The sequence below is a fragment of the Sturnira hondurensis genome, unplaced genomic scaffold (genome assembly GCF_014824575.4).
Source record: "Sturnira hondurensis isolate 20B ecotype Veracruz unplaced genomic scaffold, ASM1482457v3 Scaffold0018728, whole genome shotgun sequence".
Lineage (NCBI taxonomy): Eukaryota > Metazoa > Chordata > Mammalia > Chiroptera > Phyllostomidae > Sturnira > Sturnira hondurensis.
In genome coordinates, this window is record NW_028091359.1 from 11633371 (window position 1) to 11777549 (window position 144179).

Consider the following 144179-nt stretch of genomic DNA (forward strand, 5'->3'; position numbering starts at 1 on the left):
AGAAACCTGACACAAAACCGCGTCTGTGTGTTTTTATTTAGGTAAGGTTCAAACGTAAGCCACACAAACAGATGACGTTAAAAGTCGATGCAGGGGCGGCCCTTGGCGGTCAGGAGGGAGCAGAGGGACGGAAGCATGAAGGGACTCCCGTGTCCTGTTCCTTGATCCAGGTGCTGGTCACCAAGGTGTGTCCAGTTTGTGAAATTCCTCAAGCTGCTCGCCTTTGTGATTTGTGCACTTTTCTCCAGGTCCAATACTATCCTTCAATAAAGAAGCAACGAACTGCAAGTGTAACTATGGCAAACAAAATCAAACGTAGGAAAATATATAGATTTTACTTACAAATGGTGGGTGGATTTTCCTGAAATTGAAACAGAGCTAAAGATGTTTCTTCTTGTTTAAACATATGTATTTTTTTTGTATAAAGTGATTAACTGCTAAACTTTAGGGGAATGATATCAATGTCAACGCTTCGATTTGAAATATGAAAACCTTTTGGGGATTTTTTTCCCCTAACATATTTCCTGGACTATCTTCTCTGTAACTTTTTCTCCCTAACGGTTATAAATGGAGGCATTAAATATCCAAAGTAGTGCCCTAATCATGCAAAATTCCCTCTAGGAAAAGTTAGGTCTTAAAGTGTGACCACTCAGAATGAATAAATGTATTACCTGTACATAAATGTGGATAAGCAGATAACACTCACAGAAGCTGGCAGAAGCCTGTTTAGAGAGAGGCACTCACTTTTTCATGGCAGTGAGAAACTTCCATTTCTGAAATGAACGCTTTATCTTTGAAAAGAACAGTTTCTCAGAATTTCCATTATCTTATCACTTTTGTAAGCCTACCTTTTAAAGAAGAGGAATCATCATATTTGAACGTTAACTTTAAAACCAATTAAAACCTATTAAAACCAATCCTCTTTCAAAAAGAATAAGTAGGCTCTTCAAGTTAATTAATCGGACGTGATTTTTTTTCCACTTTAAGGGTTACTCGCTCCTAACACTGCTTAACACAGAAATCACCGCCAGCTTCCCGCCAGCACAGCACCTTCTTGGGGGGACGGCGACCAGGCCCTGGGTTCTGAGGGGGCCACCCCGACTCCAGACTTAGCTCCTCACTCAGCCCTCTTGTCCTTAAACTTGAATGTGCATCAGGATCACATGGGGACTTGTCAAAATGCAGATTCTCAGGGCTCTCCCCACACCGCCCCCTAGAATATGAAGAGTCAGGTAGGTCTCAGCTTGGAACTCAGGCTTGCATTCTTATTTAACGCCCCCAGGTGACTGCTGCAGGTCCTCTTGGCAGACACGTGGAGATGCTTGTGATGTCTAAACCCTTGCGTTCTGCATTAATCACGGCAGAAGGACCAGATGCCCCTGGAGGTCTGGCCACTTCCACCTTGTCCTGATTCTCTTCAGTTCCCATGTCCAGCCTACACACTGATCCCGATTTGGAAATGGATTGTATTTCGTCAAGCTTAGTTGGAACTAAGATCTCACACGGCTTTTTTTTTTCCTTTTGAATGGTGCTTTTAGTCCTTCGGCCCCGTATTTAACCTACAAGGGAGCAATGTTGCAGCAATAACTATTGTATGCAGGGTTCTGGGAACAGAGGGTATAATAGTGAAACGTCATGATTGCGCCTCCCAGGCAGGAATGATCTTCAGCAAATTTTTTTTCTTTAGGGTGGTAAGTGGGGAGTTTGCTTGACAACCACACCTCTTCCTTTCTGCATCTTTCTCTCTCCTGGGGTGCTTTCTCTGATGGTGTTAGAGGTCACCTTAGCCTTCACTGAACCTTTCCCAGGTCTATGCCTAGTTGTCAAGTTCCCATTACCTAGGCCAGCTAATGTCAGCTAAGATCTAAGAGAATGACAGTCTGAGTCACACCTGAGTCACACTAAGGTGTGAATGACTGATATAATTAAGCAATATTTAAGTAGCACTTACAAGGGAAGGTGTCTCTGGGCCAGTCACAATCCCTTTCTCTGGTTTCTCCTGGAAGAAGGCGCCTTCCAGCCCCTCACCTATGTACTGAAAGGTGTCCTACTCATCACCTTAGTCAGCCTTGCCCCAGTCTTGCAGCTGTACCCCCCACTCACACCCCGATCAGTCCACAACCCAATTTCAATTCTTGACAGCACCACAAAAGTTGCCTGACACCACCACACCTTGGCTGTCACTTCTGCACTTGAAACCTGTACAGATTTGACCTGGCTGGTCTATAAAAACACTACAATTTCCCTCTCTCTCTCTCTCTTTGTATTTTTCCTCTTTACCCATATTCCTAACTACACGAGAGGTTGTCCCATTTCCAAAAAAATTAGCAATATTACAAAAGAGCAAAGACACTGCCGGCTACCAGCACAAAAGTCATCATTAGCCTGATTGACATGTCACTGGTCCTACAGACAGACTGACCTATGAGTGGCTCAAGAGAGTGTCCTGTCCCCGCCACCCCACCCCAGCAAAACCTGGGCATAAGTCTCCCCACTCTCTTTGCGCTGGGGCCCTCCTAGCCCCTTAGCATCTAATACTTTTGAAATATCAAGCACCACTGCATGGTGCTGCTCAAACCCCACACAGGACAGACGGATGGAAAACTGCATTGGAGCAAATTTAGCATCACTTCACAGTTGGGGGAAGGGGCATTGCCTGCTTTTTAGACCAGCCCCGCATCCATGGCAAGTCTGAAAGAGCGATGCCACTCTCACGCATTCCGTGCGGGGCCAGTCACATTCGTTTCGCTGAGTGCTGCCTCCCACGTTGACACCAGTTGGGGACAGGTGAGGTGACAAAGGTGAACCAGAGACAAACCCCAAGTTGTGATTACTTAAGGTTGGAAGTGTTAAGTAAAAGAGCTACAAAACCATCCTGGAAGTTAGAGAACGAGGAGGTGCTTCCGATCTGGAGTTGGAGACACGAAACCTGGGATTTATTTCTACAAAGAGTGACTTGGGGGAGAGTGGTTTGGTGGAAGTGGGCAGAAGGGCACAGGGCAGACGGAGAAGGTGCGTTTCCACCACCAGGTACTGGAGAGCTAGGGGAACTCAGAACCTCCAGGTGAGAAGAAGGGGCAGGTAAGGGGCTGGGCAGTCGGAGGGCTAGGATTACAGGTGAGCTGCCAAAGCTCACCAGAGAGCAAAGAGAAAGGCCGGTCCTAAGGAATGTGCCCCATTTTCCTGGCTCCTTGGGGACTCCAGGCATTGGAACAAGAGACATGTCGCCTGCCAGCCAGCAGATGTGGCCCATGAATAAACATCCCCGCGGGGCTGGGGGGTGGGGGAATAATAAATGTGAAGAAAGTGGTGGGCTGCCCCTCCGTGGCCCCCTCCTCTGCTCCCAGGCCGCAGACACGCTCGCCTGAAGGGGCGGACTCTGCCGTCCTCGCCCAGAGGCCGTCGGCCGCACATTAATCCGGGTGGATTTGGCCATCTTGTGACATAGCCAATCAGTTCTAGGGAGGGGACGGCAGGAACGCCTCTCCTTTCACGCCACAAAAGGATTTTCGTCCCTTGAGAGCACAATGAAAAAAAAAAAAAGCCAATCAAGGCGGGATCAGCTGTGGGCTGGTCGCTGCAGATCGGTCTCTCCCAGAGGGGGGTGGGGGGGACATATTGGTCCGTGTGGGAAACCCACAGCCTCAGCTTCTCACACATTGTTCGCCTCCTCTTCAACTGCACCCCCTCCCCACCAGCCCATACCCTCCCCTCTCCCCTCCCCAAAGCCGTTAATGCCACAAAAGATACTTTCCCCATTGTGCCCCGGACAGCTGAGAGGTCCCAGTGAGCCCTCCACGGCTCTGCGGTCCTCTCCAGGGAGAAGGAGGCGGGACCATCCAAATGGAGAGCGGGATGCTTATCATACAAAGGAATTAAACCCACTTGGGCTCTCCTGCTAATGTAGGACTGTGGGGGGTTAAATACGGTTACATTTTCATTAGGTGCTAATAGCAAAAGGGCAGCTCCGGGCAGCAGGGACCAGGCATTGTTATGCAAAAAAGGCACCCCCCCCCAAGGTCAGGGCAGTTGGGGTGGGGGGTTAGGAGGGGACAGCCAGCGTTAGAGCCTGGTCCAGGGAAAGAGGAGGAAGGGGAGAATGCCATGGATGTACTGTTGGCCCTGGAGTTCCATCAATGGGAAAAGTCATGTTTTCTCCAAAGGAAACAAGTCGGAATTGTCAGGGACGGGACCGACTGGTAGGTGGCTGGGCAGAGCAAGGTTACTTGTGACTAAAGCCACCTCCTAGGGGGCCCTCTCTATCACCAGTTCTCATTGAGGCTCTGCCCAGGTAAATGGAAGTTTCTGGTGCCTCCAAAAGCCTGTGGAGGAGGAGACTGTTTTGGAATCAGGGAGAAGGGATGGAAGCCCTGGTTCTGCTGCTCTCCCGGGTCCTGTGGCCTGGAGCATCTTTGTGACTCTCTGAACCTCAGTTTCTTTTTAATGCAAAATGGGGATAAAACCTACCTTTGTGATTCTTAGAGTCTCCATATGAAGGTAAATGACTTGCTTAGAAATGGACAAGCCTCTGTCCTCTCACCCACCACACCCACTCCCAACTACCAAAAAAGGGAAGTTAAGGCAATTAAAAGGAGGCAGGCTTTGATCCGGTGGGCTTCGGTCGGGTCTCCTCACTCGAGTACCGTGGTCCAGCCTCCTCTACCTGGGAGCAAACATCTCTTGTCTTTTCTCCTCGGTTTCCTTCAAAGCTCTGTCCAGAACTCAGTTCCGACTCTATGTCTTCTTGCTGTGACCTCAGTCTATTCGGACATTATAGTCTCCCACCCCTGAAAACTTGGGCATGAATCAATCAACAGGTAAGCTCCTGATTTTTGTTGTTTCCCATTGCTCTCTGGGCTTTTATTATCACACTGTTATGAGGATGTTACTGTGGATAGAGGCTGTGCAAGGGATATGAGGACTCCGTAGGTAGACAAGACCGTGAACCCACAAGGGCGGACTCGCCCGAGACTGGAGGTCGTGGCTCATTTGTTCATCAAGTCATGAGATGGTGGCTCTCCACCATTTCGCGTTGCACTCTGGATTCCCAGAAACCCAGAATTCAATGGAAAGCCACATAACAACCTGGTGGCTAAGAACTGCCACATAAATGATCCTAGGGATCCATTCTGCATAGTACATGGCAAGAAAATGTACTGTCTATGGCATGAATTCAGACTTTCTGCAGCCAGTGGGGTCAGGGTGGGAGCTGCATGCTCTCTGCACACGGGGACATCCAGGGCCGGCCGCTCCCACCCTGTCTCCAGGACAGACCCCCTGCCTGCAGCAGTCCTAAACCCTGGGTCCTCACGGAGCAACTGCTTGCCTCTGACAAGGTTTCCAACTCCACAAGACTGCCCTCTGACGAGAGAGAAGGGCTGGGCCAGGCTCGCCGTGCCCAAGAGCTCCACAATAAAATACTTCGAGAAAGAGCAACGGCTTGACCAGCGGTGGCATCTGAGAATGATCTGTTTGCTGGAACCCATGCCTGGTTTCAGAGTCTCTGCATTCCATAGTGACTCGGGGGGGGGGGGGGGGGAATCCAGTTGGGATGTATGTGTGGACAGAGAGAAAGAGGCAATTAATCCTTCACCGACTGAAGATGCCTTGCTTGGTGCCAACACTTGTCTTACCGTGACACAGAAGTGACCGGGTCCTCTGGTCACTTCTACGTCATGGTAAATGGTTTTTTAGAACTGGAGAGCTCCATAAAATACTCATCTAGATTATCTCTGGAAGGAGGGATCGGATTATACTGCAATGCAGGTGGCACCCAGAAAAGTTCTTCATTGCCAATTCATAACCAGGGGTCTGATATCTAAAATCTTTAATAAACTCCCTCTTATCTTGGTCAAATATCACATGTGACTTTTGATCTCTTATTAGGAATGTCAAACTCCAAACCAAAAAGAACTCAGAGGACACTAAGTGCTGGGGCAAAATGAGGAGGTTTCTAACTTCAACTTGGATTTTTTTTCCTCCCTTTGAATGGAAATGCCTCACCCCACTGGTTAATAAAATTAGAATTGAAAATCCCTCCAGGTGCAGTGACAGGTCCCTTCAGAGGAAACTGCTTCCTTGAAGCCAGCAGAGCTCAGAAATTACAACCGGTTTCAGCAATTAAGAGAAGTAAAACATTAAAAAGCAGGAGGCAAAGTACATTTGCATGCTAATAGCCCCTTCTGTAGTGCTGGGAAGCTGTGTTTTACAACAAAGCAGATCACTTTCCCCGCTAGAGTAATGTTAACCCCTGGGTTCTCCCTCCAGCTCCTGGCCCCACGCAAACGTTTGGACTTCTCCTGGCCCCCGTTGGGGGAAGTATGGGTTAACTCTGCGTACCCATCTACCCTCTGGGGCCTAATGCTCCCTGGCTTGGTAGGAAAAAAAAAAAAAGAGAAAGAGACTTGAAAGTTTTGAATGTCTTTAGGGGTAGAGAGAGGAGGATGGAAAGATGCATCCCCGGGGGTGAAAGGAACATTTTTTTCAAGAAAACACATTGGAATGGACTGGGCGTAGGCATTCCCATCCAGTGAGGCTTGAATTTGAATCTGGCTGTACCACTTCCTACCGATGTGATGTTGAATTAGTTCCTTAAATTCCCAGAGTCCCGATTTGCTCATTGCACAGGGTAGAATGTAACCGTGGTGTAGAAAGTGGCATTTGCAGTGTTTTGGGAGGGATCTTACAAAAAAAAAAACCTTTGGGTACAATGTCATTAAAAAAACACACTATGGCTATATTAGAAATGCAAAGCAGACCCTTAGGCCTGTGCAGAAAGTTAATCTTGGAATAAGGGCATATAGGTATACAGACTCCTTTTATACCCCACCCCCTCCAGGTGAAGACCACTTATGTTCTGGAACATATCAAAGTTGGTGATGCTCAGGAATATACCTGGGTCATGAGGCAGCCTACAAAAATCAGGAGAAAATTCTAAGTTCCTGTATCAGAAAACTGGGTAGAATTGAACTTGGATTTCGGAGCTAGGTAGACCTGGTTGTGAGATCCTCTTGCTTTGAAACTACCCGGCTGTGCTACTTGAAACACATCTCTTCCCTTCCCTGTACCTCCGTTTCCCATTCCCAAACATTTGGAGCAGGGGTTCCATGAGCAAGCACTCGGCACATGTCAATTACTAAGGGCTATTTCTTTGTCTCGCTTTTAAAACTATCTTTCTCTGCATCTTCTGCATGATACAATGAGGAAGCTGTGCCCAAAGCATTTCATGGCTTAGCTTTTGAGCCAACTCATTGGCATCAAGCGAAGATGAGGGAAGAGAAGTTTCTGCTTGTCCCGCAGGGTCCTCGTCACTTGCCACAGTTCCGCTGATGGGAAAGTGGCTGCCGGAAGGAAGCCAACGTTCATCAAGCCCTGGCCAAATATTAATCTGGGCACTCATGGATGGGCAGTGATGCAAGCTGGCTGACAGCAGGTGTTCTCTTCCTGTCTGAGCTACCTGTGGGTTGAGACCAGCCCTCCAGCCCACCCTGGTCCCGTGGGCACTTGGCATGACCTCCATTTATTCTCTGCTCTGCATCTATTTCCAGGTCACTGTCCAGGGCAGGACGAGGGAAGGAAGCAGAGAGATAGAAGTGGACTGGAAGACCTCGGTGGAGAGGAGAAGGAGCTCTCACTCTGCATCAGGTGCATTCCCCACCCTCTCGCCCCCAGATCGGTGGTTTTTAACCCTGACTGTGCCTTAGAATCAATGGGCATGACTGCCATTGATTACCATTGTTTTTTCTGGGGCGAGCCTGGCACATGGGTACTTTAAAATAACTCTTCAGCCCTGGCTGGTGTGGCTCAGTGGATTGAGCGTCAGACTGCAAACCAAAGGGTTGTGGATTCAATTCCCAGCCAGGGCACATGTCTGGGTTGTGGGCCGGGTCCCCAGTATGGGGCACACAGAGGCAACCACACATTGATGTTTCTCTCCCTGTCTTTCTCCTCCCCTTCTCCTCTCTCTAAAAATAAATAAATAAAATCCTTAAAAAAACTACAAGAAGATAGCTCTTCAGCAGTTCTAATATGTAGCCTGGTTGGGGATGAATTGACCTACTTGGAATATCCAACAAGAGACTCCACTCCTAACTTTAAAGGGTATGGTTAGGACTTCTTACAATGAGAAGGTCTAGGACCCACTGATTTAACTGGCTTGAAGTCGGGGTGCAGCCATCCCCACAAACTTATAAGTTCACACATATAAAATTAGTCACTACAGCATAATTTGTAATGGCAAAGATTAGAGACAACCCAAATGTTATTCTAGAAAAGGTTCATGAAATAAACTGACCCAACATCAACCTAGAATACTATACATACATTTGTTTAATTAGAGTGAGAAGAGAAAGATTCGATTGCACTAATATTGAAAAATCTCTAGGAAATAAAGAATGCAAAAACAAAAGCAGCAGGAAGAACAGTATTTATAGAGCCCTAGGGTTTATATAAGGAGAACATCAAGAATATACTTTCATATTGCTTGCATCTGTAGACCGAAACACTGGAAGAACACACAGGAAATAAAGTGGTGATGATAGGTTGCCGGGGTGACAGAACGTTTGGGAATGTGCATGGGATCATAGAGACTTTTCAGAGTATCTCCATTTCTGAGGCATGTGAATTGCCTATTTTTAAAAAATAAAGTTCCTAAAAAGTTCGTCAGGTGGTTCTGGTGAGTAGTCAGGTTTAAACCATGAATCTGGGGCGGGAGTCAGCTAACCACAATCTGAACCAAAAGCCAGTCTGCTCCCTGTATTTTTTAAAATAAACCTTTTATTTTAGAACAATTTTAGATTTGCATAATTATTGAGACTACAGTTCAGAAGCTTCCTGTATATCCCACACCCAGCCTCCCCCATTATTAACATTTGCATTAGTATAGTACCTTTGTCACAATTAATGATGTAACATCGATTGATTATTATTAGCGAAAGGCCTTACTTCCCACTTCCTCGGTTTTCCCCCACTGTCCTGTTCCTGTTCCAGGAACCCACCCACAGTCTCTCCTTGTATGTAGTCATCCTGCTTCAATAGCCACCCCACGGCTATGATCATTCCTGTGTTGGGTGACCTCAACAGTGTGAGGGACACCTGCTCAGGCATTTGGTTTGAATGCCCTTGAGTGAGGATTTGTCTGATTTTTTTTCATAATTAGGGATAATGTGCTTTGGGAAGCGCAGTGTGAAGAGCTATTCTCATCCCATCATTTCAAGGGGATGGACTAGCAGCAAGATTTGTCACTGTTGATAGTAAGTCATGTCCCCTGGCTCAGGTAGGGTTCCTCAGGTTTTTCTCTACTGCATTCTTTTTTTTTTCTCCCTCCCTTTCCCTATTGTCTTCTTTGGAGAAAAGTTACTAGGCACGGCCCACTCTTAAGGATGGAGTGGCTACATAAAGTATTTGGAATTCTTCTGCACAAGAGATTTGTCTGTTCTTTATTTATTCAGTCACTTCTTTGTATTGTTATGAACTCCTGGATATTTATTTTATGCTTTGGGTTATACATAATATTATTTTAATTCCTTGCTCAACCAGCCTTGACCATTGGGAGCTCTTTCCATTTGTTCCCGTATGTCTTTAACACTATCCTCTTCATCGAGTGTGTTTTCGTTTGTTGTTTTTTGTTGTTGATTTGTTTTCCGAGCATTTTCTTACTTCCTGGAAAGACAAGATTTTCCAGGCTCATTTTGTACATTTCCTGTCTCAGTGTAATCAGTGCTGATTCTTTTCTCTGGAGAATACCTTGGTATTAGGAAGCAAGGTCTGGGTAGTACCAGGAGTGCTCACTGCTTCTAGGGTGCCATGGCTTCTAGGTTCTCTCAGCTGATAGAGCAAGGAGACATTTGTGGCTATACTAACCTGTGTATGTACGTATATCTACAAATATTTCTCTATGTAGTCATCTGTGTCTATGTTAAGTTAAACACGAGTTCATACTTACTGATGTCTCCAACCTTAGCCCCTTACCACATGGGTCACTGTAGCTGCCCCTCCTTGCTTGTCTACCATCTCCCAGTATGGCGTTGCAAAGCCTGGTTGCCACCACCCTTCATCCATTAACTCAATTACTCAACTCCATATACATGGATAATGGTTTTAGAATCACCAACTCATATGCCTTTAGTCTAACAGACTCCACTCATTTCCAAAGTTACTTAGGCCAGTACTTTGTTCTCAAAATCCATTCACTGGTGTTCTCACATTCGTAATACTTTGATATTCTTTGTTGTATTTAACATTTTGTTCTGAGCTCTAGCTGGTGGTTGCTCAAGGGCTTGAGCACCAGACTGGGAACCAAAGGGTCACCAGTTCGATTCGCAGTCAGGGCACATGCCTGGGTTGTGGGCCACGTCCCCAGTATATGCAAGAGGCAACCACAAATTGATATTTCTCTCCCTCTCTTTCTCACTCTCTTCCTCTCTCTCTAAAAATAACTAAATAAAATCTTACAAAAATATTTTGTCCTGGAATCCCCCACAAACTCCTAAATGATTTTTTAAATGCATATGAAGTTTACTCTCTGTGCTATAAAGCTATGTGGGTTCTGAGAACTACTTAATGTCTTGTACTCATCATTACAGTATCCAACAGAACAATTTCACTGCCCTAAAACGTTCCCTATGTTTCACCTCTTCACTTCTCCCCTCTCTTGCACTCCTGCCAAGTGCTGATTTATTAACCATCTCCATAGATTTACCTTTTCTAGAATGTCCTATAGTTGGAGTCATACACTTTGTAGCTTTTTCAGACTGGCTTCTTTAACTGAACAATAGGCATTTAAGATTGGTCCATGTCTTTTGATGGCTTGATGACTCATTTCTTGCTATTGCTGAATAATATTCCATTGCATAGATGTATCATCATTTCTTCATCAACTTGCCTTTCAAAAGATGCCTTGGTTGTTCCTAGTGTCTAACAATTATGAACAAAACTGCTGTCCACAGGCAGATTTTTGCATGAGCGTAAGTTTTCAAAGCAGTTGGGTAAATACTTAGGAGTCTGAGGGCTGAAGTGTAGGGGAAGAGTATATTTGGTTTTATAAGAAACTGACCATTTTTTTCCAAAGTGGCTGTATCATTTGCAGTCCCACGAGGAATGACTAGGAGTCGCTAAAACTTGATGTTGTCAGTTTGGGGATTTTAGTCAATTTAAGAGGTATAAAGTAAAATCTCCTTGTTTTAATTTTCAATTCCCTAGTGACAAAGGATATTGAGTATCTTTTTGTGTGCTTGATTGCCATCTAGATACCTTCTTTGGTGAAGTTCTGTTCATATCTTTAACTCATTTTTTAATTGGGTTGTTTGTTTTTTGTTGTTGAGTTTTGAATTCTTTGTATATTTTTTCATACGAGTCCTTTTTTTAGGTATGTATTTTGCAAGTACTGTCTTCCAATCAGTAGCTCATCTTTTCATTCTCTTAACAGTGTCTTTTGCACAGAAGTTTTCCATTTTAATCAAGTTGATTTCTTTCATGGGTTGTGATATGGGTGATTGCACCTAAGACTTTATCACCAAATCCAAAGTAATGGGGATTTTTCTCCTATGTTTTCTTCCAGACTGAATGTTTGTGTGAGGTGAAAGATCCGTGCCTAGGTTCTTCTCTTTTGCATATGGACCTCTAATTGTACCAGCATCATTTGTTGGAAAGACGTCCTTTTTCTTGCACTCCTTTGTCAAAGACGAGCTGACTGAGTTTGTGTGTCTTTTCCTGTTCCAGGGATCTGTTTGTGTTCCACCAACACCACACTGTCTGGGTGACTGAAGCCTTGTAGGAAGTCTTGAAATCTGCTCATGTGAGTCCTCCAGTTGTGTCCTTCTTCAGTATTCTGTTGCCTAATTGAGGTCCTTTGCTTTTTCATATCAAATTTAGAATCAATTTATCAATATCTATAAAATAGCTTGCTGAGATTTTAACTAGAATTGTGGCAAATCTACAGATCAAGTTAGGAAGAACTGACATCTCAACAATCCACGAACATGAAATATCTCTCCATGTATTTAATTAACAGTAACTGTGACTCAGATAAACCTCATTGGCAACGATATTGCCACTGCACAAAGCTCTCTCTCCATATATTTAAATCTCTCTCTGATATTTTTCATCAACATGTGGTAGTTTTCCTGCCTGTTTTTATGAGTAAAATTTTATCGGTTCATAGCCACACCCATTCATTTCCGTATTGTCCGTGGTTGCTTTGCTTTCGTGCTGTGACGTCAGAGTTGAGTAGTAACAAAAACCAATGGCTCGAAAATCCTAAAATACTACCTAGGTCTCTCCAGAACAAGTTTGCTGAGCCCTGCTCTAGAGCTTACACTGCAGGGCATTCTTTCCTTCAATCTTATTTTTAATGATCTCTGTCCACTGGCTTCGGGAAGGAAGACATCACTTAAAAAGGAACGTGAGCACCTTAGCTTCAGCAATGAGTTAAACATTTTTCTTTTTAGGCCCCGGACACAAGATCCACAGGAACCTTCTTTATTATCAAGATCTGGTAGGTCGAAAAGAGGTTCTCATTAGGTTAGTGTATGTTCTGAGCTCAGCGTTATTGGCCCCAAGGTCACTCAATGCCCATTATAGCACCTGGAACACAGGGGTTAATCAATGTTTGATTGACAGATGAATGATGCTCAACAGAAGAATCCTCAAACAGTAACTCTGGGGTCCACTGAGGTGCAGGGGTAACACCTCGGAAGCTATGAAACTGGGGACAGAGAAGAAATGCGTGAGTTATACAGTCAGCAGCAGATGTAGAGACAGGACGGCTCTGTCTGCCACGGGTGGAAACAGTCAGATAACACGCACACCAATTTCTACTTAACAAACGTCGTCTTGAATCAAGTCTGTATCAGACCAGAGCAAGGCAGGAAAGAATATTGATTAAGTCCCATTGTGTTTTGTGTTCCGAGCACTGTGCTAGGGTCTTTACGTGTACAGTTTCCAAGCCACACAACAGCTGCAAGGCAGCCTTCAGCATCCCAGTGTTGCAGACCCACAAAGTAAGTACCAGCACAGTGACTCCACGGGCTCCTCACTCGGAGTAGCAGAGCCCGAGTGGGGTGGGGTAAAGGAATCTTGAGCCATGTCACACCTCTCAGCCACACCCAGTGTCAGTACCAGCAAGCGGTCCAGTTCTCTGCATAGCTCCCTGCTTTCACTCAGTGGGAATGGCATTTGTAGGTGCCAACTCCAGGGGTCCCGCAGGCGTATTGCAGATGTTAAGAAACAAGCAAACATATTCCCATGTCTGTGAAAATCCATCCCCACCCTAGCTGTTTCATAGACTGGGTAGTCAGCCAGGGGGTGACTTCTAACTGGGGACACAACCCTCTCTCCAGAGCAGGCAGTGAGAAGACCTCAGCAAAAGAAGAGACCTACTTCCTGCCCACGGGGACTTCATGCCCTCCTGGAGAGTCTAACATGCATGCATACCTATCCCCACAGGAGAGTCGATAAATCCCTTAAAAGCACAGTTAGACGAGTGATAATTACTCTATGGATTTACACATGCAGGCATTGGCTGGGTGTGATTAAAAAGCTGTGGAATCTTCAAACGGTTCAATTTTGCATTCATTTATACAATTCCTCATTAGCTCCTGATTTCCACTGTCCAAGTAGTAGTCATCTAGAAAAACCCAGGAATATTTTTATAGCACTTTGCAGTTTACATAGACCTCAAAAATACATTACCTACTTTGCAAGGAAGGTAATTAGGGCAGGAATTATTATTGTACCCATTTCAAGGATTTAGATACTGAGGCTCAGATAGGGAAAATGATTTGTCCAAGACCACACAGCCAGAAGGCCAAGCCTGTCTTCTAGCCCAGGGGTCCCCAACCACTGGTCTGTGGCCTGTTAGGAACTGGGCCACACAGAAGGAGGTGAGTACCAGGGCAGGTGATCTATCTAAGCTTCACTTGAATTATTGCCTGAGCTCTGCCTCCTGTCCACACCCTTCCACAACCTGTCCGTGGAAAAACTGTCTTCCACAAAACTGCTACCTTGTGCTAAAAAGGTTGGGGACCGCTGCCCCAGCCTACAGTTCCATTCATGGACCTCCTGTGCCCAGGCTCCTGCTCTAATCTTGTCTGTCTCCCTGTGAAATCTGCACTTTCCCCCAGGCAGCCTCCTTTTCTCCTCCCGGAGCTCCAAAGCTAGATGGCCTCTCTGACAGGGGGTGGGTGGCCCCATTCTCCCGTGTGCAGCGAAGTGAGGTGGCTTCTGTTCCAAGGATCTGAGCTGACACAATCCAGCTTAGTTGTGGGGCATCTGCAGACTCTGTTGCTGCCCCAGCCTGGCTGGTTTGTTTCCTTCTACTTGGAAGACCTGCAGACGCCTTCCCAGCACAGTGCCCGGGCCATCTTCCCTGGATCTCTCAGTAGAAGGCGAGTGAGGAGGGAGTCCACTAAACCGCCAAAGCTCTCTGCCCCCACCCCACTCTCCCCCAGCCCCCTGTCCCGGAGACACAGGCAAACCACTACCCAGTTCTCAGCCTCTACCACTCTTTCTCCAAAGCCCTGGGCCCTCTAGTGTCTTCCAACCAAAGAGGCACCTGCCACTCCTGGGGATACAGAAGGAAGAGGGAGATGAAAATAGGGATGGGCTCCCTAAAAGAGTACGTGGGAAATTCTGCATGGCCCGCTTTCAGCATTAAGCATCAGCTAAGCCCCCACCCACCAGAGTCTGGATCCTTTCTGAAGAGCAGGCTGAAGTGTGCAAGGGTTACATGGATTAACCACTCTGGACCCGCAGGGATTACGGCTGGAGCGCTGGGATACTAAGGCAGATGTCCAATTACTCTTCCAATGTGCTCATCTTGAAATTCGCAGGACCGGCACACGTGACCAGGAGCGGACCAGACTCCAGATCTAGGCCAGCATAAGCTCTGGAATGCGTGCCCAATCCGCCGGGCTCACTGTGGGCTGGGGGTCATTGTGTCCTGTTCACTGTGGGAAGCCCTGACCCCAAGCACAGTGTCTGGCACAGAACAGGTGACCAATGCATCTTTACTGAATGACAGAAGTGACCTACACAATCTCTATCTTTGAGCTAAGATAGACACCCCAAGCAAGATGACCCCATGACCCCAAGACCCCAAGCGAGATCAATCCATTTCTGTGGGCATTGAACCAATGGCCCTGGCCGCTTCCTCATGCAGCACTGCCTTGGGCCAACATGAGCCCGAGACAGAATTGGAATGAAGGAGGGCCGTGGTGAGGACTGAAGGAGAGGGGAGGGGGCAGTCAGAGCTCAGAGCATCGCACCACCTGGACTAGAGGGGACCAGCCTGCTGATGCATCAAAGATAGTCAAGCTTAGAAGACTCTCTGTAGGGCAGAAAGGGTCTTGAGCCATTTCAAAGCAGGCATTTCATTCTGTGAGTCAAAATTTAACATTGGCTCTAAACACCAACTTGTGAAAAACTCAGAAGTAACAGAGTGGATTCCTGCTGCAGCAGCTCTGGGAGAGCAAGTATTGTGTCATGGTCATCATCATTAGCATCATTGTCATCGTCATTGTCATCATTTCTGGTGCTGTTGCCATTGTTGTCATTACCACTAGGACGATCGCCACTATTTCCTTCTCGAACTCACTTTTCCCTTCTGCTTAAACTTCTCATTGGAACTACTCAGAGAAAGAGCTACCAGCACTCCCCCTGCCCCCACACCAAATTTATTTAAAGAAATGTGTATGATTCTATAGAGAGACAGAGCTCAGTCCCCAAGACTGGGCAGAGCTTCTGCAGCTGCAAAGTTATAAGCCCATAAATAAAGTTTATGGTTAAACTGGCCTGACCCGGCTTTGCCCCTCAGTACAGAAGCAGTATCTTGTCATTAGTATGCAGAACACATCAGCCTAATGTCTGTGCATTGTTCTCAGCCACTCTGCTCTATAAATCTTTGGCAAGGGCAGAGTGGGGAGGGGAGTAGAGTGAGGGGCAGGCAGAAAAAGGGTCAGGAGGGGGGGTGGTGAGGGCTGCTAGGAGTTTCACTGCTGAAACCCAACAGGCAGCCACTGGCTCATGTCCCTTGGTGGAGGGGGAAGTCACAAGTCACAGAAAATAAACTTTTTTCCTTCCCCACGGGGAGTGAAGTAGGAGGCTGTGGGGAGCAAAATCTAATCAATAAGATGAGAACTTTTTAAATGTTTTTTAGTTCAAAAAACAAGGCCAAAGTTATCTGTCACATGATTTTACTTAAGAAGCAAAGTCCCCTGCTTCTCTTGCTGCCTATTTTTGTCTTCTTTGTCGTTGCTGTTTTGCGGGGTGTGTTTGTCGGGGCTGTTTGTTTGCATTTTAAACAGAGGACTGGATCTAGCTCATCCACACCACGTGGGAGGCTATTCCAGAAGCTGGTGGGGGCGTTTTCAACATCTCCACCTCGGACAGGGTAGTGACTGCTGAGCAGGAGGGCTCTGTTTTTTTGTCATTCTTCCTGAGGACTATGTAAACACAAACATACAAAAAACAGGAAGAACGGGCATGCAGGAGAGCTGACCTTGAAAACTAGAAATTATTCAGAATTGATTTTATTTGCTGAAGGTGAGAGGTTCTCCTTTGCTGAGCTAACCTTGGGTCCCTCTCTCTGTTTTTAGGGGTGCGCATGTAAACCCTGACCATGGCGGTCTCCTGTCAGGAGACTCTGGTGCTAAGGTGGCGAGGAGAGGGGGGTTCTGGGAAAAGAGCGGGCCCCTAATACCTGCTGCTACCTCTGTGCTTTCACATTTTTGTGCCAGGGGACACCTCTCCTTCGGCCACCTGGGGAGAAAACCTTCCCCGGGCCCGTTGGAGAGATATCTGCTGCCTCAGTCAGTGACAGGCCTTGATCGGGCCATGTTGAGGAGGGATGGTGGCTGGGAAGGGCAGAAGCTGGAGAAGAGGGCCTGGCCCTTCGTTCTGTAGACCGCCCACCCCCCCCCCCTACCCCCGGTTCTCTGCATGAAAGATGGTTAAAATTAACCNCCCCCCCCCCTACCCCTGGTTCTCTGCATGAAAGATGGTTAAAATTAACCCCAGGGCAGCCTTGACAGGGACATCAGAGGCAGGGTCTTGCTGACTCTGAGTGGAAGAGGGGGCAGGCTTGCAGGCTTTCTATGGCGGTGCCTGAAGGCCTAAGGATACTTTTAGGATGAGCTTCCTATCTGAGTCTTTTATTTAAAAAATAGTTCCTTTACTCTAGAGTCTCTCAACGGCAGCACTGTTGACAATGGGCTGGATAATTCTTGTACCTGTTATGTGTGTTTGTCTATGTGTGAATGAATGCGTGTCACTTGGGTGTGTGTCTGGGCATTGCGGGGTGCTCAGCAGCATCCCTAGCTTTTACCCACAAAATACCAATGGCATCCCCCCCCACCCACTTGTGACAACCAAAAATGTCTTAGGACATTGCCTAATGTCCCCCTGGGGCAAAATTGCCCCCAGCAGAGAACCACAGCTCTACAGGTCTTCTCTCTTTTGCCTCCTCAAGTCACTGCCATCAAGCCTGACCTCGCTGGCCTTCCAAGTGCCTCTTGGGGACAGGCAGGAGGGGAGGGCAGGGTCCTGGGGGACATGATGAGGGAGGAAATACAAAGAAGGGTGCCCAGATTCTGACCTCGGAGACTTTATTCTGCCAAATTTTAAACGCATCCTTAAAATGGAGACCCAAGAGGTACCAGCAAGACGGCTCTTCAGGAAGGGCTGTCAGATTCAGCAATGAGGACAATGGAGAACGCGGTTTTTTTTTTGTTTTTTTTTTGCTGTGTGTCGCATGTTGTATTTGGAACATGTTTATACTAAAAACGTATTGGCTGCTTATCCGGAAATCAGATCCCCCTGGGTGTCCTGTATCTTATCTGGCAATACTGTCTGCAGGTAGAGGCGCTCGCCCAGGGAAAAACTCAGAGAGGGAACAAATGTTCTCAGAGTGCAGAAACGTTTCATTTCCTTGGAGCAGGATTTGACCTGTACTCAAAACAGTAAAGGCGGACCTCGCCTTAGTCCCACTGCAGCACTCTTGAAATTCAGGCTGGACTGGAAGACCAGAGAGTGTCTGACTGCCTAGATTTCTCCGTGTCCCAAAAAGTAGCCCCTGCACCCCACCAGGGCCCTGTTTGCACGCCCGCCCTGGAGAGCCTTTCCCTGGTCCCGGCTGCAGACAGGAAACGAGACTGTGGGCGGGCGAGTCTCTGCCAGGTTTTATCTGGGAGGGGAGATTCGACCACTTCATAAATCCACAAGGCGCAGGCACGTTTTCTGCTGAAGTTGGGGGTGAGAGGGGGCAGGGGGGATCTTTGCTAGCCTTTTTCTCCATCATCAATCTTGCTTCCTCTTTGAAGGAGAAGGACCATTACTCATGGCCTGACAACGTGAAAAGAGGGGAGGAGGGGCCGGGGGAAGAGGAAGAGAGACCTAGCATGGCAGGTGAAGCCTCTGGGAGGCCCAAGGTGGGGGTGTGGGGCGGGGGTGGTGGGAGGGCAGGGACTGTGGGAGTGGGGAGGGAAGACCCCATGACCAGGCTTCAGAGCAAGGCAGAGATGACCAGAAGCCCAAAGGAAAAAGCTGGGGTTATTGGAGTTTGGGCAAGACCCACACACAGGGAGAGGGAATAAGAATCTGGAAGTGATTTGCCACCAGCACAGAGGCACAGGTGTGTCTGGGCCACTGGGACCAGCGTGGTAGTGATCAGAAAGGTAGTGCCAAGGGCCAAGATGGCAGTCCCTCCCATGGTCCAGGCTTCCTCCTGCCTGACTTTGAGCCCTTGTTTTCTCACGCACGCCTCTGTTTCCTCCACTATCACATGCAGCGCCTGACCCAAGTGATTCTCACGACTTACCCATCCCTCTGGTTGTCAAACTCTGCCTTGACCTCTGTGTTTCTTCCCACTTCCCTCCCGTGGTACGTTAGGAATGCCGAAGCCAGGGACATTCTGCCACGTGCTTCCTTTCATGAAAATCTGAGGTTCTATAAAACTCCAGGGACTCCCTGAGCCCTAATATGTTCTCTGAAGATGATGCAAAGAGATGCTGTCTCCAGCAAGAGGACAGTCTCTCAGAGGACTGGCAATGAGGAATCCAAAGGGGTGAGGAGGGTACCGCTCACTTCCGGCACAATGGGAGGGAAGCAGGGAGCTTCAGAGATTCAGTTATACCCACCCATGAAATGAGGGGAAAATCTCTGCACAGCGTACCTACGGGGACGACAAATGCAGTTGCTGCTAAGAAAGCATTGTTTTTAATAGAAAAGCTCTACACAAATATTTTATGTGCAACAACACGCACATGTGTGGTACACACACACGGCCATGTGACTCCAGCAGTGTCTGGACTTCAAAAGTGGAAACCAAACAAGAGGGTGTCGGGGAAGGGAAGGAGCCAGGTCTTTGGGAAGAAGCTGTCGGCCTGTCTTTCCTTCAGGACAATAGCTAAATTCCAGAGCCTCATCAGACAGGGCCTCCATGTCTCGGTAAAACTAAACTGACAAGCATGACCTCCCCTTGACGGTTCACCTTATTGAAGCTGTCTGGTAGGTGAGACATTTATTAACATGGATGGACTGCCTACCGAGAGGGCTCCGCAGCCGAGGGCTCAGCAGAAGGAATTCCTTCCCCACATGCAGTGAGTTTGCTTCAGAATGGAATTCGATAATGTCCTCTTTGCTGAAGGGCCGTAACTGAAGGAAAGCTTTTGACGTGGGGATGGTCAGCCCGTGGGGATGAGGAGCTCAAACACACGGTATAGCACCAGGAGGCACATGGTTCCATAGTTCTAGACGAACCACTCCAAAACCCGGTTTCCCCATCTAGGAGCTGGGTTAAAACTGTCCACAGTGGGGATGGGGAAGGGAAAGAAGAGCAGTAAAAATGTCACTGAGTCATCCCAGGAGAATGTTGGATTCATCACGAACCAGTCTCTACCCTGAATACCCAGTACACATACTCATACTTAAGGTGAAACATCTTAATCCAAGAAAAATCTCAAAACCAGCACAGGCCACATGGCCTATGTATTAGTTATATACGCTGTGTAACAAATGGCCCTAAAATTTAGCAGCTTAAAACGCAACCATTTTTTATCTTACAGTGTCTGTCTCTAGGTCAAGAGTCTGGGCTCAGCTCAGCCTCAAGATCTCTCATGGGCTGCATTCATCTTGAGGCTCAACGGGGGTGGGCATTTGGGGGGTGGTCAGCTCCCATGTGGACTCACACGGCTACTGGGCTGAAGGCCTCAGGCTCTCAATGAAGGTCAGCCTGAGCCTCCTTCAGTTTCTTGCCACATGGGCCTCTCCACAGTGTGACTCGAAACCTATTAAATGGTCTCTCTTGGAATAAGTGGGGGTGAATGTGATAGTTATTTTTATGTGTCAACCTGGCTGCCCAGGACGTCCAGACAGTTGGTGGAACATTATTCTGGATGTTTCTAGGAAGGTGTTTCTTGGGAGAGATTAACATTTAAATTGGTGGACTTTGAATAAAGCAGATTATCCTTTATCAGATGGATGGGCCTCATCCAATCAGTTGATGACCTTTACTAGAGCAAAGACTGGCCTTTCATGAGAAAAGAAAGATTCAAATTGCAACTATTTCCTGAGTCTTCAGCCTGGTGGCCTCTCCAATCAGATTTTGGACTTGCCAGGCCTCCACAATTACATAAAAAATTTCTTAAAGTAAATATTTCTCTCTACCTACACACACACACACATTATATCAGTCCCATTTATCTGCAGAACCATGAATCATACAATGAGAGGGAGTAAGATAAATTCACAGTCTTTTTGTAGCCAGATCTTGAACTTGACACTCCATCACTTTTTTCCAAATATTTTTTACTCTAGCAAAATACACACAGTGTAACCTAACCACATTAACCATTTTTAAGTGTACAGTCAGTAGTATTAAGTATGTTCAAAATGTTCTGCAACCATCAGCATCATCCATCCATTTCCATAACTTTTCATCTCCGCCAACTGAAACTCCCTACTGATTAAACAATAACTCCACATGCTCCCCAGTTCCTGGCAAGCTCCATTGTTCTCTCTGCCTCTATGAATTTGACAACTCTAGCCAGCTCCTGTGAATGGAATTGTAAGTCAGCACAATGTCCTCAAGGTTCATCCATGTTGTAGCAGGTGTCAGAATTTCCTTCCCATGTAAGGCTGAATAATATTGCATTGTATGGATGGATCACGTTTTGTTTATCCATTCATCTGTGACATCCATCACTTTTTCTGTATTCCATTGGTTACGGGTGAGTCACTGGGTCCAGCTCACTCTCAAGGGGAGGGGATTACCAAGGAAGGGTATGCATGCCAGGTGACAAGGATCCTGAAAGCCACTCTCAAAGCTGGGGGTGGGGGGTGGAATGAATATTGCTATGAAATTTATCAGCTGCACGATGTTAGAGCAAGTGATTTAATCTCCTTAAGCCTCATTTTCTCACCTCCACAAAGGATTTCAGTACCTTCTACAGAGGTGTGCTGTGAGGCAGGGACAATGCATGGAAGGCATATAGGAAGTTCTTGATAAATGCTGATGACGACAATGATGATTTTTTAAATGATTTTATTTACTTTTAGAGAGAGGGGAAGGGAGGGAGAAGTGAGGGAGAGAAACATCAGTGTGGGAGAGACACATCGATCAGTTGCCTCTTGACCTCCCCCACCTGGGGACCCATCCTGCAACCCAGACATGTGCCCTGACCAGGAATGGAACCAGCAGTCTTTGGGTTTGCAGGCCAGTGCTCAATCCATTGAGCCATACCAGCCTGAACAACAGGGATGATTTAAACAGTTAGGATGTTAGATTTGTAGAGCTGGCTGGGGCCTTAAAGATGAACTAGTTCAGCCTATTCATTTCAGAGGGAAGAAACCCAGGGAGGCAAAGTGACTCATCTACTGTCGATTTTCCCGTGTCCCCCACGGCCCTCTCTGCCAATGTTCCCAGTCCTCGGATCTTGACAGCAGCTGAAATCTTTGAGCCCAAGACCTTGGCAGTAATGCTCAAGGAGGCAAAGTCCATGTCTCAAAAATTATTTCTTTTTAATAATTTTGTCCGGCACTGGTGTAGTCTAGGCACAAAGGTGATGTTGAACCTGAAGCCTGATGGAGGCAGAGCACAGGCTCACTGAGGAGTGAGGGGGGTGTGGACATTCCACGCAGAGGAAACTGTGTGGCCCTCTGTCCAAGGGAGGCATGCTTCTCCCACGGTCACACGGAAATGGCCTTGAGAAAGCTGCCAGTGGCCCCACACTTCCTAAATCCAGGGGCTGCCTTTCCATTTTTCTCATCTGATTCACTGTTCTGTCTATTTCTTTTCTTTCTTTCCTTTTTTCCCCCTCAATCCCTTTGCCTTTTTCACCCGTACCCCAAACCTCCTTTTTTCGGACAGCTGTCAGTCCATTCTCTGTATCCATGAGTCCGTTTTTATTTTGTTTGTTGGTTTATTTTGTTCATTAGATTCCACATACAAGTGAAATCATAAGTATCTGTCTTTCTCCAACTGGCTTAGTATAATGTCCTTCGGGTCCATCCATGCTGTCACAAAAGGTAAGATTTCCTTATTTTTTACAGCCAAGTAGTATTCTGTTGCGCAAATGTACCACAGCTTTGTTATGCATTCATCTACTGATGGACACTTGGGCTGCTTCCAAATCTTGGCTATTGCAAATAACGCTGCATTGAACATTGGGATGCATATATTCTTTTGAATTCGTGTTCTAGGTTTCTTTGGATATATTCCCAGAAGTGGAATTGCTGGGTCACAAGGCAGTTCTACTTTTAATTTTTTGAGGAAACTCCATACTGCTTTCCACAGTGGCTGTACCAATTTGCATTCCCACCAGCAGTGCACAAGGGTTCTTTTTTTCCCCAGACCCTCATCAGTATTTGTTGTTTGTTGATTCATTAACAAACATGTTGTTTGTTGCATTCTGACAGATGCAAGTTGATATCTATCTCATTGTGGTTTTAATTTTTATTTATCTGAAGATTAGTGAAGTTGACTGAGCATCTTTTCATATGTTTCTTGGGCATCTGCATGTCCTCTTTGGAGAAGTGTCTATTCAGGTCCTTTGCCCATTTTTTACTTGGATTGTTTGTTTTTTTGGTGTTGAGTTGTATGAGTTACTTACACATTTTGGATGTTAACTGTTTACCAGATGTATCACTGGCGAATATGTTTGCCAGTTCAGGCCTTCTTTTTGTTTTGTTGATAGTTTCCTATGCTGTTCTGTCTACTTCATTTTAAGTTTCTCCAGACTTGAATTTGCTGTTTCTTTAGCCTCCACAGCACTACTCTCTCTTGCCTCCCACTCAGACCTCTTTGCATGTTCCTCCTGGCTTGTCTCACAATCTCCTGTGCCCTCCTGCACAATGCCTTCTGAATGTCCCTGCTCCTCAGGGTCTTATCTGCTCACTTAACAGCTCAGCCTCCATCCCCGCCAACATCTCATGGTGATCAAGTCCAGATCAGTGTCTCTAGGCTCAGATTTGTTTATCTATCTAACTGGCTGCCATCATGACTTCTAGGTACTGCTTAAGCCCCTCAAACTCAGCACAGACCATATAAACCTCATTTTTCTCCCCTTCTCTTGTATATCCAGCACCCATCAATGACACCAGAGCCTCCACGTTGGAAACCTGAAAGTTGGTTCTTCTCCCTCTTCCTTACTAACAAGCCCTATTGCTTTCACTTCCTGCATGTGCCTTGAATGATCCCATCCCTGTTGCCTGTTTCAAATCCTCATCGTTTCATGCCCAGACTTTGCAATAGACATCTAGGGGCCTGGTCTCCCTGTCTCTTTTGCATTTCTTGGAAAGTCACCCTCTAGGCTACAAGCAGAACACTATTTCTAAAGGTACCTGTAACCATTTCGGTCTTCAGTGCAAAACCTACCCCATGAACCCTAAGATATTTAAGATACCAGGGACCCTTGAAGACTTAGCCCTGCCTACTTTGCATGTCCCTCATTTCCCTCTACTTTCTACCACTCCTTTGACAATCCAAGATGAACTGCTTGCTGCTCCCGCAACACATCACACTGTTTCTTGTTTTATCCAAGTGTTTCTTTGCTGGGATATTATTATTCTCTGCCCCTACCATAGCTCCACTCTTCTTTCCTTTTTAAAGAAAATTCCAAATTACATCTATTCATCCTTTAACACAGACATCACTGCCATTGATGGGATTGACTTGTAAGTTGCCTCCCCCCTAGACTGTAAGCTCCTCAGTATTGAGCACCAAATGCATGTCTTAGAGCCTGCCACATGTCTGGAATAGAATAATGCTCCATACATGCTTGTTCCACGGAATTCCTTTCAAACTTTTCCTTCCATGTTACTTTAGTTATACACCACCAACAACAAAAATTCAGATTTTTGTGAATGGTGTTTTGCCCTTGAAAACAATGTATGTGTGCCACCACAACTGAGGGTTAAAGTCTTTAGTGGAAGTGGCACCAGCAGTGGCTTGAGTGGGACAATCCCCTCGAAGGTCAAGAGCTTTCCCAGAAAGTCATCCCAGCTGACTTCTTGTGGAGCCGAAAAGAGCCATCCCTGCCAAGCCCTGCAAAACCTGCAGATCACGGACCAAGTAAATATCCTGTGCTTGTTACTGTTTGAAGCTACTAGGTGTTGGGATGGTTGCTAACACAGCAACACAAAACTGCAGTGGGAGCTTTCCCACTAGGAGACCACGTGGCAAAGACCAGGACAGTGTTGGAAATGTGCTGGGTCCAGCCAAAAGGGCCAGGGTGACTGAGCAAAACCTCCAAGCAGCAGTGCCATAGGGGATGAGGTCAAAGCAGGAGCTAGGGGCAAGACCTTGATGGAAAGCACAAGGCATGCCAAGGACATTGGTTTTGCCATGAGTGATATGGAAACACTGGGGAGTGCTGTGGGAAGTAGTAAAAAATAGGAGCTAGCTAGTGTTTTAAAATTCTAAGCACATGGTGGGTGAAAGGCCACCTAGGTGAATACCTACAGCCGTGGTTCTCAATGCTGGCTGCACACTGGGAGCAGAAGAGAATTAAAAAAAGAAAAGCTTGTTCTATACTTCAGAACAATTGAATCCAAGTCTTTGAGAGTAGGGTTTAGGCAGTAACTTAAATAAAATAACACTCCCTGTGATTCTAAAGGACAGTCAGAGTCTAGCTCCATTATCTGGAGCAGAGGTTGGCCAACTATGGTCCATGGGCCAGCTGGTCCACCACCTGGTTTTATAGTTTTATGGAGACATAGCCATACTCATTCACATATATATTGCCTATGGCAGCTTGCTTGCTAAATGGCACTGTTGAATGGTTGCAACAGCTACCTCAGTTACTGGTGAAATTATGGCCTAATGCCCCCCAACCCAGGTCCCCAAATCACGGAGGCTGCACTGCTGGCCGTAGCCAGGTCCTGGGAGAAATGTGGTCAACATGCAGGACCTGGTTATGTTCCTGTTCAGGTTCTGTGGGGCCCACACCTTTGTCCCTGCCACTGCCTCCTTTGCTCATGGGAATAGCCCCAACATCTGCCCAGTGCAAAGGACATTACCTGGGTGGAGTGGCTCTTAGCCATGACCTTGCATCATGAGAACCCTGATGGAACTTCAAAGAGCTAAATACTAATCTGATGCTTGGACCACCCTCTTGGGGATTCTCACTTGGTTGGTCTCAGGTGGCAGCTAGTCAGCTGCTTGTTGTACATGCTCCCCCATGCATGGGAATCACTGTTCTAGACTCTCAAACCTAGAGCAGGGATTTCCAAATGTTACCATGCATCAGAATCCCCTGGAGGGCTTGTTAAAACACAGGTTGCTGGGCCCCACCCTAGAGTTTCTGGGAGTTCTGGGGTGGGAACCACAAATTTGCCCTTCTAGCAAGTTCCCAGGTGTTGCTGAGGCTGCTGGTCTGAGGACAAGACTGTGAGAACCACCATTTTAGTGTATCCTGAGGTCCTACCATGAAAGGTACTTAAACGGGAGGTGGAGCCTGGGCTTGATTCAGGGTATTTGGGCCCTGTTGTTCAAACCACTGGCAAGTCACTTAATCTCTCCAAATCTCCATTTTATCATGCATATGTACCAAGTTCACCAGGGGACCCCAACTAGGTAATGTCAGAAGGCACCAGGAAAAGATCAAGGATGGTGAACAAAGGGTGAATAAAACAAAGCCCAAGAAAACAAAGCATTTCAAAATTGAAATTACTCAAAGCTCCTTTAAAACCCACCACCAGTGGGAACCTGAAAGTGTAATTATATAACCCATGAATATAATTAAGCACTTCCCTTCTGTCCCCACCCACTTCTCCCAGGCTTTGTGTATGGAGGAAGGGATCCCGGAGTCTCCAGACTCACAACATTAACACCCTCCATGCCCCTACTCTAATAAACTGCCCCCCAAGATAGCACTTGGATCCGGCTGGAGCCAAACCCCAGAACTTCTTGTCCATCAATTAATATTTATTGCGTCTTCACAATGAGCTAAGCAGGCATATAAAAGAAAACAGTTCCTGCAGACTGTTATTAAGCCAAAGAAGAACAAGCACCTCGCCTTCCTTTTCACAAGGTGTTGGCAGCTGGGTGGTTGTGTCTGGGTTGAAATGAACATTCAACCACTCATCCCACAAAAATTTATGGCGCACTCACTACGTGGCAGGAGCTCTTCTAGGCAACGGAGGTGGGGCAGTGTGCGAAACAGACAGAAACCCCCGCCCCAAGCAGAGGGGACAGGCCAGAGGCTATATGAAGCTTAGGGACATAGGCTGGTCGCAGAGATCTATCTATGCTGAACCCCAATCCCATGACTGAATCAGCAAGTCTACCAGAAAGCTGTCTGTTCGTTTCATATGCCCCTTTCCAACGACTACTATTGAATGTAGACACCTGCAATTTCAAGGCCACTGGGCAAAGGGGTTCAAGTTCAGACATTTGGAATGAGTTTTCTCAAAGGACAAGTTAGATGCTGGTTGGATTTCCAGATCTCTTGCCTAAGCAAAATAGCTACTCTAGAGCCACTTGTATAGCCCAAACATCCGAAACCCTCAGGATCTACGTGCCCATTCAGAGGCTGCCCTGTGTCTTGCTGGAACCTGGGGCCGCTCCAGATCAATGGTGGCTTCTAGACCCTGCAAAAGACACACGTGGTTTTCCCGTGTGCGTCGGCTTCCTGGAAGTTGGCTGAGTACCAGAGAGCCCAGTTCTCCAAATCTGCGCCCAACTGGTAGCCACAGCAGGACTGAAAAGTTCATGGAGGCGGGTACCATTTGCCTTGTCCAGTGTGGCAATGTCAGCACCTAGCACTTTACNGCTGTCTGTTCGTTTCATATGCCCCTTTCCAACGACTACTATTGAATGTAGACACCTGCAATTTCAAGGCCACTGGGCAAAGGGGTTCAAGTTCAGACATTTGGAATGAGTTTTCTCAAAGGACAAGTTAGATGCTGGTTGGATTTCCAGATCTCTTGCCTAAGCAAAATAGCTACTCTAGAGCCACTTGTATAGCCCAAACATCAGAAACCCTCAGGATCTGCGTGCCCATTCAGAGGCTGCCCTGTGTTTTGCTGGAACCTGGGGCCGCTCCAGATCAACGGTGGCTTCTAGACCCTGCAAAAGACACATGTGTTCAGAGGCTGCCCTGTGTCCTGCTGGAACCTGGGGCCGCTCCAGATCAATGGTGGCTTCTAGACCCTGCAAAAGACACATGTGGTTTTCCCGTGTGCGTTGGCTTCCTGGAAGTTGGCTGAGTACCAGAGAGCCCAGTTCTCCAAATCTGCGCCCAACTGGTAGCCACAGCAGGACTGAAAAGTTCATGGAGGCAGGTACCATTTGCCTTGTCCAGTGTGGCAATGTCAGCACCTAACACTTTACCTGGAACAGAGGGTGGGTGAAGGAATGAATGGGTGAATGAATAGATTGGGAAACTTCATGGAACTTTGGAGTCCCAGGGATCTCATGCTGGGAACCCTCCCCACCGTTAAACCTGGTTCGTTGACCTCACCAAGGACACACGCCCATGGAGGACAGGAGTGAGACAGGAAGCCAAGGTTGTAACTGGAGACCCACAGAATAGAAGAAAGAACCACTGGCAGACCTAGCCAATTGTTCCAGGAAGAAAATGGGAGCTGGAGAAAAAGCAATGAGCCTCACACATGTCCCTCCTTTAACCCCACTCCCAGACATCAGCTAAAAAGGGGGGAACTTGGTGAATTCAAACTCATTACCTTCAAAGGCAATTTCTCTGAGCTGAATGGGGATTGTAAGAGCTGCATGAAGATGGAGCTCCATATCTGGAGGTGCGGAGAAGGAAGAAACAAAAAAAATGAATCCCACAGTATTGTTTTATATAGAATAGTGTGATACAAGCATGTTTTAATGATGCATAACATGTTAGCATGAACTTGCCAGCATATGAAGAAAATGTATACTAAGAAAACATAGTATACATTTGACAGGGAAGCAAAAATCAGAAAACCAGACGAGTCTACGGGAAAAATCTCATCTGAGAAAAGCAACTAGCATTTCCCTGTTCTCACTGCATGGAGCATGGTTTGCCCTCAATACCTTGAGGTCTTTGCCCTTGGAGACCTCTCCCCCTGGAATGACAAGACTTCCCTTCCTTGAAAATGCCTACGCAGCTTCCAAAACTTATTTTTATTTCATCTTTCAGTTCGCTAGCCCATATCACTGCTTTCCCCATAAATTACCATAGCCCCCTAACCTCCAACACCATTGCATGTCTGATTTGACATTGTGCTTGAACCTGTGATCCATGTCTTTAACCTGCTCAACCATGAGTTCCCAAAGGCCAGGATCCTATCCCATTCACCATCATCTCTTTGGTATCTGGAATGACCCCCACACATTTCTGTCTTTTTTTTTTTATTAAAAATGTTTTTAAAAACGTTGCTTCACGCCATGTCATATTGGAACATTCAATGGAGACGTGTCTATATGGGAAAACTGAGTTGTTGCAGACTTGGAAAATGCTCCCTGAGTCAGACCTTCCAGGTTGTGGGCAATGAGGAAGACCACATGTCAACACTGGTGAGAGCTACCCCATCATTCAGGAGGCCCTCTCAGGAAGCAGGGAGGCTCACAGGCGATTGGAGACTTGTTTATATCAAATAAGCACTTGCTGGAGTGTTCAAAATTCAGCAGGTCCCAACTTGAACTTTCCAGAGAAGCCATGGCCATATACCCTACACTTGGTGTAAGAGTGTGGGCAGCAAAAGTGGGATGGGTTTGGCCCCTTGATGAGGGACCCATGAAAACTGCTGGGGCTGCAGTCTCAGCGGGACCTCTGAAATGCTGCAGGGATTAAACTGCCCCTCCATCCCACGGGGGTGTCTCAGGGTTGCTGCCTGTGAGAGGGGTAAGCAAAATGAAATAACTGTGGTATTTACCGCTGTTAATTAACAGCAAGGTGTTCATGAGTAATGTTGTGGTATTAAGGGCGTGGTACAGCTTTTCATTACTGACTCCCTCCTTTCAGGGTTATAAACTCCAGGGAAGATGTTCCCTTCTGGCTGAAACTTGGCAGCTGGCCCGAGGTTCTTCCCTGTGGCTGGTGCCGGACCTGCCCGCTCATCAGCCTGTTGAGATCTGCCTCCATTTCCACACCAGGCATTGCCGGGGCCCCGAGCTTCTGGAAAACTTGCCATTGGAAGGCACCCATGCTGCGACACTGGTATTTGAAGTCCCTAAAACAAAGAACGAAAGAGCGAGATTGACGTGCTCTGGAAATGTCCGAGTCCATATGAAGTTCCTCCAAAAGACACCAGGAGACTGTTCATGAAGCAGACAAGGCTGTCATAGAATGACAGGTAACAACAGAAATGTTCAATCGAGCAAATCTATTCTTCTCATGACTCAATGCTCAACATTTCTAACAAAAGCCCGCAGAAGGTCCATCAGATGGGAGGCTACATTACGGAGTGAGCGGGCAGGGTGGCCTCCTTTATTTAGATTAAGTTTGTAAGTTAAAATACGCTCTGGCTTCTTGATCCTTGAGCAACAATTGCATCCCACTACGTTTTGCCCTTTGTGATTTCTGTTGTCCTTTCCCCAACGATATTTCGTTTTAACTTCCCTTCATCGACCCTCTGGCTGAAGTAGGCTACAGAAGCTACCACTACTCCGATTTTACAGATAAAGAAATTGAGCTTCAGAAATTCAAATGACTTCCCCAGATCCCTGTGGCAGTGCCCAGATGAGAACTCCAACCTCCTGACGCCAAGCCCAGTGCTCAGACTTTCCACCCTAACATGTTCTTAAAAAATAAGGGTCAGCATTTTCCTCCCACCTGGTCCTACTTCCTGCAAACTGACTGGCAAGCAGGTTGATGGTAATGAATTATGAATTTCCCTCTGGGAAGGGAAGTGTTGCTCAATGAGCTGCAATTCTCTTCTGCCTAAACTTAAGAGGAGCTTGGTTTAGCTTGGCTTGGGGACCCAGGATGAAAGGTCCTTCTGAACTCTGTTATCCAGAATGTTAGGTCAGAGAAAGACAGCCCAGGACCAATGGCTGTGAAGACCATTGCCAGACCCCTCCACCCCAATTAGACAGGAGCCGTAATAACCGTAACCGCCTCATCCCCCAAGTCCTCAAAAGGCAGTAACATGATAAAAGGCACCAACAAATTACTAACCCATTACCTACTGATTTTAATTAGCGATGAAAACTAGACCGAACATGAACTCCTCCCTAGAAATTCTTCCTGTTCCAACCACCTGGCAGGAATATTTGCTCCTATCTGGGAATGCTTTCAAGAAGCTGGCAACAACCAGCTCGACCTGTCCCATCCTCTGAGATGAAGGAAAGAAACCCTTGGATAGGCCACTGAAGCCCAACTAATGCATCCAGCAGAGCTCGGAGACCCATGGAAAAGGAGAAGGGCGTCGGTCGCCGTTGCCTCTGATTTCTTAGCAAATCTTGGCTGAACCATGTAGAAACCAAAGACTAAGAAAGACACCTCATTTTCATACTTGGAGATTTAAGGGCTACTTTTAATTATCCACTTGAATAGAATTTCGCTAACCCAGAGTGGATAAAAAGGTACTTATATTTAATTTAGAGATGAACTAAATATGCTTTATTTTGCAATTGCTTCCCTCCCGACTGAGAGTCGCTTGCTCGTGTTTACATTGCTGGTCATTGCTTGATCACACGCGTGAGCCATGAAATGGAAAAAAGAGGAGACGGGAACATGGCCCAAATACGAAGGCCATGGAAATTCCATAGGCAGGCAGCATGCATGGTGCAGAGCCCTCGGTTCTTTCTCACAGGGTTTTCCTTGCTGACCAATGAGAGGTGGAAGACACCCTGGAATTAGTTTTATTGTCTCCTACATTCAGGAAATTGTTTCAGCACTGCTGATCCACAACTACTGGCACCTGGAGGTGACTTGGACGGTGACCCACAGGGACAAGGACCCATGCTTTCCCAGCCCCATATCGATGAGAGCCAGCCATGAGGCGATGGGAAGCAGACATCCCCCACCCCCTTACCCTGGGACCCTCAACCTTTCTGATTTTCCCCTAATCACATCTTTTCAGCGAAGGGCAAGGAGGATCTCAAAGAGCAACAGCAGGGACTTCACTTATTTCCTTGCACTGCACTGAGAAGAAGAGGTCCTCCAGAAACCAGCAAGGCAAGGGTCCCATGTGCATGGTCCCCTCTCCCAATCTGTCCCTTTCCTCATTTCCTTGCCCTCCCATTATCCCCTCCAGTACACATCCAACGCTTTTTCCTCAGGAAATCCACCCTTCCTGTCCTTCCCTACTTATGTCTTGCAAACTCATCCTTCTACTAGAAGGATGAATGGTGAATCTTATCTACACGTGTTTGGAAATGGATGGAAATGAGTTTTAAGAACTGGAAAGAAGGTGGGTCTCAAGTTCACATCCTACTCTCCTTAATAAAAAGCTGCAGCTGATAGATTCACACAGTATCCAAGAAGCAAGACATCCTCAACAAAGCCAGCTTCACTGTTTGCTTTTCTCCTTACAGATATTCCCAGTTGGTCTTAGATGAGGAAAACACATTTCTCCTATTCACATGGCTTAGATTTTGTTTCTCTTAAAAACAACAACCCTAGAATTATTGTACTAAAATGTATTTGATTCCAGAGACTTCATTACATAATAAGAGTATATTATGAGTAGATGAAACTTACCCATCAGGGGTGAGTAATGACAGTTACAATTAGATAATGCTGGTGACCTAATCTTTCTTTAGCTTATCTCCCTGCAAACTGATAATTGAGAGGTGGTTTTACAGAGTCTTCTTTCCATGAACAAAGCTTGCCTTGAACACCTTCTCATGATAATGTGAAATATAAGTAAATTTAATAACAAAAGGAGCCCCGGAATCTTCATCTTTTGTGTGATAAGTATCACAATTGCTGGAAGATGACAGCAAGCAAGAGGTGAGGGTTTTAACAGGGAAGGTCAGCTACACACAAAACTTGATGGAAAAATTCACCTTCTGTGCAGAGGAAGAATGTTCTTCTCAACTGAGCTCACAGATGGGAATGTGCATTAGGGAAAAAAATATGGAATCAGTGAATCTAACTTAGCCAGCCAGATCACTCCAATAAACCCTGTGATCACTGGTTGACAGGTCATTCTCACAGCCATGAACAGATACGAATAAATTATACAAAACTGGCACAGATACATTAGCACTGGTCAGCCTGTTTCAATCCACCACAAGAGATTAGAGCCAGTGGGGAAAGCCTGTGGGAACTTGGTCCTTCCCTTTGAAGGACTCCGCCAACAAAAGTGATGCTTGCAAGACAGATATTGTCCCATGCACGTATATGAGGTATGCATCATTTCAAAGCATGCTTACCTCTCGAACTTTGCAGTCTGTAAGGCCCATTGCGGGGACATTGTTCCCCATGGATTTTAAGTGATAAAATGAAGATCGAGGGTAAGTGACTTTTCCATGGTCAGAGACCCATTGAGGCTATGTCCAGAACTGTAATTCACATCAGTGAAACTTGAGTTTGTCCTCTCTTCCCAGAATGTAAGGTTCTGTTTGGTTCATGCTTCGTTTTCCATGGAGAAGGAGGGCTCTTCCCAAGCTCGACTAAGGGAAATAATAATCTATAAGTGCCTTGACCTCTTGACCCTAAGGTGCCCTTATCGGTGTTGACAGGCACTTGTCAGAATGAGTGAAAAGAGAATATCCATCTCCCCGTCTACCACGTCCTGCGGTATCGCCCTGGCGTAGGTATTTCAGCCCCGGCTATAGGAGGGAACAGGATGAGACAGGTTCTTTGGGCATCAGATTTCAGACTTTCAACTTTTTCACTTTTCTTCTTAGCACGTAGGCTGGAGAACTGACATTGAGACAGGAAGGGGGGAAGCCGTGGAGGTGAAGTGGAAGGTTAAAAGTTGATGGACAGCCCAGAGAGCTAGCGGCAGAGTCAGAAAGTATGAAGGTAGACACCGCAAGGGGTCTGATGCAACTAAGCAAATTGAATGATGTTGTAACCATGTCAGTGTTTGCTCTCGACACATCTGAAGTCTTAAAAAGGAGGGAGGGATGGGGGATTCAGACAGAAACCACACATGAGAAGACTAAGAGAAAAGTAAGCCTTACCAAAGGTGGACGTCCAATACTAGGTGTTGAAGTTTATGCAGCCCAGTTCCTGATGAAAAGCAGGTAACGTTTACTGAGCTCATGACCTGTATAATTAAGTTCCAATGGGTAAAAATAAAGTAAAAGATGAAAATAAATTTTTTTGAGTGGTAGCAGGAGAAAGAGGAGGAAAGGCTCCAGGAAAGATGTCTTGTCAGTAGTGAGACTGATTAAAAATGAGACGGAGTGATTCGGCAGTACATTAAAAAAGGGAATTCTGACTCTTTGTGTCATTTGAATAAAAGGCCAAGATGACCTCCAGTGGCCTGGAATTACAGATTCCAAAACTGCCCTGTGTAGGAGACTGCCTCCAGGCAGGCATTGCATCCTACAGTCAAATGATGTTAAAAGCTGAAAGGACCCGCTGAATATGTATCAAAGCACTCAGAGCTGCAAGGTACTCTGCAAGTGTAAGTAGCATTTAGTTGAGAATGCCAAGACCTGGGAGGTGAAATGATGCTCAGATGTCTGTTTAATAAAATAGCCAGGACCAGAACTTGGGTCTTTTAACGAATGCCCCTTGCTAGTTAACACCACCATGATTTGAAAATGTTTGTGTTACAATGTAGTGATTTACAGAGGTGCTCTCTTTGCCATTGATTGAGCCACGAACAACCCCCAAGTCAATTGCCAAGGCATTTGTTTCCTTCCCACTTGTCCTGAGAACGCACAAAAGACTATGTTCCCCAGAGATCAACATGACAGGCCTGCAATGGCCGGGGGAGCTCTCCATCCATCTGGACAGTGAGGAGGCAGCCACAGGTGGTACCCACCCCTAGGGGCAGGTATGCCAGCATGTTCACAGAGAGCCTGTCCAGGTGCACACAGAAACCTCCAAGCATGCAGATAACCACTGTGGGTCTGATAGGTCAGTACTGTCTGAGGAGAGAAAATGGGCCCAGTCACATGCACACACACTCTCTTCCTGGAGCTCCACACGAGGCTGCCTTGTGTTGCCCAGAATGCCAGCAGAGCCATAAATCCATCCACTGGGTGAGTCCCAGCAACCTGTCCGACCCTGCTGGGAAACAGCACATCCGGCCCCTGACGGCACTGTCATGACTGCTTGGCTGAGAAGTGGTATTTTAAATAAAGAGAGAAAAAAACGCCCTATTATTTTACTCTGGTAATTGACAACAAGTTTCTCATGAGTAATTTTAGAGTGCTCAGGGTGTGCCGGGTTTAATTTAACTTCTCTTTACAGGAGCCTTAAACTTACAGAACAAACACTATTTTGAATGGAATGAAATATACTTCAAAAGTCTATATGGATATTATCAAGGCTTTAATTAAAATATCCCCACTCTATGGCCCCTTAAAGGCTTATTTCAACCCTAATAGTTATATCATATGTGCATATTTTTTCTTATAATTTGATATCATAGTAACCCGTGAGTGATTTCTAAAGTGGAATCCACAGAAACTTAGCTCCTCAAAATGTTCCTTAAAAAAGAGTGCAGCCCCCGCCCCCCGACCCAGGCTGGTGTGGCTCAGTGGATTGAGTGCCGACCTGCAGACACTCAAAGGGGTCACAGGTTCGATTCCCAGTCAGGGCACAGGCCTGGAATGCGGGCCAGGTCCTCAGTAGGGGACACATGAGAGGCAACCACACATTAATGTTTCTCTCTCTCTCTTTCTCCCTCCCTCTCCCTCTCTAAAAATAAATAAATAAAATCTCTAAAAAAAAAGTGCAGAGTGATTTCCATCCTCTGGAAACACTGTGCATTCAGTACTGATTTTAGCCATTCACAGGATGCATTAGCACCATCAAGGCTGTGAGAAGTCCTGTGGGGCAAGAGCTTTGTTTGTCACTGTTTTGATCACAGAATTTCCCTAAGTAGAACCCAGGATTTCCCTATGGGAAATTAATACACACACAGACACATGCTACCGCTTTAAAATTTAACGGTGATACTTGATCCCTCGAAATTTTCAGGAAGAGATTTTGAGAAACCCTGAGGTAAAAGAGATGAGAGGAAGTCCAGTCAGGGTTTAGAAGTAAAGCATATTCTATGTTACTCAGACCTTCATACTCCGATTTCCTGATTAGTCACTCAACAAACATCTATTGAGTATTCAGTACGCACAATGGGCGTGCGGGCTGCAAAGAGAAGTCAGACGGGAAACAATAATAGAGCAGCACTGTCAAAAGGGAATGTGACGGACAGACTCAAAGATCCAGGGCCCCTCCTTTATTCGTAGGTGAGAAATTAAACGGTCAGTCACTGGACACAGAGCACCTGTGGACGTCTGCTTTGGAGCCCCTTCCCCTGGAACATAAACATTTAGCCTAGAGGAGGGAAAATGGTTCTGCGTTTAAGGGCCACGAGTTAAAGGCATCTGAAAACATGCTCCAAGCCAGGGTCTCAAACCTCATGAGTTTCAGAGAAGGGGCAGAAATTAGGGTTGCACATTTCCAGGAAAGACATTGGAGAGGAAATTAGATGAGCCAGAGGTCCTACACTGAGGAGGAGGTTGGACACTCAGACCTGGCCTCTGCCTCAGGAGGAAACAGGCCTCTGGTAGCCACATTCAAGGCTACTTGGTCCTTTTTGAACTCTGGATGGCCATGAGATTGCCTTAGCATCTATGAAGGACACAGCCCTGTTCTCTCCCACTGGGTACCTGGTAGACTCACTGTGCAGATTCAAAATAGGAGGCCTTAACGGCTTTTGTTTGTTTGTTTGTTTCTCTGTTGTTTTAGTGTGATGAATTGCTTCTGTCTTAGGTATACAGTATTCGTTCTGTAATGTGATTTTCCTCTCTCCAGCCCTACAAAAGCTCTTTCATTCTTAGAGCTTTAATTATGATCTGTGGACAGATGGTTCCCATGTTTGTAAGTGAAGTTCTAAATTTCTTTGCAAGCTTTATCCCTTGTACCCCAGGTTCCTATCCAGTATTCTCATTAGTCTCTAACATTTTCTCTGAATTATAATATATCCAGATTATCTTCTCCCAAACCCTCTTCCCCTCCCAACATCTATATTTCAATCAATAAAATTATCTTCATTCTCTCAGGTGCTCAGTTTTGAAAGCATGGCACTTTTCCCCACCCCTTTTCATTTTCCACAGACCGTAAATACCTAAGATGTGTCCTTCCTTCTTTGAAATGCCTCTTTGACCTATCCTCCCCTCTCCCCTTCTGTTTGCTACCGATGCAGGAGACCTCCCGCCCTGCGGTTGAATCATCCAGCCACGATTCACTCCCTCCTCTAACCTATCCATGGGCTTCTCCTACTAGGCCACTAGATTATGTTCAAAACAAAACCAAACTGAACTAAAACAAGCAAATGCTCAGAAGGCTGTGTATTTACTAAGTTCCCAAGTCATCCTGCCAGGGTTGGACATTTTACCCTAATTGCTCTCAGTGGCCATCCAAAGAAAGGAGGTCTTTGCAATAACAGCCCCTAGGACACATCCTCACCCTCATCATCATGTTGGCTGAGTGCCTGATGCCAACACTGTTAAGTAGCTACCACTATATGCTGTTCACGAACAAGAAATCTTTTGCTATCAACGTCTAAAATCGTCATCAAAGAGCAACTTCTCATCTTTCCCATTAGCAGAAAGAACACACAACATTTGAGCTCTTTAAAATCTCAATTTGCATATACACCATTACCTTTACCTATTTGAACATCAGTGAAAATGAGGAAATAACTGGGAAAAAGGGGGTGAGGAGTGAATGAAATGCATGTCTCTTTTAGAGAGAATTACAGGTAGTGAGAGCAGAATGCAAGGGGAAGGGCTGCAACCAAGGGCACTACCTGTGAGTTGCATGGAAACTGCTGTCAAGATTAAACTCAAAGTCAACCAAGTGGTTGCGCATCATGTTCCATTCTGGAGAAAAGTATTAGAGGCCCTCCCACTAACTCAGGCTGTTTCACCAGGGACTAGTTTAAACACCACCCACAGAGTGGAGTTCTTGGAATCTTCCCCTTGACCCCAGTAAGGGCTGCCCAGCTTTAGGTCAGCCCTGCTGAGCCCTTGTAAATCCCAGCACAGCCCTCCCTCTGCACCTGCCTCTACCCGAGCCGAGGGGGCAATGGGATTACTGTCAATGAAGTAAAGATAATCCTAGGCAAGGACCTTTTATCCAGGAAAAGTCTCCAGCTAGTCCTCATCACTGCCCTTCACAATCTCCTCTTAATAACTCTCATGCCGGAATGTTGCAAAGATTAAATCTGTGGGGGAATGTGATGCTTTGTGGCCCTGATGTGGAGTGCTTTGAGCCAGGGAAGGAGGGGCAGGCGGAGGGCGGTGGACAGCAAGGAGACGAAGAGGAGAGGGAAGCAAGACAAAAGACAAACACACTCTGCAATCTTTCTGCTAAAGGCCTTTGTTCAGCCGGTACGTTATTTTGGTGATTTAGACAAAGGCATAATAATGCACTTTATCTGCTCAGTTTATGATGTGTATGTGTGTGTGTGTCATAGGTGTACATGCATATTACTGGCTATAAAATATATAGAATGTACGCCAGGAAGAGAGAGGAGAGAATGCAGATGATCCTGACTCAAAGAGCATTTGCTGATTCTTAGGCAAGCCGGCCTTCAGACACCACCACTGGCATTGCCATCCCAAGCGAAGTGGTGACTTCGAGAAGAGGCCATTTCATAAAGGAGAAGTAATTTAAGAATAAAGTAAAAGGACTCTGTGGATTCTTGCTTTCAAGAGCCTACCAAAGAACAAGCAATAAGACTTGCCCTTGACATCTAGTGCCGAGGTTATTGTCTAGATGTGCAGTACAGGTTGGAGAACGGGGTAGAGAATTAGTGGGGAGTAACATCACTTGCATGTTCACATCCCGCTTTCAGACCTACGAGAGCAAACTTGTCTATTTTTATGTTTTCTGAAACATGTTCTGTATTAATGAAATATCCATGGAGAGTGGAGTATATTTTTTAAAAGCTTTGGGCTAAACAAACCTGGGTCTAAAACTTGCCTTTGCCCCTTGGAAGTGGTGTGATCCTATGAGATGCTGGTTGAGTGTCAGTTAATACACTTGTAAAATGGAATAACAATACCAACCTTGGAAGTGTTTTGTAGAGGGAAAATCATTTATGGACCATCTACACGTGGCTTTATCATTTGTCCCTTACAAGTGTGCAACTGGTGAGAGATCTTGCTATAGATTGTAAGATAGTCCTTCTGACCTTACTGCAAAATAGATGGGACCACAACCATGCCCAGGGGACCCGTTGCTGAAGGAGATCAGCTACTCCGACTGCCTCTGGAAGGCCACCTTAACCCCCTGAAATGCCTGTGAGAGAAAGACTACCAATAGAATCAATCAGGCTTCACAGAGCCTGGGACTACATATCTTAGAAACACAATTCATGTTTTTTACAAAAGGAAGGTGGTATTGGCATTGAAATGAGTTGACTTATACTTCCCTAAGGACAATGGAGAGACACCTAGAGGACCAGGTGTTGCCTCTGGGTGAACTTGCTTTTTGAGGGACATCATTTAAAGCCTTAGGTTCCTATAGGATCACTTGTGCTCTCTTGCTGACCATCTGAATCACTTCTCAATCACCATAAACTGGATTTCTATAGTCAGTCACTCATTCGTTCCTTCATTGACTCATTTACCAACTACTCTTTTGGATTTAGGAATACTTCTGGGACTTGTGACATGTGCAAAGAAGTGAGAGAAAGACATAGCGTCCTGAAGACCACACCTTAATGCAATAATGTGCAATTCTGACAAGTCCCCAGAATCTTATCCTGCACATTCCTTGCTGCCTTCAGCTGTTCAGACATCCGTGAAAACATCAAAGGCAGGAGAAGAAAGGAAAAAGTGAAATGTACATTTTTATTAAGCAGCATTGGAGGTACTCAGAGGATAAATAAAACGGAGAATCAAATACAATGGAAACTTCCTGCTTATTACATGGTCATTGCCTTCAAGAGCTATTTTCTCTAGCGAGAAAACCAAGCATGTGTCCATGAAGACAAATCACTTAAGGTAACAATTTAAGACAAGCCAAAGCACAATTTCTTTCAGCTTTTCCAAGGGTTCAGAATTTTTTAAAAAGGTGTTGTAAGCATCCTGTATTAATTTTTTACATCAATGTCTCATACGGTATTTGTATTATCATAAGAGTTCAAAGCATAGAATAGTTGTCCTAATCTGAAATAGATAGGAAGTCTTTTGTGAAGGAAAAGGGACTTTGAGTTGAGACTTTACAGATAAGGGAGCAATTTTCATGATCACTGATAAGATAATAAACTTGTATTTCTCATGTAAGTTATACCAGACACTTCCATTAATAACCAATATGAGCTTTGTTGTCTCATTTGACAGAGAAGAAAAGTAAGGTTCAGAGACATTAAGGTCAAGGTCTTATAGCAAGTGGAGGTGGTAAAACCAGGATTTGAACCTGGTTCTGTGCAACCCTAGGGTCAGTGCTCATTCCTCGCTGTCAGAATATTTCTCTGAAAAGTAAGATTTACATGAGTAGAAAAATATGTCAGGAGGCCAGGATGCACCACAACATGGTGGTAAAAATGTCCATGGCTTACAAGGAAAAAGAAAGCTTTGGACATAACAAGGATCACTGGTTGTTCCCAACAGCCTTTCTCATTTTCTTGCTTTATTAATAAAAGTCTGAATCTTAGCCAGGCATAAATACGGCCCTCACGGTAAAAAGAAATAAATTTCCAGCCTCCTTTGCACCTGGGTATTGTAATGAAACTAAATTTTGACCAATGAGATTTAAATGAAAAAAAATTCCAGAAAATGTCCCTAAAGGGAAGAACTATGTTCTTTATTCCTCCCTTCTTCTTTCTGGCTGACCTGTGGATTCTGTGGCTGGATCTGAAATGGCTAATCTATATCACGGGTGACCTTGGGAATGGAGGTCACACAAAGTAGAGCAACAAGATAGAGAGAGCCTGGGTCTCTGGGCTCATGGGAGAGCAGAGCCAACACTCCTGTCCTGGGCTGCCTAGACTCAGGCTTTGAAATGAGAGAGAAATCAGCTTCTGCGCAGCTTAAATCACTGTTATATCGGGTTATACTGTTACTGGCAATTGAACTTAATCCTAATTAGAACATAGTCCAATTTGACTTGAGCCAAGAGTTTCTGAGTGATCAGTGGGGGAGCAGGTTGGAAATAAATAGAGAATGTGGAAAACTTCTCAAGTTAAGGCATGTGTCATGTACTTAGTAGGCTTTCCGGGCAGACAAATATAATAAAGGTGGCATTTCCAGAATACTCTGGGTGGTGTAGAGTGTCCCAGGCTGCAGAACCACCCAATGAAAGAAGGAAAAGCATTTGGGAAATTGCTCGAATAAGCTGGGTGAGAGGTGCCCAGGACCTCACAGAGTGGCCAGCACTCGGGACTGAAGCTGGAGGATGAAGACTCTGAGTTGAAAATGAGGGTCAGAATACTGAGTAATCACAGGTGGTTGAGACTTCTCCCTGCAGGGCCATGGTATGTTGGCAAAGTAGAGAAACTGGGAAGAGAAAGGAAAACCAAAGATGCACAGAGGTTTCTCTCTTAGAATTGTACAGCCAGAGATGGTCTCTAGACCATCTGTCTCTCTCTAGCGAGGGACAGCCGCGATGCAGGCGGCTGCAGCTTATTAGATGAAAAGTCTACAAAAGCAAGTTTAGACAGCAGAAAGCAGAAGGGGTGGAGCTGAAATTGTGACATTATACAAGTTTTTCAAGCAACAGGGTATAGGAATTGGACCAAAATGGCAAGTATGAGGAGGGGAAACAGAGGCAGCAGAGAAGGAGGGAGAAGTTCTGAGTAAAGAGGAAGGAGAAAAAGTGTATGACATATTGCCTTAGACTCATGGAAACAGCTTCCATCAACAGGAGAACATGCCAGAAAAGGAGAAGACCAAATGAGAAAGGATCGCTGAATCCAACAAGGAAGAAAGAGGTTATTCTTGACCTTGAAGTGACAGTGTCACTAGGGACTGAGAGTGAGAGCCTAGTTTTAGCAGACCGAGTGAATACCTTAGACGGGAAGGGAGGTACACTTGAAAAATATGTATGACTTGGGAAAAGAAAAAAGGAACCAGAAATTCAGCCTAAGAGGACAGAGGTTCCAAAGGCCTTATTGGGATACGGGAGCCCTGTATGGATTAGTTAGCAGTGAGACAAACTGGGAGGAGCCACTTCTTAAACCTTGGTCTCTTCGTGTGTCAAATGAAAGTATTAATACCAACCACATGGGGTCATGGCCAAGATAAATTAACATGTGTGAAAATACCCAGCCCAGAGCATGTCAGGTGGTAGTTACCCATCAAATGTCTACTTATTCCTCAATGTCTTCAGGCTATTTCTTCCATTTTACCACGTACTTTTAGACCTAGCTGATTTCCCCTCAAATGAATGTCTCGGTGCCGGTGGAGATCAGGCGACAGTCCAACTGCCCCTGTGCCTTGGATCCCATGTGGTCTCTGACTTCACAGCAGCTCTGGGGTCATGTCAGGGAGGAAGAGACGCCTCCAAGGTGGTGACTCAAGGAGTTGCTATTGATTTACAGTGACCAAAGAGCATGCAGTGGTCTTCCCATGTAACGAAAATACCAAAAGTAATAGCCAGACCACTGACTAAGCCAAAACATCCTGTTTTTCACTTAACCCATCCTATGAAGTTGGTACAATAATCTCTCTATTTCACAGATGGAAATCAGAACCCCAGAAGAGTTTAACAATTTGCTAACTTATGTGAGAAATGGGGTGGGGGGTGGGGGGCGGGGTTGAGTACAGGCTGTGTCTAGAACCCGTGAGTTCTACCACCACTCTATGGGCCTCTTTCTGTTTAAGTGTTTTGAGACGTGGAAGTGTACCAAGCACTCTCCCTGCTTCCGTGAGCACCTGCCCAGGAGGAGAGAAGCCTGAAGTCAGCCCTGACTCAGACTTGGGGTGGGATGGTCACAGGGGTACTAGCACGGGTATGGTCAAGGGCAGCCGGAATGAAGAGTGAGACTGTTCCCAAACAGGGAGGGGAAAGAGAAGTCGGTCACCCAAGTTCCAGAGATGGAACAGAGTCCTGGAATCCCTTTTATCCAGAGGCAGAATTGGTCCAGGTTCATGAGCCACAGCTGGACCCTCCAAAACGTCTGGCAAATTCTACGGCTTCCCCAAAGTCCTTTCAGCCACCAAAAGCCACAACTTTATGGAGACAGAGACAACTCTGGCTTTCACACCCCACAGCAATTGGGGTGGTGACTAGCTCCTCCCAAGTGACTCCACCCCTCTCAGACACCTCAGAATAGTTATTCTCTGAAGCATGCCCAAGACTGTTACCTCTCTAAATGAAGTAAGCTGAAAGATGAAAGACCAAGGCGATCATTTCAGTCCGGCTTACTCGTAATTACGCATTCATCAGTCAGAGCTTTAATTACCAGGAGATAAAGGTACCATTAGCATTTTGAGGAAAACTGGCTCCAGCAAAATGCATTTCTTTTGTCTCCCAGCCAGTTGACAACTAACTGTTATCCTTGGGAGGCTTAGCAGGGAGACACCAGCCTAAACCATAAAAGTCCCTCCCTGGTGAAGGGCGATTGCCACTGAGCCGGGCACGGCATTTGTAAGAGGCGCTGCATGCCTGGGAAGCCCAGAGATCTTTGGAGGAGAGGCCACGTTCCCCTGGGTGTTGGAGAATGGAGTACCATCAGAGAAGGAGAAGTGGAAGCCTTACTGAAAATATTACCTTGCTACCCATCGACCTACTCTCAGGTTCCACCAGCTTTACTTCTGCATGACCTCCAGGTGGTTTAGAATGTGAGACGCACTGGCTGTAGAGATCCTCATGCCTCAGCACAACATCCCTGCTGCTCACTGGGAAAAATAAGGGACCGGGGTTTGCTCATCTCTCCTATTTGCGTACATGAAAGAGGAAAACTGAAGACAGAAACGTGTGTGAGAGTGTGTGTGAGTGAGTGTGTGTATGTGAGAGGGTTTGCATGTGTGTCTGTGTGTAAGTGTGTGTCAGTGAGAGTGAGCGTGTATGTGCATGAGTATGTGTGAGTGAGTGTGAGTGTATGTGTGTGGTAGGGAGTGTTTTTCTTTTCTTTTGAACATCTGGCAGGAGAAATAGATTTTCCCTTCCAGTGTTGCGTTAAAAGGTAAACATCATTGAATGGGAGCAAAGTGGGGGCAGCAGCGAAGACCATAAAACACACACAATGTCAAATTGAAATGATTAATAAAGCTGAGAGGCAAAGCATCCCCCGTGCCGTGTGAGATGCGACAGACAGGTCAGGGCAACGCTAGCGAATCAATTTCAGTGCCTCTTTGCCTAAGGGCTGGGACAGGCAGAAACAGACAGAAATCCATTTCACAATGAGAAGAGGAAACTGGCAAGAAAGAAACCTCAGGAAAGGGGGGACAGGGGATAAGAAGGGATCACATCAGGAGAGGAATTTCTTGGGTGGCGAGGTTATAGGTGTGGTGGGAGGTTGGGGCAGCATCCAGACCATACCCATGAAATCAGATTCATAGACCGTAGATGCCAGGTACCCAACCCAGAGTTTTCAATAATTAGCCAAAGCTCTGAGGTGTGAGCACAGATTTGGTTTGAATCCCAATGCTGTCATTTATTAGAAATGTAAATTTGGAGGTCATGAAAATTTTCTCACTAAGGCTCAACTTTCTCATCTGTAAAATGGGGACAATTCTAACAACCTCATCAAATTGTAAAGATTAAGTAAGATAATGCATGCTAAACCATATGCCTGGTATATATCACACTCTCAGAAATGATAGCTGTTATCATTGACTCCTTTTCCAGCACATATTCCCAGCATTATTCATCTTCCAGAAATTTTCTTGTCTTGGCCTTGAACTTAATCTGTGTTCCTAGAGATGGATGGGAATGATTCAACTGCATTTATAAGCACCATCCTCTGCTCACCTAGTGCTCTCAAAGTATGATCACTTACCCCACTCACATTATTTCAACAATATTGAGAGCCTACTGTGGTAACCAGCATATTCATCAATTAAACTACACCCATTGGTATCAAAGCATCAATGGGAAAGAGAGCACAGTGAAAATGTACAGAACCAGGGGTGAGCCCAGCCCCCTCTTCATCACACATGCCTGCATCCTCCATTGCCCAGCTCTGAGGAAGTGTGAGAAGGGGCGGGAGCCAACTTCCTGGGCCTCCCGGAAGTAAGTCCAGTGCAAGGTGGGCAACTCTGCCATGCTTACATTTCATGGGACATTCCCTCTGTTCCATGTCCCTCAGATGAGTGGACACAGTGCCAATGAAATCAGGTTCAGTCATCCCTCAGATGGCTTCTCAGAACTTGATACAGTCTGCATTCCGGACCAGATCCTCTGCCATACAGATTCACATCTTCTTGTCCCGAGGATGTTGGGAGGGGAAGGCAGGTGGGTCTGTACAACGCCCCTCTCAGAGGGCAGAGTGTGGTGGGGTAGGCCTCAGAGCCATGCTCGCTAGCTGATGAGTTGCAGTGCCTTTGTCAGAGGCTGCCAACACCACAGGGGACCTTACCAAAGTGCTGAAGTGCAGCCATCAATTATTAGACTCTGAGACCAGGCAAACCTGGATCTGAATCCCTAGTCTACCTCTTATGAGTCATTGCCCCTTGGCCTTAGTTGCTTAACCTCTCTAAGCTTCAGTTTCCTTGCCTGTGAAATGGGCACAGTCTTAGTAACTACTTCTGTATCAGTCAGAGCTCTGGGAGGAATAGATGGCACACTCAAATCGGACAATTTAAGGAGAATTCGATAAAGGAACTGTTTATAAAGGAGTGCCCACCATACAGGGAAATAGCAGGGGATGGTGCAGTACCCTATGGCTAGAAACGGCAGGGACCATCACCCAAGAACTCAGAAGAAGAACGATGCACCTTAATAGTAGCTGCAAACTCTGATGGAGAGGTACAGCCGGACAAGACAACCCTGTAAGGCAAGGTTCGGCTCACTTTCTTCTCCTTCCCTTCTTGGCTGAACCCAACTGGAAGGCCAAGGGCAAGGCAGCCTATTGATAGTGTGTCTGCAGCTCAGCCTTTTGGGGCCCAAAGCAGGGTAGAAAAGAGTAGAAAGTGGATCTGAAAGTACCCAGCACAATCTCATAGGGTCATCGCAGGAATTAAACAACATTATACACATAAAGTGCTTGGTACCAAAGTGGTGGTACCTGATAACGGAGCACGTAATAAGTGTTAACTGTAATGATGACCCTTTCTTCACCAATGAAAAAAGTTAGATTTTAAATGTTTCAACCACTGTCCTTAAGTTATATAGGACACGGACTATGATAGGTTCTTATCCAAAACTCCTAGTATTCCACCTCGCAGGTATGGGTACTATGGCAGTGATAAGGGGACTTCTAGATGGATGGGACATCTAGAAGAAAAATCTCAGGTGATCAAAAACATTGGCCACCCACCCTTTGTAGCATCTCATATTTGATTCAGTAGGAAGAATTAATAGGAAACACCACCACCTAAAGTCCTTATGTCATAAAGAATAGATTTGGGCTAGACACGAGAGTCTACAAAGATCCAAAGAGGCACATTTGCAAATTGCAGCTATGTGTTGACATAATTTAAGTAGATTAAGAGCTAAAAATAGCCCATCAGAACCAAGATCTCCATGTACCCATGAGCCCAACACTGGCAGACCTAGGTGGCATTGTCAGGATTGTCCACAGAGCAACAGACTGGAACTTGACCAGGAAGTGACTATTGGCATAAATGGTGCCATCTGTTCCATTTGGCACATCGTTCTGGGTGCGCCTACAGAGCCTTGCCTGCTCAGAAAGCAGGCCTGTTGGGCCAGCCCACTGGAACAGCAGAGCTCCTGCGGCCTGCTTTGCTTAAACTCCCGATTTCAAATAATGACACTTGACTCCTACACTGAAGTGTTGTTTTGGAAACAATCACCTAGAAATTACCTCTGGGCATCTCAATACCTGTCCCTTCTGAAAACAAGAAAGCACTCTACTACCGTCCATTCACTCCTGCATTCAGATCCCACTAAATGCCCAGTGGTACCCCAAGACCTCGTGACGATAAACTCTTCTGGACACCCAAGTGATTTATATGGAGGCTTGATTTATGTATTTCACGTTGACCTTCTCAGGGACATCCACAAGCCATCCATGACATACCCTAGGGAATACTATTTTTGCCATCAGCTCCCTGGCTCTTGGCTTCCCCAACTATTGGCAGTCTCTAAACTACTCTGCACCTGGCTATACACCATAATCCTGTATCCCTAGAAGAGAAAACATCAACGTATTGCAAAAATCTTGGCCTTATTTGCAAACCCCTCTAGCGCTTACTCATATCCACGTTGTTTCATCCAAAGCTCACCTAATGGGTAAATAGAGGAGTCGAAACAATTCCTCATTAGGTCAGCCTTGGGTAGCACAAGAACCCGTCATCCCCATGGAGGGCTGCCAATGGGAGCTACATTTGGACACACGGGGTGAGATTGCCCAACCTTCAGCCAGCCACCAGCTTGTTCGACAAGTGGGCAAACAGCTCTACCTCGGGGTGCACCAAGGCTGAGATTATCCTGTGGCAACTTGGTTTTTCAGTGCACTGCAAAAAAAGTGCCATCTGAAAATAAGAGAGCTCCAGGCTGGTCTCCGGAGCAAATTCAAGCAGAAGCAAGCATCCTTACACGGATGCTCCAAGCTTCAAGATGCCCAGCGTGCCAGACCTTTGATTATAGGCATTTCTATGACCCAGAGTTTTATATTCAGTTCCCAATTCTTTTCCTAGAGGAACAATGGAGATACCACTTGGTACTCCTCCACTAGCTTTTGGTTATTTAGGACACTGGGCTCTGACCAGCATCCAAGCCACTGGAGGCAGTATGCAGAGTGGTTCATCCCTGGGAGTTGGTGGGAAGACGGACAGGAACTGCCAGGCCTTGGAATTTCTTGTGGCTTTCTTGGCTTCTGTTTTCTCATTTGTAAAATGGGGCCAATAACATGGCCTATCTCATAGGAGGCTATGAGATGTGAGTGAGAAAATTCATGAAATATTGAGTCTGACAAATAGTAGCACTCAATAAATATTGGAATCAAACCAGAAAAAAAGTGCCCAGCATCCTGACCCATTTCATTCTCTTCCTTTTATATCTACAGCTAATTAAAACACCATAGTAAACACTGGAATGGATTGCTTCCAGGTAATAATAGGAAACCCTCAATCCTAGAAGAATTTTAAATGAACTAGGCCATTTCACCTCATTTGTATAGATGGAGAAAGAGGTGTGTGGTGGCGGGAGGGGCATGGAGACATGCACAGGCCAATTTGACAGGGGTGGTGGGGTGGGGGCCTGGATGAGAGGGAGGCAACAAACCACTTTAGTAGCTACATGGAGATCAGATGAGACTCGGCTCAATGTCTCTTAACTAGTGAGGTGCTGACTCAGTTGATGAAAACTGGAAAAAGCTAATAGGAAAAAATGAATCCCATTAGGCTGCCTCCTCTTGCATGTTGGCTACAAGGCAAAATGCCATCGCAGGCTTCCAATAAATATGAACTAATAATCAAATGTAAAAGCGAGGACATCACTGTTCTCCCCCCCACCTGGCTGCTCACCCAGCCAGCTGCTCCAAAGGCGATGAGCCGATTTCTATCGACAGCACGTCCCCCCTCTGCCTGGAGAAGCTGTTAGGAACCCTCTCCAGCTGGAAGGCTTTTCTCAGCCCCGTTTACTTGGACCCTGCGCTTCCTTTTCCAGTACAACCCTCTCACCACACCCCAGGGAACCTCACCCTTGGCTTTTTATTTTTTAATAAGCAACTCGATTTGTTCCAGCTTCCTTAAGGATCAGAGAAGAGAGCCACTTCTGGCTTCCAAGCCTATGTAGCCAAGAGCAGACTTACAGTAAAATCAGTCAGAGCCCAGGAAAGACCAGAGAGGTGCTACCAGGTTGTTAAACCAGAAGAGTCCCGGGACTTCGGTGTGGATTCGAACCTGGACTTGGAAGGCGTGCTATGGTCTAACATAATTTATTCCATCTCTGTCCGGTACCCCTGCGGTCCTCTTTTGGTTAGGTCCTGTTACTTCTTCCTGTTCAAGTTGCTGACTAAATACTCTTAATATCAAAATGGGGTTTATCAGAGATGGTAAAAAAAAATGTCAAGTTTCTCAGAGAAGTCAGGGTCAAAAATACATTAAAGGTGACTCTAGAAACTTGGTTTCTTAGGTGTCTCAGGGCCATAGAAGCTTTTAAAGCACAAAAATATAGACGAATTTCTGACAAGTGTGTTTTATTTGTAAAGAAGAAATATGACCTAAGCAACATTAAAGATGAAGAGAAAAGGTGTCCACAGATTCCCCCAATGCTAAGTGGCTCTCCAACGGAGAGATACGGAGGTGCCAAAGACCTTCTCGCTTACTCCGAATTAAATCCGGGCCAAGCCCATGTTTCGTTTGTCCTAGCTGTTGGACTCTCTAGTCTAAGCCAACTGAAGACAGAAAAATCTGGGTAACAAATAAAAATTAAAATAAACAATGTACTTTACAAAGGAGTCACCAAGGCTTTCCTCTGATGATTTTTTCAAATACATTTAAAGTTCACTCACTTCAAATTCTCCACATACGCCTTTCTAGGCGGTTACCTATCTATCGTAAGTGTAAGGTACACCTCTGTAGACATTGTAACTTTCCAGATATTTTGTTTTTATTTCTTCAGATAAAGAATTAAAATTATATTTCACACATTTATAATGGGGGTGCAGAACTGGACCCACCAAACTCTACCAACTGCAGCCATGGACCCCCCCACCCAATATCTACCTTCAAGGGGCTCACTGAACACTGGGAAGTGGAGTCGCTAACCTGGCCTAGAGGCTACCACCCATCTTTAGGAGACAAGCTCCAGAAACCCCTGTATCAGTATTTACTGGACCAAGCACTGTGTGCAGGTAAGCTAGCTGCTTTAAGCATGCAGCCTGAAAGTCCACTTGAGAAAGTAAGTAAAGGAAAACAGACTTGTTGCTTTAAGCTTTGGAGGTCTCTAGTGCCAACTCCTAGAGGTGTTCCCGTTTTGGTGTTCCCGGGTCACAGTGGCTCACATTCTGGCTGAGCAAGCCAAAGACAACTGGGGTGTCACTGGATGTGACCATTATGGAGAGACTCTGGGACAGGCAGATAGCGTCTGGATGGAGAATGTGGAAGCCAAAATTAAAGTCACTGTCACCATCCCTACCCCAGTGCATACATGTGCAAATGCATGCACATGTGTGCACACAGATGCACACAGATGCACATGCACCCTCTCTCTCTAGCATCACAATGGGTCACGTTCAACATGAACCATCGCTCACACCCTCCAGTTATCAATAAAACTCAAGGATCCCAGAATACCTTGGGCTGACACCTTAGCTAAATCTCCACTGACAATTTGAAAACCAAATATATCCAAAGTAAGAAATCTTGAAATGGAGTCCCTTAATCCAGCTCAGCTTTTCTTTACCTTAGGCTGGTGTTAAGAAAAGAAAGGGGAAAAAAAAAGAAGAAAAGAAGCTATCCCATAATATCCATCCTCAGGCCTCTGAGCTGGTTTACCTAAGCGTTGCCACGGTGATGTGTATATAAGTCGCTCTTCACTCTGAACCACAATCTCTGACTTGACAGAGAACACCGATTTGGGCTCTAAAGTCAGGTAATAACCAGGGAGCACAAGGCTCGTTTTTGTTCAGATTGAAACCTGATAGTTCTAACTTGCCACAGGAAGTCATGAGGCTTTCTTGTGTGGTGTCTTTCTCTCTGCATCCCTCTTCCTCTTTACATCTGTCCCTCACCTTTGCAGGGAGAGAGGCTAAGGAAGAGGAAAAATCTTGGGAATCAGCTTGAGAGGAGAGTGAAGGCTAGCCCTGTCAGGTCAGGCCTTAGTCTTTGCCAGGAGCACAAGAAAGTGGGAGGATTGTCTTGGCGTGTGAGTCCAGGTCCACGCAACTTTCCAGACAGAAATACAGAGCATCAGAGCTTCGGGGAACCTCAGCAAAGAAACGTGAATCCCTGTGATGGGAAGTGACTCACTCAAGCTCACCCAGTAAAGAGATTTATTCTCCTGACTTCCATCCAGGGCTTTTCTCCAGAAATGATCATGAACTCACCCAGGATTGACTAGGACACAGATATACTTCACATATAAAGGACTGTGCCCGTCCCCCGCACCAAGAAGTGCAACAGTTGTTTGAGGAATAAATGAATCAATGAATAAATGAGTGACTGCAATATCAGAAAATAGACAACTCTTTCTTTTCAGGGTTTCTGGCTTCCAAAGTAAACTCATATCTGCAGAACAACCAATAGCAACAACTCTGCTTCTCCAAGTGCCCAGTTCCCAACCCAGATCCAACCCTGTCCCAGGACCCCAGATGCAGCCAACTCTGCTGAGATGAAGAACTACCAGGGCTCCTTGCAATGAGTCACTCGCCTGCCCATCACAGAAATAGTAAGTCATTGATGAACCAAATTATAGGTCAGTTGTGTGTTTTGTGGAACAAGGAGGGTGGTGATGAGGAGGGAAGCTGTTAGCACATGCTGTGAGCAGAGTGAACCCTTCTGGGTCCTTCCTCCTGGCCCTATTTTGGACCAAGGTTATTCACTTAGGAAAGTGCCATCTCAGGTCACCAGTGCCTTCTGGGACTCCAGAGCAGAGCTAGGCAAACGTGTACCTAAAGGGGGCAGATCCCTTACCCTCAACAAAGCCAATTAAATGAGCCAGTTGCCAGTCACATTATAATCCTTCCCCATGGCACCCCAACAACACTGCTCATCTCTACATATGAAAGCAGATGGTGAAATGTGTAGCTTCTGCAGACAGAGGAGCTACGTGCAGAAACAAATACACGTAGTCACCTTTTTGGGATAAGCTTATTGCTCCTTGGGCTTCTGCAGCCAAGCCCCGCTGGCTGGCAGCTTGGTGAGTCTCCTCAGTGGGAACCATGATGCATTTGGCTGGCGCGTGGCCTCCAGTCCTAGTTGTAATTTGAAGCAAGGGTAGATGACTAGGGTCAGACAGCAAGGAGCCTGCAGGCTTAGAGGGGAGACTCCTTGCTTGATGAGACACCACAGGATGCGAGGTAGGAAGCTCTGAAACTCTGCAGTGCTCTGTATCCTAAACTGGGTCCTTCCAAAAGGCTAAGAGAGGGCAGAACTTGAGGCTGGCTTCCGGAGCTCTGTGGGGCTGAGCCCAGAACCCATCTAAATCCCTTCATGGCCTGACATTCCCAGGGCAGCAGGAGATGTCACATGTAAGTCCCAAAGGTAAGACAGATGCTGCTGACACTTGCTGAGATTCCCGAGGGAAAAGCAAATACAAGGCTTAGAACCTAGTAAATCTCCATAAATATTCATTGATTTAAACCAAGACAACCTGCTTCTGCCCTCTTTCTAGCTTATACTGTCATCCGATCAAAAGAGAAATAAACAGCCCTGGCCAGGGTGGCTCAATTGTTTGAAGCAATGTCTCATAATAGAAAGGTTATGGGTTTGATTCCCATTCGGAGCACATACCTAGGTTGAAGGTTTGATCCTTCATCCCCGATCCCACGTCCAGGTACATACATACCCCAAACTAACCCCATTCCGGGCACATTCAGGAGGCAGCCAATCAATGCTTTTCTCTTGCATTGATGTTTCTCTTCTCTCCCTTCTTCTGAAAGCAATGAAAAACAACTGTACTCAGGTAAGGACACAATTTTTTTAAAAGAAAGAAGAAATAAATGGTGAATTAAAAATAGCTTTGGATTGACTTTGAAATCTGTAATAGAGTGCCTTTTAAAGTGTTGGTTGGTGGGGGTTTTTTTGTTTTTGTTTTTTCCATCAGTTTTTCTGTGTTGCTTTCATCGGGTTGATAAAGGAAACCGTCTGTGCCGGAGGCTCCACGGTGGACAATAATGAGAGGGTCTAGAAGTGGATGTAGAGGTACCTCTGGCTGAGAAGGCAAGTGAATAAAGCAAACCATGGAAAGCAGGCTCATTCCTTCTCTACAGAGAGCCACGGTGCCCATTGGAAGTTAAGTGGATGTGCTGGGTGGGGCAATGAGTGTTCCAAGATGACTCAGGCAGGAAGAGAGCTCAAATGTTCAGAGTCCCAAAGGGCCAGCCTGAGCTAAAGGTGAGACCCTATTAACTCTTATTTACCCTCAGAAGACTATGACATCTGCCTTTTCTCATTGCCGGCTAGTTAGGAAAGACTTCAACAGTGCAAATCCATCCTCACACTAGCCCAAGAAAAACTATACGACCGGGAGTGTGAGTTGACTTCAAAGTCAAGTACATATGTTTCAAAGAGGATAATTGACATTGTTGTCTGGATTCTCCGCTGGTCAAAATGATCACAGAGTTCAATCTCCCAATATTGCCCGGAATTAATGAGACTGGGACTTGGGAGGCCTCCGCTCTGCCTGTCACCAGCTATAGGACATTGGACGTGTCACTGAACCTCAACTCCAGGCCTTGTGATTGAGGTGGCTGTTACCTGTGATCCAGGAACTGTGTGAGGTACTGGGACCCCGAGATAACCAGGGCAATGACCCTGTGCTGGAGAAGTCATTGGGGAAAATCAAAACCTCAGCCAACAATTTCAAGACACTGAACGTGTGTGCATGTGTGTGTGCCTGCACACATGCACATGCATGCTGAAACTGAAGAGACTAAATTGCTACAATCACTGAAGGCATCCTACCTGTTTACACCCACAACCGCATAGGTAGCTAATATTATCCCCATGTTACAGATGAGGAAATTTTATGGCTCAGAGAAACAAAATAACACCCTGATTACATAGCTAACACATGGCGGAGCCAGAACTCAAACTCAGTCCCACCTGAGCTCCTAACCCTGCATCATCTTCAACCCTGGGGACTACAGTCTGGTGAGAGAATGGGCAAGACCATGGAAGAAAGGATACACCCCCGTGAGAAAAGTTCCAGGTTCACACGTCCATCGGCTTACTGCAAACTGTCACAGGGGAACACAGGTCTCCCGGAACCACCTCAGAATCGGCACGTCCAACATCATCACCTTCCCACCTCCACGCACCACCTCTGCACACGCACCTGGGCTGCTCTCCGATGCTCCTTACCTCAGCCAGTGTTGTAATCATTCAAACAAGTATCATCATGAGCCTTCCTCTCGCCACCCAGATCCTGCTGAGCCTACTTTCTCGTTTCTCCCGAAGCTGCTTCTGCCGCTCTCTCCTCCCACCCAACAGGCCTACCTGCTCGAGTCTCATTTTGGGGCTGTAGTCAGTGTAATCATTCAACTAGCCCCCAGGTCAGGTCACTCTCCTGAACCACAACAGCTCACTGATGTCTGCCCGGCCTTTAGAATAAATGGAGTGCCTTTGCGCCTGCAATCCAATGCTAAGTTGTCCCATCTCCCACCAATGACTTTAAACTTCTCCCTGTTCCCAAAGCACATCCTTTTATTTCCAGTTCAACAAACATGACTGAATGGCCCTTTATTTGCCAAGCCCGGTGTTGGGTATAGGGATGTGGGGAAAAGTTTCTCCATCATAGCACTAACGACATTTTGGACAGATAATTCTTTGTTGTGGGGCCTGTCCTGTGCATTATAGGATATTTAGCAGCATCTCTGACTCCTGCCCACCTGATGCCAGTAACACCTGTGGTAACTAATATATGTCCCTAGACATTGCCAAATGTCCCCAGTGGGGAACCACTGCTCTGGAATGAGATGCACATCGGGCCCTCCAGGAGCTCCCGGCGCATGCGTTACGGGCTGCAACACGGAGGGTGCGAGAACACGGGCTATCCCACCGGCTCACTCTGAGTCACTGCCCTGGCTCTGCTGCTTCTCTGTGGGACTTTGGAGAACCGCATTCGCCTCTCTAGAGCCTCGAGTTACTCACACGTAAAATACGGATTCTAATTTCAACTTCACAGCTTATTGTATGTGTTACACTAGTGAACCTGTGTAAATACTTGCCATACTGAGCCCCTAACATGTGATATTTTTCTGACCTTCAACTTTCCCCCTTCCACAGCCCCAGGACACAGATGCAAAGCACCTTATGTGCCTTGCTTCTGCTTAGAATCTTACCCCCTGCCCCTTCCACCCTTTGACAAATCCCTTCAAACGCAGCTTTGGTCTTTGCGCTCCCCGATCTTTGTTTACGTCACACCGTTGACTAGCTCTTCCTCTAGGCAGGAGTCAGCAAACTTTCTCTTAAGGGCCAAAAGTAAATATTTTCGGGTTTTTGACCATATACTCTCTTATAACTACTCAACTCAGCCACTGTAGCTGAAGGTGGCCAAAACAGTGGTAAACAAATGAGTGTAACTGTGTCCCCATAAGGTTCTATTTGTCAGATAAGATGATGCTGGGGTTCGGGCAGGCCTAGGCCCCTGCTCTGAGCAGCGAGTATCTGAGATCAAGACTAGCATCTTACTGACTTTTGAAAAAAATGTTTATTGAATTTATTGGGGTGACATTAGTTAATAGAACTATATAGGTTTCAGGAACACAATTCTAGAACACTCTGTGTATTGCATCCTGTGTTCACCACCCCAAGTCAAGTTTCCTTCCATCAGTATTTATCCCCACCCATGCCCTCTTCTACCTCCCCCACTCGCCTTCCCCTCTGGTAATCACCATACTGTTTGTCTGTGTCTATGATTTTTTTTGCTTAATCGCTTCATTTTTTCTACCCACCCCCTCTATCTTCCCCTACCAACAGCTCTCAGTCTCTTTTCTGTATCTACACTGACTTTTGTATTCCTAGCACCTCACACAGCACCTGCTACATCATGGATACTATCTGAATGAGTAAGAGATCAAGGGATCCACATAAATCATCATGCCAGTATTAATAAAACACGTGATTATAAAGTCTCTTGAGATTGTGTGATTGAAGGAGCTGACCAAAACAATAGAAACAACCTCCAGTGCTAGTGAAGTAATTAAAGAACCAACACAGATAGAAAGCAGAGTGGAAAACCTCTCTGACTGCATGAGCCAAGGTTCCAAGGTAGGCATGGGGGTTCCCAGAGAAAGTCCAGGATGGCTCTGCTAAGTCTGAAATCCAGTGACATGACAAAACGAGTTTTCAGACCACATATGTCCCATGCAACGTTTGGGACATATTTACACTAAAAAATTATTGGTTGTGCATCTGAAATTCAAATTTAACTTAGTGCCCTTTATTTTTCTTTGTGAAATCTGGCCACCTTATTTAGGCATAGGCTGTTGACAATCTCTTCTGTTTCCTTCCCTCAAACTTCCAGCAGAAAAGATGAGAGAGAACCTGTCTGACCTGCTGAGCCACCTCCCCGCCTCCTGCCCCCCCCCAAGAAGAGGGCCCCCTGTAAACTGCATGGCAACAGCAGAGAAGTTCTGTTGGAACTGGAAATTTAATTAACAAAATGCTAACATGTAATTTTGAGGAGGTGGGGGGAGAAGGCGTTATCACGAAGTTAATAAGAGAAGTATTTTAATTACGGTATTTAACAAGTTATGACCATGCCGCTGTGCTCTCTGGGGAAGGATTCACATCGATCAAGAATCTTGGAGCTGAAGAGAAATGTGAGGAGAGCGGAGGTGGACACGTCAGTACTCTGTGCTTCTCTGCGCCCATCTGTCATTAAGGAGTCCTCGGGCTCTGGCTTTTAGGAGCCCCCAAGGAGCCATGTTCTCCTCTCCTATGACTCAGAGAAGAAAGCTAAGTGCTTATCTTTCCATGTCAAGTTTCAGCCAGGCAAGATCTTGGGAGGCACAAAAATCCCAAACCTGATGTTCAAAGTTTCCATCTGTCTCTGCACACGCTGCGGGTGAAATAGCTGGACTTCCTTCAGCATCCTGACTTCTTCCCTCTGTGACCCTCCTGCTTGCTCATCAGCCCATGTGGCACCTTCTCTGTCCTCTCCCCGACGTGCATCAAACAACAGTATAAGCAACAGGCCTTGATACAGGGGAAAAGAGATAACAGCATCTGATAGGGATGCCAGGGCTGGGACATGTGGTGTCGCAAAGCAGAAACAGCAACAGTGGCTAGATCAGATGGCCCTTTGCTTTCCAGGCTAATGCCAAATCCTCTAGCGGCGGGACAAGGCCTGTCCTCAGTGTGCAGAGCAGTGGACCCTGCTTTTTTGTCAAACCTGAGGAGGATGAGATTGGTCCCAGGAAGTACAAGGGATGTGGCCCCAAGGCATGAGACAAGCCAGGCTAGGGACAGAGGTAGCCTTGGCTTTCCCTGTCATTGATCCCAAGCCTCATGACTCCCAGGTATTTTTGTCCCAGGAGTAGGAGGGACCTTTGTGGGGGAAACAGTTGGCAAAGAGCTCAGCCTGTGAAAGTGGCCATAGAAGAGGGGAAGATGCAAAGAGATTGTCCAGGACAAGGAAGCTGGCAGAAGATTCTGCCCTGGGTCTTTCCCCTTCTATCATCAAAAGATGAGCCAGGGGGACCCAGGGTCAAGGGTCAGGCCTTAAGGGTGAGGGTGTCTGCACATGGGGAGAAGTCCAGCATAGGTGTTGGAGCCTGTACCGAATGAAGAGGAGAGGAAGGTAAGAGTGATGAGATTTAGGTTACATACAAAGGGAGTACCAAATGGGAAAATACGGGGTAGACCAAAGTAGGTCTTTATAGTTGTAATGCAAATAAATAATACAATAACTAGTAAATAATACAACAATCAATACATAATACAAGAATCAACTCGTGTATTCACATCTGTAAACCTAATTTTGTCAAGCCCTATATCCTAAGGATAATGGAAACCACATTTTTCATTGTTAGAAAGTTACCAGTATAGAAAGAGAACACACTAGAATGAACCCTGTGATAGTGGATGAAATTGGAGATAGTGTAAACTCATGGCTTTCAATCTATGGATAGATACAAAAATAAACATGGATGTCATATGAGTGCATGTGTGCGTGTTGTACACATCCCACATATGTACACACACACAACCCACCAGGAGGGGCTGGGAGCAGCAAACCGTCAGTAGTGATGAGCACACTTAGCTCCCAGATCTGCCTTCTACACAATGTCCTCCACCAAAGCAAACCAGGGATCCTCGGAGAAATAGCCAAAGTCAGGGCTGGGCAGGGAAAGTACAAGATGAGCCTGGACTATCATATTGTTCCATAAATTAAGGAATTGCTCAAAAATGACGAAGGCATGTCAAAAGGACTCAAAACCAGCTTAAAGGTGCTCGCCGCTAGCCAGATCTGGAATAATTTGAGCAATAAAATTAATGAAGTAATGGTTTCATTAATAAAAATAAGAATCCACGAGTGTATGCTATTATAAATAACACATTAACAACTTGACAGGAAACGGAATATTTGCATGGTCTCAAAATGCTTTCCTACACAAGACAAATATGAATTACACGGGGAAAAGGGGTAGCTATGTGATAGAGAAGTCTGGCCTGCCCACCCTAAACAAGAACTCAGATTTATGAATCACACGTCAGTCTGTTAGAAGAACACAGGTGATATGCTTACCAAATGTGCAACACCTAAATATAACCACTAAGACTATCAGACAAACTAAAACTGAGCAATATTCTAGGAATTACTGGGCTAGTCTTAAAATCGCCAACGTCAGGATGGAACTGCCTATGACCCAGTGATGCCACTACGGGGAATATATCCAAAGAAACCAGAAACACTAATCTGAAAGAATATATGCACCTCTAGGCTCTTTGCAGCATTATTTACAACAGCCAAGATCTGACAGCAGCCCCAGTGCCCATTGGTAGATGAGAGGATAAAAAAGCTGTGGTACATTTACACAATGGAATAATATACAGCCATTAAAAAGAAGGAAATCTTACCTTTTGTAGCAGCCTGGACAGACCGGGAGAATATTATGCTAAGTGAAATAAACCAGTCAGAGAAAGACAAATACGGTATGATTTCACTCATACATGGAATCTAATGAACAAAATAAACTGATGAACAAAATAGAAAGAGACTCATACATACAGAGAACAGACTGACAGCTGTCAGAGAGGATGAGTCTTGGCAGGGAGGGCTTAGTAAGAAAGGTGAAGGGGATTAAGAAGAAAAAGACACCGGCAACACTATGGTGGTTGCCATAAGGAAAGGGGAATGGCAGAAGGTGGAAGAGGGCACAGGGGAATAAATGGTGGGGGAAAGAGACTTGACTTTGGGTGGTGAACACATGATACAGTGTGAAGATGATGCGTTATAGAGCCATACACTTGAAATCTGTATGGTTTTATTAGCCAATGTCACCCCAATCAATTCAATAAAAAATGTGAAAGAAAGAAAGAAAGAATGGAAGAAAGAAAGAAAAAGAAAGAAAGAAAGAAAGAAAGAAAGAAAGAAAGAAAGAAAGATGAACAAATGACAAGAATAGGCATTTCAGAAGAAGCTACCCAATAGGAAAATAAAGATATATAAAAAAAGGAAACCCATTAATAAATAAGATAAATTTCCAATGCTATGAAAGTCAAGGAAAGACTGAGAAACTGTTCAGGTGCAAAGGTGGCTTAAAGAGACGTGACAGCTCCGTGACAACTGGATCCATTATTGGAACAATTTGAGAAACTTGAAGGGGGCCCAGCTAAGTGAAAGCAATGTGTGTCAATGCTGGGGCTGTGAAGGCTGGATCGTAGCTATGTAGGATATAGGTGCACATGTGTCCTATGTAGGAAGTATGCTTTTTGAATTATGTACTAACATTTTTACATGGGTGGGGCATCATGCTGAAAACTCACTCTTAAGCAGTTTATGAAGAAAAATGTTCTTTATACTGTATCTGCAATTCTTCTGTACGCCAGAGGTTGTTGCAAAACAAAAACCTAAAAAAAAAGAGAGAGAGAAAAAGACCAGGTAAGGAGATGTAATACAGATATTGAAATATTATAGTAGCCAAAGGGGAAGTGGATTAGGGATTCTGTTGTGACCAAGAGGTTGGTTACAGTGGACTGAGCCTAGACTTGAACTCGGACTACAGACTTGACTGTGCAACTTCCTGTCAGTGAGGCACAGAGGAAATGCAAAAGTTCCCCAAGTGGGTGCCCAGCTCTCCCCCTGCAAAAAGTGTGTGATAATCAATAATCAATGAAGCCAAAGTTATCATCTTGGTGCACATTCATCATGCATGTGCGTCCCCCTACCTGTGCTCTTGAGCCCATCAGTTGCTTCCTAGAGAGGGCTTTGCCTCTCGCTTCCTACATGTGCTTTTTCTCCCAAGCCTGGCTGTTCCCATGGGTGCTGCGGCTCTGTCTCTCCCACCTGAACACTCTGCCCACTCCTTTCCTCTCTCTAGAGCCCAGTGGCCCTCAGTCCACTGGGGCCATGAGCTGAAAGTGTGACCCTCATTTGTTCAATATCAATACACCTTCTAGTAGCCATGGCTCAGATGCCTCTCGAGCTTTGTCTAATCCCTCTCCTTGGTATTTGGGTCAGTACAGGTGAGAGAATGGGGAGACCCAGGTATTGGGATGGGACGGCTCTGCCCAGGCAGCGAGTCCCATGGTAGGCTAACATGTTTGAGAAATAGAAGTCGGACTGCTTCCCTACCTGAAATCCAGATGCACACACACCAGACTATCTCACCTAAGTACTTATTCATATCAGTCCTCTCTGATCAATGGTTAATGAAGCTCAGAATACACTGAGGCCCCACTCTTTCCTCACTTTAGGTTTGAGACGGGGCAGATCCAACAGAAAAGGGAAGGGGAAATGTCTAGTAGACCCGCTCAGATGTCTTTCTTTATAGAATTCTGCAAGAGAGGGAGGAATGTCAACTACGCTTTCTCTCCAATGCTGAGCCATGAGCCCTGTCAATAGTAAGAGATGGCTCACATCACATAACATGGCCCTGGCCCCCAGCTCCACGTGACACCGCCAGGCTCATTATCTGCCACCTGCACTGCTGAGAAGCCAACTCTCACGTGAAATAAGAATTTGCTTAAGAGTGGGGGAGATCAGCCCAAGGGTCCCAGCAAAATTTATAGTTTAGCCTTAAGTAACAGGTGTCTGCCATCCTTCTTGTAAGGTGTTGCTCCATGAAAGAGGATGATGGTGATCATCCAGCTAAGGCTCAGAAATGTTAGATGACTGGCCCGAGCTTGTATTTAGAGACTGGGTCACTTAGGACGTTTCTGGTCATGAAAAGAAAAGCCAGCAAAGAATAACTTTTTAAAATGAGGACATTTAATTATGCTACAGAGCAAGAGGTCTGAAGGTACACCCAGGGTGTACCTTTAATTAATTATATTAATTAATTTATTTATTATTAATTTTATTCACTTTGCCTCATGATCACAAAATGGCCACCACGCTCTAAATGTCACATCCTGTATTAAACACCTGTCATCTGTCAAGCCCTGCACAAGGATGAGCTGAACAGGTGGGACCTCTGACTTCTTATGTTTTACCATCTATTATTAATCCAGAGACTGCCATGGACGATGTCCACTTACAGTGATCCAACATCCCTTCAATTCTGCTTTCATAACGTGACTTTGAACAAGTCAATCTGTACTTGTATATTTCAAAACTCAAAGGCAATTTCAAAGGTGACATATCTGGAATGTCTTTGTTTCAGGATCCCAACTTTTCCAATTCCTTGAAGAAGAGATATTGATAACTGAAAGATGGTTCAGATAGAAAGCAACTGGCCCCCATGCCTGAAACATGGTGAATATTCAAAAGAAGTCCCATGTCCTTTTCTTGATAGGAGAGGCTCCTGACCACCATCACCATGTCCTCTCCCCATCCCACGGCCATCCCTGCCTTCCAGGAAAGGGGCTCTGTGGCCAGGCTGCCTTGTGACAGGATGGACTAGGGTTTGCAGAGAGCCTTCTCTCCTCGGCTTCAATTCCCCTACATGGGCACCAGAGCATGGCTTACAGTAGGTTCTGGCATGAATAATTTTGTGCAGAGGAAAAAGCTGTCCCACAGCTTCAGAAACCACTTCCTAATTAGTTCAACATTTCAGAGATAACATGTCCTGACATCAAAAGATGGGGAGATTGATGTCTGTGTGGGTGGGAGTCAAGAAAGAGACTTTCCTTAATTGACCAATTTCTCTATTTCAGTTTCCTGGTCACAGACAGTCAAATTTAATCCTCCTAATAATCAAACAAAGGAGGTTATTATTTCCTTGAAGAAACCTGGAGTCACAGAGGTTCGATGATTTACCTGAGGCTACACGGCTCGTGGTAAAGCCAAGATTAAACTCAGGTGCTTAGGGCTCAGTTCTTTTTCTTATTACCATCCAACGGGTAAGAGGAAAGGGCTCAGCGTAATGGGTTCTTGTCACAGTTATTCAAGCCTCAAAGTATCTGCTTCAGAGTGATGGGCAAAAGAGTTTCCTCCATTCATTCAACAAACACTTCATTCATGCAACAAACACACTTGTCACGTGCTAAGGCACGGAAGAGTTTAGCGGATTCTCAAATCAATAAGACACAGTCGAGTTTCCACCTCCAGGGACCTCCCACTAGGTAGGGGTCTGATTGGAATGAGGTAAATGCATATGTAGATCACTCATTTTTAAAAAGTGGAAATGGAAAGAGAACCAAGCATGTTTCCTTCTGGAATGAAGAATACAGGTTTTTTTTTTTTTTAATTTTAGTGAGAGAAGGCTCTTTCCAAGCAGAAGGTATTGTTGTGGCACTGCCTCATCTGCATAAATAGCAACAGAGTTGGAAGGGAGAAAGAAGAAGTCATGATTTGATACCTCTTGTTGCTGTGCAGGAAAAACATTCCCTCCTGATTTTCGTATCACTCTGCCAAGTGGGAAAATTCCCCTCCGTGTCCTTCTATCAAATCTACATGCCAAATCTGCAGAGGGCGTGCATTGAGGAGGCCCGTGTTGACCTGACTCTGCTGAAATAGGTTAAATGTGACAGGAGGAGCCAAGTGGAGAGGAAGAAGGGGGTGAGTGACAGACTGAGCGCACGACTTTGGTGGTGTCATCTGGGACAGGTCATTGACACTCTTGTTGAAGTTTCCACTTCTCTGTATGCTGGAAATAACTGGCTTTATCCCCTTCATTTTGAAAATCGGCAGAGGTCCTTTGGCCTGGCAGAACCAGGCAGTGAAACAGAACGAATGGATCCTCCCTTCCCCTCACCCGTTTTGTACGATAGATCATGTTTATCAAGACTTCTGCCATTAGATTTGTGGAGGCCCTCATCGCTACTGTGAGGCTTATCTCTTTTGAGTGTTCAGGGTCCTTCAGTCTTTTCCTTGCAATCTTATGGCCTCTTCCCATGACCACACTGTGACTGTCCCAGAGGTGGTCGATGTCCAGCAGACTCTATGGCTTTCTGGTTCCTTGACCTCAATTTCAATGCTTTTTCCACTGTGTTTGCTCTTTACCAATGCACTCCATGGCCACGTCTTGGACTGGCCATTGCTGCAAACAGTCCCACCTCTGACATTTACAACCGGAGTTCGCTGACACAATGTCTCATCCTTCCAGCTCTTTCTCTTTGCCCATTCTCTCACCTCATCATGATCTCCAGACTCTGTACTCCTCCCTTTGCTCCCAGTTTGTCACCTTCCTCCCAGTGTCATTTTCTTCCCAACTAAACCCATTTTGCCATGGTCGCTCTCATGTCAATAACGGAAGCAACACTGTTTGCCCTCCCACTTCCTGCCCCACTCTGGACCAGGCCAAGAAAACGTTTGCTTGCTCCCACATCTGGATGGCTGGGTACTATCAGAGAATTGCTCACAGAACCTCACAAGGTGCCAACAGCCAGTCTTGGATGCTTCCCTCAGTGCTTAGCAACCCTCCTCTAGTCTCCTCATCAACTCCACCCCCATTTTCCTCAGCAGCAATGTCAAATTTTAAGCCCCTTCTGCCATCTTTCCTAATAAAGATGTCCTTGCTTCTTATTTCACCAGAAAAGAAAAAAAAAAAAGAGGCAATCAAATGTAGACTTTCTCACTCAGGACCCAACCCTACCTGCATTCCTAATTCCTTCCCCAACTCTCTAATAAAAATTGTCCCTTCCTTTCTAACCAAGGTGAATCCATGTACTATGCTCATTACTCCCTCAAATAATTGGCCTCAATATTTCCTGCATTTTTCATTTTTCTCTCCATTGACTTCTTCCTCTCAGTCTACTAACATACTGAAATGTCTTCTGTCTTAAGAGTCTACTAGCTTCTCAGCCCCTCTAAACACTACTGTATCTATCCATCATCTATCTATATATCTATCTATCCACTTATCAATCATCTATCTATCTTCACTAATATTACTAAGTTTTTCTTGAGGATAACCCGCATTTAGGATATTTACTTCCTTGCCTCTCAATGTCCCTTAGCTCATTGGATTCATTTCCCTTCCTCTCGGTACTAAGACAGCTCTCTCTAAAATCACATAAGATCTTCTAATTCCCAAGTACAAGAGGATTTTTCATTGGCCTTCTTTGCCCTTTCTGTTATGTTTACAATATTATCCATGACCTCCTTCTTTAACGGTTGTCCCATTTCCATTTCTGAAAATCTCCTAATCCCCTTCCTTTTTCTCTTATTGTCCTTCCTTAGCCCTACCGTGAACTTTTTCTCTACCCACTTCTTGAATACTGGTGTTTCCCAAGACTCAGTTCTCTTCTCACTCCACATCCTTGCCCATGGGTTACTAAACCATGCCAATGCTCAAACCACCACCCACATGCTGATGACCTCTAAATGACAGTCCCCTCTCCTGGGTTCCATACTCCAGAGCCAGCTGCCTGCGGGGCATCTAGACCTAGACCTCCCACAAGCATCTCAGACTCCGTGTGTCAATAACTCCTCTCACCACCCAACCCCTCCCAACTGCTGGCTTTCCTGATCTTTTTATCTTTGAGAACAGAACCACCAACCAGTGGCCAAAGTCAGAATACCAAAGACCACGCTGAGTGTTCCCCTTTCTCTCACGTGTAATTTAAAAAGTAAGTCCACCTTTAGCTGGTATGGCTCAATGGGTCGAGTGACGACCTCGAAGGTTGACAGTTTGGTTCCTGGTCAGGACACATACCTGGGTTGTGGGTCAGGTCTCCAGTTGGGGCACATGTAAGAGGCAGCAGATTGATATTTCTCTTGCACATCAATATTTCTGTTCGTTTCCTTCTCCCTCCCTTCCCCTCTCTCTAAAAAAATGATTAAAATCTTTTTAAAAATTAAGTGCAGTTCATCTGACTTCCCCCAAATCTCTCAAGTCACTTGCCCCCTTTCCATCACCATTTGCCTACCCCTAGTCTCGGCTTCCCTGGCCTCAGATTTTGAAAATGCACCCATCTGCCATTCCTGCCTCCTACCTAACTCCCCTATAACGCAGCCTCTGCATGATCCCAGAGTCATCCTCCTAACCTGCCAAAATGATGGTCTCATGTCTATGCACTTCACGTTCTTCATTGACTCCTTACTTATGAGAGGATAAAACACTCCCTTCTTTTCAGGAGCTGTAAGACTTTCTGTGATCTTGACCCCTTCACTCCTGGCCAGCCTTATCTCTCATCCCAGATCCTTCAGGCATCTGTACTTACTCACCATCCTAGAAGAGCCTGTACTTGGACTACCTCACTGCCTCTACACGTGGCTTTTCATGTGTCTGAGACAGCATATCTCCAATCCCCATCTCCCCTGCCCCTTCTTTGTCTCGGCAGTCTCTGCCCCGGTACCTCCTCTTCTGTGAAGTCTCCCATGACCACACTGGAAGATTTGGGGTCTCCATCGTATTCCATTAGGGTCATTTCTCTGTCCCTCACTTCCCTCCAAGAGACGAGGCACTTTTTTCACCTTTCCAAAAGGCTAGATCAGGTGTTGTGAGTGCTCGTAAAACTGTGTTGAATGAATGCACAAATAAATTAAATAAAAGAGGAAATGCCATCCCCACGAATCTTATATATACACAACTGGAAACAAATATGCCATCAGAAGAAAGGCAGTGGCATCAATAAATGCAGCCAGGTCCATATATTAAGGGTTTTTTTTTTCCAGAAAAATTATCCTGCAAATTGGATTATATAACTAATATGGGATGTCTGTAGGTAGAAGACTCTTTGCTGTGCATGAGTTCATATTATTTGAAGTACTGGATAGTTGATAATCAAATCATCTGGCAAATGCATGGTGTGTTCACTGTGTGCTAACCCCCTTGAGCTTCCTTGACCCCGTTTTCCCTTCATCCCGGGATTGAAGGCCCTGCCTTTGACCATCTGGTTGTTGAACTGTGGCTCCTGGAGCAGCTAGGTCTGCACCCCAGAGAGCAGATGGGCCCCCTGTGCCTTCCATGGCTGCTTTCGCAGACCCTTTCCCCCATGACTTTAAATTTCCCGAAACTGATTCTTCCTGTTGGTCTTGGCAGGAATCAGCAATTGCCTCAGTCCACTGGAGATGGAAGGGCAGGGCCAGGGTGGCCAGTTCAGCCCCTGCTGCCCACAGCTTCTTGGGTGTATGATTGAGCAACAAGCCAGACGGGGGCTAGAGAACAGGCATGCATGAGGGAGCTGGGCAGGAAGGGATGCTCCCTGATGCTGGTCTGCTCTTCCAACTTCTACAATATTTTGCTTTCTTCAAGCCTGTAGACATACAAGGCTCCTGGGAACCATGCCAGGCTGGTGAGAGTAGTAAGAGAGAAATGGCTTCAAGAAAAGAAAAAGAATTTTATCATGTCACCACTTATAGTGCAAGAATCAGGAAACGTTTCCCACCATGGCATAGAATTTAGGGTGGGCTTGCAGTCCAGGAACTGACTTCATTGGATGACTTCATAAACAGCATCCTCCCACTCCCTACCTCCCCACTCTGTACTCCCCTTCTCCCTCCACTCCACTCCTCACACCCCAGACATACCAAACAGTCTTAGAGTTCAAAAATATCTAAACAGGAATTCTTCCATTCCCTCCCCAAGTCACTGTCAAACCACTGTTTGGGAATGACCAAGGGTGAGTACCATCTTCTTGGTGAATGCTCTTTCAAATGACCAAGCCCGAAACTCAATTATTCTTAGTTCCCCAAAGTCACCAGTACACGCTTATGTGCCAGGCAAACTAGTACTGACACACTGATCCAGGACTCCAAAAGTCCCAGGCCAGGACTAAGAAAAGATACTTGTTTTCTGCTCTCTCAAGCCAATATTACCATGTGTTGTTGGTAAGTGGGCCAAAGAGCAGTAAAGCTAGCTTTAGGCAATGGGCACACGATGCAGTGTACAGATGATGTTTTACTGAGCAGTATGCTTGAACCCTGCATGGTTTTGCCAACCAAGGTCACCGCAATGAACTCAGTTTTTTTAAAAAAAGTCGTGAATTTTGTTATGACCTCTGAAAACTGTGTTTAACAAAGTATAATCCTGGCAACGAATCCATTGAACACTTACATTAGGCACTGTATTGGCGCTTAGCATGAATTGTGTCATTTATCACTCTCAGCAGATGTTTGGTCTCTTTTTACAAGGAAACTATGGAAGAAACGGAAGGTTACCACCCTGCCTCTGACCCCTGCACCCATCCCCACACGTGCAGTGATGATGTGGAACACGGACCTCCTAAAGCTGGTCCCCACAGCCTCCTGAGGGACTCTTCACTTCCTCCCAAACTGAGCATCACCTCAGTCATTACGGGGCTCCAAACTCTTCCAAAACATCTGATCTCTGCCTCTCTGGACAGCACCGCCTACCGAGTTCCTGGGAGCATGTGTTCACAGCCATGAGACAGACTGGCTCAGGAGGAGCTAAGGGGGAGGAGTAGCTGAATCAGAAGCTCACTGCCCTCCCTGGTTTGAATAGACCCCTCTCCTGCTGTTTGGATGGGGTAGGTAGGCCTTTGGAAAAATCACCCCCACTGATTTTTCTGCAGCTTCCCTCTGAGCTTGCTTTCAGATTCCAGTCCTTTCTCCACCTCCTTGTTCCCACCCCATCCCCATTCTCCAGCCTGACCTCCCTCTCCCTTTCTCATTCACTAGCTCTTGTCCTGTCAAGCAGACAATGGGTTAAACACTCCCAGGATGGAGAGGCCAGGTCATGGAGACGCAGGTGCTAACAGGGAAAGTGTAGGCTGGAATCTAGAATGATCTGTCACCACTCCAAGAGCTTCTTTGGGTGAGGAGTGATCACAGACTTTGCTAAAAGTCTCCAGGTGAAAATTCCATAAATCTAGAAACTGTAAAAGTCAATGGAAATTTAATTAAATGAGTTAATACATGTAGAGGGCTTGGGACAATGCCTGGGACACAGTGAGCTACATAAACACTTTGAAATGAGTCAGAGTTTGGGGAAATATACATTACAATGTCACAGTGGTTTAATATGTTCCAGAATCCTTGCAAAGGGTTATGTGACCTTGTGTCTATGCGTTCTAAGTCCCTGCTCTCTCGGCCACCAGTCCTAAGGCTTTCTCCTGCTTTATTTCATTTCCTTCTTTCTCCTCTCTCTCCCAAAGAATCTGTGAGTTTGCCTCCATGGCCTAAGATCCTTCTGTTTTGTTCTCACCATCATGCCTTATTCTCAAACCCAGTAAAAACCCTTGATTTTCCTAAACCTTGTGTTGGGGTGGTTCATATGGTGTCTTCCTTATCGCCTTGGCAGTGAGCACACTGGCTTCATTATAATAACCACTTAGTGCTGTAGAATCAAGCTGTAATTCCAGGAATGCACTGGAAAACCCATGCAAAGTAAGCTTTCCTCTCCCAAACACACAGGTGAGGGTTCTTTTTCTGCTTGGCTTTTCAGCAAAATCTTCTCTGGAAATCTCACGGAAAAGGGTCAGAATTGTAGAAGAAGGTGAGTCCTGATGGTCTAAACTTCCTCATTGGCCCTGCACAGGCCCACTGCTGCTATTTACTACAGGCAAAACATGCAGAGTTCTTTGCTCCAAAGCAAATCATCATTACTGTCCTTCAGAATCATGGCTTAGAGAAGATGGAAAACAGGCAAGAATGCTTTTCTCTTTTTAATGTTTCAGGGTGAAGGGAGGACTGTCACTAAGAAAACTGGGAACTTCCTTTACCCAGATGTGCACAGGACCCCCTGTTGGAGGCAGACCTCCCAACTTTGCTCATTGTTCAAAAATTCTACCTGGTCCTGGCTGCCCTGAGTTATAGCTCAGATCCTGTCCAAGGCCCTCCATTTCACCAGGAGGAGGGAGTGACAGATGCCACTCTCCTAGGCATGATGAAAGATATGAGTCAGAAGAAGTGGGAAGAAAACTGGCTTGAGGTCCAGGGTCCACTGTGCCGGCAGCTGGATGGGGCTGAAGGAAGAGGAGGGGGGTTCCTCAGGGAAAACATAGCACTGTCTCCAGCTGCCTTCTTTCTAACCCACTCAGATATTTCAGGAATATGCCAGATATAGACAGGTTAAGTCTGGGAACCAAAGAGCCATCTCCAGATATTTACTGAGTGCTCATTCGGTGTCTCCTGCTGTTCCCAATGCTGAGCTGCCCAATGGGCCAGGGCAGGTGGGATGAGGATGATGACGCAAAGGTGATAATCTGGCTTTGGCGTGTCCATGCCCTATAATGTCCAAATGAGAGCAGATCTTAGAAACCACTGATTTGCAAATAAGCAAAGAAGACTCAGAGAGGGCAAAGCATCTAAGACACACAGCTCCCCAGCTGGCTGGCATGACCTTGAGACAATGAGAACAGGGCAGAAGGTCTGGTGCATGAACCCTCTAGAGGCCAGCCCCAGAGGAGGGACACTGACCTTGCTGTGGGTCTCCACCACGTTTTCACCTGTGGGAGGCACGATGGACACATAGGTGACTACTGTCACCATCCACCCACTTCGTTGGCATGTTTCAGGGTAGAGCCTAGGATCTGTGATTGATAAGACCCCAATCTGAAGAAAATCAGAGGAAACCAAATTAATGTAATGACACATAGCTATGAGGAAAAGTCTTTAAATCAAATACCACAAAGCCTGTGAATCTTTTGGCTAAATATATTTTTTAATTGAAAGAGAGAAACCCACAGCTGATGTAAACACTGCACCATCTACCTCAGTACCTTGAATAAGCAAACAATGGGATAAATAGTCTATGGTCCCTCCAGCCAATAGAATATTAGTGAACACTAACAAGAAATGAGCTGTCAAGCCATGAAGAGCCATGGAGGAAATTTTAATGCCTACTAGCAAGTGAAAGAAGCCAATCTGAAAAGGCTGCATACTGCATGACTCTGTCTATATGACATTCGGGAAAAGGCAAAACTATAAAGACAGTAAAGGATCGTTAGTTGCCAGGGGTTCAGGGGAGGGAGAGATGAATACACCAACCAGAGAGGATTTGGGGGGCAAGGAAATTACTCCGTATCATACGTAGTGGTGGACACATACCATCATACACTTGTCCAAACCCAGAGAAGGCACAGAAAGAGTGAACCCTAATGTGCGCTATGATCTTTGGCTATGTGATGCGTCCACGTAGATTCATCAGCTGTAACAGATACCCTACCCTGGTGGGGACTTCGACAGAGGCGGGGGCTGTGCATGTGCGGGGGCAGAGGGTGCATGGGGAACTTCTGTATCTTCCTCTCAATGTTGGTGTGAACCCAAACTCACCTAAAAAATACATTCCTAAAGTTAAAAAAAAAAAACCTGTGGTAGCAAGAATCCAATTCAACCAACATTTTATTGACTTGCTAATTTCACCAAAATCATTTTATCTCTCCCTGACCTTTGCCAGTNGTAAAGGATCATTAGTTGCCAGGGTTTCAGGGGAGGGAGAGATGAATACACCAACCAGAGAGGATTTGGGGGGCAAGGAAATTACTCCGTATCATACGTAGTGGTGGACACATACCATCATACACTTGTCCAAACCCAGAGAAGGCACAGAATGAGTGAACCCTAACGTGCACTATGATCTTTGGCTATGTGATGCGTCGACGTAGATTCATCAGCTGTAACAGATGCCCCATCCTGGTGGGGACTTCGACAGAGGCGGGGGCTGTGCATGTGCGGGGGCAGAGGGTACATGGGGAACTTCTGTATCTTCCTCTCAATGTTGGTGTGAACCCAAACTCACCTAAAAAATACATTCCTAAAGTTAAAAAAAAAAAAAAAACTGTGGTAGCAAGAATCCAATTCAACCAACATTTTATTGACTTGCTAATTATACCAAAATCATTTTCTCTCTCCCTGACCTTTGCCAGTTTCACGTGTCATAATGTCCCGCTTCCGGTTTTATTTCATGGGGATACCCAGGAAAAGAGCAAGTGGGCCCCGATCTTAGGATTTGTATTCTCAAATTGAGGTGCCCACATTTCAACAACCACAATCACTGGGGGTTCTGGTTAAAAATGCAAATTGGGGGGCCTTACTCTTGCCCACTAATCTAGACCCTCTACCAGCAGGGCCAAGGAATCCACACTTTCACGACTTCCCCATGTGATCATCCCACACAGTACAGCTCACTACGCCCTCAAAATCTGTTACCTAAGATTGGTGAGAATAAACACGGGAAGGACCACAGCCAGCAGGTTCAGAACAACCACCCGGTGGGCAAACACACGTGCACTGTGGCTTTCCCCTCGCAGCCCGTGAGCTCCTGGACGATAGGAGTGTCACCCTCTTTCCTGATCATCGCCAGCACCTGGTCCAGGGGACAGGCTCAACCAGTTGGTGCTGAACAGATGACTTGGGCTTGTCCCAGAGAAGACACAAGTAAAGACCCAGCAAAGCTTTCCCAAGCCTCCCCCAGGTTGTCACTCACCCCCTCCTCGGAAACGTGCGGCATTTCTGCAGGCTGGACCACCCATGTGTGCTCCACAGCCGAGCACACCAGGCTGTGGAACTGCAGGGTGAAACCAAACTGCAGCCTGGACACACGTGCTGGCTGCTACGCAAAAATGACCCCAGGGAACGTTTTTTACCTTCTGGAAACCAGGAATATTCTGTCTCCAGAAATCACAGCTCCAGGGAGCCCTGCTTGCTCTGGGTGGCAGTGCTACCATCGCTGTTTCCAAGAAACCAAACTAAGCAGCTACACAGACACCAAGGTCTCAGAGAGGAAAGTGCATGGAGGAAAATGTGCCTGGAGGGGGCTGAGTCCCACAAGGCTGGGACAGGGGCCTCCTTGGCCCAGTGGGGGGCATAAATGATACAGTATGTGGGCCCTGCAGAGATAAGCTGTCCCCCTGACTTTTGCTCATGAGTGTCAGAGTACCCCAACTGCCACCCTTGAGGATGATTTTTGTCATCCTTCCTACTCTTTTAAGTTTGAAGTGCTCCTGGAACTGTTGTAACCTGACTCATTCTGGGATATACATTACTTACGTATTAGTTTGCTAGGGCTGGTGAACCAAGGGCCTCAGACAGAGCCGCTAAACAACAGAAATTTCTCATCTCAGAGTTGTGCAGGCCGGAGTCCAAAAGGAAGGTGTTGGCAGGGTTGGTTCCTCCTGAGGCTGTGATCTGGTCCAGGCCTCTCTCCTTGGCTTGTGGGCAGCTGACATCTCCCTGTGACTCTTCACTTTGCCTTCCCTCCGTGTGTGTCTCTGTGTTCAAATTTCCCCTATTTATAAGAACACCAGTTGTGCTGAATTAGTGCCCATCCATGTGGCTTCATTGTAATTTGATCACTTCTGTCAAGACCCCATTTCCAAGCAAGGTCACATTGTAAGATATTAGGAATTGGGGGTTCAACATGTGAACTTGGGGGGATACAATTCAACCGGTAATACCCACTCTCCTTCCTTTAGGAAAGAAGCAAGACCAAAACTTGAGAGAGAGGGATCCCGAAGGTCACACGAGACCCTGAAAGAAGAGACCAGTGTCCCTGAGGAGGGGGAGAAAGAAGCTCTCACAATTCTGCTTAGAGTTGGTCACAGAACCTGGTGGTCCTTATAACTTCTTTTTTGTCCTCATTTGCTATTGCATTTGGAGATGACTCTTTTTCCCGCTGCATCTGACCCTCAGGTGACGTGGGCAAGCTGGCCCATTGCCCTGTAGGAAGTGACCATGAAGAACTCAGAGGTCTGGTCACTAACTCCATTTCTCAAAGTCCTCAGTCATCCTAATAACCTGCTCTCAGATGGAACGCCCTCCACAGCAGACCACACAACACTGCTTTTGCTCTGGGGTTACCTGAAAAATATTTTCCAGTTGTGACCAGGGGATGTATCCTGTCACCTTACTACTTTTTAAACTACTTTTGGCACCAGGTCAACCTGGGATCTAACACTTGTTTCTCCACTTAACACCTGTATGACCTTGAGCAGATTACTTAACCTCTCCATGCCTTAGTTTCCTCATCTTACAGTGGAGATAATGGTAGGCCTCAGTGTTATTGCAGTGATTAAATAGGAGTGTTTATTTAAAACATATGCATGTCTAATAAATGTTGGGTATTACCTACCTCTATGCATAACTCCTACTGCTTTCTGCACGCACAACAGATAACAAATGGCCCCTAGCACCTGCTGTACTATGCAACTGGCGCTACCAAAGGATGCTCACCTACTGGGCTACATGATAGTGGGGGCTGACCTGGAATCAGCCTCAAACTGCTGGAGTCAGGTACCATCCCTCACCTCTGCACCCCATACTCTCCCTTTCGACCCCAAACATTGTATTCTGCATGTCTCAGTTACTTTGACCACTTTAAAGGGAAATCCTCTAACAAAGGTTGTGCGGACAGAGTTGGCAGGGAGAAAGCATGCCTCAGAACTTGAACTGCGAGTTCTGGGGGGTCCTGATTCCAAATGCCCCGGGTGAGACTTAGCTCCACACACTCAGCATGCAAAGCCAGGTCCTCTCCCCCAATCTATGCGTGCTTCTGAAGCCCAGGGTACAGGCTAAAGAGTTAACCTAATCTCATTGTGCAGGGATTTCTCCATAATCTGTGCACATGTCCCAGGGATCGGTAGTGTGAGAGGTGGTGCTATTGCCTGGCAGTTCCTCAGGCCCTTGGCCCCTAGCCCACCGAGTTCCCAAAGCCCTGAGTTTAAGGTGACTTCACATTTAATTAAGAACCACCGAGCAGAAGCTGAAGCCTCTGCAGGGCCATCACCCAGGAGCATGGAGAGGGCCAGGGAGATAAGAATCTCATCACGAAACAGAAAGTTGGAAGAGTCCCCATCACCTCACCTGTGAAAACAAAGCAATAACCACCAGGGTGCAGAGGCACGGAGATCTGGGATTAGCAGGAGGCAGGGCTGTACCTGTGGACGGTGGGTGAGGGGAGTTACGAAAAGTGCCCCTGGAACAGTCTCAGTGAGAGTCACGTCAACGCTGTCTCCACAGGCAGCCTCTCCATCGACCGCCCACCCTCCCTGGCCAAGGCCTGGCACCCACCCTTCCCTAAACCCACTGTGAGATCATAACTGATGTTTTAGAAGGACTTATAGAGACAAAAAGACAGCATAGAGAGGAGGAAGAAGGCAGCGCAGCCCACGGTGTCCAACACATCTCTGGAGGTGGAGCCTGCACAGGGGAGGCTTAACGGATTGGCTACATGGTTGTCGAATATTCCTCAGTGTGTTTCACTGTGCCCCAGGCTCAGAGTAGTCCCCCAATTCTGGGGTGCTTCTGATCAATTCAGATCCCAAGGCCTTCACTCAGACTTAGGACAAGACTGCCTAAGAGGGCCAGGAAATGTTCATTTTAAACATCCTGGGGCATTATGACTACACATTTTAGAAGTCTGGAATGGTCTAGAACAGGAATCGGCAAACAACAGCCCATGGGCCAAATGTGGCTCACTACCTGTGTTTATAAATAAAGATTTATCGGAACATAGCCATGCCCACTTGTTTACAGATTGGCTGCGGCTGCTTTTGGAACTGCTGGAGTTCAGCAATGGTGACAGAGACCTAGTGACCCTCAAAAACCAGCCCTTTACAGAACATGTTTGCCCACCCCTGGTCTAGAAGAGAGCGGCACTCCGCCTTAGCAGTGTGTGGGAATCCCCCTGACAGTTTTAGACTTTCCTGATGTGGGCCCAGCCCACACCTGTTAGGTCACAATGGGGGTAGCGGTGGGCCCAGGCATGGAGAGATTTTTCGGCTCTCGAGGTCTATGCAAAACTTGGAGACACACTGCGTAATTACAGAGCTGGCAGTGATTCCTAATTCCCTCTTGTCCCCTCCCCTGATGGTAAACAACTTCCACAAATAGTGGTGAGGACCCTGGTACTAAAAGGTGATTCAGCCACACCTAGCCTGACAGTCATACCTACCATGGGTGTGCTGTCGCTTTGGCATTGGTAAAACTCGGCAGGATCCCCCCTCGGAGGCCAGAGCCCCGCTCCATCCTTAGGAACACACGCTGCGGCTTGATTCAGCGGCTTCCCATTGCTGGCCGGCCCACAGACTGGTTGCATCACAATCACTCAGGGGGAGCCTATTAGAAATCCAATCTCCAGATCCCGTCCCGGAACCATGAATCCAACTCCCCTGGGCTGGGGCCTGGAAATCGGTTTTGTTACCGAGTCCCCGGGTTGTCGTTAAGGCATCCAGCCCCGGGAAACCCTGGAGACAACTCTGTCAACCACATTGAAGGTTTTCTTCTTCCTAAAGCCAGCAGACCCAAGAGAGTCATTTTTCTTGCTTATGATGTGAATTTGGGAGGTAGCTGATCCAAGTCCATTTGTTGGCTCTCAGGAAAGAGCAATCGGGGCAGAATGCCATGATCGCTGCTGAAGTTAGTGTGCAAATGTGTAGGTGTGCAAATGTATTTACATGTGTTACGTGAGTGTGTTTGTAGGTGAGTGAGGGTGGCTGTATTGTGCATGTGTGTGAGCACATGGCTATATGGATGCATGAGTGTGAACACATTAGTGTGTACATATACAAGTGTGAATGCATAATTGCATGCGAGTGTGTGGGCGCACAATCACAACAGGAGAGACAGTGCCGCTCTGTGACGAAGAGCTCAGGTTCTGCAGGTGGTCAGCCAAACAGGGCCTGACCAGGGTGAGCTAAGCGAGGTGGCCAAGGTGCCATTTTCAGGGTCACATGCCTCAGCCAGCTTCCGCTTCTGCTGCCAGCCTTAAAATCCCCTCCACTTCTTCCTGCCTAAGCCTCAGTTTCCTCACCCCAAAACTTGAGATAATAGCCATGTCTGCGTGGTAAAGTTGGGAGCGAGAAAACAAGTAAGACAATTTCTTGAAGTGTCAGCCCCTGACTACTGGGCATTGCCCATTCATTTGCGCGTTCGTGAAATATTTAGTGAGACCGTGCTTTGGAGAGGCTCTCTTTTAGATTACTGGAAATAAAGCATAAAACAAAAAATGTTTAAAAACACTCCCTGTCGTTCGAGATGCACATTCTAATGGGAAGGGCAACAAACGCAAACAACCAACAAAAACACGTAGTAGCTTCAGATGGCGGTAAATGCTACAAAGCACGGGAGGCGGGGCCAGGCATCACGCTAACACAGGGACGTGAACAGTGGTCGATCATTCGAGAAAGAGGCAGTGCCCCCCCCACCCCGTGGGAGTGCCTTTACTGCTTCACTCCAACGTTCCTGAACTTCTTGGGACTTGAATACAGTTACCTGTGGTTAAAAATGGAGCATCCTTTCAAGGAAGTTATGCAAAGCAAAGCAAAAACAAAAATATGACAAACAAACAACCCCACACTTTTGCCACAGGTTTGCTTTTTCTGGCTTCTCCGCTCAGAGTGAATATTCACACACACACACACACACACACATGTGGCATGGACACGGGGCCTACTGAGCTCCACAGCAGCCCCCGCTCCCGGGCCACCGGCTGTTGGCTATGGGGGCGGCAGGGACCCTGAGCCTGCCCTGCAGAACCCAAGTCCTCATTTTCAGGATGAAACTCTAGATGCAGAAAAGACAGAGACACAGAGATTGTGGCAGCTTTTCAGCCAACCACGCTCCCAAGGGGAGTTTTGTAATGGAGGGAGATTTTGAAATAGCTCTCTCTTCCAGCCAGTGAGAAATAAATTTCAGTTTCTGGTCAGAGGCTGAGACTCGCTGGCTGCTTGAGTCACTCAGGAGAGAAATCCACCGCCTCTCCCCCACTACATCCCATCCCCACCCTGGGCCACCAGGGAAATGACCATTTATTTCCCTGTCCCATCCATCTGGCTTCCAAAGGGCCTTCAAGGAACCGAGAAGTAAAATGCTTTATGTGGACTGTGACTTCTCAGGCACTGGTCGAGTTGTAATGTGCAAGCTACGGCCCTGGGCACACGTTGTTCCTGAATTTCACTGTCACTCATCCCTGTAGCAACACACACACACACACGTGTACACAGTTGGGATCCAGTGAGAGGACGTCGGCAAGAATCCTCTAAACACCGCAGTTACATACAAAGTAGGACCGTTGTCATTACACTGCATCCACCCAAGGGACTCTGTCCCCAAGGCCCTACAGACACCGCCCCCCCAATACATTTACTGCCAGAGGTCCCCTGTCAGGGCATGCGGACTGGCCTCAGGGGCCCCATACATTTACTACCAGAGCTCCAAGGAAAGGACAGTGAAAACCAGGCAGAAACGATATGAGACTCTGCCACGCCAGCTGTGCCCTAAAGGCATTCTGGATTCTTCTGTGGACAGCCGCCACGCCCCTCCTCAGAGCTCATGGGCCAAGAGGAAATAGACCAGAGAGCAGTTATTCCCACTTGGATCTTAACTCTGAAGCAGAGAGATCACTGAACTCATACCGACTGAACCCTCCTGTAGGGAGCCCTCCTGCTGTCCCTGGAGGACACTACACAAACACCGCAGTTACATACAAAGTAGGACCGTTGTCATTACACTGCATCCACCCAAGGGACTCTGTCCCCAAGGCCCTACAGACACCGCCCCCCCAATACATTTACTGCCAGAGGTCCCCTGTCAGGGCATGCGGACTGGCCTCAGGGGCCCCATACATTTACTGCCAGAGCTCCAAGGAAAGGACAGTGAAAACCAGGCAGAAACGATATGAGACTCTGCCACGCCAGCTGTGCCCTAAAGGCATTCTGGATTCTTCTGTGGATAGCCGCCACGCCCCTCCTCAGAGCTCATGGGCCAAGAGGAAATAGACCAGAGAGCAGTTATTCCCACTTGGATCTTAACTCTGAAGCAGAGAGATCACTGAACTCATACCGACTGAACCCTCCTGTAGGGAGCCCTCCTGCTGTCCCTGGAGGACACTACACACCAAAAATGCAAAAACAAAGAAGCCACAGTCTCTTCTTTCTAGGAATGCAGAACCTGTGAAGATAACAGGTGAACAGATACACTGTAAAAGGACAGTAGCCTCCAGCCTCCTTCCTCGGGCTGTTAAGACCTTGCGTGATCTGGTCCCTACCTACTATACCGAACCTATCTCCACACTGCCTTTGCCTCCTTTACTCTACGCCAGCCACACAGGCCTTCTGGCTGTTTCTTGAACAAGCTAACACTCTTCCTGCTTCGGGGGCTTTCCCGTCGGCTCTGTCTGGAACATTCCTCCTGCACACATGCTGATGGCACACCTCATTTAGCTTCTGCTCTCCTGTGCCCCTCCAGGGAGACTCCCTGGCCCTTCTGCCTGAGACGGCCCTACAGTGTCTCATCTGTCTTCTCCCCTGCTTGATTGTTTTTCTCCCTAGAACATCTCACTGTCAGACACAAACAGCACAAATTTATTTATTACCTGTCTTCTTTACTAGAAGTGCACCTCATGAGGACACCAAATTTGTTTCTTCGGTTCTCTGCTAAAAGCCTCATGCATAACACATACTAAGCACACAACAGGCATGTACTGAATAAGTAGAAAACCATTGCTACCATAACGTCAGAGTGCAGCAGAGCCTACCCAGACCACTTCTGGTTACAGTGGGAACACCCCACTTCAGATGCCCCCCTCTCCTGGGGGGTTCCCTCTAAGCACAGCTCTAAGGATCGATCTCATTTCTGGATGACATTTATTGTAAGAGTTGGAGATACACTCTTCTGGAAAAAGCCATTTGCCCCAATGTACAACGAAACCCTAGAAAACTCTTCCAAATCCTATTCATATACAACATGGTGGTTTTCTAAAAACAGCGGCTGCAGAGTTTGGGGGAACTCATACGTAAAAACTGAAGAGTACGGTGGAATACATACGGGTAAGGCTCACGAGTCCATGTGCCTGGGCTCCTGGCTCGCTCGGAGCTCACCCCACTCTACATGGAAGACTCTCCGCGGGGATATTCCGTGGGCTGGAGGCAGGGGGGCCAACTTCTCACACCAGCTCTGCCTCCACAGCTGTTAAGACAGGTCACGAGAGCACAGACGACAGCAGCAGCGATCATGGTAACATCCGCCACTCTGGGGAACTTACGGCAGGTCAGCAAAGTGCTGGTGTCTCACGTTCCGGGCCTGGGGAATTCACCCAAGCCAGGATTGTCGCTGCCTTTCAGGTAGGTCATCATTTCGCTAAAGTTGCATAGCTCTCCAATTGAAACCTGGGGTTGTCTGACCCTCAAGAACCAAGACACTTTCCACCTATCTTCTCATCTACACAATGGCCCTAGTTTTCCTGTCCTGTAGACCCCATAGGACCACTGTGAGGGACAAATGACATATTATTCCATGTGAACACCCCCACAAATGGTACAGCACGTTCCAGCTGTCCCTTTACTCAGCCCTCACAGCATGCCTCCTCTGGGCCACGAACTCACGTGTGTACAGGCAGCAGAGGTGGGGACCAGCTGGGCAGGTTGCAGGAAATGCAGACAACACACACAGAGAGAGAGAGGAGGATAATTTTGGCGGCACCAAAGACTTAGAAAAAGCAGGTCAGGGAGGACACAGGAAGGTGAACTGGTGAGATGCTCTCCTAGACAGAATGGGTGGGGATGACCTCGCTCAGGAGAGAACATTGGAACAGGACCCTGAGTGAAGACAGGGTCAACCCTGGGGCTTTGAGGGGAACAGCATCCCTGAGAGCAGGAGCAGCACATCAAATGGGGGCAGAGGTACAGGCAGGAAGAGCAATGGGGCCAAAGCTCTGTGAGTGGGGGTGGGAGGCAGCAAGGGACAAGACGCCCCTGCCGGCAGACAGAAGAATGACCAGAAGCAGCAGGGTAATGGCACGTGCCCAGTGACATTGCAGAGGAATCACTGTGACTGAGCCCGAAAGCAGCAGTATTGGTCTATGAGCAGAATCACCCGCAGCAGCTCCTGACTTCCATAAATGCACAGAAACAATTTGGAGTACTGAACTGTGGTCCTCCAGGGCCTTTACTTGTTCTCTTTATTGTGGGGTTTGTTTGTTTTTTGAAATCTGAAGACTCAGGAAATTTGTGAGGTGCTACCACCTCCCTCCTGGTGACCCCCTTCTTTCTCTGCTTATTTGCATGAAACAACAGTATTGCAACAGACACAGAACCCACGATGTCATAGCAAGGACATCCCAAAGCAGGAAATGGTAAGGGTTAGAGGGAATGCAGGAAAGCAAAAAGAGAGCTGGGATTAATCGGGGGTGCAGACGCAACCTAACCAAATGTGATTGTCCACGTCCCTGCCTATGAACACCCAATGCAAAACTATTTGCATGGAGCCTGTGGCCTGGGCTAATGCTGCAAGGCCCCCCACCCCCCCCCCGCCACCCCACGCAGGGGCACTAATATTTGCTGGATCAGCCTCTTGCCATAAGCAAGAGCTACCTGGTGTGAAGTTCAAGGGTGTCAGTAAATGGGGGTGCACAGTCCCAGTGTCTCTCCCCAAGGTTAGTCTAGTGGAAGATTTCCCCTTTCCAGGAGAGCAGCCAGCACGGCTGCTTTGCTCAGAGCCCAGTGTTTGGTCACAGAGGGGCCAGATTCTAGGCCAGGAAGCACTCTCCTCACCAATGGGCCTTTGAGTGTGTCTCCCACTGGGAGAAAGGGAGATGGGGCCGGGGTTTCTGATAGAAGGTTCCTGTCCACCCTGAAAAGGAATCAAACCTGCCGACACCTTGATTTTTGGCTTTCCAGCCTCCAGGGCTATGAGACAGAGACCTCCTGCTGCGTCAGCCCTGGGCTGAGGTTTGCTGTAGCAGCTATGTCTCACTGCATTTTATGACATCCTCACGTGCAGCTCATTCCTCCCCACCTCCGCCCCTTTCTTCCAGACCTGTGCCAACTCAGCCCACCTCCCCGGAGCCTTGTTTAACGTCCCCAACCCCCACTGACTGTTTCCTTCACTAAATTCGATTGCCGTTACAGTCATTTCCAGGCAGCAGGACGTTTCTCAATGGTAAAGTCCAATATTACCTTTTATTCCTCTGGCATCATTAGATGAACAAAAATGTTATTGCCATGGTAGCAAGCTCCCTACACCCCCCCCAACAAAAATACCTGGCTCATTTCCACTCTTCGTCAGATTTCTGGTTAAGCATCACCTTGTTAGGGCAAGCTTCTCTGGCTTCTCCATTTAAAATCGCAGCTCATCCACTACGTCAACGTACCCCCGCCTCCCTCACCTGCTGGGATCGTGGCAGCGAAACAGACCAAGGAGACGTTGCCTTCCTGGACCTGACATGAGCTGACATATTCATTTGGATGTAAAATATCTCATATTTACTCTCTTACTTATCTCTGGCAGCCAGGTCAATACTGAATCTGTCCTCAGTATTTTATTATGACTTCCTATCAATGGCCTTGATCTTGACTTTGATCTCAAGGATCAAGAGTCTTCTCTGGTCTTTGTTAGTAAACTTTTCATTTTAAAATTGTTTTCAGTTTCCCGAAAGGCTGTGGAGTTGGCATGGTGAGTTTTCCCGTACCCCACACCCAGTTTCCTGTAATTGACATCTTACATTAGTACGACACATTTGTCACAATTAATGAATCAGTATTGATATATTCTATTACTACTACATAAAGTTCATCCAGTTTTCAGATTTCCTTTGTTTTTTCCTAGTGTTCACTCTCTGTTCCAGGGTCCCAGCCAGGATACCACATTACATTTAGTAGCCACGTATCCTTCTGTGTTTTTTGGCTGTGACAGTTTTCAGACTTCCCTCGTTTTTTTCATGACCTTGACCGTTTTTGAGAAGTACTGGCCAGCTGTGTTGTAGAACATCCCTCAATTTTTATTTGTCTGATGCGTTTTTTCATGCTTAGACTGGGGCTGTGAGTTTGGGGAAAGAAGACCACAAAGGCAACGTGCTATCCTTGTCACATCATATTAAGGATAGGTGCTTTCAATGTGATGTCACTGTGGAGGTTGACCTTGACCACCTGGCCCAGGTCGTATTCATCAGATTGCTCCACTATAAAGCCCTTCCTTTCTCTTCCTTTCCTTACTGTGCTCTTTGGAAGGAAGTTACTAGGTTCCATCTTTTTGAAGGCAGAGAGTCTACATAAATGATTTGAAATTCTTCTGCACAGAGAGTTGTCTATTCTCCCTCATTTATTTATTCAATCATTTATTTACATCAGACAGACTCATGAATATTTTATGCATTGGGTTATCATCCAACACTATGTTATTTATTTTTTTGCTCAAATTTTTTCAGCTTTGGCTGTTGAGAGCTCTTTCATTTGGTTCCCGTGTTTCTTTCTCACAACCTTCATCATTGAGCATATGTGTGTTTTGGGTTTTGTTTTATTTTATCTGTTTGTGTTTAAGCATTTCCTTCCTTTCTGGCACTACAGATGCTCCAGGCTCATCTTGGCCATTGCCTGCCTCAGCCCTACCATCAGCCATTTCTCCAAGGAGCCCTGGTTCCTTTTACAGAAGAGCGGTACTAGTAACAAAGATCCGGGCACTAGGTGCGTTCCTGACTACTGGGGCATTGTTCATTCTAAGCCCTCTCAATTGACAGAGCAAGGAAATATATATGCATATACTAACCCACATTTTCACATGCATGTATATATACATGTGCATATTTCATCTATACGTATCTATGTATTGTATAGATACGTAGATATCTATACGTAATCATCTGTATATATGTTAAACTAAATATGAGTTTATACTGATGTTTCTAACTCTAATCCTTTACACCCTGGAGGGTTCTAGCCTCCTCCCACTGCTTATTTGTAAAGTTCACTCCAGGCTGAGAAACCAGGCTCCCGCCATCCGTTTACTTCATTGTTCAGCTCCAGGATACGTGTAGAGCTGTATGAGAACTGTCAACCCCTCCCCGTAGGAAACCACCCTATGAGCTGGAGTACAGTTACATACAGCTGCTTATGCCTCCATCTTACAGACTCATCTCCAGTGAGACTTAGGTCCAGCCCTTGTCCTCCTACCCCTTCAGGGAGGTTGTTTGTACATTTGCAGTACAGTTTGATTTTTTCATCACTCTGCATTCCATCCTGAGATCTCTCAGCCTCCTTAACAATTTTTTTAATTGCATGCATTAGATTTGCTCTTTGGCTATAAAGTTTCATGGCTTTTGACAAGTGCCTTGTGTTATGTATATACCATTATGGTATTGAACAGAATTGTTCTGTTGTCCCAGAAAATTCCGTGTGTCACCTATTTAACACTCTGTCCCTCTGGAACCTTTGGAAGGCACTAGTTAGGGTGTTGTTGTTGTTGTTTTGCCATCTATATTTTTGCTTTTTTTCAGAGTTTCATTAAAATGGAATCACACAATATGTAGCTTTTACACTAGCTCTTTCGACTTAGCAGTGTGCATTTAAAATTCACCCATGCTTTTGCATGGCTCAGGAGCTCATTTCTTATTCTGCTGTAAGAGAATTTCTTATTTCTCATTTCTTATTCTGTGCTTGTTCCACTCTATCTGTGCATTCACATCTCTTGATCCACTGGCCTATTAAGGGACATCACCTATTAAAGGACATTGCTTCCAGTTTGGGTGATTGTGAATAAAGCTGCTACAAACATTCATGAGCCAGGCATAAGTTTTCAAGTCCAGGAGCACAATTGCTGGATTGTACAGTAAGACTATGTTTAGCTTTGTAAGACTTTCTCTGTTTATTTGTCATTTTGTTTTGTTTTGTTTTTAGCAATACCAAGTACTGAGGCATCTGCAGGCAAACTTTTTGTAAACAGTTTTTGATGCATTAAGGATCTAACACTGCTTATAGAGTCCATTCCTGTGAGAGGGTCTTTTAACTGTATGAAGAGAGGGATGTCCCTGGAATATCTCTGTTCATTATCAGAAAGAGCAGTCAGGAGGCCTCAGCGTTGAACTTGACTGTGGGATCACAATCCATGCCTCCTTCTGCTCCTAAATTCCTTTCAACTCAGCCATGCCTTGTGGTTTCTGAGATAATACATGTTAGAGGAATAATAATTACTATTAACTGCTAAGCCATCCTTTAATGTTTAATTGTGTGGCCCAACTGAAAACCACATTTTCTTTATTTGATGATCTACTTGAATTCTTGTTCTTAGGGAGCCATTTTCACAAATCCAAACAATCTTGCTACCACATCCAGAGGGGAGAGAAGACCGTTTTCCAGAAAAACAAACAAACAAACAAACAAACAAAAGACTGTTAACAATCTGAATGCATTTAGGAGATGTCGGGCCTCTCCAGCCAGATCTAGCTCCCTGCCCCACCCACAGGAGGACAAAAGATCCTGTCCCTCTTCTTTTCCAGGACACAAGAGGACCCAGGGGGGGTTAGGGCGTGTCTGTGTTCTCCTGCTGACCTTGGCAGACTCAGCCCAGAGCAGTGGGCTTGGGACTTGAGCCTGCATTCCAGTCACCAAGGGGCTTGTTAAAACTCAGACTGCTGGGACCTATCCCCACCCACCGTGTCTCACTCAGTAGGTCTGGGGGGAACCCAAGAATCGGCATTGCTGACACATTCTCAGAGGAGGAGATGTTGTTGGTCCTGGACCACTCTTAGAGAACCAACTTCCTAGAGGACTACCTTTCACGCATCCAAACCGGTTGCCATCTTTAGGACTTGCCTTCACTGCTCAGATGAGACACAGAGCTGAACGAAGTTGCTTGGGACGGCTGAGCTGCAGGCTGGGCAATGAGGGCCAAGGAGTCTCAACACTGTGACAGCACTTGGAACCTGAGTCCCCCGCCACTCTGACAATGGCTCACTCCTGGGCAAACACAGGCTTTTAGAGATGAAATGGACTGTAGTGGCCAAACCCCCTTCGTTCTAGGAGGAATGTGAATCCCATGGGAGGAACCAACTCTCACACAGCAAACCAGGGCGATAGCAGGGGTGAGGAGAGCATAATGACAATATTTGAATTGTCACCTCAAAGGGAAATGAACAAAGCGTAGCTGCTCCCTCCATCAACCCTCCTACAGACACACTCCTAGGGGCTTGTGAGGGCCAGCACCCCAGAGGGGGAGAAATGGGCAAGTGGTGAAGATGAAAAAAATCACTATTTTAAACAGCAACATTAGTCAGGGCAGTAATTCCTGTTCGACCACACAGGATAAAGAATGTCGAGCACCCAGAAGATGAGACTGCTTGAATTCTCAGCTGAAAAACCAAGGAGGCAGGAGAACCAGAATCGATGCCTTCAGTTCCTCCCTGAATAGAAAAGAACTCCAGCCATCTTGTCCTTGTCACCCTGGAAACTGCCCACCTGAGAAATTCATTGTATTTACTTAAGATGAATACACTCCCAACACAGTGTTTGGAAACTGGACCTCCGAATAAGCTACAAAGACAGGTGTGAGACTGACAAAGACAGGGAGGTGGGGGAGAAGAGGCTGAGACTGTGAATATTATCGGATGATTTCCTAGAATTTCTAATACGCAGATTGAAGTTTCGATCACAAGACCTCTAACCGAGTCAGAATCCAAATGGTGCAGGAGCCAGCAGACCATTGCCATGGCCCGATGGGTTTCAAGTTTGTTCTCGGCAAAGACAAAGCTCCCGCTGAGTGGTGGAGATGAGAGCCTGGGAGAGCCCTTGGAGGGTTTCCATTTGCCTGTTCCTCATCCCCACAGCCAGGGGAGGCCAGAGAAGGAAGGAAGCATAGCCCAACCTGGCTGACGTGCTACTAAGGATGACGACCGTTTGGAATGAATGAAGCACACACCTGATATTGGTGGCTTCTCTGGAGCAGGGTGGGGACATAAGGCAAAGATGAGGAAAGAAGGAAGCAAGCCCAGCTAGGCATGCGCATGCATTCAGGAAAAACGCAAAAGCACAAACATCAGAGCGGAGAGTGAGTTTTTCACGGTAAACAACGGTGCCACAGTTCGTGCTGGAGTGAAGAGGTCTTGCAGAGAGATCACAGGAGCCTAGGTTCACACTTCCCTCGTTTTGTTCATAAAGAATTTGCACAACCTTTCAGCCAGGAACATTCGTGGAATCCATTCTCTTGGAGGCAGTGCAGCAGAGTGGTTATCACACCGGGAGTTCAGGGTGAGGATTTCGGTCCTCCTTGGGAGGATAGATCATTAATAATAGATCATTAATAATAGATCGCTCCTAACCCCCATGTTTCTCACAGGGCTTCTGTAAGCATTTAAATGAGAACACATGTAAGCATTAGCAGTGCTCCTAGTGATTGTAAGTACCCAACAATTTGTAGCTATTTATCGCCGGCCTCCTTGCACCTTGAGAAAAGAGGCTCCGAGCAGCACCGCCATCGTCCTCCGCCTTTGATCACTCTCAAGACCATCCTTCACTGAGGGACCTTCACCCGACTGCTTTCTTGCTGAGGTTTCAACATTTCCAGTTCCTACTTTAGCACAGCTGGTCCCAATCTACTAAATAACCCCTTTGCACACTTGAAGACCATTATTAAGATTCCCCTTGGCCATAAACATACGAAGAAGTGTTTAACATATGAAAAAAAAATGTCTAACCTCACCAGTAATCAAAGAAATCCAAATCAAAACAACACAATGCAATTTTTGCCTATCAATTTGGTAACTCTTTTTAATGATAGTGCTCCACGCTGGTGAGAATGGGGTAAGGAGGCAATTGCGTGCATTGCTGGGAGGAGCAGAAATTGGTACAATCTTTCTGGAAAGCAATCTGGCAATATGTTATCAAGAGCCTGAAAATTGTCCTTACCCTTTAACCCAGTAATTCTACTTCTGGGAATCTATCTGAAGGAAAGACTCAAAGAATCAGACAAAGATTTCTGCTCCATGGGATTTGTCACAGTACACAATATTCTGTTCTACAAATAAGAAACTACAACGAAGTTCAGTGATGTTGTGACACATATAGGAAGTTATTAAAAGCCACATTAGCAAGGAATATGCAAGGACTTGCAAAGCGGTCACCATAAAACGTGAGACACAAGCACACGCGACGGGCCCAAAACTAGACACAGGAGGATTTTCATTACATAATTACGTATACTTATATTTTTATATGTGTGTAGAAAAGGACTATATGTAAATAAAAGTATTAACAGTTCTTATTAGAAGGTGATAGAATGATGGGTGACTTTTTACTTTCTTCTTTATAATTTTGTAAGAAAAAACTATTTAAGAGGTCATGTGGCCTTCTACGTGGGTCTAATTAGTTCAGCGTGGTGACTGTCCTGCCATAGCACATTGTCCAGAATCTAAACCATGGGCTACCAGGGACTGCAGAATGTTTCTGGAATGGGCCAGACGGTAAATACATCAGGCTTTGTGGGCCATATGGTCCTGTAGTAACAACTCAACTCTGCTGCTGTGTGGCGAAAGCAGCCATAGACAATACATCACTAAGTGGGCATGGCTGTGTTCTAATGAAACTTTACTTATAAAATTAGGTGGTAAGCATTTTAGCCCATGGCCTTATTTTGCTGACCTCTGTCCTGGAAGACCTGAATTCCTCTCCACCCCTCAAAACCCTAGTGCCAAATATAATAAATAGAATTGGGCTGACTTCTGGAAGACTAGGATGGGGTAAGGTTCTTCCCGACCCTCCCAGTGAGATGACTGGTCTGAAACTTTTATACAGAAGCAGTCAGCTAGGGGCATTGCTCGTGAGCATGGTTTATTTACCTGTGCACAGGCGTCCCTTCTTCCTGACCACTGCCACCCCCTTCCAACCAGGTTGTTCTGCTCTGCCCACTTTAGTCCTTAATGCAGATGGTGGGGCTGGAGGCAAAGAAAGCCAGAAATCCTAGGGGCGACGGGAAAGGGGCTGCAGACGTGGCACAGTGTGGGGCTCATTGGAGATTTCCACTCTCCCATATCCATGTGGCCGTGGAGGTTTCTGGATTCCTAGGTCTGTTGTTCTGCTTTCCTTCCGGCCACTGTGCTCCGAAGGGAGGGAATGAGAGAGACTAGAGCTTGACTGTATCTCTGCTGCATTCCGGGCAATGTTCAAAGGGGTGCTAAGAGATGGGGTTTTGGGGGTGTCTCACTTTTAGAGAGAGACAAATTGAACCCTTAGCAAGGGCACATGTGTACCCTTTGTAAACACTTAAGTGTATGCAGACATTTATGTATGATACGAAGCTTTAAAATTTCCCTTCCTGGGACTGAATCTTTCCTATGCGCCTTGGTATACAGACAGGTCAATGCCAGGTATAGGTAGTCTTTCTCTCCACTTCCGCCTCCCTTTTCCTGCCCCAATGCCTGTTGTATGTTTCTAATGGGAATACCTTGTCTAACCCATTTCAGACTTGGACACTTGTCCAGGAGGCAGGAATGGCATCTCAGAGCAGCCTGCATATATCACACCTAGGGATGTGACATTCCAGAGGCATTTACAGCCACATCAAGCGAGAAGTTGAGAACCACCAAGTGAAAAGGGCCCAGGTGGAAAGAAAAGCCAGTCATCCAAGTGTTCTTTCAAAGTCCTGTCCTGGCTCTCGGGTTTGATTCCCCTAACCAGGTTCAATCTTACAAACACATTTTCTCTTACTCTGAATCTAGGTTGTAAGTACAAGAGACAGGCCCTGGGCTACGTCTGCTTTCCATAGAGACTCCACCCTCCTGGTAATTAAACAGTAATGAGGGACAAGAAGAGAAAAAGGAGACTACGTTTAAAAATTTAAAGTTCCAATGGCTTGTTTTGCTAGTAAAATCTCTCCCATCATCACTAAGACAGAAAACAGTTATCCCCAACCATCGCCTCCACTTGCACTCTCCATTAGGCTATCTGTCTATGGCTTGTTTTCCTGCTCAAGACAAACATTACTGCGTATCTTACTCTGATTTCCCTGGATAGAAGTGTTTGGTTATTATTTTGCCAGAACAAAGGCATGTGAGGGCCCATTGTGAACTGCACCGTTACAAACCCTCTTTTTATTCAGTCTTATTGAACCAGCAAATCTAGGAAATTGGCATGCTGTATGGGAAGGTGTAGGATTAGAAGTCATTCACACAGCCTACGTGTTAGGCACTTGCTCTATAGAAGACAGGCCTCAGTTTGCAATGCAGAACTGTTACTTCCCAGCTGTGTGAATTACTTAACTTCTCCAGGCTTATCTTTCATCTACTTAAAGAAAAAAAAGAACAGTGGGGGTGGTAGGCATAATGATATCCGTTGGGCAGAAGTGTAGCGTTGGAACAAGAGACTGCCCTCTTCACTTCTGTAAGCAAGGAATGGTGTTCACAGCTCTGAGAGATGCAAAGAGGAAAGTTACATGGCCCTGCTCCCAAAGTACTGGGTCTTTTGGGAGCAACATTTGGGAACACAGACAGCTCGGATGTTGGGCATGCTATGAACGGTCAGGCGATGCGCTGTTAGAACAGAAAACAGAGGAAGTTCATTCTATCTACTTGTACTAGTGAAGGCTTCGGGGAGGGCACAGGATTGGAGATGAGTCCTGAAGGACGGAGAAGGAGATGCAGGATCTGGGCAGAGCAACAGTGAGAGTGCAGATGACAGACAGGAGAGGCCAGAGCTCTGGAGGAGGGGAAGCTTTCAGGATGGCTGGATAGACAAGTGCACGGAGAGCTGAGAGTGCGGGTGAGCCTAAAGTAACCGGAGGAGGCTGGTTGTGAGGAAGCCACAGGCACTGTGCTAAGGCAAGATGTTAGGATAGGGGCCCTGAGGTTCTGAAAGCAGAAACTAACATTATTCAAAAGAAGTGTTTTGGCTTGGACGATAGACTATGTGGCCATCCTACTTCTAGAACACCCTGCTGTCAGTGGGATACAGAAACTGGGGCAGAAAAGAGGCTAAACCCTGAGATATCGGATCAAAGGCTACTTGAACTACCCGAGTAGGAAATAAAAAGTCCCCAAGGGCAGAGCTAGAATGGGAATGCAAAGAAACAAAGAGGCCAAAGACCTGCTCTGAAGGTAGTCCGTGAGACCTACAGATTGATAGATGAGTGGAGTAAGAAAAAAGAAGCCCCACGCAATAACTGACATTTTAGTACTGGATATATTGAATTAATGGATACATCGAATTAGCAGGCGCTCTTAAGTAGAAGAATAACAAGGAACTGGAAATGAGAATCTGGAGCCGAGAAGAGGTCAGAGCTAGATGTGTGGGGCTGGCTGACTCTGGGGTAAAATCACAAATGAAGAGGGAGTCCCTGAGCCCACCCAGGGAGAAGGCAAACAAGATGACACCTGGCACCCAGGACAGATGCTCATGAGTCATGTGCAAAAGAAATGAAGAACCAGGGAGGGACAGAATCACGGACACTGGGAAGATGAGAGTCGGGGTGACTTTGGGTCAACAGAGCGGGACGCTCCTGAAGGACCAAGTAGGATGTGGGAGGGCACTCAGGCCTCTGAAAGCTCCGTTGCACCAGAGCAGTGGGGTTAGGAGACAAATCAAAGTGGGCTGAGGAGTGAGTGGGAGGTCAGGAAGTGGCGTCAATAAGCATAGATGATTCTTAGGACAGATATGTTGGTGAAAGGAAGGAAAGGGATGAGACTGCAGCTGAGGGAATAATGAAAGGAAGGGAAGCCTCTGGGGGTGGGGGGAGCAGTGAAGTGGGACCCGAGCATGTTTGAACACTGAGAGGAAGATGCCAGCCAAGATGGGGAGATTGAAGAGGCCAGGGATTTAAAATAAAATAGGAGCAGGTGGCTTCTGCTTCGGTGCAGAGGCCAGCCATGGACACGAGGCTGGACTTCACCTTCTCCGGGAAGGTTGGAAGGAAGAGATGATACAACACAAGAAAACTCTGCTGTGGGTGGATGGATGATTACACGGGGGAGTGAATGGTGGTGATGGGGATGGTAGCGGTGGTATTCTTCCCAACAATTCATGGTTATTAGTACTTTTTGTTTACATGCAAATTCCCTGCATTGTCAAAGTTAACCCTCACCACAGCCCCATTTTACATGTGAGAAAACTGAGTCTGACAGAGGCTAAGTAAATTGCCCACCAGCAACTTCAAACATAGCAGAGCACAGGTTGAAAGCCAGGTCTTCCCACTGGCACAGCCAGATTCCTATAGCCTGGTGGCTTAGTCCTCTCAGTAGGGCTGGAGGGGAAGTCGTCTGCTGTGAATGATGGGGATGGACTTGGAGGCCCGAGGAGGGCAGAGAAGAGTTGAAACAGCTGCTGGGAAGGATGCAAGAAGGACAAGCCTGGGAACAGTGAGGGCATGGACAGCTTCCTGGGGTGCTAATAGCATCCGGGAGACTCCACCTTGTTCTTATCGCCCTTATTCCCATCCCCATTTCCTGCTGAGAATCTGCACCCCACACTCTTTTAATTTATTTTGTTGTCCTCTCTCCCCTTATCCATCCCTCAAGGGAAATAAGAGAGTAACGTGGCCCAAGTAGCATGGATCAAAGATTCTTCCAAACTGGAAAACTTGTTGCTGGTTGCCAGAGAATGGAGCTGGAAAGTAATCCTCAGATTCTATGCCCTACCAAAGAAACCCGCAGCCTGCTGGGTTTAAGGAAGCAGTGCATTTCGTGGGCAATAATGATTGCAGATGGAAGGTCTGGGAGCCCAGGCCTGGTTGCTTGGGCCCAGCCAGTAGAGGAAGGCAGCTGGTGAGCCGCCCGTGCCCTCCTCTCCAGTCACCAGCTTCTATTCCATTAACAGGTGTGTCCATCCCATGGGACCTCTTCCTGTTGCAGATCTGTCCATTTCAGTTAGCAGCCAGGGAAGAGGGTGCCGCCATTGGAGCCCAGAGCTTAAATCTTTACTGCTGATTCACTGATTTGACTGCCTTGAACAGAGCAGCAGGCTGAAACAGGCTGGCCCTCCCTCTTGGGGAAAACTCCATTGAATTATTAACTGAAGGTGTTGGCCTTAGAGGCAGGCTTGAAGAACAAGAACATGGATTGTTGGATGTGGCCCACCAGCTAAAACAGAACTATTAAGCCATTGGTCACATTAATAAAATCCATACGAAACCAGAGTCTAGAAGAAGCTGGGCTCCATTCAAATTTCCATAAAAGCAGCTCACAGGACCAGAGAATTGGCACTGGATTCTAGAACTGTGCTGGCTTCTTGCCTCCAAAACGTCATTTTCAGCACGCTGGGACTCAGGATAGAAAGTCTGTGGGCTGGTGGATTCCAGAAGCTTTTATTAGAATCTTCTCAGGGATCTCTTTTCCACAGGGCTAGAAAGTTGCTTGCAAGAGAGGCATCATAGCTGATGTTTTAAAAAAGAGAAAAAGCACACAGGGAAAGTGACCGTGTCTTCTGTTCAGGCTAAAATAGAATCAGTTGAGGGGATACAAGCAAGAGGTTCTCTGACCGACATTTGAGTGTTTAGGGGCAAGAGAGGGAAGATGGAGCTCTTCACAGGGAAATCTGTTAAATTTTTGTGTGTTCTGAATTCATGGGACAATGAGAAGCAGTAATGTGCGTACACACACACACACACACACACACACACACAGGGCTTCTGAAGAGGTGTGACCCATTATCCAGTCCAAAGCACAAAAAAGCCAGTGTCTCCCTGTGACCTTGGCTTAAATTGGATGCCCCTCCCTCAGAGTCTTCTGAAAACCCTGGCCAGCTCGCTGGTAGATTACCATCTTTCCCTCAGGTCACCCTGAAAGCAACCCAGGGGCAAGAAATCCCTCCCTCTTCCACCCGTTCCAACATTTCTCTAATTAATGCAGGAGAAAATTAATTACAGAGGGATTTTCAAGACCTTGCATCTAATGGCCAGCCTCACTCCCCGCCCCACCCCCCACTGAAGCTCCCCATTGGGCCTGCCAAGCTCTGCCCTCCCCTTGCCTCAGCCCCTCCCCTCCCTTCCCAGAACCACCAACAATACCACAAGCTAATTAGGCAGGGAAAGAGTTTCTTGGCAAAGGGGGCTGCGTGCTAGGTCAGTACCTTGAACAACCCAGGAGAAAAACAAAACAGCATTAAAAGAAAAAAAAGAAAGAAAGAAAACCTGCTAATCCCAAGCACATTTCCGCCAAATATTCTCCTTTTCAAGTGTTTTCTTCCTGGTAAACAAAGTTCTGTCGCCGGCTCTGTAGATTTTAGGACATGGTTGCTTAGTAATATCAGGGAAAACACGAATTCCCCACCTTAGCCCCGTTTTGTCTCTCTTCTGTCTTGCACACTTCACCGAGAGGCCCTGACCCATTCCCACAACACTGCCTGTTTGTAAGAGAGAGCTGGGTTTTCATCTGTCTTTTCTTTCTTTCTCTTTTTCTTTCTTTCTTTCTTTCTTTCTTTCTTTCTTTCTTTCTTTCTTTCTTTCTTTCTTTCTTTCTTTCTTTTCCTCCTTCCTCTTTTTCCTTTTCTTTTTTTTTTGGCTGACTGCTTCCCAAAGCCAAACTAGGACTGGAGATTCCATGTCCTCTATACTGGTATCATCCAGTAGAACCTTCTGGAGCAATAGGGACGTTCTATATCTGTGTCGTCCAATACAGTAGCCACCGGACACTTATAAGCCATATAAAATGGCTTATATGACTGTGCAATTGAAGTTATATGTCATTACATTTTAATTCCATGAAACTGAACTAGCCACCCATGGCTTATGTCCTGGAGCACAGTAGGTCCTGATAAAACCGCTGTGGGGCTAAGCCACAGAGCCGCCGAAAGGATAACCACAGACTTGGGGTAACTCTGTGACATGAGAGAGGGACAGAGAATGGTTTCAGGTAAGGAACACATGGGTCTCCATTTGAATGTAGCCCCACCTTCTCTCTGTATGGCCTTGGGTATCACTTAATTCTTCTCTTAGGCCCCAATCACACAAGTGGCCTGGTGGCCCCTTCCACCAGGAATGAGGCAGCTGGCATGGCCCACTCTGCAGCCCTGTTCTTCTTGGCTTGCAGTTTTGCTCCCAGAATTCCATGTTGTTTCCCACCTTCATGCCTCTGACTGCTTCCCCTCAGCCTGGGACATCCTGTCCTGCCAGCTCCTGGGCCTTGGGCTCAATGATCCTCGTTCAACTAAAAAGCCTTAAAGACTCAGCTTGGGCATCCCCTGAACTGGGACGCCTTTTTTTGGTCCTCTCTTGTCCCCCCTTCTCTCCCTCTTTCCCCCTCTCTCGCCAACGTGGCAGCCACTACCTGCGTGTGATCGTTGCACTTGAAGCATGGCTAGTGCCACTGAGCGACTGAATTTTTCATTGTACTTTATTTTCATTATTAATTAATTTAATTATTTAATTGTATTTCATTTTAACTAGTTGCAATTGGAATTCATTGCGATGTAACTAACTGAAGGCTAGATCTCTCACATACATACACACACGCACACACCCTGCACATCGCATAGTTGAGCTGGATGCCTTTCCACAGCCTCCTCTCTGTGCACACGGGCTCTTCTGCACTTACCTGATGACCTTGTCATGAGTCTATCATCCCCACTTGACAATGGACTTTCTTTCCCATGAAAAAGCCACAGTTTATACCCTGCACGAGGGGTCAGCAAACTGTAGCCCATGGGCCAAATCTAGCCCCCACTCCCCATTTTCATGTGGTCCTCAGGCTAAGAAGAGTTGGTTTTTTTTTAATGTTTAAGTAGCAAATGGTTATATAAGTACCTACATACTCTCCTCGATTTTGTCTCTTGACCTGCAGAGCCTAACATGATCCCTCTCTGGCCCTTTAAGAAAAAGTGGGCCAGCCTCTGGTCTAGATTCCCAGAGCAGCTGCTGATGGGGCTGAGGGTAGCCTGCCCTCAAAGCCAGGGGGACAGGGTGCTGGGGGAGGGACCCGAAGCTCACATGCTGGGCATTTTCAACAGCTGAACTGAGGAAGCTGGGTAAATCAGCCGGAGCTAGCCCCTAGGGATACCACCTTTGGGAGGGCAGGGACAGGCCCTGTCTTGTACTTCCTCTACCCACCTGTCTCACCCCACTGCAAACAGAACAGGGAGTGGGGCCTGGGGGCACTCATGCTGTGGACTTCTGAGAAAGTTCTGCTTTCCCCACACTGGAGCCACAGCCAACGGCAGAGGGGCTTTTCCAACTTCCACGTTGCAGTTTGGCTGCATTAAGTAGCAGCCTCCACTTCCAGCCAAGCCCCCAAACGCGTTTGTAATAGCCATGCAAAGGTCTTCCGGAGCAACACACGCAGGGCTTGGAAGCCATCATCCGGCAGGCAGGAAGCAATCTGTTCTTCCCTTTCCTGCTAAAACATAACTGGGGTTTCTAAGAATCAGAGCAAAGATTGCTCCAGGCCCTGATGACATGGTGACAAGGTGAGCAACAGAAGCCTGTCTCTGTGCCGTGTCCCTCATAGCGTCCATGCACCCTCTCAATGTCCCTTTAAACTCCAGCTCGGAAACAATTTGCCCAGCATCACAGCCATCCGGGAGTGCCCGGGGGGCACTGCCCGGATCCATTCACTCTGACAAACAGGGAGGGGCCAATGTGCTAAATATTTCCCTGCTGGAGGATCTAGTCTGCTTCTGCTGCCGCTTGGCAGCAAAGAGGCAGGAAACTATTTAGATATATTATCTTCCTTTTCAGGAAGTTGAGAGGAACTTTTCTCCCGTACTTCACACAAACATTCTGCCTCTCGGTCATTTAGTCAAACTGGCTCCTTAGGTCACCAGTGAGGAATGTGGCCCTGATTAAACGCCCTCTCCACACTCCATGTTCCAGAACAAGGGGGGAGACGAGCTTCCGTGGCCTGGTGGTGACGAAGTCAGCAAGCTCAGCCTCAAGGCCCTGAGGGTCCAACATAAAGCGATTTGTACTTCCCAGCGAGACTTACAGTTTAATAGAGCAATTTCTATGTGCGTGAGTAAGAAGATGGCCTCCGTGAACAGATTCCAGCCAGATAATGCTGTCTTTTAAGGAAGATCAAAGAGGATCTTTGGCAGGAGGAGTGAGAATGCTGTTTTGAAAATGTGATAGGGACCCATGGACTAAAGGTCAGTTCATGGAGATGAGTTAAGAGCGGGAAAACACAACTATTTTGGCGAACTATGATGGGCCTATTACGCTGCGGACGCCATTCCAAGTGCTTTACCTGTAGTAACTCATTTAAGGCTCCAACAGTTCGAGGAGGTTGGTTCACTAAAGAACTTGGCCCAGAAAGCCAAATACCTTCCTTAAGCTCACACCAGTGGTGAGTGGCGGAGTGGGGTATGGATCTGGCCTGAGCTGTCCAATGGGACTTTGTGCAATGACAGGTATGTCCTTTGTCTGTGCTCTCCCGTACGGCAGCCACCAGCTCCATATGGCCATTGAGCACTTCAAACACAGCCAGTGTGAGTCAGGAACTGAATCTTAATTTTATTTAACTAAAATGCATTTAAATTTAGCCACATGTGGCTAGCGGCTGCCAGGTTTGGGCAGTCTAGCTCCAGAATCCATACTCTTAAACATATAAACTGTGCTGCCAAGTAAGAGAATTTCTAAGTATGTATTAGGAAAATAATAAAAATCTATAGATAGGGTTTAATCAATATCATACAGGAAAAGAACAGATGAGAAATTAGACTACATGGAAATGCAAGAGAGAAAAGTTGGCTTAAATTACAAAGTAGGCGTGTGGGTCAGGGATTTGGGAAAATATCTATAAAAGGAAGAAGGTAAAATACCAGCACTATTTGTCAAGAGAGGAAGTGGTTTCCTCTTGTTTAATCAATAAGCTCTCTTGAACACCTACGACGTGCTCTTATTAAGACTTTGCTCTCTGGAGTCACGTGGTCTATGTGAGAAGCCAAGTTTAATTCCTCAACCCAATCAAAGCTGTGTGATCCAGATGGGTGGTGCTACCTTAGTCTGTTCATCCTGTTGGAATCCAGGTTAGATGTTTATCAGTAAAGACAGGAGTGATCCAGGAAACCTTCCTGGAAGAGACGGCATTTTAGCTGGAGCTTGGAAGGAAGTGCCTTGGATCCGGACAGTGGCAAGTTGAAAAGATGAATATGATGACAGACTTAGAAGGAAAAAATAACTTCTCTACAACTCTCCTGGAGACTAATATATAGGGATTAATCAAAAATGACTCCGAACTTTCTGTCTTGGATAAAAACAGTGATTCTGGGGGTAGACACAGGAGTTTCCGGGGGTGGTAAGGACAGTGTGCAGAAATTATGACTTTTGTTTTGGGCATGTGGATTCTGAGGTGACAGCTTGTGTAAATCTGAGGTTAACATTCACTTTTCAAGAGCCATTAAATATTTAATTTAGGTGGGAGGGGGTAGACCAGAAGGCTGCTCACGATCAGCTCCATCCTAGTGCTCAGAGATTTTGCTCTCCCTCTAAGGCTGAGAAATAGGCCACAGCAGAATGGAAGAGAAGCCACAGGACTCCAGAGACAGTCACGTCACCACACCATTGAGGACAAACTCATACCTTGCTTTCCCTGCTACAATCAGTTGACAGGCATGCGGTTACTTCATCTTGGAAGTTATATTCATCTGCCCTTTGGAACATCCAGCCCAAGAACTGATTTTTTTAAATAGTTCTTTTCTGATTATATTTGTAATACCTATGCACTGCAAAACCTTTGGAAGCTTCAAAAACAGAAATAAGGAAATGCAACCACACATACATACACATAGAGACCCTCATATGTATATGTATGTGAGTGCATGTATATGTATGTACGGTTTTCCTTTATTTCTACTTGGTATTGTAAAATACATTTGCAGCTGAAAAATACTGTACAAGTGAGCAAAAAAATAACAGTAGGCAATTTTTATCAAGTTGTTAATATGTTCTAGACTCATAAGAAAGAAACATTTATCAACCTCTGCCCACAAGCACATCTAGAAGAATCTGTTGTTCCTAAAATGATTCTGTTATAGGAATAGACATTCCTATTATTGTCCAGAAAGCAGGTATTAAACACTCTTTTTATCATTTGCTTATTTTCCTTTTAACCAGATGGCTGCAACTTCAGAATTACCTGTAATAGACTGAGAGGCAGCCTATGAGAAACCAAGAAGAGCAAGCGGCTGGGGACCAGGCATGAGAAGTAGGGACCAAAAGAAGCAGGCGCTCCACCAATATTCCAAATCTCCCATCTGGGATTCCTGACTCTGAAGAATGCCCCAGACAAGAAGACAAACATGGCATAAATACAGGGGAATGGCACAAGTGGGCGAAACCAGAGTGGAGAAGACATAAGAGGAGATAGGGTAGGACCAAGAGGAACTTGCATACTGTCTTTAAACTGTCCCAGAGAAATCAGGAGTTGAAATATTCCCTAGTGAACATGAGTCATGTAGACATGGAATCTATGGGTAACTGAAACACACACACACACTCTCTCTCTCTCTCTCTCTCTCTCCCAGAGATTCTTCCCTCCCATCTTGGTGTCCTGGGGAGTCAAACTAAGGAATTGGTGCTCCACTCTTGGAGTCACCACAAACCCCAAGAGTGTGGGTGGATCCTTATCTCGTTTTGTCAAGACATTGCTCCCTGAGCAAAGCCCGTGAGAGGAAAGATCTGTCTGGGTGCGCATTCCCTAGGAGGCGGGGCCAAAGGGGATGACCTTTCCTCCAAAGATAACACAACAGCCACAGACCGCCTTTGATTGTCTCTCCAAAATCTTCCTAATGAGCTAGCCGTCCGGGGGAGGGGCATGGTTATTTTCAACCATATTTTGGCCATGGCTTATTTGTTAGAATTATGCCTCTACTCTTTGATTTCATAAACACTGTTTGCAATGACCTTTCCTTTCTTACTATCTTTGAGAGTTTCTCATACATGCAACAAATTTTTATTCATTATTTTGTTATCTACAACCTCCCCTCACAATCATCCAGCCCGGGTCTCCCTCCCTGCACCCTTCACCCCCATGTCAGACATATAATGAATTACTATTCCTTCAGACAACGAGGTTGAAAACTTGTGGTCTCCAAGGCAACAGGGTATCCTGGGGTGGGGTGCTAGGGAGGGGGGCTTGCCAGGCCAGGAAAGGACTAGGAGTAAAGGGGGTGGGGAGGCAGAAGCAGAGATGATATCATTCTTGAAGGCTGAAAGCAGCCAATCAGCTTGTGAGAATATGATGTCATCTCCCCCACCTCCACCCCCTTCTAGCTTAGGTAGCCCCACTGAGAATTCTAGACAAGTATTGAACTGAAGTTGTATTGCTGTGAGAGAAAGGGGTGGGGGGTGGCAAAGGGGGAGAGAGAGATCTACCCGACCCTGTGGATGGCCCTCGCAGACACTACAGTCTTCACTAGAGGCAGTCCCATAAAAATGTCATCAGCTCAGGCTCTCCCTGCATTACAACACAATGATTTCTTTGGGGAGAAGAAAAAAACCCTAAGATTTATTCTATAGCCACACCCCCCGCCTCCCTTGGAAGAGAAAAACCAACCAACAACAAGTTGTGAATGAAGTGTCTGCAGAGCAGCCCCCACCAGCCCGGCCTGAGAACTTTCTGAACAGAAAGAGGCTCCCACTCACACAGACCAGCTGAATGTGTTTACTCCGCTCCCTGCAGCCCCAGCCAGGGATGGAGGAAACTCAAGGCGCTCCAGGATGAGAGCCTGGTTTAGGGCAAGGCTGCCCAACCTGGTGATGCAGGCCACTTAAGACGCTGGGGGGAGGGGTGTCTATCCGTAAGACAATGACAGCATCCAGGGCTCAGTGCCAGGCTCCTAGGAGAAGCAAACAAGCCATGGCTTTAGGGAGGGGTGCGGGCTCGTTAGAGTGCTCACTGAAGTGTTACCACTGCGCAGAGGGGAGGCTGAGCGTGCACAACCTCTTCTGCCAGCTTTTCCCTGGGGACTCGGAAGCTATGCTTTTTCCAAAAAGTGTCCCCAAGAGTTCAGGCCACAGGACAGTGTGTCTGAGAGTTCAGAGCAGGCCAGGGCTGCTCTCTCCCTGCCCTTGAACAGTACAAAAGGTACAGGTCTCCCACAATCATCTCTCTGGAGTCTTTCTGGAGTTGTCCCACCTGGACCATCTGTGACATTGCCTTTGAGGAAAGAGAAGCAAAGATCCTATGCCCACTCCTCATTTTGCAGATGTGGACATGAAGGCCCGGAGAAGGGACTGGACCAGTCCAGTGACCACCACACTCACCAGTCCTTTAGGGCTGGACCCAGGATGCCATCACCAACCCACTGTTCATTCTTAGTGATAAACCCACAACACAGTGGTGGCACTTGTTTTCAATTTCAGCACTGCCTGCTTACCATTTTCTGCAGCAGTAAGGACACGGTTAGAATAAGTTTGTGATGCTCTCCATACCCATCCGTATGAACGGAGAGCAAGACTCATGCCACACTACATATTTGACCCCCTCTACTCTTCACGACCCACCCCCCTCCCCCCTGGAAATCACCATACTGTTATCTGCATCTAGGATCCTTTGTTCCTTCGACCTTCTTGTTTGTTCCTTTGTTTCTTTCAGTTTTATATCCCATATATGAGTGAAATCATATGACTCTTAACTTTTTCTGACTTCTTTCATTTAGCAGGGTATTCTCAAGATCCATCCATGTTATCATAAACGGCAGTATTTCATCTCTTCTTATGGCTCAGTAGAATTCCATGGTAGACATGTATCATATCTTCTTTCTCCAGGCATCTATTAAGGGACATTTAGGTTGTTTCCAGGTCTTGGCCACTGCAAATAATATGCTGCAGTGAAAACAAGGGTGCCTATGTCTTTGCAAAGAAATGTTTTCAATTTTTCAGGTAGAGAGAGACCCAGAAGAGGGGTTGCTAGGTCACGGGGTGACTCTATTCTTCATTTTTTGAGGATCCTCCATACTGGTTTCCACAATATAATATATACATGATGTATATAGACTTGTACACTTGAAATCTATATATTTTTACTAACCACTGTCACCCCAATAAATTTAATTTCAAAAAAAGAATCACTTCACAGAGACTATTGTGTGTCTGGCCTGTGTCCAGCCCTCCCCTGGCCTACGCCCCTGCCGCACACAGCACCACAAGGCACACCCAGGCTCCTGGGTGACCACATCCAGGAGAGAGACAAAACAGGAGTCCGGAAATATGTGCCGGTTGTACCCATGGGCATCACACATCGGGGCTGGAGACACTCAAGGGAAGAGAGTTTTGCAAAGAGCTACTGGTTTTCTACTGGATGACAGACATGAAAGATAGAAATGCAGCTAAGTCAGGGTTCTGCCCGCACAGCAGTTAGTCAAGAAAAGGAGACTGAGGCTATAAATGCACAAGTGTCCCCCCATGAAGACCCCAGGAAGGCAGGGACTTTGTCGTATCAACGGTGTATGACCCCAGCACCCACTATTGTGCCTTGTGGGTAGTAGACACTCAATAAATTCTTGTCAAATGACCAAGAAGCAGTGCCTAGAAGGATGTTTCTAATGCTGGGAGACATTAGTAAGGAGGCGCTACCTGAACAGGGCTTTGGAAGATGAATGTCAGTTTGCCAGGTCGAAGGAAGAGGCGTATTCTAAGGAAAGGGAAGAACATTTGGAAAGACATAGTGAATAAGGATAGGAGAGGATAGGGAAGCCTAAGATAACAAACAACCCGCATGTCACCATGGCCCAAAATAACAGAGGTCTGTTTCTCATTCTTGCTACATGTCTATTACAAGTCAGCAAGGGCTCTGCTCCATGCCACGGTCCATCCTCCGACCAGGCTCATGGTGTAGCCTCAATGGGATACTGCTGGTCCCTGTGGAAGATGAAAAATAGGGCTTACCCCTGAAGTGACATCACCCTTTCACTCACAACTCACTGTCCTGAACCAGTCACATGACCCCACCTAAGCCCAGGGTTGTGCATTTTAAAATGCTGCAAATATCCTTCTCCTCATCAGGGTTTCTTTCCAGGTTTACCAAGCACTGATGATTCCCACCTAACCCGGTGTTCACCATGAAGATTTCAAAACAGTGGTTTTCCAACCCCAATACAGACACCATGTTTACCAGCTGGCTTTCAGGATTCTATTAGCGAGAGCCCTCCCTTCTCCCCATTTATATAGTCCATCTAGCTGTCTACCATCATCTCTCTGTCCACATCATTAGCACGAACTCATCAATCTCTATTTTTAATGGTTTATCATTTTTACGGACTGAATGTTTGCATCATCCCCAAATTCCTATTTTGGAATCCTAATTCCTAAGGTGATGAGATTAGGAGGCGGGGCCTTGGCGAGGTGAGTCGGTTATGAGGGCAGAGCCATCATGATGGGATTAGTGTCCTTATAAATTATGGAGACCCCAAAACGCTCCTTCACCTTTCCACTATGTGGGGACACAGTGAGGAGACAGCCACCTCGGGGCCGAGAAGCAGGTCCTGGCCAGGTACCAAATACGCTGGTGCCTTGGTCTTGGACTTCCAGCCTCTCAAACTGTGAGCAATAAGTATTGGTGGTTCAAGCCCCCTGGCCTATGCTACTTTGGGGGTAGCACCTGAACCGCCGAAGATGATAATCATTCCTGTACTAAGTTATTCTGGTGTTCTCACTGTGTCTGAGTCGGCCAAGGGGCACTCCTCCAAGATGATTTCTACGCCCTTATGACAAGCCCTCATCCTTTCCAAAATTTGTATCATTTTTATAATTGGCACGAAAGTGATCTTACTCACACTTGCTGTGTGTTCCCATGGAGAAGCCTCTAGAAAGGCAGGGGGGTTCAAGTAAGTACAGGGCAGCTCCCACTGGCCCTTACCAAAGTCCTAGGAAAGGAAGCTACTTGGTCAAGGGGCCGATGAGCCTGATGGACCCCAACCATCACAGGAACGTGGGCAGCTCGAAGAACTAACCCTAGAGAAAACGCTACGTCGCCTTTCCCTTTCTGAGCCGTTTCTCGGAGCTGAGAGTAAAGGAGCTAATGGCATGGGGCAGAGAGAGGAAGATGCTACTTCCTTGTCTCTGACCCACTGTACCACTGTACCACTAAGCAGGTGTACCATGGCACCTGCTTAGAATTTTGGTGAATTTCCTTACAGTTTTTACCATCTTAGATGCAAGAGTCCCTACTAACATCCTCATTTTGGGCACCAGAGCTGTCTAATTCTTTGGAAGATCCCTCTATTCCCCGACTAATCTGCTAGTGAAGAATATTTGGGTAAGGTTTCTCCACTCCCACTTTATTATAGATGATGATGCTGAGGTTCTAAAAAGTCAGGAGATTTGCTTAAGGTCCCGCGGCTGCACACTTGCAGCTGAGCCCGGAAGTGGTCCTGGCCACTCTGTGTGGGTCCTTCCGGGCACTTTCATACTCCGCAGTGTAGCACACCTTGCTGAGGGTCCCACACTAAAACAGGCCCCCCGAGGCTGCTCTGCCTGTGCTGTTCCCACAGATGGGGGTCTCCTGGGGATCCCACCCCTCCATCCCGCATCCTCCAGACAGCCTGAGACTGGGGGCTGTGGCTATATCCAAAAGCCAACGGTAGATGTACCCTTGGGCTTGTCGAAGCAACGTCAAGGTGCTGAAGAGGCCAGGGCAGCTGTCCAGGAACCATGCCCCAAGCAGGGTGTCTGAGGGTTCCAGATGTCCCAGCTGAGGGGACCCAATCATGGGAGACAGGCACAAACATGCATTCCTCTCCAGGGTCAGAGCAAAAACAAGGCCCACCGCTTAGTTGGGACCACTTCTAAAGGGACAAGAGTCACAGGAGTTGGAGGGCTCACCTGGCCCAAACCTCCACAACTTCCGAGGCTTTGGCTCAAGAGAGGGTGGAGAAAACCATAGAAGATCAGACTTCTCTTGTGGCTGAGACCTGTTTTGTACCTCACCCAGTTTTACTGCCTATCATGGCCATCAAACTATATATCCACCACCCAGACCCACATCCGACCCCAGAGGTGTGGGACGGAGGCGTCAGAGCAGGACAGAAATAACATCACTCTTCACGGGTCTCTGACTGCTGCCCACCCATCCAACTGGCCTCAGTCAAGCTGGCCAGACAGGGAGAAGACTCCGACACAGTGAGTCACCAGTGGGCTCAACCAAGGACACTAGCTGCTCGGGGGGAGCAAGTCCTGAACTCAGTTCCCACTGGGCTGCTTGGTCACAGTAGGGCCGGGCTCTGCAGAAGCCCCAGGCCTGGCGTTGCAGGCAGGGCCGGGGAGAATCACCTCTTTCAGCATTCTTACAAGGGACCCTCACCAGCAGTTCACTCTGGCTCAGTGCCACAGGGCAGGCGGTTCCCATGCCGCCTTGGCCGTCCCCACCGGCAAATCAGGGCACTTCCGGAAACGATCACAATCAGCCCCACCACCCTGAGAGCTGCCCCAGGGCTCTGTCAGGGCCAGAAACACACTGTTCTTCCACTTTAGGAATGAGCAAGCCTATATGCTTCCTATAAATGTCTGCGTAAATCACTGCTGGGTATTCCCATTTTGGCGCAAGGTACACCCATCCTAGGCTGCAAAAGCAACTTCTTCCCCTGAGAAGGAGGCCCGGGGGCCATTCCGTCCGCTTCTCCTGGGCTCTAGGGACCTGCCTCCTGAGCTGCTGGGCCCTGCAGAGAAAGCTCTTGCTGAGACAATGACTCGGCCCCAAAGGGACTGCAGCTCACCTTTCCAGGGGCCTTCTGGGCTGAGCTCCAGGTGAGGCCCAGCCAGACCTGCTGGGGTTTAGGGATCCTTTGTAAGTCGTCCTCCCAGGAGCTCCAGCTCCCCCACAACCACAGCCGCCTACCCTGCCTGCCACAGCCCGCGTGGGGGAGTGAGTGCTTGAGACAGCCTCTGGAAAGGTCTCTGGGCCACCGGCGTTCTGTGTAAAAGCTCCACGTCCACTTAACTAACGAGTAATCATTAATATTACCCCTGGCCCACGTACCCAACTGTTAAACTGACACTAATGAAACGAGCTGCGGGAACCATGACCAACATTAAAACCGCGTCCAAACTGTTAACTTAAATGACCCAGGCTGATTCATACACCGTGCTTTGCATTTAACCAGAAAGGAGGGTGTTTTATATCAAAATGCACAGACATTTCTTCCACCCTGGCTTTTCCTTTCTTACTACCTCCCAGCCCTGACTGGATCAGACCAGACCACACCAGACAGTGCCCTTAATAACTGGGATCATGGTTTGGCTTTCTTGGTGAAAAGGGATTCCCAGCAAAGGGGAAAGTGCGCAAAAAATCTGGGGCTGAAAGTGATGTATTGATTCGTATGCGTGATTTTGGCATCTGCTGTGAGGCGCATGCTCCGGAATTGGCTGATTCTAACAGTTTGAGTCTTCACTATGGTTTAAAAGGGGGGGTGCTGGTTTGGGAAAGGCTTCCCCTGAGGGGCAGACCTCGCCTCCTTCAGGCTGGCCTTCAGGAGCCAGGAGAAAGTCAGAAACCAGGAAGACCGAGTTGGGGAGACCCTGCCAAGGATAGCCACCCCACGTCTGCCCTTACCGCTTCGCATGCGTGGTTGGGTTGGAGGTCCCCCTGAACTCAGAGGCGATGCGTGCCTCCCATAGAACAGCAAGCGCATGCCAGGCAGCTGCCTTGGTTGTGATTGCACCCCAGCCTCCAGGACACAGCCCGTTTCGCAGACTCAAGGCGGCCACTCAGCTTTCATCACCTGCTCATGAATCCCACGCAATGATGGTAGCATCTAGGAGAACGGAGCCACGGGCCACGTGGGCACACGTGGGCTGGATCGGGATGCCAGGGGGCCATGGAATCCCAAGGACCCTCTGTGACAGGAGGACATGAGTGTTTAGAGTTAGGTAGCTTTGGGGACATTTCAGTCCAAAGGTCTTCAAAGCTGGTATCTCCGCAGCCAGCACTGAGGGTTCAGGGGTGTTCTCGGTTAGTTAATAGCAGCTACTCCAGGCCTGAGGAAGACCAACGGGACCAACGGGACCAATGGGGTAGAACAGGTAAGGAGCCACCCAGCCAGGGTATGACTCTTGGCAGCCTAGGAGAAAAGATGAAGCTCGCCCTCCAATTCTGGCAGACACACCTCCCTCACCCCACCAGGTGGCACAGTGGACTGGCTGGGAACATGCTCATTCAGAACAAAGGTTCCAAAGTCCCACTCTTGATTTAAAAAAAAATATATTATTTACCACTTGGTTTTGATTCCTAGATCTAGCTGTGTGACCTTGGACAAGTTACCGACCCTCTCTGAGCTGCATTTTTCCCATCAGTATAATAAGCGTCATAACCACCACACCGGCCACATCAAAGGATTAGGTGAAGGACTGCACATGCGAAGCCTCTGCACAGTGCCTGGCACACGGTAAATGCTCCGTAAGCAAGGGCTGCTTTTGTCTCCCCTCGTCTTTGCGTCGAGCAGTCTAAGCCCTCTACCTCCTAGCCTTTTCTTACCCACAGGCTTCACGTCCTCCGGTTTGTCCCACTCCCACAGGACAGGATGGCAAGGCAGGTCTGGGAACTATCAGATGCCAGGAGACGCGGGGCCGCATTCAGCGAGCCCATTTCCACCGGAACTGCCAAGGTGGGCAGTCCCACGGCGGTGCCCTTGGGGTGTCCCCTTCAGCATTCAGCTCTCCCCCTCTCTCTCTGCCCCGCCAGCCCCTTCCGATGCTCAGACACCCCGGCTGCCTTGTCAGGCCCTAACTCGTCCGGCCGGCTCGCCTTGGTACCCGGCTTATCCAAACATCGTCATTGCTTTTCATAAATTCAGTCCCTTCTTATCAGCCGCACCATCAGGGGGAAGGACAGGAGGGGCTTGTGACTGAAGTGTGGGGAAGAGAAGCTTTCATTAGCCTCCTCTTGGCTCCTCAGGGTCACCCACAGTTCAATCACCCTGCCTTCACATGTTCCCCATCACGTAGCGGGAACATCGGCATCACGCAGGTCACCCGTGTCTGTCCTCCGTTCTGTGCTGACAGGGTGGGGGCCCCCGCTGGGCACGGGCCTGCAGGTTGTAAATGGAAGGCGGCTGCTGGGGTCCCCGAGGAGCCTCAGCTCCGGGATGGCATCCCTGCCACCATCTCCCAACTCATACAAGCTTCTCCCACGCAGCCAGTCACTGTATAAGCTGCTACAACAAAACGTGTTCCTGTGAGCAGACCCGCCCTGCAGAGAGCGTCAAAAACACCCAGCAGGGTGCACAGTGCTCCTGCTGACCCTAAACTAAACTGGTGGAAGGGGCTCTGGGCTCCTGGGTGAGGGCTCCTCGGGGGCTCGGGATGCTGCCAGCCCGTAGCTGTGCAACCTTGGAGAACTTCCCTTGTCAAAAAAACAAAAAACAAAACAAAAAACTAGGGATGGTCATACCCATCCTCTCTACCTCCCATTGCTCTGCACCCCGGGCAAGAACACACACAAACACACTCCCTTCCATGCCAAATTCTAAACAAATGGCCCGTACTCCTAGTGATCCAGCCCACTGGGTATAAATATGAATATGGTCACATATTGCCGCAAAGAGGCCCAGAGACTGCTTTTCACACTTGTGTTTTCACTCAGCTCTGCCATTTTCCCGACGCCCAGTTTCTTCCATGAAGACCCTGTCTTACATCCAGCCTTTTGCGGACAGGGATGAAAAGCCGGAGCTAACTTTTCACGGGGTAAGGACTGCACACAAACGCCACCGCGTGCGTCTCTGCTCACCTGCTGTCCCTGCCCATTCGGTCACGCGAGGGCTGTACGGGAACCCTAACCCAAAGGTTCCTCGGGCCCTGACTTGGGCTTTCCACAGGCCTCAACCCCCCCCCAAGATAATCAAATAGACAAATTGTTTTTCAAAAAATCAGCACTTCTGAGGGTTCTTCTTGGTGCCAAGCTCTGTCTTAGCTCCTAGGAAAGGTCCTTGACGTTTTTATACGGTGCTCGGAAAGGTTGTTACCGGGAAGCTTTTGAGAACAGAAACGTGCCATTTGCGCGTGGAAACTGGGACTGTCGTAGGAGGGGAGGGGCGGTTATCCATTTTCTAGGTCTTGGCAGGGACAGGAGGAGAGAAGACAGAAGCAGCTTCTCAAACAGAAAAGCAATGCCCAGCAGGGCTGAATGAATGAATTCTTCAGTCACCGCGCTCTCTGTGAGAAATGGAAACTCTCATTCTCTAACTCAGTCCATCAAGGGTCCCACTGGGGAGTGAGACCCCCCCCTAGTGCTCAGCGTATGCCGGGCACATTAGCATGCAGGCTGTGTTGGCTGGCCTGGGCTCAAGGAGGAGACAGATCTCAGGGAAAGAGACACAGCCCCACATTCCCCACGAGGTCCCAGCCCAAGCACTTATGATTATGATTATAACTGGCATGTGTGTGGTAACCAGGCCTTCGGAGCACATTCTCATGCATTTCTCTTTTGATCTGAGGCAGATAACGCAGAGCGGGAGCATGCATCTGAAAGGCCACCCCGTGGAACAGCACACTGGCTGAGCAAGAACAAAGACCGTAAATGAAGAAGGATGTTTGCACTGGGTTTCCCGCCTGCTTGAAAACAGGAAGCTTCGGAGGCCTGTTCTGGCGAGGTTTCCACCTCTTCCTTACCCCAAAGCTACATGGCCTCAGAGGTTTTCTTTTCATTACTTTTTACTTTTAATGGGGCAAATCTCTTCCAAGACACTTTTTTCCCCTATCCCATTTTGCTGCAATGAGAGGGAGCCATGCCCGCTCGGATGGGTCAGTGGGGAAACGAAGGTGGTGAGTGGCTGCCCTTTTCCCCTCTCACCTGACAGGCCACCTCTGCAGATCTCACCTTACACAAGCACCTGGGAGGGGAAGTGTCACCAGTGCGGAATGCCGGCAGCCGACCCAACTGAGACAGCTGGGCAGAGAGAGGCCTGGGGCTAATGACTTGGAAGAAGTCAGAGGTGGCAGGCTGTTGATCTAGGCTTCCCTGTAGATCACAAGGATTGCAAAACAACGAAACTGGCTTGTCATGGGGATGGCATTCATTGACACTGAAAAGGATTAGAGAAGATGTCTCTTGCTGACAGAGGAAGACCAGGGACCAGCCACAAGGATACCTGGGGGGAGGGGGGTGGTGGCTGACTGTGGCTGAGTGTAGGAGGGGAGTGGGGTGGGGGAAGAGGTGGTGTCTGGAAGGAGCAGGCAGGACGCGGCCCAGGAATGGCCTCAATAGCCACTGGGTCTCCCAGTCTCCTGTTCTTAACATTTAAATATGGGCAGGAGGGGCAAATCTTGGTAACCGCCAGCATTCTCCAGAGAAATAGAACTGATTTGTTTGAAGGAACTGGCTGGGCAATCGTGGGGGCGGGGGGAGGCTGGCAAGTGTAAATCCACAGGGCAGGCAAACCAGCTAGAAACTCAGGCAGGAGTTGATGCTTCGAGAGTCTTGAGGAGGAATTCCTTCTTCTCCTGGAAACCTCATTCTTGGTTCTGAAAGCTTTCGACTGATTGGATTGGGCCCACCCACACTGTCTGGCGTGATCTCTTTTACTCAAAGTCAATAACTATCTATGTTAACCCCAAAATACGAAATAACTTCACAGTAACATCCAGATAAGTATTTGATTAAACACCGGGTACTGGAGCCTGGCCAGGCTGAACCAGAACACTAGCCATCCCAGCATCGCCAATGAGAATCTCCAAAGCCATTTTACAGGCTCTGCCCTCCGTACAAGGACACAAAGGTCTATGTTCAAATGACAGCCCACTGGAGCAGGGACTACACCCACCTCTCAATCACCGGCCCTCTCAAGAGCTGCTAGTAGGACTAAGTGCCCAGTCATGGACTAGAGTACACTGAGAAAATGAGCTCAGCATCATGGAGAGAACCCAGACCTGAGAATAAGAAGACCTGGGTTCAAGCTCCAGCTCCACCACTAGTTGCTGGTGTTCCTCCAGCAAGTCACGTCTCTTGCGTGGGCCTCGTCAGGATACGCAACAAAATGCTCTCTGATCCTCATCAAAGACTGTCACCCCATTAGTCCTTGAGGACAAGTGTCTCAATGCCTTCCAGGGCAGTTGTAGCCCAAGAACATGGTAGACAATATCACAGCAAATTCAAAAAGTAGATAAATTAGATGGGTAAATAGATACATACAAGGAAGATAAACAAGTAGATAGATAGATGTAATCTGCAATTAAATATATCAGATAGAATATAAAATTATACCAGTAGATATTAGGGGAAATGTAATACACATGCTTTAAGATTTGGATTTTCCTCTCTCATTTCTTAACCTTGGTTTTCTTCGGAGACTCACTGAAAATCTGGCAAAGTTGTATGCTCCGAATGTGGATATAATTGCAGAGAACAGCCCAGGAACTACCATACTTGCCTCCAAACCCAAAGAGAACAAGTTCAGAGACGGCTGCCCTGGAGAAACAGTAACTGTGGAAAGGGAACAGCCCACTGGCAGGAGCTTTCCAAGGGTCCAAAGCAGCAGAAGATGCTAAAAGGTGCTCGGTCTCGAGCTAATTCCAGAAATCAACATTTCAAAAGGCATTTCTTTATTTTCCTACCTGACTGGCAAAATTGAAGCAGGTTGGTACTACACAGGGTTGGTCAAAGTGTGAGGGCAAGGTATTCTCACAAACGGCTGTTGTAACCTGCTCAGGGGTCATGGGCAGGAACTGCCAAGTTTGAATTAACTCTTCAACCCAACTCTGTGTTCAAGTATCCATCCCAAGGAAATACCCACTTTGGGGTATATTTGTAGGGGTGGTATGTATCAGAACGCTTACTGCAATCTTTTGTGTAATGGTGAAACACTGTAAAAAAAAACGATACAAATGATTACCTAGTTTACTATCTATCCAGGGTACAAAATACGCAGCAGTTTAAAAAGAAGGAGGGGCCCACAGGAAGAATGGCAAGCGACGCATGTCCTGTGAGCCAAATCTGTGTCTTCTAAGGTCTACATTTGTGCATATGCACGCATGCATACAAAATTACCTAGAAAGATAGGTAATTACCTAGAAATTACCTCCCTTGGCAGGGAGGAACTACTAGAGGAACGCAACTAGAGGAACGCAACTAGAGGAACGCAACTAGAGGAACGCAACTAGAGGAACGCATGCGAGGCCGAATGAAAAAGACCGTGGCTGGTGGTGGCACAGGGGCAGACTAAGTTATTCGGACTATAGACACCTGTATTGTTTTCTCGGTTTGCAATCAAAATGTAGTCACATCCCATGGGTATAATTTTCATACCAACGAGACTAAAAGCAGCAGGGTTAACAGAAGGAAAAACAAGAGAGAGTGGGTAGCCCAGGCTGGTGCCTGGGATTAGCTTGGTGTCCCTCCCCTCTGCTCCCTGAGTCTTCCTGGGGGAGGGGGGGGCTCTCCAAAGCTTAGCCAACTCTAAAGGAATGTGAAAGCAACAGGGCTCGGTAAATGCCATTACAGGTGTTCAGGTCTGCCATTTCACTTTCCGTTTGCGTCCGGCAGGGCACTGGCAGGAAGGATGACACACTCACATCAGGTCATTTGAGGCGAGTTAGTACGGGATGGTTTTACAAGGTGTGGGCAGGCGTAGGAAAATTATGAGAAAGGGTGCCTTCCACGTGGTTCAGCTGTCTCCCTCGAAAGAAGAGGGGATAGAACGGCGCGGGGCTCCGCTCTCCCCCTCCCTCACTCCCGTCTCCCAGTCAAACTTGGCATTGTCCGGAGCCGCTGGGAATCCAGAGGGGCAGGGAGCCTTCTGATTCCATTCACACAGGTTCGTCTTCTGGGGCACCGAGCAGGCGGGGCACGGTGGGGAGGGGCTAACGGGAAATCCACACGCCCGGTTCTCCATTCTGAGGGAAGAAGACGTGCACGATCACAATTACATTTTCGTCCCCCCCCCCCCCCCATCCATTTGGATGTGCATGTCTCCCTCGGTCTGCGTTCCCCTTTCATCTCTACCACTAACGACTCTGTGCTCTTGGGCACCTTCCCACGCCAGGCCCCTAATTTCTCCATCTGTAAGATGAGAGTGTTTGGATGGGCCTGACTGTTTCCGAGATTCTTTCCAGCTCTAACGTCCATGACGGTGAGTCTAGACCTCTGCCTGAGCCTGGAGACCTTTACACGGTTGGTAACATTGCTGACAGCAGTCAGCCCCTCGGCAGGGAAGGGGCCAACTTAGAATGAATGTGGAAGGTCCTGAGCCTGCAGGGGTCTCTGTGCAGCTCCTGCCCCCTCCGCTTGCCCAAATAAGGTAAAACACCTTTGCAAAAAATGGGCCAGTCCTTAACACTTCCTCTGCCCCTGCTTCCCCACGGGGCGGCCCAAGGACAGTAAGTGAACTCGGGGCTGTCGGACCCACGGGCAGTAACTGACTCACTCCTTCTGGGCAAGGGGCAGGGGAGTGGAAAAGACAAAATGAGGTGATAGAGATCTTTCCCTAGTCCCGGGCCCTTCTCCCCTCGATGCCCTCCTCAGCCCCAACCCTCTGAGTCAGAACTAAGGCAGTTCCATTCCCAAGGGATGTTGCCAAACACCTTTCGTTCCTCATCCACAGACTCACACGTGAGGAATGCGATGTGCAACCCACACTTTTACTTGGGTCGCCCCTGTACCCCAATAAACAGGAGGACAGCTCTGCCCCTCTAAGGCCATAGGCTCTGAGTTCTCCTCTTTCACAAAGCCAGCCACTGCTTTGAAATCCCAGCATTTCTGCTTTGCCTCCAGAGCATCAGGGCTCTTGATGGTGACCTTGACCTGCGTGCACAAAGGCTGAGAAGTCAGCTGACTTCAGAAGAATGGAGAACCCGGCTTTGCCGTAGATGCCGGCACACAGGCCTCCTCCACGGGCTAAAAGCAATCACTCCCCACCGTCTTTCCTGCAGACTCTTGGTTTCAGTAGATGGTGAGCTCGCTTACAGGGAAGATTTTTATGAGGTGCTTCCTTCTACAACGTCAGGGCTGCATTTCTCTTAGGTGGGCACCCATAACAATGAGAAATGGAGGGAAGCCAATCGACTGAAGAAATCGATACTGAGTAAGGAAACCTATCTCATCAGTAAGAGACTCCCAACGATGAAATAAGTCCCCCAGCCACGCAGGGCATTGCAAGAGACTGAGTCACACTAGGTTAGGGTCTGTGCCAAAGGGAGACACTCAGCTACCTGTCTCCGTAGATATTAGAGGCCGAGAAAGAGGAGCCAGAAAGGTCTGAGTCGTTCTCCCTCTGCACTCGCTGGATTTGGGTTTTCAAGGGTTGAGTGTCCCATAAAGTCTCAGCACAAAATACTCAGAACCTAGAGATGAGAGCTGTTCTCTCATCTTTGGACTTCCTAGGAGACAGAGAAGGGAATAAACAGTGATCGGTCATGAGCAGAAAGGCCAGATACTGTTCCAAGGGCTTCATAAACATCATTGTAGTTTACCTTCAAAATTATTATGCCCACTTAAAAGATGTGGAAACTGAGGTGAAGGGAAATCAAATGTGTTTCCCGGGATCACCACTAACCTGCGGGCCTAATATTTAAACCTGGGTCCCTCTCTTTTTGGAGTTCTGGCCCGGGGCCACATCGGCACCCTCCCTACATGTGCATTTAGAAAATCTGACTTCAGTCTGGGTTTAGTGGCTTTTGAGATTCCCCAAATGGCAGTCACCTGGAATGTTTCTGTTGTGTGGGCCAAACTGCTTTTCCAGCTCTGGGTGTTTCCCTACCCTCCTGCCTCAATGCAAGGGGGTCTCATGAATGGAAAGGAAGGGAGAAGCTTACCACCGACCCATCAGTGCCTGCCTGCATTTTTGCTGCCACTGAGGCTGGAAGACTGTACCAACCACTTGGTTCTCCAAGCTGGGCTCCCAAGGTGCCCTGCAGCAACGGTGGGGGTGTCTGGCCCTGCAGCATCTCTGGTTGGGAAGAAGGCAACTCAGCTGCAACCTGTGTGGACTAATGGCCAAGCCCATCTTGATGAGTTAGTTGTTGGGGGTCTCAAGGAGTCCAGTGTAGAAAAATGGTGCAGGCAGAGCACCCTACCGAGTTCCCTAATTCCATGGTACCTGTTAGCCTCCCTCAGCCCCTGAAATTAGATGCAAGCCCAGTGAATACAGGGGACCCTGGAATGCCTGGGTAGAGTGGAGTTAGAAGAAAATCATGTTCTACTTCTTGCATTTCTGAGTTTATAAACAAAGGTTCACACCTGCTCTCTGAGTGGAGCGCCTCTCCAGGATGGACTGCCCCCCCTCCTCTCCTCACAGTGTGGGGTTTACACTCTCCCCTTTTTCCTTACCCCAAGCTGCTAGGCACCTGCCCATGGCCTGAGCCACCCAGAAAGACTCTTGCACACCACTGTGTGTTGCATGTACTGAGGCTGCGCAGTGAGTGAGGCCTGTTCCCTTGGAATCTCGGGCTTCAACGTGGCCCCTAAAAGGACAGCAGCTCAGGGGACCCACCCATCCCAGCCTGATCCTCAGGCAGAGGAAAATGCCAGAGCGAGAGAAGGGCGAACCTAGGCAAGGACGATCTCCCCTGCCCCAGCCTCTGGGAACACCATATCTGAGGTTTGTTTAGCCACCCAAGGTGCTGTGCACTAGCAACCAGATAACTATTCCGGTTTGACAGGTAGCTTCGGCCCCCCAGTATGTGCCTTTGGCCCACCTGATAGCTGTGTGTTCCCTTTCCTCTGGGATTCCCTGGGGCTGCTGTTCCTCCCTCCCCACCCTACCACACCCTTGACTTACCCAGCAGCCTCAAGAGTTATCATCCAGCCCTGGCTGGTATAGCTCAGTGGATGGAGCGTGGGCTGCGAACCAAAGTGTTGCCCGTTCGATTCCAGGTCAGGGCACATGCCTGGGTTGTGAGAGGCAACCACTCATTGAGGTTTCTGTCCCTTTCTCTATCCCTTCCCTCTTTAAAAATACATAAATAAAATAAAATAAAATAAAATAATAAGAGTTGTCATCCAGCCAATATCTCCCAACCCTACAAAAGGCAAGCAACAGGATGCCCCAAAGTCCTGAAGCACACGGAGTGAAAAATAATTTGAGATATGTTGGAGCAGTCTTTCTCTGCTTCTCCCTCCTTAAAACACATGTTTCTCTTTTCACAACATTGTCTGAATGTCTACCACACATGAAGATCTGTTCTAGGAGGCTGGGGATCAGCCACAAAAGAGATCCACAAGAGACTGCTCTCAGAGAAGGCACACACCCGCCCAGCAGGCAGACACAGGGCTGTGCCACGCAGGTCCCCCTTCAAGAGGGGACTGGCTACCTGACTGAGAGGACAGCCTGCAGCCACCAGCATCAACTGGGTTCTTTCCAGCCCTGCTCTTCCTAGAGCCGGCCCTGGACAACGACCAAGCACGGTGGTGAGCCAAGGGCTGAGCTGTGCCCACCCGCACAGGCCTTCTCCCGGGGCGGGCTCTGCCCAAGCCTGCTCTCTCCCCTCTTGTTCCGTAGGTGTTTCTCTCTAACACCCCCAGTTCCATCTGAGCATCTGCTTCCTGGGGAACCCACCAGAGACTTGGGAGGACACACACCAGAGCAACTGCAGGTAGTGATGGGCACTGTGGAAAGACAATGGCGCAGTATGGCAAAGCCTGACTCAGCAGGAGAGGACAGCAGCTAGATGTCAAGTGTACTCACCTTCTACGAGAAGGTGACAGAGGAGCCAAGACAGGAAGGAGGAGGGTAGGAGGAGGCACCAGCCATGCTCAGCACAGTAGGGAGAGGGGTGCAGGCAGAGTCAGGAGGGAGAGGCGCCTGTGGCGGAGCACAGCAGTGAGTGACAGGGAGTTCCAGGAGCTGAGGCCATGGGGCCCCACCGAATCCAGGTTCCCTCCTCGGGGACTCAGAGGGGGCAGTGCTGTGTGCCGCACCATCTCATGGACCAACCCCAACGTGGCAAAACAGCACACCACGCCAATAATTTCTAACTGCCACACTTTTCAGGGCATATTAGCGGAACTTGCTGATCCACTCTGGACTGTGACCTACATGAGACAGGCTTGGGGAAACGGCCAATTCCAGCCACTTGGAAAAGCTGATGGGGACATGAGACAGTGAACACGAAGTTGCTATGTTAGTACCTGTTCTAATTTGTCTTACAAAGTGAATCACTCCCAAACCTCAGGATGTTATTCCTAGCGAGTCACTTGTTCCCCTCCTCATGAGTGATGGGGACGCTCACACGGCACTACCGCCTGCATTGGAGCTGCTTCCATGGAGCCAGGGACGGGGGGGGGGGGCGGGGGGGGCAGGGGCTTCTGAAACAAGCAACAGCCCCCTCATCCCACCTGGACACCTGGCTCTCAGCAGAATTCTGGAGAGATTTTTCCCAAATCAGTGGTTCCCAACTGAAGGCACTTTTGCTCCCCAGGAGACATGGGGCAACACTGGACACATTTTCAGTTGTCATGGCGATAAAGGGATGCTACTAGCAGCTAGTGGGTAGAGGGGCCCCAAACCAAAGGATGCTTTCAGGCAGGTGCCTTCTGAAGAGAGCCCGCCACAGAGAGTCGGGTAAACACAACCGGCAGGGGCTCCCTGGGTGTAAGTCTGCGATCACATGCACCGTCCCTGTGGTTCGCACTGTCGTACTCACTACAGGGAAAATACCAAGAAAGATTTCCTTAAACAGAAGTACTTGAACCTCGGAGACTGCAGATTGTCCCTCTCCGGCAATCTTCTAAGACTGGCTCGCAGAGCCAGCTGGGACACAGACTCCGCCAGGGAGAGGGGGATGGGCAAGATGACCCCCCAAGGGAGGTCCTTTGCAGGCGAGCATTCCTATGATAATAATGTAAAATGTGGCAGAGTGCTGCATTTTAATTAATTTTAGCCCCTTTCAAGATCACAGTTATTATTTTAAAAACACCGATAATACCAAACACATGTTGAAAGTACACAGCCAGCTGCGGCCCTGGAGACTGGGGACGTGTTAAGCCATATGTCATCTGGGGTGGTGGGAAATCAGCGGGCCCCTCCCCGGTGCCCTCCGAGACCCCGACACCATTCTCAGTGGGCCTGCTCTCGCTCTGTCACCAGCCAAGCCCCTTACTGACCCGACTCCTCTCCTCCCACCAGAGCTCAACTTGCTCCCCCACCTTTCCTGCAGCAACTGAGATGGGGTGAGGTGTCAGGCCTCCGGAAATCCCGGTTTAATTATTTTATTGTAAAAAGAGGAAAAAAGCAAAGAAAAGGCACATTCTCTCATTCTGGAAGAATGCTTCATTATCTGCCTTTGCAGAGCGGGAAACACCTCCCCGGGCTGTAGGCAGTCCTGAGTTATTATGTGAGATGCTCAGGCGCCTGGGCTTTCCCCTTCCCTACACGCCCCCCACCCCCCCGCCCACCCTGCTGGTTGAGGGGTGACCTGTCCTCATGCCCCACAGCCCCTTTGAGGGCCCTTGCCCTGAAAATACTGCCCCCCCAAAAAGAGTGCTCCCAGAGGACCTTGGAGTATGTCTGGTTCCATGTCCACTGTGCAAGAACCATTTCTCTGTCACCCTTGGCCTCTTGACAAGAGGTTCCGGTTCCCAGGTGCCCCTTAACTCATAAAACAGCGCAAGCCCCCTGAAGGGGTGAGGGAGTTGCCTTCTGAGCTAAAACAGAACTAGACACACCTGCACTGAGTAGCACTTTGTGACTGACAAGTGCCTCTGCAAGTCTTCCTACTTAACAACATCTCCTCTTGGACGTGACAAGGCAGGTGTCGACGGAGGAGAACAGCGAAACCCAGAGAGATGACCTGGCTTTTCCAAGGACACACAGCAATTATGAGGATGGGCCATGCGGTGGGGGATGGTGACCCAGGAATGGATAATCCCCACCCTCTCCTGACAGCACCCTTCCCAGATCTTCTCTGGGAATCCCAGGGCTCCCGTGGCCCCTGGATGGCAGGGGAGGATCTGGTCCTTGTGCTCCAGATGGTGGCCTCCATGGTGAGAAGGTGTCTACCGTCAGGTTCACCACCACATTGGGGTTCAGGGTTGGTCCTTCCCCGGCTCTCAAAGGGTCCTTCTCTGCTGGGTCCTCCCCAGGGAGGAGGGGTTTCATCACATAGCCACTCAACCACCCAGGCCCTTCTTCCTCATCACCACCCCCCCCATCCAGATCCCTGAAGGCCAGGCCTTGACTCTATGACCTCTTTAAAAAAAAGCCAAAACTTTGTTTCTTTCTCACTTGTGGAGAACTTGATTGTACTAGCCTTTCAAAGACCCGAGTGGGGACTTTCTTGAGGACAGACTTTTCAAACCAAACCAAACCAAAACAAATACCTAACACACACTGGCACTACTGTATGTGGTATGATGAACTCATTTAACCCTCCCAACAACTCTGTGACATGGGCACTGTTTTGAGCCCAGTTTATAGATTAAGAAACTGAGCCACAGAGTGAAGTCAAGTAACTTGCTCGAGATCACATGACTAGCAACTGGGGGAAACATGAAGAGACAACTCAAAAAAACTGGAGAGGGAATTCAGGAAGAGGGAGAGTTACAACCGCTCATACAGGAGCCACCTCCCCAGGACTGTTTTCAGGAGGAGAGAGTCACCGTTTCATTCCCTTAAGTGTCCTAGAGTTGGGAGAACAAAACAGTATCTCGTCGGATGAACCTAGCATCTATATTGTCAGTGTGTAACCATCACCCGGACAAAACCATCTCGTAACGATTGTGTCTCGATTTCCTTTCCCCAGGTTAAGTGACGCTAGCTGCTGTCCCCAAGTCTCAGTGGTTTCACACAGGAAAGATTTTTTTCATCCCTGCCGCAGTCCAGGTGGCTGTTTGACAGGCAGCCTTCCAGGTGGGGTTCTGACTGACCCGGTTCCTCGGACCTGGCTATTCTGTCATCCTCAGGACCAGCGGAGGAAAAGAGCCAACACACAGCGTCAGGAGGACATTTCACAGGGCACCGGAAATCGAGTGCATCAGCCCTACCCAGAGTCCATCACCCAGAAGATAGTCAGATGCTACCTGCAAGGGAGGCTGGTCTGCGAGGACTTCCAGGGTGCCTAGGAAGAGACTCGGGGATGGCGAGCACCAAGTGGATCCAGACTGTACTGGTTACTCCATTTCAATACCTTCAACTGTACCTCCACTGCCTCCCTCCAGTAGTCAACCATTTTTTCTCTTCAGTTGCGACACCTAGGATTAAACACGCTCCTCTAGATGCTCAGGCCAGAAGACCTTGCAGCACCACCTGCCTGGATCTGGATACCACATGTGTATTAAGGCAGCCTACAAGGATTTTTGTGTTTTTAGCAACAGTCACACTGTTGGATCAAATTAGACTTGTGGTCGACTAAAACCTCCAGATCTCTTTCATGTGAACTGCTGCCAACAGAAGGTTCTCTAATCTCGTTCTTGTGCTTCTGAATTTGAAACCGCATGCAGCCGAATTGCCGTGGTTGAAAGTCTTCCCTCTGGTTGGGTTTGGCTGGGCGTTGGGGTCCGCAGAGGTCACCAGGGACCCTAATGCCTGTAACCCTCGCGCCAGCTTCGCTCCCAGCCTAGTGCCATCTTTAGACCTGCTTGATCTTTAGTCAGGGCGCTGACGAAAGTGCAGGCGAGGATGGAGGCCTGGAGCACAAGTACAACGAGGAACGAGCCTTTGGTCGGTACTTTGGGTTTGCTGTTTAGCCCCCTGGGAATCTGTCGAACAAGGCTGTTACCCGGCTCACATTTACTCTTTGAACCAGACAACAAAGTCAAATGAAACCTCCTTCATTTACAGCGTGCTCTTAGAAAGCACCTAATTTCCCCCAACATATCATCGTCCTTCTTGAATTCAATCTGCTATAAACCCTAACTATTCCGTGCTCACAAGGCCTTAGCTGAAGCCACACTGCTCGTGAGTCCCAGTGCTTCCTGCACCACCAAGAATACCACGTGCACAGAGTAAACTAAGCGACAACCAAGGCACGTGGTCCGGAAGCAGAAACCACCACCCCGAGGGGCACCACACGGCTGTTGGTACCTTCTCTGGAATGCCCACGTGTTTTCCAACTTGAAGCTTCCCACCCATTCGTCGACCGCTTGCCCTTCCAATTAGAAAGACAAGAACTGTGGCTGCCAAATATCATGTTGGGTAAACTACCTGCAGTCATTCAGGCATGACTCATGTCACGAGTGTGTTCATCATGCGCTTGGAGAAGGCCTCCTGGGGGACGCCCATGACACCACCCATGGAGGTCCACCTCCACCCAGCTCCCAAGGTCAAACTCAGGGAGGCAGGCTGGTCTGAATGAGTGAAAAACCCCCGTTACAGAGAGCGGCTGAGGACGGGATGCTGGCATTGTTTCCAAGGGCAGAGCACCTCCTGAAGAGGGCAGGGCCAAGACCAGGTTTGCCTGATCTGATAAGAATCCTCCCTAATTAACAGACTAATTGTTTCCCAGCAGATGTTTCTAAGGGCTTGAAAAGCTTGTTCCCTCAAGTCAACCCCCAAACCTCCCCCTCTCCATCAAATAGTGTTTCTCTCATTAGCAACCTGGACTAACCTTTTTATCATTAAAAAATGTGTGGGTAAACCTAAGACACGGTGAAATTATTCTGAATTCTTAACAAATGACATTCTTGACAGTAGCCATTGATATATGTAAATCTGTGCTTTCAGGATCTTACTAGGGGAGAAGAAACATCATCCAAATGATTGTTTTTTCCAACTCTAGCGTCGTGTGTCTTTTGTTTATATGGGTTTTCACGCCAACATGTTTAACCAGGTAGCTTTCTATGCAGGAGTCAGGCACCAGCTCGGTGCTCCATACATTAGCTCAGTTAACACAACACGTACATGAAACAGAGAGAACGAATTAGTCCCATTTACAGATGGAAATAGTGAGGCTTGGAGAAGCGCACAGTGAGTGACGCTGAACTTTCTGCAAAGCCAGGAATCAAACACAGGCCTCTGACTCCACAGGACTTTCATTCTTAAGGCTACATGGGCATAATGATGACGGAAGCCTGTGGGCTCTTCATGGGCCCGTGAAAATATTAAAGGGAAAAAAAAGTATTGGCTCCAGAATAGAAAGAACTACAAAATCTATTTTTACCAAATGTTATTTAAATATCCGCAAAATAACACACTGTTAACTGGTCGATGGTAATTTAAATTAATCCTCAAATAGTCATGAAGGGATAGATCTTTTTTCTCAAATCTCAAAGTTATAAAAAGCTGTAAAGTTCTCCTCATTCTCTTCTCCCCCATAAAATTATATTTAATGTGAGGCGTGGGTGCATTATAACACTTTTGATAAGATCAAAGGTGGGGCCTCCAAAAATAAGAAAGCTTAGGGGCTACTAGGATCTGAAAGTCAGTGGGTTTCAGGGCCTTGCCTCATAACTCCTCTGCTACATTCTTCATTTTGTGTCCAAGTCTCTATTTCTTGGTCCCTAAGATGAAGCATAAGCCTGCCATTCTTTGTAATTTGACATTAATTTACTCATCAACTTCTTCTATACCTTGGCTCATAGGGTACATTTAAGTTGAATGTGTAAAATGGTATTTCTTTACAAATACTTGACAGTGTGCTAAAACGAAGGATCCGGGCTAAGCCAGAGGGCCCTGGGGAGACCGCACGGCCGGCTTACATGGTATTTCACAACGACTGGGCTTGGGCGCAGCAACCTCGGAAATGGGCCCTGTCATGGTTCAGCAACGACTTGGCCCAGCTCAAAGGGACCAGTTCCCCCCCTAGGGGCACCGACCAGGCTGTTTCCTGGAGGAGCTGGAAGAGTCCACGGCACGGCAGGTTTGCCAAACTCCAAGCCCAACACCTTTCTGCAGAAAAATCACATGTGATGTCCCTGGTCACAAGAGCCCCAGTTTCCCGGAGGCGGTGTCCTGACCAAGCATCAAGGACAGTGGCTGGGCTGCCAGGAGGCCCTCGGCCTATCATGAGGCTTTTGTCTCCATCGGAAGCCAAAACAAACAGGCAAAGCCAACTTCTTGCTTTACCAAAAGTTCCAGAGAACCCAGCTCATGGTGATGGCTCTGAGGTGTGGGTGCAGACAGGACTGAGCTCACCTGAGCCCTGCTAACCATCACTGGAAACAAACACCAATAGCAACTGACATGTCTAGGATAGATTTTGGAAGACACTTTCAAACATACATCGTCTGACATACCATCATGCCCACTCTGGAAGCTCATGAGGCAGAATACTTTAACTGTGATAAATAGAGGAGGCTCAGAAAAGTTAAGGGGCTTCCCCAAGGCCACCCGGCAATGCAGAGGCAATGTCTTCACTAGGCCAGGCCTCCAGATGCCAGGGATGGCCCCTTTCTGACGCTGGCCCATGGCCTTCCCGCATGTGGTCTGAGTCTCCTACAAGAGTTACCAGCTCAAATCCTCCACTTCAGGACAGAAAAAAACCCGAGATGCAGGCCTGCTGGCAGGGGGCCTCAAATTACCCAAGCTTTCAACTCCAAAAGAGTGTTTGTGCATCTAAGACTGGAACTTGAACTCTGCTTCTCATTTTTGCCCTTTAGAGGAGACCAGGAGCCTGACTCATGGGGAGCTGGGCTCGGAGGTGTGGCCACACCCCATGGCCCATCCTGCCTCCCACCCACAGTGGGCCTGCTCTCCCGAGTTTGTGGGCACAGCAGCTTTCTGGCCAGACTAAGCCCCATTCTCTCTGCACTTTAGAAGCTGGGCTACCATGGCTTCTGACCCTATGTCTGCTCCTCCCGTGGGGGCGGCCGGCAGCATGTCTGCCCATCTCATACTGCACATCACAGGTAAGCCTCCCAGACACCTGACACCCACAGACACAGGACTCTGCCCACTAGGAGGTGAGCTCCTGGAAGGCATCTCTCAACCCTTGTCATATCCACTCTGAGGAACTTTCCCCCAACCCCCTTCATGTGTCCATTCAACAGGCATTTCTTGAGCCCTGCCTTCAGCCAAGGACTGTGTCGGGCGCCTGGGACAGTCAGTACTTTCAAGGAGCTCCCTGCCTAGTGGGCAAGATGGACAAGGAAACAAATGTTACTCAAACAGATTCATATGATGGGGGAAACAGCAGGTACCATCTCCTGGGAATAGTACAAGGGTCTCCGGGGATCCCGCCTCCAAGTTGCTAGCTGGACTGCCCTTTCTCCCTGGCTGATGTCAGCGTTTCCTTAGGGTCAGGAAGCTGAGGCAGCGGGCATGTTCTTCCACAAAGGCAGGGTGCTGGCCAGAGGGTGAAGCCCAGAACTAGGCTACTCGGGACCATGTGGACACTGGGGGCCCAGGGGATGGGGCCCAGCAGACGAGCCACCGAAAGGCAGCTCTCCAGGCCCCTGGAGATACCGATTTGGCCTGGCTACCTTCCCCGATGATGAGACATGCACAAACCTCAAGGCCAGCAGTGTTATTCCAGACCCCAGGCTCCTCTCCACAATCACAGTCAAGGTCAGCCGTGCCCAGAGACTGTGTCTGCACGCAGGGAAGAGGGCCGCCTCCCAGCCGGCTGCCAGGAGCGTGAAACCAGCAGCCCCACGTTTGATTTCCACTCCATCCTGTGACTAACTGCAGGCTGGGGAGCATCTGGGCCCAGCCAGCTCCTCCTGAGGCAGACACAGCCTGGCCACTGGGCTCCGCAGGGATCCCCAGGAATGGGGTCTGGCAGAGGAGGGCGGTAATAACCACGTGGGATGAGTACGAAGCCCAGAATTCCTTGGGGGCAGGAGGAGAGACACGCGCCAGGCTCGGTCCTAGCGGCTTTACCCACTCGCTCTCAGATCATCTAACCCACGCTGAAAAGTCTGATGCGTCCTCAGCTTACAGATGAAGTAACTGAGGCTCTGAGAAGCGAAGTAACCTGCCTACGGTCACCTACCCCACAAGACAGTGCTGAGGTGAGACCCTAGTATGTCTGACCCCAACCCCCTGCTCTCCTGTGCAATGTTGTCTGAGTAAAAGTGCCTCTTGACTCCACTCCGCTATCCTTCTTGAAAAAGCTTTTCACATCGTCCTTAGGGCAGAGGAACTGGGGAGGACAGGAAGTGGGAGGCCAAGAGCTGGGTCAAGGCTCAGCAATGCAGTTTTTAGCTCAGGCTGGGGAAGGCCATGCAGCATGTTCAGGGTGCATGGGGGGAATGAGGATGGTGAGATCGGGACTGGAAGGAAGCAGTATCTGCAGACTGGGCACCCTAGGGTCGTCCAGTCTGTGTTCACCCAGCACTCATCCCCGCTGTCAGCTCACACCCTCCTTCCTGTGACCCAGAGAGGACCTCCCAGGGGACCAGGCCTTTGTGTGTCCAACTGAAGCTTCTGGCCCCTGGTTCCATCTGCCACATCCTGCCAGCTCCGTGGAGCCAGGCAGCACCCTCTCCGCCACCCTTGGAGGTGGCTGGGAATGGCGGTGCCTGGCTCAGGGAGGCTCCCCAAAGCCCTCGTCACAGATCACTGCACTCAGCCATCGGATTACGGGGGCTCAGATGAGGGCAGCCTGCATGGCTGGGCCTGCCGGGCCGCCCTGGAGCAAGGCCAGCGGCCCTTCCCTCCTCTGCCTGACCAGCAGGGCTCCAGGCAGCCTGAAGAAGCTGTGGACAGGGAACAGAAGTTGAGTTGGCCTCAATCTTTCCTTCCAGCTGCCACAAAGGGCAGGGCCCCTTGGGGTCTGGAGGTGGCCTTTCCCGAGAAGAAGATGGCTCAGCATGGTTAGATGGAGTCCCAGACAGGCACCCCGGCCCAGCCTGCAGGGGTGTCAGCCCACTCTGTGGATGGCGTCCCACCCGGGTCTTGCGAGAGTGAATCACTTGGAAGGAGACCTGTAACTATATCCTGGAGAAACTCACAGGCCAAGGGCCAGAAAGAAACCAGGTCAAGCTTCATGGAAGCTGGCCACCAGGAAGGAAGGCGAAGAGCCCAGCATTTATGGAGTGTCTTCTCCGTGCTGGGCACACTCAGCACACATGAAATGTCACTCTTCCAAGGGAAGGCGGGCTTTACCCGTTTCAAAGATAGACCAAGACAGTAAGTGACTTTGTGGTTGTTACATAGGCAGCAGATAGCACAGTAAGGATGCCGATCCAGTTACCCCAAGGCTGTCAATACACAGATGTGTCAGCGGCCTCCAGTCCCGCGACATCCTCCTCTAACCCCAGCCCAGGAGCACAGCAGCAGGCATCAGGGAAACCTCTGAAGCCACCTTACTCTGAGAGGCAGTGTGCAGTGCAGGTGGAGACCACGCTACCTGAGTTCAAATCCCGCTCTGCATTTACGAGCTGTGTGGCTTGAGGCACGTATCTCAACTTCTCTGAGGCTTAGTTTCCTCATATGCAAAACAGAGCTATGGATGGTCCACCCTCAGGCCTTCACTGTGAGGATGAAATGAGGGATTCTGTGTCAAATGTTCAGGCCACTGCGTCAATGTTGTAAGTGTCCGATAAATTTCAGCTACGATTATTGTTCCTATCGATGTCACCCTGAATCTCAAGGACCTAGCAGTGCCTGTCACCAGACCTTTCTTTAGCAGATCCCCTCCTCTGACCTCCAAGCAAGGAGCAGGTTTTCTTGCAGGTTGCCGATTGCTCAGGGCAGTCCTGCTGAGGGAGCTGGGGGAGGGCTGGGTGATTGAAAATAAACAGTCATCAGCGGACCACACACTTCATCTCTCCCCCTCCCACTGAGAACAGGGCAGGAGGAGAGGCTGAAAATTCCTCAATCCAAGTCAAGTCAAGGCAAACTTGTTTTTCTTCTCTGAGGGAGAGGAGAGCACATGAAATCAAACACGAGCACCCCAGACTACCACCCTGAACATCACTTAGTCTCAGGTGCAGCCCCACCTGACGAACCCGGGGAGGAACCCGAGTCTCGGCAGAGTGGAAATGGACACGAGCTGGGAAGCCAGGGTGGGCACAGGGCACGCGAGCACGCCGAAGGGTCCCCGTGAGAAGACCCACCAACACTCCGGTCCAGCCACTCCTCGGCTCAACAGCCCTGGCCTCTAGGGGAGCCACAACTCCACTTGACCTTCAGGATCCAGAGCCCACATGGCCCGGGGAGCTCTGAAAGGAGCGTGGAGTCAAACACAAATGCCTCCGTAAGGTCTCCAGAGCCTGGGCCCTCCCTCACTTCTGTCCTGGACTCCGTCCAAACCAGCTCAGGCTGTTGAAAGTCCATCTCATTCTGAAAGACAATACTAGCATCTTCCTCTCCCTCCTTCCTCCTTGGCCTGTCAGAGTGTATCTCTGCAGGTCATTGGTTCCAGTGTTTAACCCACTATCCCTCCAAGGAAACCTCTGTCTGTGTCCCCTAAGGGCCCTACCTCGGGGCCCTCTCCCCCCCACCCACCCACCCCCTCCTTAGATGCCCCCCACCCCCCACCCTCCAGGCAGAACCCTCAGCTCCAGGCTGCTTCGCCCTAGAGCTGGGGCCCCCAAGAATTAATTTACCCCCAATTCTCAAGGCTCACCTCCTCAACTTTGTTTCCACCCTTCACTGCTCCCCACAGCACAGCAAATAATGCCCCATTTTATATGGAAAACGCTAAAACAGGATCACACCTTTTAAAAGATATTTCCACCTCACAGCCTGAAATCAGACTTCACCTTTCTCCCGCCCCCCCTCCCCCCCGCCACCCCGTGGGCCCCTCCCCACGCGCACACACACACCCCTTTCGCTACCAGACTTCCCTAAGCCAGTTTAATTGAAAAGGCATGATTTAGGCTAATTGACAGCAGATGGGTGAAGGCTGCAAAATGCAAAGAAGCATTTGTTGAACACAATTTACAGCAGCGAGGCAAAACTTTCTTCTTTTTATATCTTTCTTCGAGCTCCACGGCCAAAACAGCTCAGCAGAAACGAGAGGAGAAAAAAAAAAGTAATTAGTGTTTAATTTTTTAACAATTTTTAACTCCCTTTTTAATTGCTTTACATAAACCTGTGCTAGAATTTTACAGCTTTCAAATCTCTGTCTAAGTCTGGTCCTTGTTTCTGGTTTTAATTACAGGGAGGCTTGTCTGGCACATTAAATTAGAAGAAAAAAACACACACACACACAATTTCAGAAATATTTTGCTCTTGGACTCCCAACTGAAGATCTAATATTTCAGCGTACGAATGGGAAGGCATGGCCTGGGAGGGCTCGGGAGGAAGCAAACGTGGCCGAAGTGCCTCGGGATCGGTATCGCATCCCCCGAAAACTGTCTCTTAATGTTATTGGCAGTGGAGGAGCACTTGTAAGACCGCACGTGACAGCCTAGAGTGGCCCTGGGCACCTAAGCGCTGCTGTGAATGTAACTGGCTCCCCAGAGAAGCCGGGCTGAGCAGAACTTGCAGGCTTTGGTTGGTCCTCAGGTTCTCATTTCTGAGCCGGTTCAGCAGAGCTGAGGCTCACTTCTCGGCCCTCCGCTTCAAACCAGACAGACAGACAGACAGACAGACATCAGAGAGAAGTACTGTGTGTAGGAGACAGAGGTGACGGGTCTCTGCAGTGCAGGGTTAATGGGAGGGAGGGAAGGGTCCAGGGAGCAGAATCGGGAGCAGCACGGTGGCCCGGTGGCTGTGGAGGAGTGGCTCCCCTTCGCTGACAGAGTTCCAGCCAAGTCTGGACCTGCACTGACCAGGGGAACTTCCCGGGCTCTTCAGTCTGTGGGTATTTAAACTTAAATGAATGAACATTGAATAAAACGTAGAATTCCCTTCCCGGGTGCACATTTCAGCTGCCCCATAGTCTCCCATGGGTGGGGCTAGTTAATGTATTATACTGTGTAAATACGGGGCATTTCCATCTCTGCAGAAAGTTCTGTTGAACAGGGATGCTCTAGACTCTTGCAGGTGAAGGTGTGGCCTGCGGCCAGCAGCATACGTGTCCCCCAGGAGCTGGCTGGACATGCAGGACTCTGGGCCTCACCAAACCTTGGGAACTGTGTCCTAACAAGACCTCAGGCAGTTTGCATACACGCTCAGGGGCACATCCCTGAAGCAGCAGGCTGGGGCCTGGAGCAGAGTAATGGTCCGTGGATTCCCTTCAAGGCGCGCACAGGGGTGGGGGAGATTGTGCAGATGGGGGTAAGGGCTGGTGTGCCGTAAATGTCCTCGGGACACAAACACTGCAGGGCCCAGGCTTCCCCGGCTTGTGTTCATTAATGCTGAGGCCACAGGCCCGCCTTGGCAGCCCCTGTCCAAGCCTGCCCGGGGCTCCTCCAGGACTCCTGCTGGGAGGCAGTGGGCTGCCTGGCGCAGCTGGGCGGGCCGCTCTGGGATGGAGCCAGGCCAGCACTGGCTCCCCGCACACGGTCATTACCTCCCCCAAACCCAGAAGTTATTACAATTAAAACACGTTGCAGGGGGGACTGGGGGGCTGGGAGGTCCCTTTAGGAAGAAATACTGGGATTAAAAGAAATTAGAGCGGTTGCCACGGCAACCCAGCCAGGCTGGGCCTACCCTGTGATTATTTCAATGGGAACGGGACGGAGGCAGATGGGGCTGGGACAGGGAGTGCTGGGGAGCCATCCCCAGCTGCACGGGTATCAATGCTTTTCCCCTCAAAATGGGACACAGCAGCCCAGGAAACTCTCCTGAGGCTGATCCCTGCTGGCTTTCCTGTTCTCTGTAATCACCGCTTTGCCCGTGGCCCACTGTCCTCCGAGAAGGCCTCGCCGCAGGCCACTGCCATCTCTTTCTTTGTAAACTAGGAAACTCCCAAGAGGGCCCCTGCTGTCATGGCCTCCTTAGCAGAATGGCCTGGCCTGGTTTCCTATCAGCTGGACGCTGGTGATTAGGAGACCCAGTGAAACCCAACCACCCCTTTCTCTAGGTGGCGTCCAAGCAACCTGGAACAGAATGCTCAGGGGCGTGTGGCAGGACGTGACAGGGAGACCAGGAGTGGATCTGTCTGGGAAGTGGCCCCATGACAACGGGCAGGATGGAAATCTGTGCCTGCGACACCTCCAGGGACCAGCAGAGGATTAGGGTCCCTAGAGAGTGGGAATCCCGAATTGGCAGAGCCCCGGGGCTCCAAAGAGAAAACAGTAATTATCTCTCCACCTCTCTGCCTGTCTCTTCCTCCAGAGGCCCAGCAGCCCAAGCAGGTCTGGCTGACAGGCAAGGAGAGCCTCTGTGGAAACCTCTGGGGAGGAGAAGAGGGTGGGCTGGGCTGGAGCTGGGGAGTCAAGGCGGGGAGGAGTCCAGTCTGCTCCTGGGAGCAGAGTTCTCAGCCCGGACTCCCTTCCCTAGATTCATAGGCTCCGGTTCCGCTCCAGTTCCACTCCGGCTGATACACCGCCCGGAGGCGGGTACAGACCAGGTGGAGGAGTTGCAGGCAACCAAGGCTGGGCTTCCATCTGGAAGATTAATCTGGCCCCGGGCGAGCCCTCATCCTCGTCAGAATCCAGAGCGGGAGGTCTCTGAGCTGCTGGAGCCACCAACCAAGAGACGCTACCAGGGCACATACTCCTGCTGCCTTCCCCGTCCCTTTTGAAAGCTGGTTAGTTCCAACCCCCAGGTAACCACTGCCAGTCGTTGTGGGTCTTCAGCAGAGCTTTCCCTGTGTGTATCTGCAGGATCTGAAGTGTCCCTATTACAAAACGTGTGGTCTTAGAGGCAGTGCAAAGTACAAGCCTTGCCTCACCACTGACTTCGCATGGGACCTTGGGCAACTCACTCAACATGTCCATCTCAGCGTCCCCCTCTGTCAAAACGCCATCTAACTGACAATGCCGCTTCGAGATAATGGACCTCAAATGTCTGGCTCCACGGTCATCAGCCTTTTCAATTTGCTCAAGTCCTAGGGGGTTCGCAGGATGTGGGACTTTCAGCTTGAAAATCAGGGCAGTCCCCAGCAAACTGGGATGAGCTGGTCACCCTTCCAAACACCTTCCCCAGTGTCTGGGGAACCAGCTATTACTGTATGTAGGGGGCTGCAGTCCTTTGAAAATGCCTTGATACATTAGAGCATATACACACACGCATGCCTATATACACATGTATGTATATGACTTTTCCACAGAGACAAATTGGGAGGTGTTCATATTTCAAAAAGAATCCTCACCTGGCAAAATGATAAAACGTAGTATTCCTGTGCACGAGGCTGGCCGGGGAATGGGACTTCGGACGGAAAATTCAGAGGAATTAAGCTGATGGATTAGAAAACAGGGAGAAATCCATTTACTTCTGCAATCCTCTCATTTCTGGGGGAAAACCCCAGCACTTCTGGAAGATTCTTTTACAGCAGCTTCGCTGCGCTGACTCCAGTGGGAGGCCCCGCACACCTGTCTCCGGCTCCACTGTGCCTTTGCCGGGGCCACCGCCAGGGCCATTAGTCTGGGGAAGGGCTGTCAGGAGCGGGGTTTTCGAGAGGCTCCAGGGTACGCTCCAGCCGGATGGGGGCCCTGCGCTGGCGTGTGCTTTTCATCACGGGAGCGCTCTGTTTATTTTTCTGCGCTCCCTTCCGTTCAGGGAGTTCATAGACGGCGCAGATTTTACCAACTCAGAAAAAGGTTCAGGTGGAGATGCACACACCAACGCCATGTCCTTTCACCCAGGGGTTTTCACCATTAGCTCTTTGAACAATGGACAGGAGGAAAAGGGAAGAGATGGCGAAGGGGTCAAATCCCTGACCCACCCCATGCCCAGCTTGTAAACCCAAGGCCTGGCTGAATAAGACAGGCAGCCTGGCACAGTCCTGGGCTCCCCCAGCTGCACCACAACCAACCCCGGCCAGCCAGGACCTCTATCAGCAAAGCATGTTGTGTATGTGTGGGGGGTAGAGGGTAGCGGGTAGCAGTGAGGCCCCTGTGTCTCTCTCGCATTCCCTGTCTCTCCACCTGACACTTCCAGGTGCACCCTGAGCCACTAGGCTCCAGACACAGTCTGTGTAATGAGCTGCACTCCCTCCAGTCTGCATCGGGAAGAAACGGGCCCCAGCTGCAAATGCATCCCATCTCCTTCCAGGTGAGGCGACAAGGGGGCCAGGTGCAGCAAGCGGAGGGGATCAGAAGGTGCTGAAAGGGGGAACTGCGGGCACTGTTCTCTCCGTGCAAGGATCAAAGTCCTTATTGACCGAGGAGGCAGATCCCCTTCCTGCTTCGAGGGAGTTCAGGCTCCTCCTCCCTGCAGCCCCAGTCTCCCTGAGGTGGAAGTCGCCCTGGGACTCCGACCACTCTCTCCCTGGTCCCCCCACCCTACCCCAGGTGACCGCTGGTGTCCTAGGGAGGCAAGCCTGAGGTGGCCCACCTGCCATGTAACGCCAGACAGTATCGTGAGGGGCTCGGCAGTGATGCCTGGCTTTATCGTCTCCGATTGTTATTGGCGAGGAGCCCTGGCCACCTGGAAGCCTGAGCCCAAGCCTCAGTCCTGCCTGGAAGAGAAAGCTGAGCTAAAGGATTCCTGACACCCCTTCGCCCCCTCCCCCACACCCCCATCCTGGTCACTGCGTACTGCCATTGCAATTTATCAAGCTACTTTGATAGCTTCTCCCTCTCTGTCTCTCCCTCTCTCTCTCTTCTCTGGGAGGGCACGACTGGGCTTTGGGTGTGCCTACATCTTATGTATACAGTAAGCACTAAATACCTGTTTGTTTACCTAAACAGACCCTATACAGTTTTACCAGCTCTATGTCCAGTGGGAACACAGTCTATATGGCTCCCAGGCCAACACCTCAGGACCCAGGCAGGGGACCCCAGCCCCTCCCTACCTCTCAATCTCTCCTTCTCCATAAATTCTCCCCAAGGAGGCTGGAAACTCGCCCCACAGCTCTACCTCACAGATTTAACAACAACAAAAAAATGCAAACAAGCCCAAGAAGAGGAAAAGTATCAAAGAGAAAAAAAAGACAAAACAAAGCTGGGAGAACAGGAGGGCCGTTAATGTGCACACATACCCTACGAGTTAGCATATCCCAAAGCCCCCTGGACAGAAACTAAACAGGAAATCTAGAATCATTACCAAATGCACTTCCCCTTCTTGCCCTGCCCTGGCCCCTGGGGGTGGGTCAAGAATATTCAGACCCAGCTCACCCGTTGGAAGCCACAGGAGGGTGGGGCTTGGAGGGATTGACTGGCATTTCCTCCCCCTCTCTTCCCCCCTGACCTCTTGATAGGGTCTCTCTCTGGATGGCTGATGGGATGGGAGGAAGCCTCTTTGCAGCTGACCCCCCCCCAGGAGCAACTTTTCCACGCAGGCCTCCCACGGTGTTGGAGCGGAAGGTGGCCGGCAGCTGGCCTCCCTCACCCCACTCCACAGAGAGCTGGGTGATGGCCCTGGCTTTGGGATCAAGACCTCCTGCTCTTAAGAAAACAGATCCGAAATTTTGGCATCCAAATAAAATATGTCCAGAGGAAGCAAGTAACCCTCTGAGTGGAATGCAGGCCACAAGATTGAGGGAAAAAAGTCTGAGCAGACACAAGAGCTGCAATGACCATGAGTTCAAGTTCATCCTTTATGGGCTCAGAGCACAGCCAAGGATTGCACCCTGGCTCTGTGCTGGCTGTCTCACCAATTCATCCAAGGTTGGCCAACTTTTTCTGTCAAAGGCCAGATAATAAATATTTTCAGCTTTGCAGGCCACAGGGTCTCCGTTGCAACTACTTAACCCCGACACTGCAGAGTGACAGCAGACACGGACGACACATAAATGAACGGGCATGGCTGTGTTCCAGTAAGACTTGATTTATAAAAGCAGGCAGCTAGCCAGACATGACCGACGGGCTACAGTTTTCCATCCCCTTGGTATATAGCTCATGAAAACAACAGAACGATGCAAAGGCAGGCAGACCTGGTTCAAATCTGTCTAAGCCGTGGCACCTTGGGCAGGTCACTGAACTCAGTCCAGCTCAGTCTCCCCATCTTTAAAACAGGGTGATAACACTGGTCTCACCTGGTTCCCACAATGAAAGAATGAACTAAGGAAACGTGCCCGACACTCAGTAACTGCCGGCGGTTTCTCCTTCTGCAGAAGAAAAGGGACGGGGCTTTGAGCCCGCCATCTTCGTTGGAAAAGCCCGTGCACTCCTGGGTGCAAGGCTCCTCGGTGTCTTTCGGGGCAGAAATTCATTCCTTAAAATTTAATCATCCCGTGGATTCACCTCATGACATTCAATCGGTGGTTATACCTTAGAATCAAATGAGTTTTTGTTTTCATTTTCAAAAGGTTTTGAAATCTCATTGCCCATGCTGCGCCCCACACCAATGAAAGCTGAATCTCTGGGGGAAACCCCCGGGCATCAGCTTCTCTTAAAGCTCCCAGACGGTTTCAGTGTGAAGTCCACGTTGAGACCCACTGGACCACACAGATGGGAAGAACAAGGGATGGCCCTCTCACGCTCTTCTGCTCAGTGTGACCCAGGCACCGGCAGCACCAGCAGCACCAGCAGCACCTGAGAGCTTGTGAGAAATGCAGACTCTCAGGCCCCACCCGGGACCTGCTGGATCCTCCTCTGCCTTTAGATCCAGGCTCCAGCAGATTCCGGTGCACACCCAAGTCTGAGGGCTACCAGTCTGTTCCACAGATGCCCAGCTCAACTTGGCTTATTAGCACAATCCCCTGAAAAGCTCAAAAAATTCCTAGACTTCATTGCCAACTCACTGTGGGTGGCCCAGGGTTTGGGACTTGGTGCCAATATTTTATTTGAAAAAATTCAAACGTATAGAAATGTTCTACCTACATACACCCACCACCCAGAGTCTCTGAGCATCAAATCTTGGCTATGTTTGCTTCAACACATATTTATGTTTATGCATTAGTTTATGAGTCAACCCATCTCATCTTTTAAACACACGTCAAAGTAAAATGCAGGTATCAGTGTCTATCCCTGAACACTTCAGTGTGCACACCATTCATTTTTAAGGGTCTTCCGGTGATTCCTGTGCTGTGAACTCAATATCCTACCCTGGGCATTCAGGAGCAATCTATCCAGAGGGAACGGTACTTAGGTCTTGAGAGAAAGTGTTCCTCGCCATCCGAGTTTTTATGAGGTGATGCTACAGCCTGTCTTGGTGTGTGACCCTCCGTGTTAGGAGATGGTTTCTGGCATTTGACCTGGTTCTACACTGTTTTATTAATCACATCTCCTCTTTCCCTGGAAAGGACATGAGACAATGGTCACTCGTTACCATCCCTACTGTAACTCTTGTGCACAAAGGCGTTAGTAAGTGGATGCTGCCATGTCTCCAAAACTTTCCCTGGTATTTTCTCCCCAAAACTATTTCCTGGCAGAACGCTCTAGTTTTTCAGCATTCCATCTGTGGAGGCTAACGGAGAGCCTTCCATTGGACTTGGCAGTTCCATAGTGGAGAAACTTTGGAAGAGCCAAATGGACAGTGGGCTGCATGGCCATTGCTTCCGGTGCGGGAATAGCATGACCTAGAGAGCAGGAATTTCACCTACACCTGCACCTGTGCCCACATCTGCATCTTTGTTTTTTCCCTCCATCTTGGTTTTTCTATTGAGAGTTACCTGCTGAATACAAAACTCCAAGCTCTGTCAGGGCCGATGTGATCCCCAAACTAATTCGAGATATTTTTCTGGCTGATTTAACCCAGGAAGGAGGCTGGCCCTGGAACACAAGGTGGGACCTTTCATTCTGATCAGCAACTCAACCTCCTTTAGGAAAGAGGCTTGCCATCCAGCTTTTTTAGGAATTTTCCAGAATTACTGGGGTGGGGCTGCAATTAGAACCAGCCCAGCCTGCGCCCTTCTGCTCCTCCCCAGGGCACACAGAATCACCGAAGCCCCCAGGATAGGCCAATAGGCATAGTGCCCCTCAATAATTGCCCAATGATTTCCAACTACTCTTTTGCAACAATCTAGGAAGAGGCTGTCTCAGAGTCTGAATGCACAGGTCCCCTCCCCAGAGATAAACTGGGTCCTGAGCAAGGTCACACTTCCTGCAGCATCCCCCCCACCCCCTACAAAAAGAAGGGAATGGGTTCTCTCACTCCCACCCCTGCCCACTTCTCTTTGCAGACCACCCACCCTCTGTTTGCATTGGTCCTCCAACCTTGAAACCCGACACCCTCCTCTGTAAGAACCACCCATGTTTAAACAAATAAATACCCCAGCATAACCCACTCTCTGGTGGTATTCAAATAAATGTCCCAGGAAGGAGTGTGGGAGGAGGGGAAGGGTACACTGGGTCTTCTCCAACTTGTCTGCCTAGAAGTATCCTGGGGCCGGTGCTCATGGACAAGACTAGGAGTGAGACCCGCCAGAACGAAGAGGGGCTGCATGTGCCATGGGGGTTCTGCATGTCCCCTCCTGGGGACACTGCGGCTGCTGGGATTCAGGGAAAAGGAGTCGGGATGGTGGGTGATGCCCAGTCAAAGAAGAAGACCTCCCAAACCTGGGCTGAGATTTCCTAGGAGCTCCAGGTTACTTGGCCACAAGGTTTTAGGTTCCCCTAACTAGAGACGGAGTGCTAAGTGCCTTCTGGGAGGGTAGATGGGTTGGGTGAGTGGGAGGAACAGGAATCAGCTCTCCATGACTCAGAAACACTAAAATACAGCCCCAAGACTAGGCTGCAGTGACGAGGGGAGGGGAGGGGAGGAACAGGAGGGATCCACAGGTCGAAAATGCCCTTGTCTCTGACTCAGTGGAGAAAGCCACCCAGAATCATGGCATGTGGACAGCTAGGAATTAACGTCTCTGCTTTGTCACTGGTTGGTTGGTCAACGGAGTCACTGATGAAAAGGATTTTCAAGTGTATCTAAGAAATAAAGGGAACACCACAATTGCCGCTGTAAGAGGTCAAGTCCTTTGCAGAACTCCCCCCACCGGAGGGAGGGAGGGAAGAGAGGATGCTCAGTGGGCTCGGTGGGTTTATGGATGGCCCAGGAAAGCGGGGATGAGACTGTGCTGGAGAGCTGGCCGAACACCCCTGGCGCGTAAGGAAGGAGGGGGGAGACCACGTTTCAAAAATAAACACAAACCCCAAAATAAACACTGTTAATGGAAGGGACTAATCAAGGGTGTGCTGAACTTGGTGGTTCTTGATAAGATACAGGGGGAAATGCACTTGGAAAAAATAACAGATTTTTTTCCCCTTTGGTAAATAAAGTGATGGGAGAGGGCATGGGGGCAGGGGGACTAGGGTTAGTGCTAACCCTCGGCAGAGGTTTAGAAGAGTTTCTCAGTCCTGGCATTCTGGACATTTGGGGCTGGATAACACTGTGTAGTGGGGACCTGTCCTGTGCATCGTAGGCTTTTGAGCAGCATCCCTCGTGTCGACTCATGAGATGCCAATGGTACCCTCTCCCCTTGCTGTGACAGCCAAAATGTCTCCAGACATTGCAAACAACCTCTGGTAGGGGGTAGAGAGACAATGTCACCCCCCTGGTTGAGAATCATTGGCTGAGTTTGAAAGTCACCCATGGGCTTACTACTCTGAGGGCCCAGGAGGCAAGACCAGTGGCCGGCTGGAAAGGAATGGAACATCTCATGCATTTGAATATTTGCTGGTCACCAATGGCTGAGTGCTACCAGGACCTCTGCAGGAGGCTACCCACTAGCACCCAGACCAACCCAACCAGGATCTTGTCTGATAGAAGAGCCACGGAAATGACATCTGTTGACCACAGGTGTGAGCCCCGCTGCTTCCACAGCTCTTGAAAAGCAGTTGTCTTGGTCTTGAAGTTGCCTTGGCTGAGAAGGCGATGGGCTACAGTCTCTTTCAAGGAAGACTTCTGCAGGGAAGGACATCCGAGATGCTAACTGGGGTCCACTGGGCAGAGCCCCCTGTCTCACCAAGCTCCAGAGTGGGCTGTATGCACCTAAGACCAGTGGGAGTCACTTCTCAGACAAGAAGTTTCTTTTGCAAGGACAAGGGCTGACGAGAGGGCAAGGGACTGGGAAAAAGATTCAGAAAGACACTCTTTTTAAAATTCCTCAGCCACCCACAACCACCCTGGCCTACAAAGTTTGCAGTGGCCTGCTCTGTATTTAACGCGGCATCCCTTTGGTGGGGGAGGGCGGGACTGTCCAAGTCCTGCTAGAAAAGCATCAACCACTCAGATGCTGTCTCTGCTGGAAAGTGCCACTGTGAGGTTCAGGAGTCACCTTTAGCCCAGGCCACCCACGTCTCCAGAAGATAATCACATTATGTGCTATTCTGCACCCAGCCAGCCTGCTCTGTGTGCCCTAAGTCCCATGTGGCACCCCTCACCACAGAGGGGGTTGTTTATTGCCACAGGGCCTTCTGTCCCATGGACTCACGGAATTAAAATCTCACCTTGCACAGGTGAAAATAGTCTTAGATGCTTCTACCTCCCTCCATAAGGTCTGCCTGCAGATGGGCTGCTGGGTTGGAAGGGAAGGTACGGGGCAGGGAGCGATGGCAAAAAGGTGAGAAGGCTATTGTGCTGACCCATTCTGCGGGACGTCCCTGTGTTCCTCTCTCCCCCACACCCCCAATTCTGAAAGCCACCACAGAACCATCTCCCCTGCTGGCCTGGCGCTTGGCTCCTCCGCAATCTGCTTTCCGCACACACACAAAAGTATTCTAAGTGGAGCGGAACTGAGAATGGGGCTGCAGCCCGGAGGAAGCCTTCCCCTCCCTGAGAGCCCAGCATCCCCACGGAGGGCTGGGCCACCACAGCGCCTCTTATTCAAAGCATTCTTGACCCGGGAGTGCCCAACCCTGACGGCAGGCACGAAGCTACCACAATGGATTTTGCTTCCGCAGCACTTTGCCTGGGCTGATCTGTCCCCCCTCCCGAGGCCTTCTCTGGCCTCCTCTCCCTGCATTTAACCTTGGAGGCTCCCAGAGGATCCTACTCCCAGTGGGGACCAGTGACTCGCTGTGAGGACCAGAGACTGGCTCCCATCGGTGCCTACCATGAACTTGCTGAGTGAGGCTGGATGGCTTAACTGACCCACCTGAACCTCAGTGTCGGTTCCCCAAACCAAGGTCCGAGAACAAGTACCGCAGTCTCTCTCCCACTGCATTCCATTATCAAATACCAATTTTTATTAAATTAGAGTCTCCTGTTGCTCTGAAGGGGGCCTGGGCACCAGACGAGGGGTGGATCTTTAGGCATTCCTCCACGATTCTGGAAAAGTTGGCCCAAGGCCCGTGCTCACCAGGCACAGACCCAGGCACAGCACACGATTCTGTGCATTTCTCTCCTCAACATGCACAGCAGGAACCATGCCAACATCCGTCATCAGGTTTCATGAATAAGGTCTTCACACCCTCTTGGGTATGAATCACCCCCTCCAGCCCTCGGAAGCCAGGGCCCTGAGAAGACCCCTATCCTTCAAAGGGAAGAGCATCTAGGTTTCCCCTTCCCCATGTTACCAATGTACGACCCGGTGCCAAACCTACCACAGGCGGTCTGTGACAGCCGTAGTTTGCAGGGGGTGCTCATGGGGAGGTTGCCATGGTGCAGCAGACCCTGCCCCTCCCCCCCCAAGCCACTTCCGGTGCCTCTACTGAGCTCAGTCTTAAGGAATCTGAAGCCAAGCGGATTCCATGACTGGTCCATGACTCAGTGCCTCTGCTCTCGATGGCCCGTCTGAATTCCGCACCTCAAGAATATCGGCTCGTCCAACCAGGCAAAGGCAAGACATTTAGAAAGTGAAATGGAAACTTAAATGGAAAGTGAGGATTATCATCACTTCGGGCTGTCAGCGTGGGGTGGACCTCCCCGCTCCTCTGCTCCACACGGAAGGAGAATAGAGGGCAGAGGGCTGTGAGGAGGACAGAGGGACAACTTAGACTATGCCACAAGGGGTCCTTCACAACATCATGCATTTACAAGTAAGACTAATTGTTGTTCGTTTTTTCCCCTTCCAGTCACGTGTATTTCAGAGCTAGGAAGAAAAAAAAAAGCCCTTCTCCATCCTCTTTCTCACAAGTCTGGATCAGAGAGAGCATAAAAAAGAAGTTAAAATGCTGAAACAAGGTATTTTTTTCCTCCCCTGGGTGAACTGTTTTACAATAAGCTACCTGCTGGGGTCAGGAAACCGAGCTCCCTGGCTTTCTGCTCATACAGAAAATCACGAGGATTCACTTAGGAGCTTTCGCACGGAGATGGTCCCCCACACTCAGCCCCTCTGCGCTGGGCCAGCTTGGACTGGAACCCATCTCTCCTCCTCCCCCATGAAGCAATGCCACCAGCCCCGCCATATCTATGCCCAAAGAGTGCCAGGGTGGCAGGAAGAAAGGCGAATGGGACGGGACGGGGAAGGCAAGGGCCAGCTGCTCCCGATGCCCCAATAGGGAGCACATTTTCTTGCCTATTAGGTGTGCATGATGCTCAAGGGCAAGGGGAATGGTCAAAGTCAAAATAAATAGCCAACGGAAATAGGCAGCCGCTCCCTGGGAAGGGTAATTGCACAGGATGAAAGTTTATCCAAACACACGAGAAAAATGGCTCATGTTGGAGGAACTGGGGGCGGGGGTGGGGGTGGGGAGAGGAGTATTCCTTACTGGAAAGGAGATTTGTTTACAACATTTTATTTGCTCCTTAGTTTTTAATGTTATTCTGGCCCCATGTCCTGTAAACAGACCAGCTTTTCCATTCTCTAGTGGTGCCAGGAGAGCCAAAGACAGAACAGACCACTCGGGTGCCAGAACCCTGGGCGACTAAGGTCTCGCAGTTACAAGAGCCCACGCCCAGCCGGGGCTCTGAGAGGGGGGCTTGTTGGTCCGTGGAAAGGAGGGGCCTGGTCGGAAAGCTGGGTGTGGAAAAGGGGAGCCGTCTGCTTTGTGGAGTCCCCCACAGGTTTGGAAATCAACTTTTCTCCATGCCCCAGCAGAGGAGGCCACAGGTGGGGCCTCGAGTCCCCTAAATCCATGTCTCATTGACCCTCCTTAGTAGGTAGAGGCCACTGACAGACTCTGGAGAGAACTTGGCCTTTGGGAGAGAAAGCTCGGCTGGTGCTGCAGTCAGACGGGGCAAACGTCGTGCTGAGAGCGTGGAGAAAGAAGAACCACTCCTGTGCAGTGAGAGTCCAGACACCCCCAACCTCTCCTCTCAGCTCCAGCTACAAAACCAAGCCACACACCCCGAAGAGCTCGGCCACAGCTGGAGAGCGTCGGGGGCACCACGGCACATCAGGAAAACACAGGCAGGATGGGGAGGTCCGCACGTGAAGTCTCCTCCTCCCACCCGGGCACAGGATACTTGGAGCCGAGAGTCATGGAGCCAGACAGGTGCATCCAGCTCTAGGGTTCAGAGTGGAGGGCTAAGATCTCACAGTGACTACTTTCAGCTCGGAGGCGGCTCAGGTACAGCTTTCTACAACCATCCCAAATCCAGTTTCATCCCACCCCAGCGGCCCCACCACGCCACTGAAATTCAACCCCAGTGAGATCCAAGCTGTACATCTGAGATGCGCCAGAGGGGAAGTCTGTGTCGCACCTCCCCTGGCCCCCAAGATCAGACCCCTGGGCCCGTCTCCAGAAATGTTCGGTGATGACACCCCCAAAGCAACCGATGATTATAAGGGTCTGAGGATTATGGTGAAACCGACCATTCAGGACAGACAGGCCCAGACTGCGGTAGTGCCTTCTGCCTCAGGCCTGACCATGGAAGCCCTCAAAGAACCACCATGAAGCAGAGAGAAGCAAATCATCATTATCATCATCACAGCGAACTGTCACTTCTGATGAGATTGTCAGCACTGCCTGGTAGAGGCAGCTTCGACCTGCAGCTAGAGAACTCTCTGGAACCATTAAAGACATCCTGGGATGGCCCCGGCTGCGGGCAGCAATGTCGATGGCCACCCCCCTCACAACATCACAGACGACATCAGCAGGGGTGTAGTGGAATGCCCAGCTAGTTACAAAGGGGAACAATGTCAGTTATAGATCGTGGGACAACCAAAAAGAAAAAGATCTCACACTTACTGAGTGTCGTGTTCCTGGCTCTGACATAAGCGCGGCACCTGAAATAACTCAGGTAAACTTTGCATCCACCCTTTGAAACAGTTTAAAGATAAGGAAAATGAGGCATGGAGAGGCTAAGCTATCTCCCGGCGGTCCCACTGTTACGGGCCAGGACAGTGGTTCAGGCCCAGGCAGGTTGGTGCCAAAGCCTCCGTTCCTCACCGTTGCTCCGACCTGCCTCTTTGAAGGTGGTGGCGACCTACGCTAAGGGTCCTTCCACTGAGGTGTAGATGAGGAAGTTATTAGGTAACACCCAGGGAGATCTGGGTGTGTTTTGTCACACCAGCGGCCTGTGGCTAATACAACTTTCATTTTTGGTTTCTCCTGAAGCGGTCATTGAGAAACTGTGACACTGCCTTGCAGGGGGGGGCTGTGTGGCAAGTCATTGAACCCGGCTCTCCTTAGTTTCTTCATCTGTGAAAACAGATCTTGCACTACGTTGTGAGAGATTCAAGTGAGAAGCTTTGCAAAGACCTTTCAGGTTCCCCAACTGCCCAATTTCTCTTAGCGGAATGTCGTATCATCTCATGGAACTGGACCTGGTGGCCACAGCCCACAGGTGACGTCCACTTTGTCCAATCTCGAATCTTCCTTTTTTGTTGAGGTCAGGAGAGGGGTGGTTCGCATCCTCTTCCCTCCTTTCTGTGCCCCTCCTCGTGGTGGGGGTAGTGATCAGAGAGCAAATGGGAAGCCTCTTCTCTCCCTGGACCTGCTTGCCCTAGTGTATCAGCGCTTCTTCCCATCTTCGCCTCCACCCCCAGGCGATAAGCCCTTGAGCCCAGGCCCATCCCAGGTAGCAGGGGATCCGCCCAACGCCATTCAACTTCTCTACCTGTGACTTGCTGGAAACGTTCGCATTAGGACGAAGAGCAGGCGGCATTTTCTACTGAAACTTTCTAGTGCTGCTGATGGCGAGTTCCTTTGGCAAGTGTGATTGGTTTTACGTGTGCTGGTCTTGTCCAACCAGACTTCCGTAAGATCCTGATGGCAGGCAACATCTCACCTGTTGTCGTGTTTTTTCCTCTGTGTTTTTCCCTCCTAGACTCTGTGAAATTCTTTAGAAATTTTGACCTAAATTTTTGAGTTGCAGGTTCTCTTGCCCATCTTAAAAACGAACCGAGCTCTCCAACAACTACCAAAAAGCAGGCACATTTTCTTTGAAGAAATTTCTGCTGGGAAAGCAACCCATCCATCAACAAGCAATTTTTCTCCACCGTTCAGAAAATACTTGATTAACAGTGGGGCGGAAAAGCAGGCAAATTCGGTGCTACATGCAGTCAGATCATTAAGAGGAAAAGTCAACTCAACGTCTTTTGCATACATGTACCGTGTAAAATGACACAATGGGAGGGCTCTGAACTTCAGGTTGACCTTGGTTTTAAATCACAAGTCTCGCATGTAGGACTTGGTCAGAGTGATTGAAGCCAATAAATCTCCATTTTCTGAAATTTAAATATCACTCACAGTGACTGCTGTGCGATTCTGAACATTATTGGGAATTTCAGGGATAATTTTCAGTGCAGAAGGAGTGAGCCCATTTCTGTTCTTGGGAGAGAATTGGGGAGAACGGGGTAGTTAAAAGGAATGCAATATAAGCAGATGCTCTAAAAGAATATGTGAAGGGTGGGTCACACCTGGATGAGAGGGAGGGACCAATCCAGGAAGACTTCCTAGAGAAGGAGCCATTTGAGATGAGCCTGGAAGGATTAGTGGGATTTAAGTAGCCTGGGTGCCCCAAAATTATCTTTAGAAACACAGACTCATCCTGGAAGAATTACCAGAGGATTAAACATCATGCTGAGTTCAATTAAAAATCAGCACTGGATTGTGAAAGGAACTTCCTTAAGTTAGCAATTTCAGAACATTCCCAACTCTTGGTTACGTGAGCAGTGCCAGGAACCACTGCATCCAGGACAGGCTAGTGCGAGGCCCCTCCATGGATGGTCAGAAGGGCGGCCTGGAAAAAGGGTTTAGGGACTGACATGGGGCGATGCGCCATGATGTCCCCCTCAGGGGGCAGAAATGGGGACGCGCCAGCCACGAGGTCTGAGGACTCAGAATACAGTGGTTTGGAACAGACTGCCTCGCACCTAGGGTGTTTGAGCAAAGCAGAAAGAGACTCAGAGATACAGAGAACACTTTGAGGGTCTCCAGATGGGAGGGTGTTGGGAGAATGGGTGTATGAGGTGATGGGGTTAAGAAGTACAAACTGCCAGTTGTAGGAACAGTCACAGGGATGCAAACTACAGCACAGGGGATGCAGCCAACAGCACTGTAATAGCTACGCGTGGGGTCAGGTGGGTGCGGCACTTCTAAGGGCGATCACTGCCTAAGATGGACAAACGGCTAATCACTGTGCGGTACGCCTGAAACTAACAAAATATCGCATGTCACTTGGAACTGGAAAACACATCTCTTAGAACAAGTTCAGGGCGGAGGATGGAGGGGACCCACCAGGACCACAAAACTGTGGGTACGGCCAGTCCCCAGGCCAGCCAGAGCCCTGAATACAGGTAGTTGGGGGAACAAAACAAACGATATGCCTTTCACATCCTGCTCTCTCCTCCTCTCCCAAACCCAGATCTGAATTATCGAAAAGATAGGGGGTGGAGCAAAGGGTAAGCAAAGGAGGAAGAAAAAGAGAAGGATACGGAAAGCAGTTTAAAAAAAAAAAACCTTCCAGAGAACTCGATAACCGGGAGTACATGGGGACTGGCGCCTGATGGCGTACGAAAGCCAAAGGCAGGCCACGGGACGGGTCAGCTTAAGACTTAATATTTGCCTTTCACTAAGCAAACTAATAAATCCCCTACAGTTTTAGCCACATTGAGCTCCCAGTTTTTATTTACTGCTCAAAATTTGCAGGCAGGTTTGTTTCTTCCCCTCCCAGTCGGCCCAGGCAGATAGGAGGCCCCGCCCCCTCCTGTCATCAGTCTGTATGTCTATTTGCGTTCTCCCTCAACAAACGCATGTTCGGTGCAACTGACAAGGAGTGCAAACAGCTTTGAAGTATTCTTTGGTAATGGACTTCCCGGGACAGCCCTGTTTTTGGCTTGTGCAGCTGAAGGCGAAGGGAGAAAGAACTCCTTGTAAGAGAACAGGCAGACGTCACCTGGGTCAGGCAAGGCTCAGAACTTGATCCATGCGAGGGGCCTTCCGGCGCCTGACTCAAGACCAACCACCTCCCCTTCCTTCCCCTCCCATTTTATAGATGAGAAAAGCGAGATCCAGAGAAAAAGCTCGAGTGACTTATACAGGACCTTGGAGCAAGCTGAAGCTAAGACAGGACAAGAGTCGGGTTTCCGGGCTCCCCACCTCCCCTCCCCCACCACCCCCTGCCCAGTTCACGGATCTTTCAGATGTAGGCAGGGACAGGCTCCCTTTGTCTGATTTCTCTCCAACAGCCTGGCATGAGAGTCTTGCCCAAGGTCAGTGGCCATTCCCAAGGTCACCTTTATGCCCTTTCAACCATATCCTCCTGAGCAAAGGGACTTAGACTTCACCATGAGAACCTTCTAGCTTTCCATCAATACACAGGTTTCCAGGGCCATTGCAACAGGGCAAAAGTCCTCTGTGGATCAGGTTTCAACAGCACAGGAAAATCTCAGAGGGAAGCTTGAACAACACCCTGGGAAAAGGGGACAAGCACTACTTTGAGGCTAAGTTATACTCAGAACAAATTAAAGCAAGATCAGCATGTCCAGCATGTGGATGAAATAGTTTCTGTGTGTCGTGGGCAACATCTAATATGCTGTTCTCAAAGGGAACAAAAAAATAGCAAACCTTTAAGTCACAGGTGGCAAACACAAGGCCCGCAGGCTGAATCCGGCCCTCCACCTTGTTTTACCCGGCCCAGCACCTTGTTTCTATCCGGTGGCAGCGCCAAGCTCTCGCTTAACTGTTAAGGAGTAGTTACATTTATACAGTCCTACAATTATATTCGACCCTTGGAAGGCAACTGT

The 144179-nt window shown here is 48.2% G+C and overlaps 1 pseudogene; it reads right to left on the bottom strand.

Annotated features, from left to right (window-relative positions):
* Positions 1-11888: 11888 nt before the first annotated feature.
* LOC119003838 (uncharacterized) lies at positions 11889-12064 on the bottom strand (annotated as a pseudogene).
* Between the last annotated feature and the right edge of the window lie 132115 nt (positions 12065-144179).